Source organism: Silene latifolia, chromosome Y (assembly GCF_048544455.1).
Source record: "Silene latifolia isolate original U9 population chromosome Y, ASM4854445v1, whole genome shotgun sequence".
NCBI classification, from domain to species: domain Eukaryota; kingdom Viridiplantae; phylum Streptophyta; class Magnoliopsida; order Caryophyllales; family Caryophyllaceae; genus Silene; species Silene latifolia.
In genome coordinates, this window is record NC_133538.1 from 260,939,191 (window position 1) to 261,083,369 (window position 144,179).

General features: G+C 40.3%; 1 non-coding gene and 2 pseudogenes across 1 annotated transcript; 1 reads left to right on the forward strand and 2 right to left on the reverse strand.

Moving 5' to 3' along the window:
* Positions 1 to 11,082: 11,082 nt before the first annotated feature.
* LOC141630537 (flotillin-like protein 6) lies at positions 11,083 to 65,997 on the forward strand (annotated as a pseudogene).
* A 2,180-nt stretch (positions 65,998 to 68,177) lies between these two features.
* LOC141630538 (homeobox protein knotted-1-like 3) lies at positions 68,178 to 112,929 on the reverse strand (annotated as a pseudogene).
* Positions 112,930 to 134,037: 21,108 nt separating this feature from the next.
* Positions 134,038 to 134,144, reverse strand: LOC141635505 (small nucleolar RNA R71). Its single transcript, XR_012540188.1, has one exon. It is a non-coding gene; the product is annotated as a small nucleolar RNA R71 (small nucleolar RNA).
* Between the last annotated feature and the right edge of the window lie 10,035 nt (positions 134,145 to 144,179).

A 144,179-nucleotide genomic window follows, 5' to 3' on the forward strand; every position in this document is an offset into this window, starting at 1 on the left:
ACCCACCATTGTTGTTACTCTGCCCTCCTTGGTTGTTCCACGACCCAGCTGGCCGGTTGCTAGCATAACTCTGCGTCGGTCCCTGAGAAAAGTTCCCCTGAGACGGTCTCTAAAAGCCCCTCCCAACTGCACTAGTACACTCATGCCTCTTGTGACCAACACCACCACAGTTGAAACACGCGATACCCCAGCTGCTGCTACTACCACAACCACGCCCATAAGAAGATCCTCCACTAAAACTTGACCCAGAAGAATAAGCCCTTGTCTGATTGTGTTTACCCCGCTTATAACCAGATTGGACACCGCTATCACTCTCAGTCTTCCACTTTTCCGAGCCCTTCTCATAAGCCTCCTTCACATAGGTAAGAGTCCATGCCGGTAGCTTCTCCATGATCTGATAAGTTAACCCTTTCTCAAAACGAAGTGTTAAGTTCTCTTGACTTAGCCCCATATCCTCAGCATACCTTTCCTTCTCGTTGAACTTGTGGTAGTAATCTGTCACTGTAATGTCCCCGGTCATCTTAAAAGAATCGAACTCATCACGTAGCTTTCTGTGAACATTCTCCAGAACGAACTCCTATCCCATAGCTCTCTTGAACTCGGACCATGGAATTGCGGTCTTACCCTGCTTCCTATAGATGTATAAGGCACCGTCTTTCACCTTATCCCACCACTCTGCGGCTTAATCTCTTAGGTAGAACACAACTTGTTCCACCTTAAACTCCTCCGGACAATGTACCACTCCTAGGATATTCTCCATCTCACGATGCCAGTTGTCCAGCAAAATCGGTGCACATGTACCCACGTAGTTAGTAGGGTTGAAGCGAGATATCGTAATGCTCATCTTGGCAAAGTCAACCCCAGCCTCCTTATATTTCCCCATCTTCTTGAGGGTCTTAGTTAGCGCGGCTTGATGCTCCAGCATTTTGGCAATATCCTCAATGCTCATTTCTTGAGCCTTAGCATACATAGCTGACCTCTTTGGCGGCATATCTTTGAGCTATAAAAGGGAAATAAACATAAGCACATAGCCTACGGCTCAAAGCAAATATGACCCGCACAACGACATACTCGATTGAGTAAACACACATACTCGAACGAGTAGGAGTCACTCGATCGAGTAACCTACACACTTGATCGAGTACCCCAACTTCAGAAGCTGTTCAGAACTGACATAAAACATAGTCGATCGAGTCACTTACGTACTCGGTCGAGTACACGACACTCGATCAAGTACTCCCCTTACTCGATCGAGTAACACGACTCCAGTAGCTACTGCCCAACGCATACACATACCCACTCGATCAAGCCAAGCCTACTCAATCGAGTCCACCCTACTCAATCGAGTTACCCCCACTCGATCGAGTCATGCTCACGATTACACTACCCACATGCTTTTATAACTTCACATAAAAGCAATAACATGTATATATAATATGCATCCCCAAATCACATGTTACTAATACCACAACATTATAAATCCACTTTGTCACATAAACATATTCTTAATCACGAAATTCATATTCTCATGCAATTACTTCCATCTTTTCCAGCCAATTCATCTATTGCAACCACATTCTTCATCCAACATATGCATATGAACAATGGTAAACAAGTAGCAATCCTATGACACCCCATAGTGACCGGTTCAAAGTTATAAGGGAAAATTTTGCGACTTTAGGACGTATCCCAAGCCTTTGCATTAGCTCCTAAAATCTCCTACACGGGTTCATTTTAATTAGACTCTCTACATTCATTGCTTACAGGTTCCAAAATTGTTGCTCTGATACCACTTTATAACACCCCCATACACCAAGGTGCCTTACCAAGACCACCCTAGCATATGGAGATGCTACCACCTCGGTTACCCAGTGCATAGTAATCAAAGTAGACCATAAAGAAACATACTTTAAGTAAATAAGTTTAATGTGAGTACAACAAAACCAAAACTGAAATGTAAAATACAACCGTCTCAAAACTGCAAACCAACTAAAGTATAACTGTCTTAACAAAACACAGCGGAAGACTAAGACTTGACACGTCGTGACTCCATCCCCAGCTAGATCCCGCGCGTAACCATGAAATACCTACTAATCAACTGCTCACCATCCCCGAATGGATCACCACAGTTTTTAAAACATTTTAACGGGGTCAGTTACTGCATAAACAAAATAAGAAACCAAAAACATCCAATTACACAATCACATTACTCCAACTCCATCTCCATCTCCTCACCAATCATCTCACTACACACTAAAGTGTGTAGTCTTGCCAGAATACCCATTGCAACAGATATTCCTCGCCGCCAGTGGGGACCGCAGCCGTACCACCTAAGGCCCGCTCAACACCATAGAGCGAATAACCCATGTTCATTAATGTGCACATCCCCCCTGTGACGGGAACCGCAAGTGGTGAATCAAGGGCATGAAGCCACTCCCACAAGTGACTCCACTCAGCCGAGGGCGCACCTCGCAAACCACAGACAAACAACAACCAATCCACAATACCAGTAAAACAATGCCAATTCCAATTAACGATAACAATAAACATGCCAATCAACCAATCATGCCATCTTATAATATTTACACAGTCAACTGAGTAGGGAAACCCTACCTGAGATTGAATCACCAATAATCAACCAAAAGCAGCGGATAAAAAACCTTCTTCTACGAATCACCTTCTATAAACAATTAATCACATAATCACAATCTATCACATAATCAATCCCAAAAACCCCCAATTACCCAATTAGGGTTTAAACAACATTAACTATCTGACATAAAAACAATATAGGAATCTTAGTCACAATACGGCGATAAAAAAGGTACGATGAACTCAGAAATCCGACAATCCTAGCCCTTAATTTGATAGCAAAGAGTGAAGAGAATAACATCGTTGTTTTTCTTTTGTGAAAAGTTTAGAGAATAAAGTAAAAAGTAAAAGTAAAATGTCGAAATCACTTTATATAACTCTTCACGCGTTACTACCAAACCCGGGTGAAAACCGTAAAACCCGACATACTCGATCGAGTACCCGCTACTCGACCGAGTTGACCTTACTCGATGAAGTAACTACAGAACAGGACACTGTCTAGAACGCGTCACAGACTTACTCGACAGATTAAGCCCTACTCAATATAGTACCCAACAACTCAAATACCTAAGGTATTACATTACATGTAAGTAGTTAAGCCACCACATGGTCTACCAATGAATGTGTGTTCCTGCTCAAATATTTCAATAGCAGTTTGAGATCTTAGTAATGAGTTTTCCTTAATGGTTTGAGAGATTTACGCATTATTGTTGCCTTACTCATTACTGTTATTATTGTATTGAGCATGAGCCACCTTCAGTGTGTGTGTGTGTGTGTGTGTGTGTGTGTGTGTGTGTGTGTGTGTGTGTGTGTGTGTGTATGTGTGTGTGCGTGTGTGTGTGTGTGTGCGCGTGTGTGTGTGTGTGTGTGTGTGTGTGTGTGTGTGTGTGTGTGTGTGTGTGTGTGTGTGTGTGTGTGTGTGTGTGTGTGTGTGTGTGTGTGTGTGTGTGTGTGTGTGTGTGTGTGTGTGTGTGTGTGTGTGTGTGTGTGTGTGTGTGTAGGAGGCTTGACTACTTGAAAAACTCAATGATGGGGGTAGACTAAGCCTGAGAGTTGATGTTAAATTTCAACTGAACATTGCATATGAATGATTTCTGTATGCATTTAGCTTTCAAATGAACATTGCATTTATCTTTTGATGTCCATTCATTTAACTGAACTTGTTTCTGAAATTTCACTTGAACATTGCATATGAATGATTTATCTATGCATTTAAGTGTCAACTGAACATTGCATTTAACTGATTTCTCTATGCATTTAACTGAACTTAAAACTCCACATAAAAATTCTGTTTCAAATAAACATAAAACTGAACATTGCATTCAATATTAAATTGAAATTTAATGTTCATTTGAAACTGAAGTTTAAAATGAACATTAAACTGAACATTACATCACTTGAATATGATAGTGCATTACATTCCATTTAACTGAACAACTAAAGCTTCAACATTTTATCCTAGTTCATTCATTAGGTATTCTAAACCTTGTGTTTTACCAATTCCTTGCATATATTCAATCCATTCCCTGACCAACTCCTCATTGACCAATAAATTCCTTGGTAACATACCAATGGCAGCAAGATGACCCTTCCCCATATGAGGAAGTGAAAAATTATTATGACCCTTACATTTCATAATCTCTACCATTACTGCTTGTAATAATAAGAAAATATTGTTGAGTTTGCTTAGACTACAACCCACAAATGCTTGCATCACTTCATTCACTAGGTCATCCATTGTCTTTGCTGATGTTTTTTTTGTAATGACTGTAATGCCCTGAAATAGCCAAGGTCATTATAGTTTAAGTCTGGTTAGTTAGGTGGCTGAAAAACTAACTCAATATGATATCCATCTGAGTTTGCAGCAGCCATAAAGTCAGGATCATCATTCTTGATGCGAGGCCTAACATTGTCTTTTTTGTATGCAAATATGCTTGCTTAAACCTTCAGGCCAAACACTCTTAATTGCTGGTATTACTTGCTGAATTAGGCATTCTTTTATCACCTGTTTTGTGATGGACTCAATTGGCTTAGTCTCTAATGTACCCCTTGGCCTATTTCTGCTAGCTCTAGCCGCTGGTGCTTGATTTATGAATATAAACATGTCTATTTTACCATCAAATAGGCATTCCCCATCTGCTGAATATATTGGTCTTCTTATTGCACACATAAACATCACTTTTGTGATGTACCTCTTTGACTGGCAGCTTCTATATGGCAGCTCCTCCCCCTCCACAACATAAACCTTCTCGTTGTCATCTGTAATGTAGAACCCCTTCTCATCCATGTGTATTGTATTGCTCCTTTCAGTAAATAAGATATCAGTGACTGACATATTAATGAGATCAAAGAATTCTTCATGTACTTGTTTTACAACTAATGACTTAAGTGAATAAAGTAACATCTGATCCTTGTGTAATTCAGTGGGTTTAGGATGTAATGGGCATGAATGAGGTTTAAGTAAACCTTCTTTCACCCATGAATGGACTGTTCCAACTAAAACTCCATTATTTTCTACAACTCTGATCATTGTATCCCTTCGAGAATGATCAAGTGATTTGATATGCTCAATTGTTGGTAGGATTCTTTTTCTATTTTTGTTGCCTATCCTCCTACTCTTAACATCTAAATTTTTGCCTACTAACCTTGATTTTTTTGGCAAGTCTCTATATGTTAGATATGCTTCTATCACTCACATTGTACCTTGCAGCTGCTTCTTTGATAGCTCCATGACCAAGTTTACCATCTTGTGACTTTTAAAGCAAATAAATGACAACTCCAGTCCTCGTGTCTTCATTCATGTACTTAAACCCCATTGTTGTTGTGTAAATATTTCAGGAAACTTGTGTAATTTATTGTAGAAAAGCCTTGTAATTTTTTGTTTGGACTGTTGTAATTTATGGCTTGTAAACTTTCTTTTTGTTGCTTTGTTATTGAATGAGAGATTCTGTAATTTTGGTGAGGAATGATGTAATTTATGGTGAGGATTGGTTGTATTATGACTAATATCCCACTGAGTTTGTACTTAGAGTTGACAGAATTTGGGGGGAAAAAAGAAATAGGGGAACAGTGGTGGGCTTTTGAAAATGTTGAAGATTTTGGTGAGAAGATTAGGATTTAATCAAAACTATAATCTCCCACATTTTCTGATTTAATAAAGCAAATTGCACAATTCCATTTGTACTTCAATTAATTGTTTATTCTTGCTTTAATAGTTGTGCATTTTACAATATGGTAGAGTAGAGTTGAATGGAGGAAGTATATTTTATCAAAATTTAAATAACATGCCCCGTGTTCTAAATTTCATTGGATGCCGTGTCACATATTCGTGTCGTGTCTGTGTCTGTGTCCGTTTTGGTGCTACCTAGTGAGTAAATGAGTGACTTTGTCGTGTTATTTCAGCGACTGGGGTACGCAAGAATAGTAGGTGATCAGTGATCACCAGTCTAAGCATATTTGATGAATTTTTAGAATTTATTTAGACGACTAGAACTCCACTATTTGTCAACTCCTATATTATTGCCTGACAATTCTTTCAATTTTATAACATTTTATTAACATTCTATTTCAATTACAACGAAATTACATCTGCAAATACAGGCGTACATCCATGTTTGAAGAGGCTGTTGTCAAAGTCTACCATGAAAAATTCTTCAAAATACGGAGAATTAATCCGCGGTTTACTATTATTTTTTTCGAAATCGGTCAGTATAAAATCCCATGAATTTGCCATTACTGCATTCCAAATCATTTCTTCTCCCCTCAATCACCATCCCCTGCTAGGGATGTCAATGGATCGGGTTCGGGTCGGGTGAAACCTCATCCGTCCTTTTAAAATTTCATCCAACCCGTCCATCATCCGTGAAACATATCATCCATCATCCATGGATGAAACGGGTGGATCGGGTGAAAACGGATGTTGTGTATTTATATGTTTCAAGTTTAAAAAAATGATGATTTTTTATTCTCTACAAAAATAAAGTTAGATTAATATTTTCATTTAACTTTCTAGTGGGTAGGTTCACAAAACATCTATATTGAGAGTATTAAAATATGAAAATTTGAATATTTTATATCTTAATAATGTGTTATATATCAAATAACATTAAATAAAAAGTAATAAATTCGGGTCATGGATGGACGGCGTGTTAGAGAATAATTAGGAGAACTATTCTTCCATTATCTTACATAGACGGCAGTGAACCACCCCCACAAACAATTACAACCAATGACAAACCTGCACCAAATCCGGCCTATAATACTTGATTTCGGCAGGACCGGCTCTTATTCGGTGTCGTGGCAAGCACACTCACCACCAGCCTTAGCCCACTCCTCAACCGAACCACCACAACCCGTGGGGCATGGGACACGCTTGTGTCATCTTATGCTCGTCCTTTTCGTGGCCATATAAAACAACCCCGTCAGAAACTAAAAAATATCACCAAAGGCTCCCTCTCTATATCTGACTATATGACCAAAATCAAGACAACAGTCGAAGAACTCGCCCTTCTCGGAACCATCATACCCAATGAGGACGTCACTGATCAAGTCATTGAAGGGTTGGACTCATCCTATCAACCCGTCATTGATGCGATCAATGCCCGTGATAATCCTATTTCCTTTACCAAACTCCTTGAGAAACTTATCCACCGTGAACTTCTCATCTCCCAAACTGAAACCCGTTCTGCCACCTCCTTTCCCGATGTAGCCCACCCCACCTACGCCCGTCACAACCCCGCCCCTGTCCCAACACGCTAGCCCTCACCAGCCGTGTCCCAGCCCAACCAAAACCCAAAAAATCCCTTCAAAGGGAAGTGTCAATGGTGTCACACACAAGGTCATACTCTCGCTTATTGACCGAGTTTTAAAGCTTTGTATCCCGACATCCGTGTTCCACCATACACCCGTACCCCTGCCCCTACTACCACTCCTGCCCGGGTCCACCCGACTACCCTGAACCCGCAAGCCCCACCCTCCCCTTGGTTATTGGATAGTGGTGCGTCTCCCCTCGATAATCTTGTCCTTCACTAGCCTTATGACGATACTGATGAAATTGTCATCGGCGATGGTTCTAGTCTCCCTATTCATCACACTGGTTATGCTCTAGTTTCCTCCTTTAAACTCAGAAATGTCTTTCATATTCCTTTAATGCATAAAAATATTATTTCCGTTTCCAAGTTTTGTTCCGATAACAATGTGTCTATTGACTTTTTCTCTCATTCTTTTTTTGTCAAGGACCTTAACTCAGGGACAAAGCTATTCACAGGACCAACGAAGGATGGTGTCTACTTACATCATCGTTTTAGACACCATATTTTTCAATTTTAAAGTCTATTGTTTCGAATTTAAATTCCAAACATGTTATTTCCAAAGACAATTGCAAGGCTTACAGTATCTATAAAAGTCATAAATTACCCTTCGATATGTCCTCACTTACGTCTCAATTTCCACCTGAAATTATTTTTAGCAATTTATGGTCATCACCAGTTTATTCACTCGATCAATTTAAATACTACGTTATTTTTGTTGATCACTATACAAAATTTATGTGGCTATTTTCGCTTAAAAAGAAGCCCAACACTCACCGAACATTTTTGACATTTAAAGCTCTTGTTGAGAAACAATTTTCTCGCCCCATTTTAACATTTTATTCCGATAATGGCGGAGAATTTGAAAAACTAAAACCCAACCTTGCATCATTTGGAATTCAACATCTCACCTTGGCCTCTCCCCCTCACACCCCCGAGCACAATGGCTTTGTGGAGCGGCGCCATCGACATATTTTAGACACTGGTCTAGCTCTCCTAGCCTATGCTTCCATGCCTCTCGAGTATTGGCACTATGCCTTCCAAACGGCGGTCTATCTAATAAATAGAATGCCTACTCCCACTTTCCAAAACAACTCTCCCTATTCTCGTCTTTTCCATACTCTTCCGAAATATGTCAACATTAAAAGCTTTGGTAGTCTTTGCTTCCCATGGCTCCGACCCTACACTCACCACAAACTTGAGGCCCGATCCATCGCTTGTGTGTTTATTGGTTACTCTCCGTCCCAACACTCTTATCTTTACCTTGACCCCACTACAAACCGTGTCTATAGCTCTCGGCACGTAAAATTTGTAGACCAAACCTATCCCTTTGCCTCTTCCACCACACCCATCGCACCCCTCCCATCCTCTGATGAGAGGTGCCAAATCACTATTCCGCTGCTCCAATCTCCTCCCCTGCCCAACCACGAACCCGACACACCCCATGTTTCCCCTTGTCCTCACTCCCTTGCCTCCGCTGTATCCACACCCACCCCCGCCTCTCCTACTGCCTCTAACACGACTACCCTTTCCCCTCCACCTCCCCCTCCTCCTCCTCCACGCCCCCAACCCACCATCATGCCACTCGAGCCTCACACAACATCTTCAAGCACATTGACAAATTAAATCTCAAGGCCTAACTTCACACCACTGAGCCAAAGACTATTAAACAGGCCCTCGTTGATCCGACATGGCGAGCCGCCATGGAAGAATAATTCACTGCCCTTCAATGAAATAATACCTGGGAAGCTGCCCATAACATCGTTAGTTGTAAGTGGGTGTTTCGCACCTAATACAATCCCGACAGAACCATCCATAAACACAAAGCTTGTTTAGTCACGAAAGGCTTCAACCAAAGGCCTGGGCTTGACTATACGGAAACCTTTAGTCCCGTTATCAAACCTGCCACTGTCCATTTATTGCTAAGTCTTGCCGTCACCAACAATTGGCCTCTTCGTCAACTCGACATAAATGACGCGTTTTTATAAGGAACCCTCACTGATTCTGTTTACATGTCGCAACCCCCGGGATTTGTCGACCCTGCAAAACCTACATATGTTTGTCAATTACGAAAGGCCATATATGGCTTGAAGTAAGCCTCTCGGGCCTGGTATAACGAGCTCCGTTCCCACCTCCTATGCGCTGGTTTCACAACCTTCGTATCCGATACATCGTTATTTTTATATCACGGAACTTATAATTTATTTGTTCTTGTATATGTTGACGATATTATTGCTACAGGTTCGTGTAATGCCATCGTTTAACAATTTATTGAAGCTCTATTTGCGTGTTTCGTTCTCAAAGATCTGGGTAATTTATCTTATTTCTGGGTAATCTATCTTATTTACTTGGTGTTGAGGTTTAACCCTGCTCCCTTGGCCTGTTTATCAACCAACAAAAATACATATTTTAAATCGAGCAAACATGCTGGAAGCTAAACCTTCAACTACACCAATGGATTCCTCTACGAAACTAGCTCTTGCTGATGGTCCAGACTTCGACAACCCTAATGAGTACCGAGCCCTACTGGGCAGACTTCAATATTTGTCCTTAACCCACCCCGACTTTGCTTTCGCTGTCAACAAGCTCTCCCAGTTTATGCTCCGTCCCTCTGTGCCTCACTGGAATGCTTTGAAATGACTACTATGCTACCTTGTTGGCACAGCCTCCCACGGTATTATCATCCGTCGAGAGTCTCCATTGAGCCTTCACGCTTATTCCAACTCGGATTGGGGTGGTAATGTTGATGATTTAACGTCTACTGGAGCGTACATTGTCTACCTTGGTAGAAATCCCATATCTTGGAGCTCAAAGAAACAACGTACCGTCTCTCGCTCCTCTACTGAAGCCGAGTACAGGTCCGTTGCAAATGCTTCCGCTGAACTCATTTGGCTTGGACACTTGCTTAATGAACTTCGTGTCACGCTTCTCTTCAGTCCGGCCATCTATTGTGATAATCTTGGTGCCACAAATTTAAGTGCTAATCCTGTTTTCCATTCCCGAATGAAGCATGTGGCACTTGATTACCATTTTATTCGAGAAAAAGTTCAATTAGGTTCTCTTCAAGTTGTCCCTATTGCTAATGACGATCAACTCACTGATGCCCTTACCAAACCTCTTTCAAGACCAAAGTTTGCTATGCTCATGTCCAAGATTGGTCTTCTCTTCCGACAGTCCATCTTGCGGGGGGATGTTAGAGAATAATTAGGAGAATTATTCTCTCCATTATCTTGTATATTGTTACCTTATTAGTTGCTAATTAGGTGCTATAATATTGGTAAATATCCTTGTTAATAGGATCATATCTTTAGGTAATTTTGACCATTACTTGTATAAATCCTACGCTTAACACTGCTGTATAATCATCACATTCAATATACATATTTTACATTCTCTACATGGTGGGTGAAATTTCTTCATCCATCCGTCATCCGTCATCCGTCATCCGTTTCATCCATCATCCATTTAAATTGGGTTTTCATCCATCTTTTAGGATCGAGTGGATCATATTTCGATCGGATGCGGGTGACATTGACATCCGTATTCCCTGTACAAGTTTTCATTCCGAGTTGTACTTTGATTTCGGTTTGAAATAACCGGACTAGAAAGCATCCTCTAATTTCAAAAATCTCATCAACTGAGACCTACTGTACACAATCCAACTTAAAAACGAACGTACAAAATGTATAGAATTGCCAGTGCATCCGAGTACCTGGTCATAACCGGGGTAGGGATAACAGACATCAAGCTAGCCAATAAGGCATGGGTCCTACCAGAACAGGCATGCACCCGGTTCAACATATCTCCGGTCAACTACACATTCGAGGTGCAAGCAATGAGCTCGGAGAAACTACCCTTCATCCTACATCGCCTTTGTTCTGAAATATCTAAGAGTTAGTTTCAATAAAGATCATCAAATATTCAGTGCTGCAGTGGTTAGATATACATTTTTGCTCTTTTATCTCATTTAGTTATAAATTGTGACTTCAATGTTATTTAATGCCTAGTTTTAGTCCTTTATTTTCAAAATTGTATTAGTTATAAATTCATTCTATGATTTTTGTTGTTTTTGGGTACTTTCATCAATTTTTATTTAAAATTTATGTTAAGGAAATCAAGAGTTAAAGTTATAGTTTTAATGTCGTGACTTTCAAATATCCTCTTATTTGTTATAGTTACAATAAAATATTATGTACTCAAATATCTATTACATTTAACATAAAGAAAAATATCAAAATTTAGTGTTTTATGTTAGCCTCACGAATTTTTTGTGTTTAAATTTTAGTTCCCATCGCCGAAATCATTGTTCAGTTTTTGCAACCCCTATGATCAAATCCTAGAATCGCCCCTGATAGATGATGAAAGTCTAGTAAAGTATGCTAAGCTAATTTCACCCCATATCTCACCATCTTAAGGAGTTAGTCCAAGGTGTGATCGAGGGTGAAACTCGAGTCGTAGCCGCGTCCATGACCATGGAGGAGGTGTTCAAGGGAACCAAGAACTTTAAGCAGGAGGTGTTTGAGAAGGTGCAGCTAATACTTGACCAATTTGGGTTACTAATTTACAATGCTAATATTAAACAGTTGGTTGATATTCTTGGACATGAGTATTTCTCTTATTTGGGTCAAAACACTTGAATGGAAGCTGTTAGGCCCAAAATATGGATATGGGCTGACTTGGGGCAGCAGGCCTGGAAGCATTGCGGGATGCAGGATATCAGGGAGTCAGGGTGACAACATCAGCAAGCAGCGCAGGATGTGGGCTTTGTTCTACGCGGAAGAAGCGTGTGAGAGTCCAACCTCTTACCGAATCCAAAGAAGGAAAGTCCTACCCGGTGTCAAATTAGGAATAACTTGGAGGGAAAGCAAGAAACCCTAGCTCATCGAGCTCCCCTATATAAAGAGCCTCAATGCAAAGAAGAAAGATCATCAGGAAATACGAGAACTAAACCCTAGCATTCATAGCAAGCGAACAAACTGTACTTCCTCTCGAATTATAGTGAAAATATTGGTGGGATTCCGTCTCCCCCCGTGGTTGTTTGCCACATCGGGTTTTCCGCGTCACCAAAATTGTCTGTGTTCTTTATTTACGTCGCTCATACAGGTTAACATACAACAATCAAACGAATCATAATTCAGACCTAACGTTAAGACTACTTTAACCCTAAATTGGTAGAAATTTACCAAAACAGTTTGGCGCCCACCGTGGGGTATAGTGGTCGTCTCCGTTAGCCAGTCTACTCAGCAACTAAAACATGTCCGGACACAAGGAAACCAACTCAGGCGGCACCAGCGGAGCCCCAACAACACAGGTACCGCCCCCTCGACAGCGACACAGGCACCATCTCCCTCGGCAGCAGCGGCAGTACGTACAACCTCAGTTCAGACCACCACTGCTGCTCAGATACCAGCGGTCAAGCAAAGTCAAAGCTCCTAGGCAGCAGCAAGCCCATCTTCGGGGAGGATCCAGGCTAGAGACCCATGAGTCGTTCAGGGACGGCATGGAGTCACACAGTCGGAAAGAGGAACACAATCCAGGCAACAGGTTTAGGCTCCTCCGAGTCCCACCAGCATCATGATAAGCGGGTTGGACACATTAGCAAGGACAATCCGGACTATGCTGAGCGAAAATAGAAGCATGAGATCCCAGATGGAAGAGGACAACAATCTCCTCCGAGCGCAGATCAACGAATTGAGGAGCCATGCAGCTAGTTCGGCCCCTTGGATGCAAGAAGACAGATCTGGAAGGCCGCCAGGAGAAAGTGGGGATCGAAGGCAGACACGAGTATTACCACGCGAAGTAGCACTCAGGCTGGATATGGATGGAACACCACAGCTAAGAGAAGGTCTGGTCCTAACAGGACTGGGGGCATTAACACCATATGAGGAACCAGCACGCCAAGAGCCTACTCCCACATCAGGCGCAGAGGGACATTAGAGAAGCAGGGCTACAGTTGCGGTCCTGATAACCAGGATGCCAGTTACGAATCAAATTGAATATACCTGGGGAGGCACCCCGGCGGCAGCAACATCGCAGGTGCGCCAAACAGAAGTCTTGGAATAGCAAAACTTCGTACGAGGAGCAGAACGTCAGTCACAGGAGCATCTGCGACCCACCGGGAGAGAGACATTCATAGAATAACAGTACCAGGAACTACGGAGCCTCCTCCGGAGGGTCCCAAGAATGCCTCTGCCGATGGAGATGGTTGCACTAGAAAGCTACGCTGACTCGCCGTTTACTGGCGATATAGCTACGGTGGCCTTACCAAAAGGATTTAGCGTCCCAACGATGACCCTCTTCGATGGAACTACATACCCCTGTGATCACATCAGTCAATTCAAGTAGAAGATGATGGTTACTACTGCCACGGGAGCCTCAAAGGAGACATGTATGTGTAAAGGATTCGGTTCAACCCTAACCGGAGCAGCATTACAATGGTTCGTCGGCTTGTCTAACGGGACCATATCTTCATTCGCTGACCTGGTCAACGCATTTAACCAACAGTTCTCCAGCAGCCGGAGAACACCCAAACAGTCAAGCGACCTATACACGATCGTCCAGGAAATAGGTGAATCAATCAAAGATTATGTCACCAGGTTCATTGCAGAGAAAGTCTCAATACGAGGCTGCGATATGTCCACTGCCATCAACGCCTTCAGGCACGGCCTGGATAAGGAATCCAACCTCTACAAAGAATTAACTATGTACCTTTGTGAGAGGTTCAAAGAAGTCCAGTAGAGAGCTACAGCGGCATTAAGGTTAGAAGAAGACATACAGGCTCGAAAGGGAGTAGCAAACTTCGAAAAGACAAGCAGGAAATTCACAACAGAAAAGAAAGACGAACGAGCTAAGCCATACAGCAGACCCAATATCAGCAGAATAGCAGAAAAAACTCAGCAAATTGACGACTCTCCGCATCCTCCTAAGCTATCTGAATACGGATTCAACACGGGAATGGAAGGGCCGAAAGCACTTAGAAGCCTGGGTGATCGGTGAGGTGGCCAAAGCCTCCCACTCAGACCGACCCAACGACGACAAAAAGACAAGAAGAAGAGATGCGAATGGCATCAGGACATAGGTCACGGAGACGTAAGATCGCCTACAAGTTGCGAAAGGAAGTGAAGTTCCGTACGCAAGGGAAACTTGGATCACCTGCTATCACGTGGGGGCAAGCAGGATAGGAGGGAAGCAGCAAATCAGGTGCTTCCTTCTGCCCCACCCATATGCACGAAAATTATTAACGTGATAACAGGCGGATCCGAGCTATCAGGTTTGACATATTCCGCCGCTAAGAGGAAAGCCACCGGAAGTAAAGGGGATCATCCAGAAACTTCATATAGGGTAAGCCAGAGCAATTTAACCCCGGTAACTTTCGACGAGACTGACATAGAAAGCGGTGCAGAGCAACATGACGATGCCCTAACTATAACGTTATCCGTTGGCAATTGCACCGCATTTAAAAGCATTAGTGGATACGGGAGCTCTGTGAATCTCATCATGCTCGAAACCCTCAAAACCATGGGTTTTGATAAAGAGAACCTGATAAAGAAATTTTTGCCCCTGGTAGGATTCAGTGGTGAAACTGCGCATTCGGTGGGTGAGATAACCATCCCAACATATATTGAAGAAGTTAATAAACTAGTGAGATACCTAGTCATTGAGGGTCCAACCACCTACAACGTGATACTAGGAAGACCATGGCTGCATCAGATGAAGGCGGTGCCCTCAACATATCACCAATGTCTCAAGTTCCCAACGCCATGGGGTACGGTCACAGTAAAAGGAGATCGAGAGGAATCCAGAAACTGCTACGCTCAAGCCCCCAAGGCTACAACCAAGCTCCCTTCATAGCAATTACAGAACCGGGGCACCTCGACAAAATATAAGGAGCCTCCCTCAGAGGAACTGGACCAGATACACCTGGACGAGGCACACCCGGATATGACAGTATTGATTGGGGTAACTTGCAATGAAAAGCTGCGCAGCCAGCTGATTCAATTTCTCAAAAACAACATGGATTGCTTCGCTTGGTCCCACAATGATATGGTGGGCATAGACCCATCCGTTATTTCGCATAAATTAAGGGTGAACCCAAGCTGCAGCCCGGTACAGCAGAAGAGAAGAAAATTTGCGGTAGAAAGAAATGAGGTCATTAACAAAGAAGTAGACAGTCTCCTGGCATCAGACAAAATTAGGGAAGTTAGCTACCCTGAGTGGCTCTCTAATGTAGTAGTGGTGCCCAAGAAGAACGGCAAATGGAGGGTGTGTGTAGACTTCACAGATCTAAACAAAGCTTGTCCCAAGGACCCTTTCCTACTGCCACATATCGATGCAATGGTGGATGCTACTGCGGGACACGAGGTACTCACTTTCCTCGATGCCTGGAGCAGTTATAATCAGATCAAGATGCATCCACAAGATCAAGAGAAAACAGCATTCATGTCAGAAAGAGGCATATATTGTTACAAGGTCATGCCCTTTGGCCTAAAGGACGCCGGGTCCACTTACCAACGGTTGGTAAATAAAATGTTCAAACAGCAAATAGGAAAGACCATGGAAGTATACATAGACGACATGGTAGTGAAGTCCAAAAAAGCAGAAATGCACATGGAGCACTTGGCGGACACCTTCCAAACGTTAAGGGAGTTTAAAATGAAACTTAATCCATCTAAGTGCTCGTTTGGGGTGTCCTCAAGAAAATTCTTAGGGTATATGGTGACCCAGAGAGGAATTGAAGCAAGAAAGGAACAGATAAAAGCAATACTCCAGCTGGAATCACCCCAGAAGCCAAAGGATGTGCAAAGATTAGCAGGGAAGGTGGCGGCCCTAAACAGGTTCATATCAAGGGCCTCGGAGAGGTGCAAGCTGTTCTATGATATATTGAGGAAGAGTCAGAAATTCGAATGGACTGAGGAACATGAAAAAGCGTTCGCAGAACTCAAAATCTACCTAAGCACGCCACCATTACTCGCAAAACCAGAGCAAGGGGAACCACTATTCTTGTACCTGTCAGTCACGGAAGTAGATGTAAGCGCAGTGTTAGTCAAAGAACAGGAAGGGGTGCAGCATCCCGTATATTACATTATCAAGTCTCTGCTTCCTGCAGAGACCAGGTACACTTCCTTTGAAAAACTAGCATTGGCTTTGGTTACTGCTTCTTATAAACTGCGGCCACACTTTGAATCTCACACCATCCACGTAATAACAAATTACCCGCTAAAGACTATTATGAGGAAGCCTGAACTTTCGGGCAGAATGACTAAATGGTCAGTACATCTTAGTGGCTATAACTTGCAATTTGAACCCAGAACGGCGATAAAATCCCAAGCCCTAGCAGATTTCGTCTCTGACTTCTGCCCTGCCACCCATGAGGAGGCAGAAGAGGGAATGCTGGCGATAACATGGAATCAGGATGGTGAGATATGGACCCTATACATTGACGGAGCCTCAAATGCAAGAGGGGCTGGTGTAGGTTTGGTCCTTCGATCTCCTAAAGGAGATATGATAGTACAAGCTATTAGGTGTGAGTTCAAGGCAACCAACAACGAAGCCGAGTACGAAGCCCTTATATTTGGGATGCAGATGGCGTCAGGGCTCAAGGTGAAGAACCTGAGGCTATACAGTGACTCCTTACTTGTGGTAAATCACGTAAACAACGAATATGTAGCACGTGATTCAAAGATGATAGCCTACTTGAAGATAGCCACGGAGAAAAACTTAAAGTTTAGAACATTCAAGATAACTCAGGTGCCGCGGGAGCAGAACGTGGAGGCAGACGCACTGGCCACGTTAGGATCCACCTTCCAGCCCACATAACTATCAAACATACCAATTACCCATGTGTTGACCCCAGCCATCTAGAGGGAGCCAGATCAGAGACCGGTGAAAGAGGATGTACACATGCAGTGTGCACAGGGAGCCAGGATGCTGGTTTCCACAGTAGGACAGCAGGATGCAGATTGGTGAGTTCCAAACCTAAATTGGTTAAGGGATGGGACACTCCCTGAAGACAGAAAGGAAGCACAAAGTTTCAGAATAAAAGCTTCCAGGTATATCATGATTGATAATATTCTCTTTAGAAAATCATTGGCAGGACCATGCCTCAGGTGCTTAAGCAAAGAGGAAGCTGAAAAAGTACTGCAAGATGTACACAGCGGAGAATGCGGGAACCACACTGGAGGGCGAAGTCTGTGGGCGAAGTCTGTCAAACAAAATCTTGAGACAAGGGTATTTCTGGCCCACCATGCGCGCAGACGCCGTAAATCACGCTAAACGCTGTGAATCATGTCAAAAGGCGGCTCCAGCAATCCACCAGCCAGCAGAACCAATGCATCCGATTATCTCTCCATGGCCATTCATGATGTGGGGCATGGACATAGTGGGTAAGCTGCCCAGGGCTCCAGGAAACAGAGTATATATGCTAGTTATGATCGACTAATTCTCAAAGTGGATTGAAGTAGAGGCAATAACAGAGGTAAAAGAACAGCAGGTGATCTCTTTCATCAAGCGCAACATCATAAGCAGATTTGGGATACCATCCGAAATCATATGCGACAATGGGTCCCAGTTCATATCAGATAACACCGAAGGCTTCTGTGCACGATGGAACATAACGCTGAGAAAATCAGCCCCCAGATATCCACAAACTAATGGCCAAGCCGAATCCAGCAAAAAAATCATTGTGGAGAACCTCAGAAAACGGCTGGAAGAGCTGGGGGAAAATGGGCGGATGAACTACCATTGGTACTCTGGTCAGACAGGACAACACCGAAAATGGCAACAGGCCAAACTCCGTTTAGCCTTGTGTACGGAGCAGAGGCAGTAATACCCTCGGAAGTTCTGGTACCCACGCACAAATACGGATGAGCAAAACACGATCGAAATGGCCAGGAGCCTGGATACAGTTGATGAGCTGCGGGAAAGCGCCTACATACGTATGACATCGTATAAACAATCCGTGGCGAGGACATATAACAAGAATGTCAAAATCAGGACCCTTGAAGTAGGGGACCTCGTACTAAGAAGGGTATTCGAAAATACCAAGAACCACAAGGCAGACAAGTTTGCCTACAAATGGGAAGGGCCGTATCAGGTCAAAAGTGTTATCAAGAATGGGGCATACAGGTTGATGACCATGCACGGTCAAATCCTGGATAAACCCTGGAACATCCGTCACTTGAAACGGTACTTTGTCTGACAAAGTGCCAAAACTTTAGTGTATAAAGGACCTTTCAAAAGTCCGTGAAGCAAAAAAAAAAAAAAAGGGGGGGGGGGGGGTTTAGTATATGCTTTAGGTAATTGTGTGCTTCCAAAAACTTTCTTTTGTCTTCCTTAGTTTTCCTTTAACCAAATAGAGTCGTTTTTAAACCAAGTAGTTCAGGATGTGGCTTTCTGGATCCAGGTGTTGCCCTGGAACACCATGAGATAGCACCAGGTAATTTGCACTACTTAGGACTTTATAATGCTTCTATGAAGAAAGGCTTTGATACTAATGTTGGTTACTTGTCAGATAAGGAACACTTTGAGGGTCCAGCCCCTGCCATGTGAGGCTACGAAGATGTTTATCTTAAGTCAAGCCACATGGAGAGCATACACCGAGGTAGCGCGCAGGGTACGGCATACTAAGACCACCCATACCTTAACGTTTGATGCGTGTATTTTATATAAGGTTTTTACCTCATTTTTACACGCATTTCTGTACTATTTATGTAGCATCTAGCTACAAATACCCCCGAATATTCTACTTTGGTTCGTTTTATGTAATTTGCAGGAATAAACCAAAGAGGAGCTAAATCGAGCCTATTTTGTCCCGATTGCATGCATTTATGGAGAATAAGGAGCAGGAGCTTGGAATTTAACATTTTGAAGACTCGTGAGCTGGTTTCGGAAGGTGTTTTAAGGTCTTACGTGCCAAGATAGCTCGATCGAGTAATTTATTACTCGATCGAATGCTTATTATACTCCCAGTTGCTCGATCGAGCAATCCAAGTTAACGCAAGAGAAGACATAGCAAGAAGTACTCGGTCGAGTGGTTTATAACCACTCGATCGAGTGGTTTGGCGTTAGTTTGCTCGATCAAGTGGTTTATTTCCACTCGATCGAGTGGTTTGTCCTTCTATAGACTTTTTCCGCCTAATTTTCGTATGGGCTTTTGTAATTAGTCCATAGGTTAGATTAGGAAGGGATTTTCGTATGTAAAGAGAAGGGGGACTGCGTAACTTCTCTTCTCCTCTGGCATTCACTTTTACTCTATACTTTGGCTACTATTGATTGGATCTTGCTCTTTTTCCACTCTTTTGCTACTCAGATTCGGATTTGTATTGGTACTATCATTCTCCTTTAATTCCTTAATTCTTAATCATTGCTTTAATTCCTTCTTCCCTTTTATTTCTATCATAATTGCTTTTAATTCAATCTTTATTATTTTTATTATCATGTTTAGCTTTGATTATCCATATGTTATTGTTGGTAATTCAATAACGATGTGTAGCTAATTCCCTTCTGCTAGGACTATAGGGGATCCATAATTATGAAAGGAAAGTAATCGAATCATAAGGTTAATGCTGGTATAACCTTTGTTGTTAACTGCTGCAATTAATTGTATCTGTTTAATTGAGTCGACGCAATTAGGCATTTATATCTTAGTGACCCTTGACCTGGACCGAAAGGTTGGAAAAGGCGAGACTAGTAGCGAACAATAGACCATTATAGTTAGGGCGAAAGCTAAGCTATTTGTGCTTTAGGGCGAATTGAGACCGAAAGGAGATATTCACCGCTCCTCAGACCGTATCTGCATTGACCTGAGACCTAGATTACTTGACTGAATGATTATGGTGAACCGTCTGTCTTAGCTGTTCCCTCTACTTAATTTATCTTATTTCTCTTATTTTCTCTTCCTTATCCTTACCATTAGTTTAGAATCAATCAATTAAAAACCCCCCAATTTGGTTACCTTGACAGACTTAGACGAGGCTAACATTTTCCCATCTCCCTGTGGATTCGACCCGACTTCCCTAGCTATATTAGTTAGAGCCAGTTGGTTATTTTTAATAGGTATACGACTGCCCTGTCTAATTTTGGCGCCGTTTCCGAGGAGGTGGCGCAATTTTGTTGCTTTATTTAAGTTTGTTTCTCGTCTCAAGGAATTTATTCCTTGAGACTGATCTCATTTTTTGCAAAGTTTTTGATTAGCTTTGCAGGTTAGTTGTTGCTTTGTGAAATCTATTTGCCAGAATGCCTAAGTTAGCCAGCCATTCAGAGCCTACTGTGGATTCACTTCCAACAGGTTTCTTATTACCCATTATTGATCAGGGAAACTTTGGAATCCACCCGTCTTACATACAACTGGTAGAGAGAAATCTCTTTAGGGGGTACCTGAAGAAGATCCATACAGGCATCTAGAGCTGTTTACAGAGTATTGCTCTACCATTCCCCTTTCTGCTGGGGTGACACAGGACAAAGTAAAGGTAGCCCTCATTCCCTTTTCTTTAGCTGATGATGCCCGGGAGTGGTTGAGAGATCTTGATAGGGAGGCAGCCGGTGTAACCGACTGGAATTCCCTTTCTTTAGCCTTTTACAGGCGATATTTTCCACTGCAGCGCACCAATGCCTTGAGAGCTCGGGATTAGTTCTTTTGGCTTGTTTGTCTCTTCACTGAAGATTTGAATGGGGCCTGGACTAGATTCAAGAAACTTGTCCGTTATGTGCCTCGTCACGGGTTCAAGAAATGGTTCCTTTGTACCCAATTCTACAATGGGTTATATCGGAGCGAGAGAGCTATTCTTGACAGCGTAGCTAGAGGGAGATTCACGAAGAATGTTGAAGATGAACAAGGGTGGCGTCTCATTGAGGAGATGTCTATTCACGTCTCTGAATATGCAAATCCCCGAGGTAGTAAGCAGGTTATTGAGTCAGTTGCTGCTGCAGTGGAAGGTCCTAGCAAAAGTCTAGGTAATGTGGAGATTACAGACGTTTCAGGCGAGAGTGCTCAGGTTTGTTCGATTAATGAGTATGTTGAGCTGTGTAGTAGATGTGGTATGGAAGGGCATAACCCTATTGGATGCCTGGCGAGTACAGAGCGCATCCTCGCTTATAAGAAATACAAGCAAGGAGTTCCTTTTTCTCAACTGTACGAAGAAATAAGGAATGCTCCTACTCTTTATACGCCAGCGCCGCAACCCGTTCCTCCTCCTGCAAATCAAGAAATTGCCGAATTGAAATCCTTTATGTTTAGCATCACACAACAATTTAAGGAGAAGTGCAATAGGAAAGAAAATGTCATAGCGGAGTTGAGAGAACAAGTCGCGCAGTTAACACTCGTGAAAGACCAAGCCAAGCCTCTACCATGCGATTCAGCCAATGCAATGAATCTCCAAGTTGGCCTCACTCATGAAGGGCCAAAAGTACTAGTAGACGGGGTTTTGATAGCTGAAGATACCCCGGAGGATGATATAGATGAGTTTTTGGACGAAATAGTTGCTGTGTGTGGTCCAAACACTCGATCGAGTGAAAAATCTACTCGATCGAGTGATTTAATTCATCCTGTCACTCGATCGAGTGATAATTATGGTCGATCGAGCAGTGCAGAAAACGAGGATGGTCGATCGAGTGATATACTTACTCGATCGAGTAAGTTTGCTGAAGAAATCACTCGATCGAGCGATAAAAATGCTCGATCGAGTAAAGCAGAAAAAGGGAATGGTCGATCGAGTGAGGAAAGAGCTCGATCGAGAATTTCTTAACATGAAATCACTCGATTGAGGGATAAAAGTACTCGATCGAGTACCAGAAGCGGCGGAGATCATATTTCACTATCTAATTCCGCTACCGTGTCATCTCCCCCTGCTGTGGAGACATCACGCGTTGATAAGGGTAAAGAGAAAGTTGCGGGTCCACTCATTGCTACCAGAGTGTCTTTCCCAGGTCGTCTGAAGGACGCAAGGATCGAGCGACAGTACGGTATGTTCGTGGACGTTGTGAAGAACCTCCAGGTAACTGTCCCTTTTACCGAACTTGTTACTCAGGTACCTACTTACGCTAACTTTATGAAAGATATTGTGACGTGTAAGAGGGATTTAAGTGAGTTTGAGACAGTTTCATTTATGGAAGAGTCTAGTAATTTGCTTTTAAACAAGGCTCCACCCAAAATGAAAGACCCGGGCAGCTTTTCTATTACCTGTATTATAGGCAATGTGGTCATTGTTAAGGCCCTTTGTGACTTAGGAGCCAGCGTTAGTGTCATGCCCTTATCTGTCTGCAAGAAACTGAACATGAGTCACATTAAAGTGACTAACATTACCCTACAGATGGCTGATAGATCTGTTAGGAAGCCCTTAGGTGTCTTGGAGGACGTGCCTGTGAAGATAGGCAAGCTCTTTATCCCAGTTGATTTCATTGTTTTAGATATAGCTGAGGACACCCGGACCCCAATTATCTTAGGAAGACCATTCCTTTGTACAGCTGGGGCCGTTATTGATGTCAAACAAGGGCGTTTGACTCTTGCAGTAGGGGATGACGCGATCACTTTCAGTCTGCCTAGTACTTTGGCTCGGCCAATGATAGAGGATACTTGCTATTCGGTTGATATTATTGACGAGTCTATTTATGACTTCTGGTCGGGTTCTTTTATAAAGGACCCACTAGAAGCTCTTATGCTTTTTTATGAGTGTGCATATAGCCCAGATGGCAGTGACGCTGTGTTGAATTTGCTTGTTGTGATTTAGATGAGCCTGAACTCACCGAAGCTGAGGGAGAGCAAGTGGAACAGATGATTAGCACTCTTTGCTCCATTGAGGTAAAGGTACCGGAGCTTAAGCCTCTCCCTTCTCATCTTAAATATGTTTTCTTAGACGATACAGAGCAATATCCAGTCATTGTTAGTGCTAAGCTTAATGATGATCAACTGACTTCTTTGTTAGCTGTACTTAATAAAAACAGGAAAGCACTAGGTTATTCGTTGGACGATATCAAGGGGATTAGTCCCGATATTTGTATGCACAGGATAGAGCTGGAGGAAGATCACAAACCTTGCAGACAGGGTCAGCGCAGACTGAACCAGAAGATGCAGGATGTTGTGATGGCTGAGGTAATGAAGCTGCTTGACACAGGTATTATTTATTCTGTTGGTCACTCTAAATGGGTGAGTCCAGTACAGGTGGTCCCGAAGAAAGGAGGGACAACTGTAGTTAAGAATGATAAGGATGAGTTAATACCTACTCGAGTAGTGACTGGTTGGCGGATGTGTATAGATTACAGATAGCTTAATGCCGCCACCAAGAAAGATCACTTTCCCCTTCCTTTTATTGATCAAATGGTAGAAAGGTTAGCTTCTCATAAATTTTTCTGCTATTTAGACGGGTACTCTGGGTTCTTTCAGATCCCTATACACCAAGACGATCAAGCTAAGACTACATTTACTTGTCCTCAGGGCGTTTTTGCTTATCGCAGGATGCCTTTTGGTTTGTGTAATGCCCCTGCCACCTTTCAAAGGTGCATGATGGGGATATTTTCAGAGTATATTGAGTCTATTTTGGAAGTTTTCATGGACGATTTCAGTGTTTATGGAAGTGATTTTTCTAACTGTCTGTCTAACCTTGAGAAAGTGATGTAGCGCTGTATTGAGGTTAATCTTGTGCTGAACTGGGAGAAGTGCCACTTTATGGTCAATGAGGGAGTTGTCTTAGGGCACTTAGTTTCTGATAGGGGAATAGAGGTTGATAAAGCAAAGGTGGAAGTGATTCAGCAATTACCACCTCCTGTCAATGTTAAGGGGGTGAGGAGTTTCCTTGGCCACGCCGGCTTTTATCGTCGGTTTATCAAGGATTTCTCAAAAATTGCTAAACCACTTACACAGTTGCTACTTAAGGATGACCCTTTTGGGTTTACTGATGAATGTCTTTCCGCTTTTAACAGGTTAAAGCAAGCTTTAGTCTCTGCGCCGATCATACAGCCTCCCGATTGGGACTTGCCGTTTGAGATAATGTGTGACGCCAGTGACTACGCACTAGGAGCGGTGCTAGGCCAAAGGAAAGACAAAGCTCTGAACGCTATCTACTACGCGAGCCGAACTCTTGATGAGGCTCAAGTGAAGTACACTACCACTGAGAAAGAGCTGCTAGCTGTAGTTTATGCCTTAGAGAAGTTTCGTTCTTATTTAGTTGGGTCAGAAGTTACTGTTTTTACTGACCATGTAGCTTTGAGGCATCTTCTTGCTAAGAAGGAGGCTAAAACACGGCTACTGAGATGGATACTCCTTCTTCAGGAGTTTGATTTGCAGATTAAGGATAAGAAAGGAGCTGAGAACGTTGTAGCTGTTCACTTGTCGCGACTGATGCGACAAGAAGGGGAAGATTCTCTACCTATTGATGATTCTTTTCCTGACGATACTTTAATTGCTGTTATATCGTCTATTGTTAACCAAGAGCCTTGGTATGCAGATATAGCTAACTTCGTTGTCAGTGGCAAGCTGCCGCCTGACCTTTCTCATCAGCAGAGGAAGCGTTTTCCGTATAACGCTAAGCAGTATTTCTGGGATGATCCTTATTTGTTTAAGGAATGTGCAAACGGTCTCTACAGACGGTGTATTCCGAAGTGGGAGGCCAAAGTAGTCCTGGAAGGCTGTCACTCCTATTCCTATAGTGGTCACCACGGTCCATCGCGCACCGTGGCTAAGGTACTTCAGTCTGGTTTTTACTGGCCTTCTTTGTTTGCTGATGCTAAGTCTTTTGTTTAAGCTTGTGACGCTTGCCAACGATCGGGAAACATTTCGAAGAGACATGAGATGCCACAAAACGGCATCTTAGAAGTTGAGGTCTTCGATGTAACACCCCCTCATACCAAGGTGCCTTACCAGGACCACCCTACCATGAAAGTGCGTTACCATCTCGGTTTCCCGAGGTTAGTATATACCAAAGCGTCTGAATTGAGCATCATTATTAAAGTAATGTAAAATGCAAAGTTTACAATATCCAAAACCGAATACTGTCTAATGAAATACAACCTCAAAGTCTTAACAATAAAAGAAAACTCGCTAAGACTCAGACGGTGATGCTATGACTCGTGGTGGCAAATCTCCCAAGATAATCCCCAAGCTCTCGCTAGCAAAACCTGTCAAGCCTGCTCACCATCCCCGAATGGATCACCGCAGATTCCACAAACAACAACGGGGTCAGTATTATGCAACAAACAAGACAAACAAATGCAATACTCGTCTGATCATCATCAACTCCCAATCACCCAAGCTCACATAGTAACCGACTACACACTAAAGTGTGTAGCCCCGCTGATTACCCATCGCAAAAGGTAATCCTCGCCGCCGATGGGTGACCGCAGCCGATCCCACCTAGTCCGGCTCCTCAACGAGCGACAACCCTGTCCCTTAATGTGCACATCCCCTCCCGTGGCAGGTTCCACGGAGGGCGAACTAGGGTGTGAAGCCACTCCCGCAAGTGACTCCACCACAATCGGCATAACATGACATTCTTGTCATCTCAATCCCCTCACAAAGAACACTTTGTCACAACAATCTCCATACTACGATGATCAAGTACAACGATAATTAAAACAACATGTCATGTAAAGCACAAGAACTGAGTAGGGAAACCCTACTTTAGCAATCACAAAGAAAGATGCAACACGGACAATCAAAAAGGCTCCTCTACGAAGTCTTCTCCTATACAATGATCATACAACACAATTACACTTTGTACAATTCCCAACATCCCCTTCCCATATAAATGTACAGTAACCCAAACAGATGCAATAATTACAAAGATAGAACTTACCAACAGTGCAACAAGAACTTATACGCAAGAATCACCGCAATTATCCACACAAAGATGCTACGAAATGCTCAATGGAAGGATTAGGGAATGATTTGGGTATGATTAGGGTAACGTAGAAATGATAATGCTGTGAAAAATGATATTAGAAACTGACGCGGAAATATAAAATACCCTAATCACTTCTTAATCAAACCGTCGAAATATAACTTCGCCAAACCGGACACTCGGTCGAGTAAGTGCATACTCGGCCGAGTGTCCAATACTCGGTCGAGTATTCACTATACTCGGCCGAGTATTCCTCGGCAGAACCAAAATAACACGCACTCAGAGCACTACTCGGCCGAGTAGGCTCCAAAGAAAATCCGTAGTGTTACAATCTTTCCCCCTAAAAAGAACTTCGTCTCGAAGTTCACACTCAACTACAAGCAAGCACAACACCACGACACAAGACTCTAACAATCACATGCGACAACTCAAAGGAACTATACAAGCATCACAACAAGTTACCCCAAACGCATCTCCCGACTCGAACCAAACAAAGCAAAAGAAACAACAAAACACCATCGCGACCATCTCCTACCCCCCTAAAAAGACAACGGTTACGTCCCCGTAACCAAACATACCTGATCAAAAAGGTTAGGAAAACGGTCTCGCATAGCTTCCTCGGGTTCCCATGTGGCTTCCTCCACATTATGATTAGACCAAAGGACCTTGAGTAAGACCGTCTCACCATTCCGGGTCTTACGAACCTTGCGATCAAGAATCTCCTTAGGAATCTCGGCATAGGACAAGGATTCATCAAGTTCGATGTTCTCCATCTCGAGGATGTGCGACGGATCACTCACATATTTCCGAAGTTGAGACACATGAAAAACATTGTGCACTCTATCCAAAACTGGTGGTAAAGCTAACCTGTAGGCTACCTCGCCAACACGGTCCAGAATTTCATAACGACCTATAAACTTTTGGCTTAGCTTACCCTTTTTCCCAAACCTCATAACACCTCGCATAGGTGACACTTTCAAAAGCACCTTGTCACCTACCGCGAACTCAATGTCCCTGCGGTGTAAGTCGGCGTAGCTCTTCTGACGATCTTGAGCTGCTCTCATCTTTTGGCGAATCAACTGGATTTGCTCAACCATATCTTGAACCAATTGTGGCCCTAAAACCACTGTCTCGGAACTATCATCCCAACAAACTGGACTTCGGCATTTCCGGCCATACAAAGCTTCAAAAGGTGCCATCCCAATGCTTGTATGATAACTATTATTGTATGAAAACTCGATCAAATCAAGTCTGTCTTCCCAACTGCCTCCAAAGTCCATAACACATGCCTTAGCATGTCTTCTAAGGTCTTGATGGTCCGTTCTGTCTGACCATCGGTTGCCGGATGAAAAGCTGTACTCATCTTCAGCGTTGTACCCATCAACTCTTGCAGTTCTTGCCAAAACTTTGATATGAACCTCGCATCACGATCGAAAACAATATCTTTCGGGATACCATGTAACCGAACCACATGCTTTCAGAACCCAATGCCGTGCATCTTAGACCAAGTATCCTTCATGGGGACGAAATGGGTTGATTTGGTTAACCGATCCACAATCACCCAAATCATGTTGTTACCTTGTTGTGACCTAGGTAACCCCACAATAAAGTCCATGGAGATCGACTCCCACTTCCACTCGGGCACTGTCAGAGACTGAATCTTACCTTGAGGTCTCCTTTGTTCACCTTTGACCCTTTGGCAGGTCAAACATCTAGCCACAAACTCAGCTACATCTCTCTTTATGTTCGGCCACCAAAAAGTCTTCTTAAGGTCTCTGTAAAGCTTGTCACCACCCGGGTGAACTGAATAAGGAGTGCAATGAGCCTCTGACAAGATCATTCTCCTTAACTCGCATCGTCAGAACACACCATCTCCCATCAAAACGAACACTCCCATCTGGATGTATAGAGAACCGGAAGTCGCTCCACTCTCTACCTTTGACTTCCACTCCTGGATCTTAGGATCAAGCTCTTGCTTACTTTTGATGTTTTCATACAACTCTGGCTCGATCGTCAAATCGCCGATAATATTCCCCTCCCGAATCATAAAGATCCCCAATCTAGACATCTCATCTCTCAACTTCAGCAAGGACATAGATGTACATAGCGAATGAACGCTCTTCCTACTCAAAGCATCTGCGACAACATTAGCTTTACCCTCGTGATAGATGATCTCCATATCATAATCTCCAATCAGCTCCATCCACCGCCTCTGTCGCATGTTAAGCTCCTTCTGAGTGTAGATATACTTTAGACTCTTATGATCAGAGAACACCTTAAAAGTTGCGCCATAAAGGTAGTGCCTCCAAATCTTAAGAGCGAACACAATCGCACCTGACTCCAAATCATGAGTAGGGTAGTTCTCCTCATATTGCTTCAATCGCCTCGAAGCATAAGCTATCACTTTCCTCCCGCATCAAAACACAACCTAGACCGTTCTTTGAAGCGTCGGTATAGACCTCAAAGTTCTCACAACCCTCTGGCAAGGCTAGGATAGGAGCTGTGGTCAAGCGTTCTTTTAAGGTCTGAAACGCCGTTTCACAACTCTCATCCCAAACAAATCTGACTTCCTTCCTCATCAAGGATGTCATAGGCCGTGCTATGGTAGAGAAATCTTTCACAAACCTCCGGTAGTAGCTGGCAAGGCCTAAGAAACTCCGAATCTCAAGAACATTCTTGGCGATTCCCACTTGGTAACGGCCTCAATCTTACTAGGATCCACAGATACCCCCTTCTTGGATATTACATGGCCTAGAAAACCCACTTCCTCTAACCAGAACTCACACTTGGATAACTTGGCATAGAGCTGATTTTCTCTCAAAGTCTGCAAAACTATCCTCAAGTGCTCTTCGTGCTCTTCCTTAGTCTTGGAATAAACTAGGATATCGTCGATGAAAATAACCACAAACCTATCCAAAAACGGTGTGAAGATCCGATTCATCAAATCCATAAAAAAGTCTTTGGCGCATTGGTCAACCCAAAAGGCATCACTATATACTCGTAGTGACCATAACGAGATCGGAACGCTGTTTTAGGAATGTCCTCATCCGCTATCCTCAGTTGATGATACCCCGACCTCAGATCAATCTTAGAGAACACACCAGCTCCACTTAGCTGATCGAATAAATCGTCAATCCTTGGAAACGGATACTTATTCTTCACTGTAACCCGATTGAGCTCTCTGTAATCAATGCACAATCTCATACTCCCATCTTTCTTCTTTACAAAAAGAACTGGAGCTCCCCACGATGACACGCTAGGCCTGATATAACCCTTGTCTAACAACTCATGTATCTGCTTCTTCAACTCAGCCAACTCTTTAGGTGCCATACGATAAGGTGCTTTAGATATAGGACCCGTTCTCGGCTTAAGCTCCACGCTGAAATCGACATCCCTCTTGGGAGGCAAACTCGGTATTTCCTCAGGAAAGACATCTTCAAATTCTTTCACCACGGAAATCTCAGAAGTTGTCGGCGGCTCTACTCGGTGATCTCTCACATGACAAAGAATTAAGGGACACTTCTTCCTTAAACATGACTTTAAAGTCATAACCGCTATAAACCTACACTTAGGCTTTACCACAAACCCTCTATAGGACACCTTAACACCCTTGGGACCCTTTAAAGACACTCTCTTTTGTCTACAATCTATCCTGGCGTCATACCTACCTAACCAATCCATCCCGACAATCACCTCAAACCCATCCTTAGGAAACTCTAATGGGTTTCTTGGTAAATCTACCCCTCCAATCACCATAGATATACCCTTATATAACTTGAGACACGACACAGACTCCCCTGAAGGTATGAACACATCATCTTTTACAACCTCAAACTGGCCCAAACCCATAGACAAAGATGACTTTTAGACACAAAAGAATGTGTAGCCCCAGAATCAAACAAAACAAAGGACGGTACATTATTAACAAGAAAGGTACCGGTAACTACATGAGCATCATCTTGTGCTTCCTGCTTATCCATCATGAAGAGCTTTCCACTATTCCTCTGTTCTCCACCCGAATCAAGCATTGGAGGTACTAGGCTTAGCTGCTAGGATCTGGGTGACATCGTTATTCTCGGGCGCCGGTAAGATCCACCACCACCGCGGTTGTAACCGCCCTGGTTACCCTGTCCACCTCTGTTGCCCCATGAACCTCCCGGTCGGTTACTAGCAAAACTCTGAGTCGGCCCCTGAGAGAAATTTTCTGATCTAGCTCTTGAACCATTGCCGGGCTTGTAGCTCGTGCAGTCTCGCCTTTTGTGACCTATCCCACCACAGTTGAAGCACGTAAGGTTGGTGTTGTCACTTACAGCCCGACCTCCATTCTTTCCCCAGCCACGAGAACCTCCGGAGAAACCAGCTCCACTAGAAAAAGCCTTGGCATGGTTGAAATTCCCTTTCTTGTTGGTTGGCTGATTGTTGTTCCCGCTTCATCGCCCTTCCTCTTTTCGTAGCGATCCTCTCCTCGATCTCCTTGAGAGATCCACCATTCTCTCGCCCTTGACCCGCTCTCGATACACTTCCTTGAGGTCGTAGCAACCCGGGTGGCATACGACTCACGATCTTAGCAGACAAACCCCTCTCAAATCGGAGAGCCAAACCTCTTTGTCCGAGCTGCAAATCTTCCACATAACGAGATAGCTCCATAAACCGATGATAGTAATCGCTGTCATCTCCTCAGACATAGTGAAAGATTCAAAGTCGGATCTCATCTTGTGTCGGATATGCTCCGGCACAAACTGCTCTCTCATAGCACTCTTCAACCTAGACCACGGAATAGCCCCTTCCGCCGGCGAAGCTCTAGCATCATCCTTGACGTTCTGCCACCAAACTGCAGCTTCTCCTCTTAGGTAGTACACTACCTGCTCAACAATCATGTCCTCAGGGCACTTAACCATTTCCATGAGAGCTTCAATCTCACGGTGCCACTTCTCGAGCATCTTTGGTTCACCTACCCCGTCAAATGTGGGAGGGTGGAAACGAGCAATGTTGATGCTAAGCTGGGTTGCATCCATCGTCTTCTCGTTTCCTTTTCCCACATTTTTGAGAGCTTCAAGGAGAGCCTCTTGTTGCTCAATCATGCGAGCAACCTCATCAAGAGACATCTCTGAAGCTTGGATCTGCGCGGGAGATCTTTTGGGCGGCATGTTGAGCTGATAAGAAAGAAAGAAACGTAAACACATGCTCAAAATTTAACACCCTTCCGCCATAAGAACACTCGGCCGAGTATACATCATACTCGGTCGAGTAAAGATAACTCGGTCGAGTACCTTCCCAGATACTCGGTCGAGTATCGACTCCAGAGACAAACGCCAAAACACCAAAAGAACACTCGGTCGAGTGCAACAACACTCGGCCGAGTGGACGCTACTCGGTCGAGTATACACTCATACTCGGTCGAGTTATCACAAACAGTAGCAATTGCTACTTCTTATCAAACAACACTCGGTCGAGTTTTGGCTACTCGGTCGAGTGCCTACCCTGCTCGGCCGAGTTACGCTATAAAAAGATTTACAGATTACGATTCCCCTATCATGCTCACTATTCCCGCAGCAAATACTTAAGGATTTAAAACCATGTTATAATCACGTCAGCATGTAATGCATATATTAAAACTTTAACACCATATTGTAACCATATCAACATCCAATTTGCACATATGCTAAATCCAACGTTGAAATCACAACCCGTTTCATCTATTACTTCTCCCATCACAACAGTTAAGAACTTCATCACACATATATGCAACTATCGACTTTTACCAACATGTATCTTCACATACGTGCACATACAAAGCCTAGTCCTCATCACACTTTTCCCCATGTTACCGGCTCGAGTTAGTAAGGGCCAATGTGCGACTCCGGGACGTCTCCCGAGTCTTTGCGGTAGCTCCAAACAACTCTCCCCGGGTTCATTTTATTTAGACTCCCTAGGTTCATTAATTCATTTGTTTAGGTGCCGGAATCTTCGGCTCTGATACCACTTTGTAACACCCCCTCATACCAAGGTGCCTTACCAGGACCACCCTACCATGAAAGTGCGTTACCATCTCGGTTTCCCGAGGTTAGTATATACCAAAGCGTCTGAATTGAGCATCATTATTAAAGTAATGTAAAATGCAAAGTTTACAATATCCAAAACCGAATACTGTCTAATGAAATACAACCTCAAAGTCTTAACAATAAAAGAAAACTCGCTAAGACTCAGACGGTGATGCTATGACTCGTGGTGGCAAATCTCCCAAGATAATCCCCAAGCTCTCACTAGCAAAATCTGTCAAGCCTGCTCACCATCCCCGAATGGATCACCGCAGATTCCACAAACAACAACGGGTCGAGATTATGCAACAAACAAGACAAACAAATGCAATACTCGTCTGATCATCATCAACTCCCAATCACCCAAGCTCACATAGTAACCGACTACACACTAAAGTGTGTAGCCCTGCCAGATTACCCATCGCAACAGGTAATCCTCGCCGCCAGTGGGTGACCGCAGCCGATCCCACCTAGTCCAGCTCCTCAACGAGCGACAACGATCCCTGTCCCTTAATGTGCACATCCCCTCCCATGGCGGGTTCCACGGAGGGCGAACTAGGGTGTGAAGCCACTCCCGCAAGTGACTCCACCACAATCACCATCACATGACATTACTGTCATCTCAATCCCCTCACACCAACACTGTCACAACAATCTCCATACTACGATGATCACCGACAACGATAATTACAACAACATGTCATGTAAAGCACAAGAACCGAGTAGGGAAACCCTACCTTAGCAATCACAAAGAAGATGCAACACGGACAATAAAAAGGCTCCTCTACGAAGTCTTCTCCTATACAATGATCATACAACACAATTACACTTTGTACAATTCCCAACATCCCCTTCCCATATAAATGTACAAAGAACCCAAACAGATGCAATAATTACAAAGATAGAACTTACCAACAAATTGCAACAAGAACTTATACGCAAGAATCACCGCAATTATCCACACAAAGATGCTACGAAATGCTCAATGGAAGGATTAGGGAATGATTTGGGTATGATTAGGGTAACGTAGAAATGATAATGCTGTGAAAAATGATATTAGAAACTGACGCGGAAATATAAAATACCCTAATCACTCCTTAATCAAACCGTCGAAATATAAATTCGCCAAACCGGACACTCGATCGAGTAAGTGCATACTCGGCCGAGTGTCCAATACTCGGTCGAGTATTCACTATACTCGGCCGAGTATTCCTCGGCAGAACCAAAATAACACGCACTCAGAGCACTACTCGGCCGAGTAGGCTTTACTCGGTCGAGTAGGCTCCAAAGAAAATCCGTAGTGTTACATTCGATGTCTGGGGCATTGATTTCCAAGGACCATTCCCATCCAGTAAAGGTAACAGGTATATCTTAGTGGCTGTTGATTATGTGTCGAAATGGGTTGAGGCAATTGCCTCACCCCATTCTGATGCCAAGACCGTGATAAAAATGTTCAAAAAAGTCATATTTCCCCGATTTGGTGTCCCTAGGGTCGTCATTAGTGATGGGGGAATGCACTTTAAGGAAAAGAAACTAACCTCTATTCTGTCTAAAGTTGGTGTCCAACACCGGCGTGGTTTGGGGTATCATCCCCAAACTAGTGGTCAGGTTGAGGTCTCTAATCGCGAGTTGAAAGAGATCTTATCTAAGGTAGTTTCTAAATCACGGAAGGACTGGAGTCTTAAGTTAGAGGACACATTATGGGCTTACAGAACTGCCTTTAAGACACCGATTGGTGCATCCCCTTATAGGCTAGTTTATGGGAAATCATGTCATTTACCTGTTGAATTGGAATGTAAGGCTTGGTGGGCAATTCGTGAGCTTAACTTTGATCCTAAGTTGTGTGGTCAGAATCGTCTTTTGCAGCTAGATGAGTTGGAGGAGTTTAGGCTAAATGCCTATGATAGCTCGCGCATATACAAAGAAAAGACGAAGAGATGGCATGACAAGAGAGTTTTACCTCGGGAGTTCCACGTTGGGCAAAAGGTGCTACTGTTTAATGCCCGATTGAGATTGTTTCCTGGCAAGCTGAAGTCCAGGTGGAGTGGTCCTTATACGGTGATAGCCGTTACCAAATTTGGATCCGTGGAGCTCGAAGATTCCGAAGGTAGTAGGTTCAAGATGAATGGGCAATATGTGAAGCACTACCACGAGGCGAATGAAGCAGACAATCGTGTTGAAGTCCTGTACTTCGACGAGCTAGACGCGCCAGTTATTTGATGCCATAAAGGTCGTGCGGGACCTCTTAAACCAGCGCTCTCCGGGAGGCAGCCCAGACTGTTTTATTGTACTTTTGTTGAACTTTTTATTTTTCTTTAGCTTTATGTTGAACTTAAGACGCTGTTTTGCGAACTTTTTTATGCTTTCCTTGCTGTTAACGCGAATTTTGCAGGTCAAGTTACTCGATCGAGTAGTTTTTCTACTCGATCGAGCACTTTTTGGGTTTTATTCACTCGATCGAGTGATATTCTTACTCGATCGACCAGAGCCAAAATCGCGCTTACTCGATCGAGTGGTTTTCTACTCGATCGAGTACTTCCATATACCAGTTTGCTCGATCGAGCTGTTCCAAGTTGCTCGATCGAGCAGTTATGTCTTCCAGCTGCTATTTTACGTCTATGGAGCTACTGCTTGACTTTCTTTGACCTCCCATGTTCATGGTCGGTTTGGGGAGGTCCAACTATACGACATTTTGTAAGTTTTCCGACTCCACTTCTCCTTTTCTCTTCAGTTTGCATTTCTTTCCCTTTTTTTGGTACAATGAGGGCATTGTACGGTTTGGTTTGGGGAGGTATGCATCTATATCTGTGTCTGCATGTTTTTCTTGCATTTTTTCTTGCACGTTTAATTATTTTCGCATGCATTGTTGTTTTAATTAATTCAAAAAAATCACATAAAAATCATAAAAATTGATAAATATTCAAAAACATTTCATGTTTAATTTGAGTCGGAACGTTTGAACAGTGACGCTACATTGAATCCTTACTTGAGCCTTGCATTTTTTGACATTTAGTTGGCATGACTATGTGCATGATCTACGAGTTTATGTTTCTCTCTTATCTGAACGAATAGACTTGATTCATTATATCGGCAAGCTACATTACATTCTGAGGTTAGAGCTTTATAAACTGGTGACATTCATGACCGGTTTCATCTAGGATGTGAGTAGTACTCTCTTTAAGGCATGTAACATCAATTTGGATAAGCATGAGTCTAGTCTTCTTAATACCTGTATGCATTCGATCTGTGGATGGTGACACATGTTAGGAGAGGTAATTCCCTTTATTTCATTCTACCCATGAACCCCACATAGCCAAATTGCCTTTTTGTCCTATTAGCTACTTTCTATAATACTTCCTACCTTAGCCGAGCTAGTGATAAGTAGTTGTTGGAATGTTTTATTGCAATATGGTTATTTTGTCTGATTTCAGAAGATGGTGGAAGAATTGAAGGGAATGAAAGAAAAGTGATGAACGAAAAAAAATGAAAAATGAAAAAAGAAAAAAAAAACGAAAAGAATAAGAAAAGAAGAAAAAGAAAGAAAAATCATGTGTAGAAAAATGAGAATTTGTATAATGATTTTTATTCCCATGTTTCACTTATATCTTATGGGGAGTTGATGAGTTTTTGGTGTTTCGTGAGTAGAGTGCATGGTATTTGCACCATTTTGTTTGTTATTTTGAGTACGAAGTTGGGATGCAGTTCAAATTTGGAATTCGTTGTTGCTAGCCTGGCTATTCACTCCACATATCCAAATTCATCTTAGCCCCATCTTACCCATTACTTCACTTACCCAAATTTCAGTCCTCGGCATGTGTCTTGGTCATTAGTATGGTTGGAATGCATATGTACGGTTGTAGAGACTTTATTCATGTTAACTGCATGCATGTTCTTATAGGTCGAGTTAGGTGAGTGTCTTTACTTCTTTCTATCTTTCACATATATACTTACCTTGTGCCTAATTCTGAGTGATGAGCGACTCGTGAGAGTCCGATATCTTTTGAGTCTTGCAAGGTCGACGGTTCAGTAAGTTTGAAACATTGATTTAACTCGTTTGCACTTCTCTTTTGCCACTTTGTCAGCTGTTGCATTAAACTGGTTTTGGTGGGTGATTTGTAGCTGATGCGTTGGTCCCGTTCCATTTTTTATTCTCTAGTTGCATTCATATTTTGCTTGGGGACAAGCAAAGGTTTGGTTTGGGGAGATTTGATGCGTGTATTTTATATAAGGTTTTTACCTCATTTTTACACGCATTTCTGTACTATTTATGTAGCATCTAGCTACAAATACCCCCGAATATTCTACTTTGGTTCGTTTTATGTAATTTGCAGGAATAAACCAAAGAGGAGCTAAATCGAGCCTATTTTGTCCCGATTGCATGCATTTATGGAGAATAAGGAGCAGGAGCTTGGAATTTAATATTTTGAAGACGCGTGAGCTGGTTTCGGAAGGTGTTTTAAGGTCTTACTTGCCAAGATAGCTCGATCGAGTAATTTATTACTCGATCGAACGCTTATTATACTCCCAGTTGCTCGATCGAGTAATCCAAGTTAACGCAAGAGAAGACATAGCAAGAAGTACTCGATCGAGTGGTTTATAACCACTCGATCGAGTGGTTTGGCGTTAGTTTGCTCGATCGAGTGGTTTATTTCCACTCGATCGAGTGGTTTGTCCTTCTATAGACTTTTTCTGCCTAATTTTCGTATAGGCTTTTGTAATTAGTCCATAGGTTAGATTAGGAAGGGATTTTCGTATGTAAAGAGAAGGGGGACTGCGTAACTTCTCTTCTCCTCTGGCATTCACTTTTACTCTATACTTTGGCTACTGTTGATTCGATCTTGCTCTTTTTCTACTCTTTTGCTACTCAGATTCGGATTTGTATTGGTACTATCATTCTCCTTTAATTCCTTAATTCTTAATCATTGCTTTAATTCCTTCTTCCCTTTTATTGCTATCATAATTGCTTTTAATTCAATCTTCATTAGTTTTATTATCATGTTTAGCTTTGATTATCTATATGTTATTGTTGGTAATTCAATAACGATGTGTAGCTAATTCCCTTCTTCTAGGACTATAGGGGATCCATAATTATGAAAGGAAAGTAATCGAATCATAAGGTTAATGCTGGTATAATCTTTGTTGTTAACTGCTGCAATTAATTGTATCTGTTTAATTGTGTCGACGCAATTAGGCATTTATATCTTAGTGACCCTTGACCTGGACCGAAAGGTTGGAAAAGGCGAGACTAGTAGCGAACAATAGAGCATTATAGTTAGGGCAAAAGCTAAGCTATTTGTGCTTTAGGGCGAATTGAGACCGAAAGGAGATATTCACCGCTCCTCAGACCGTATCTGCATTGACCTGAGACCTAGATTACTTGACTGAATGATTATGGTGAACCGTCTGTCTTAGCTGTTCGCTCTACTTGATTTATCTTATTTATCTTATTTTCTCTTCCTTATCCTTACCATTAGTTTAGAATCAATCAATTAAAAACCCCCCAATTTGGTTACCTTGACAGACTTAGACGAGGCTAACATTTTCCCATCTCCCTGTGGATTCGACCCGACTTCCCTAGCTATATTACTTAGAGCCAGTTGGTTATTTTTGATAGGTATACGACTGCCCTGTCAACGTTAACTCAGTAATCCCATAGCTATGTCGTAGATCAAAGAGTGCACGCACGAATTTCAAACATCTGGAACCACAAGGAACGCAACATTCCTTGTTAGTCAGAAACATTCAATGAAGGTACGCTCTAATCAGCTAACCCTAGTGATAAGATATTTTACGTCATGGGTAAAATATGTTATCAAACGTCTGCCACCAGGAGCACGAGCTGTGCACCTGGAGCTAGGTCTGCTTCCTGGGTACACCTACGTGGAATCAAAACTCCAGAAATCAATGGCAAAAACGCAAGTATAACAAAAGTAGGGCCTAGAAACCTGGGCCCAGAGCTACCTTAAGTTAAGGCACCTGCTACCTTTAGCAGGCGCCATCAGAAGTTCAAAACCTGCACACCGGTAGGCACAAAACGAGCCAAAACAAGAAAGAAAATAAAAAAGAGTTTTTTACAAAACTTGCGCCACACAGGGCCAAGTCCCCAGATAATTTGAAATAAAATTTAAGAGAGGTCAATCCTCTCGACAACTACATCATGACCTTTGCTCTGCTCCCCGTGCTCTACTTGCTTCTCCATTGCAGGTGCCTGGACAGCCTCAAGAGTTGCAGTGGCGCCATCACCAGTCTCCCCCGCCAGGATCTCCTCCACAGTCCCAGAGATGGTTCCAGAGATATCCATGGCTATGACATCAGGCTCCGGGTTAGCAGCTTCAGCTTTAGGAGGAAACAGGACGCTCAGGTCCATGCCATTGGGAAATGCGCGAGCAAACTCGGCCAGCTCCTCCTCCAGGTTCCAGGATGTGTGCCTCCCCTCAGTATAAGCACGGATGCAGTCAATCCGCCCCTCAAAAGCAGTGTAGGCTCCCACATTCTTGGCTAGCTCAGCCATCTCTTCAGCACGGGCCTCCGCCTTTGTCAGCCCAGAAGTCAGAATGCAGTTAGCTTCTTGCATCCTCTCCAGCTGGTCTTTAGCAGCCTCCTTCTCTTTTAGAGCCACATGGAGCTGTTCCCTCAGTTTGGCGCAGGTAGCTGTGAGCTCCTTATTCTTCCCCGCGGAAGCCAGGCACTCAACCTTGGCTCACTACAACATCTTGCGAAGGTAGAGAGATGATTGAAGAGCCTGCAATAAGTAAACCGAGAGTCAGGAAAGCACAGGGGCAAAGAGAGAAAGGAGATAGTGAGAGAAGACTCACAAGGAAGCAAAGATGTTCAACACTGGTCGATCATCTCCGGGGGCGATCGAGTAAAATGCCTTAGAGCAAGCCGAGTCGGGAACCTTTCGGCGCAGAGCCGATGGTGCCCGATCAAGCATCCCCAAAGTTAGTTGAAGCGCAAGGCGCGGCTCGTCAGCATGAACAGGGGATCCAGGCGCACGCGATATTGGGGTCACTTCAATAGGCTCTGGAGCAGGCCTAGAGGAGGATCTCCTTCTTGAGGAGGCAGAGGAGTTAGAGGAATCAGCAGTTCTTTTTCTAGCATGGCGCATCAGGATCTCAGAGGCAGACGGTCTAGCACTTCCTACAGTGTCACAAGAACGCAAGGGATCAGAATAAAGAACCAATGGGTTAGGAGGTTCCTAAAAATTGAAGGGTATTTACCAGAAGACATGGTTTCTTCAGTAGCGGAGTCGGCTAAGCCAGAGAGCAGAAGGGGAAACAGTCAACGGTCTTCGGGAATGGAAAAGAGCTTGGCAACAGAAGTGTCCTCGTCCTCAGATTTCTCAGGGTTCTTGAGTTCTGCATCAGATCAAAGAGTAAGGACAGTGAGTGACAAGAGCAATCAAGAAAGACATGCGAAATATACTTACTCTTAGCAAAAACCCAGTTCTCGAACAAGTAATCGGCGTGAATGGGAAGAGAGTCAAGCTTGACATAGAAGAAATCCTTGTACCACCCATCATCCTTCCCCTTGGCAGCCGACTGAAGAAAATTCTCAGTCTTCTCCATAGCCCTAAAAGTGTATTGGCCATGGCCCAATGACCGACACTCAAACCTATGGGCAAGATCTGATAGTCCAATTTCAGCGCTCAGGCTGTTGTTCAGAGCAACGGTGGACAAGAGGATTCTCCATGCATAGGGGTAAATTTGGGCCATGGGTAGGGAGTTCAGACGAATGAACTCTTGAATCATCAAGGGAAAAGGGAATCTAAGGCCAAGGGCGAAGGGGTAAGTGTATAAGCAGATCCACCCCGCATGGAAGGCGTCTGCTTTCTGACCAGGATTGGGGATGCGGATCACCACGTCATCACCCAATCCAAGTAGGGCTTTGATTCTAGGGATATCCTCTTGGGTTTGGTGGGAGTCGCCGGAATGCGGTCTTTTGAGAACTCCCTGTGAAGGGAAGTCATCGTTTTCGAGGTCGATGGTGGTGGAGTAGGATGCTGTTAAACGGGTGTAACACCCCCATTTATTTAAGGGCCTGAACTAGGACTCCTCAGATAAATGATGGTGTTACCATCTCGGAAGCCCGAGGCAGTAGATAACAAAGGAAAGAAGCACAGTACTTTATTATAATGTTTATAGTGACATTACAATGAAATAAAAACAAGTCTCCAAAAACGACCAAATAATAAGTCTGTTAAAACTACTCAAAAGACTAAGGTGAGCTAGACACTAAGTCGGTCATCCAAGCTCTCTTCCCGGCCAGCTCCCATCGGTCTCGAATACTGTCAATCTGCTCCCCAATAATTGGATCATCACAGCGTACACGAATACACGGGGTCGCCCACGAAGCCGAGTAGGTAATACAATAACAGTAACATAAAACACATACTCCTCCATCACCAACACCGCCATCACAACTCACAACCCGGACAACCCAGCCATACCGATCCCCGGTAGACTATAAATATCGACCATAGTCGATCGCCACTTCAGTTGAGGACACCAGGGCAAGTCCTGCAGAACCCGCCTGGGCCTTATCACAATTTCATCATCACCACCTCCACCAACTCCAAGGTAATAATATAATAAAACAGTTCAACAATAGAACTTAACGGAATTAAATCAGACAATCATATTATAACATGTAAACCACCGATTCAGTCAATCCAGTCACATAATACGATATCAAGTCCAGTGTATTCCCCTACCTCAAATAGCGATAAAAGCTAAGCTGCAGATCAAGTACTCCACCCGAAACTCGCCACCTAAACATATACATAATATAATTAATTCAATTAACTATTCCTGTTCCCATACTCAAGAGCTACTATAAGTAGAAACCTTCCCAATTTAGAAATTACTAAAAATATAAGTTACTCAAAATAGAAGGTTTTCCTAAAATGGGAAGTTTCCCAAAGTAGCGATTAGGACAAAATAGCAAGTTACTAAAAATAGTAACTTTCCCAAAATAAAATCCCGACTCAAAAGCTTAAATACATTATTCCGTCACCGCAACTTTAATATTAACTCAATAATTAAACTAATAATGTAAATATTAGAAGTATACGCATTCCCGACTCATTAAAATAAAACCCGTAACAAAACAATTTCAAAAACAACGCATGACACAACACACGCACACTCCCTTTACAACCCGTCACAACCGCCCCTCAACCACCAATCCTCACCGCCGACCACCAGGCTGACACTGTGTCTGGCCTGGTCACCACCCACCACCACCAACGTGGTCGACCCACGCCGGCGGTCCTGGCCACCACCGCAAAACCCCCGCTGCGTTCCTCGCGCCACAAAACGCCCGAAGTCCCCCTTATCTAACCCGACAACCACCACGACACTCCCCGCCATCCTACCAACCACCACCATTGCCACCACCGCCGCACGGCGACTCCCGACACACGTGGCACCACCGATTCGACCTCCCCGAGTCCACGGTGGTGCCACCCCTTTACCCTATGTCCGAAATGCTACCCAAAACACCCCACCGACCCCGACACCTAAACACCACCACTGCAACTACCACCAAAGAACGACCACCACTCTAACCACCACCACCCGACTCGACTCTACACCCACAACACATCTCACCACCCCACGACCACCACAACAGTCCCTAAAAGACGCATAACACAAAACAAAACGGTGGGACAGAAATGAAAACGAGAACCCATACCTATGACGGCCGTCGACCTGCGCTTTTCCGGTCTGTACCACCACCCTCGACCACTAGCAAAGACTCCCCTGGACTCTGGGGACCCCACTACCTCCACACTCACCGGCGTGCTCTCTTTGGCCGTGTATAACGCTTAAACGAGAGAGGAAGGAGGGTTGTTGTTTTGTGTTGTCAAAATGACGGTAGGGGAAAGGGATAGGGTTTTAAAGGTGAATTAGGGTTTGTTTTTAGGGTTTGGTGAGGTAAAATGGTAGGTGGGTAAATGGGTAACAAGTGGTAAATGGGTTATGACCCCTCGACCCAAAAATGCTACTCAAATATAAACCCGACTCATCTCGCGATATAATTTAAACAATTATTTTTACGCTTTTATCATTACCTTTACGCCACCATAAAATAATAAAACTCGCCCAAACGATAATAAAATACGGGGTATTACAGTCTTCCCCCCTTTAAAAAGAACTTCGTCCCGAAGTTCGCTCCCATACCAAACATGTCATGCGAAAATATAAAAGACATCTCGTATAACTAACACGGTCAAACACACGACTATACTATATAAACACGAAATGTTACATTCTACCCTCCTAAAAAGAAAGTTACGTCCCGTAACTTACCTCAAGAGAACAGATGTGGATAACTCTCTCTCATCGCGGCCTCGGTTTCCTAGGTAGCCTCCTCTGCTTTATGATTAGACCACAACACTTTTACCAAAGCCGTCTCTCCGTGCCTGGTCTTTCTAACCTTCCTGTCCAAGATCTCCTTAGGCGTCTCGATGTAAGTCAACTGCTCGTCCACCTCGACCACATCATGGCTCAAAATATGCGAAGGGTCACTCAAATATCTCCGCAATCGAGAAACATGGAAGACATTATGTACCCCGGCTAAAGCCGGTGGTAGAGCTAGTCGATATGCCACTTCTCCAACTCTATCCAGGATCTCATATGGCCCAATAAACTTCTGGCTCAACTTTCCCCGCTTCCCAAATCTCATCACTCCCTTCATCGGAGACACTCTAAGAAGTACTTTCTCCCCACCGGAAAGAAATGTCGCTTCTCCTAGCGTCGCATAGCTCTTCTGCCGGGCCCCGGGGCAGCCCTCATCTTCGTCGAATGATCTCGCACCTGCTCAACCATCTCCCGAATCATCTCTGGTCCCAAAACTACCGCATCAGCTCGATCATCCCAACACACAGGACTCCTACACTTCCTCGCCATACGTGAGCCTCAAATGGAGCCATCCCAATACTAGCGTGGTAACTGTTGTTGTATGAAAACTCAATCAACCCCGCCCTATCCTCCCAAGACCCGCCGAACTCCAAAACACAAGCTCTCAACATGTCCTCGAGCGTCTGAATAGTCCTCTCTGTCGACCATCCGTAGTGGATGAAAAGCGGTGCTCATCTTTAATCGAGTACCCATTAGTGATCGTAACTCCGCGAGAATTTGGATAGAAAACGGAGTCTCTATCGGAAATGATGTCCTTGGGTACCCCATGCAGCTTCACCACATACTGAACATAAGCCTTGGCCAACTCAGCTTTACTCCAAGTATCCTTCATGGGAATAAAGTGAGCCGACTTGGTTAGCCTATCCACGATCACCCAAATCATATTGTTACCTTTCGGAGTTCGAGGCAACCCAACAATGAAATCCATGGAAATGCTTTCCCACTTCCACTCTGGCACATCTAGTGGTTGAACCTTCCCTTGCAGCCTCTTATGTTCACCCTTCACTCTCTGGCATGTCAAGCATCGAGCTACGAACTCAGCAACTTCCCTCTTCATATTCGGCCACCAAAAGGTCTTCTTGAGGTCCTTGTATAACTTATCTCCCCCAGGATGAACCGAGTAAGGCGTGGCATGTGCCTCAGTAAGAATCTTCCTTTTCAGCTCATCATTATCCGGAACACACCACCGTCCCCCAAACCTCAGACTACCATCAGCATGGATAACAAACCCGGAATCAACCCCAGCCTTCGCTCTGTTTCTATAGTCTTTGCGCCACTTCGAATTCTAGCATCGGTTTTCGTAGCTCTCTCGATCTCCTCATATAACTCGGCTCAACGGTCAAGTCCCCAAGAGTCTCTCCTTGCCGGATCACGTGGATTCCCATCCTCCGACTCATTATGCATCCTCACTCTAGATCTAAAGATCGCTCAAAGCATGGATGGATTTCCGCTTAAGGCATCGGCTACGACATTCGCTTTCCCCTCATGATAAAGTATCTCCATGTCATAGTCGCCAATCAATTCGATCCATCTCCTCGGTCTCATGTTCAACTCCTTTCGTGTGTAAATGTACTTTAAGCTCTTGTGGTCGGAAAACACTTTGAAGGTAGCCCCATAAAGATAGTGTCGCCATAGTTTGAGCGCAAACACCACAGCCCCCAACTCTAGATCATGAGTAGGGTAATTCTCCTCATAGGTCTTCAACTGTCGAGAAGCGTAAGCGATTACCTTCCCGTTTTGCATCAATACGCACCCCAGACCCTTCTTGGAAGCATCGGTATACACCTCGAAGTTATCATTCCCATCTGGTAGTGCAAGGATAGGAGCTGTAGTGAGTCGTTCTTTGAGGGTTAGAAACGCCTCCTCACAACTCTCATCCCAAACAAACCTGTTCTCCTTCCGCATCAAGGACGTCAATGGCTTGGCGATCCTTGAGAAGTCCTTGACAAACCTTCGGTAATAACCTGCTAGCCCCAAGAAGCTTCGGATCTCACCCACATTCTTAGGACTCTGCCATCTTGTCACTGCCTCAATCTTGCTAGGATCAACCGACACCCCTTCCTTGGAAATCACATGGCTTAAAAGCAACTTTCTTCAACCGAACTCACACTTGCTCAGCTTGGCATATAACTGGTTCTCCTCCAAGGTTTTCAAGACTAACCTCAAATGTTCCTCATGTTCCTCCTCATTCTTGGAGTATACCAGAATATCATCGATGAATACAACCACGAACTTGTCCAGGTAAGGACTGAACACCCGATTCATCAGGTCCATAAACACTGCTGGCGCATTAGTCAACCCAAATGGCATGACCACGAACTCATAGTGCCCATATCTTGTTCTGAAAGCGGTCTTAGGTATATCCTCGTTCTTAATTCTCAACTGGTGATAACCTGACCTCAAATCGATCTTAGAGAAAACTCCGGCTCCACTCAATTGATCGAACAAATCATCGATCCTTGGCAAAGGATAACGGTTCTTGACGGTCACATTGTTCAACTCACGGTAATCCACGCAAAGTCTCAAGCTTCCATCTTTCTTCTTGACAAACAACACTCGTGCTCCCCAAGGTGAAACACTAGGCCGTATGTAACCTTTCTCTGCTAGCTCATCCAACTGCTTCTTCAATTCCTCCATCTCTTTCGGCCCCATACGGTAAGGTGGTTTAGAAATCGGCCCTGTTCCTGGCTTTAGATCAATGGAAAAGTCCACTTCTCTTTTCGGTGGTAACCCTGGAATGTCTTCCGGAAATACATTCTCGAACTCCCTCACCACTGGAATCTCGGACACCTTAGGGGTCTCCGACTCACTATCCCACATCTGACACAAGATTAACTGGTCCCCTTTCCTCAGACTCGACTTCAGGGTATTAACAGATATGAATTTGACTCTTGGCTTGACCACATACCCCTTATAAGACACCCTAACTCCCTTAGGTCCCCTCAAAGAGATCTTCTTCTGATGGCAGTCGATAAAAGCTTTGTACTTCCCTAACCAGTCCATCCCGTAATCACCTCAAAACCCCCAAGGGAAACTCTATAAGGTCACACGGTGAAACACAACCTCTCCGATCCGAATTGGTACCCCAAAGTGTAGACTCTATCACAAGATACCGACTCCCCCGAAGGTACCACTACCGAATCAACAATTCTATCATATGACTTAAGGTTTAAGACTCTGGCATGTTCCGCAGATATAAAAGAATGTGTAGCTCCGGAATCAAACAACACAAAGGTGGGTTTAGAGTTAACAGGAAATGTACCAGTCACCACATGAGAGTCATTCTTAGTCGCCTCCTTGCGCATGGCGAAGAGCTTGCCACCGGACTTAGCCCCACTCGATTTGAAGAAGTTGCTCCAGATTGTTTGTTCCCTTCATTTGTAGTCTTCGGAAGTTGGTGCTCCCACTCTGCTGGCTCTGCCGATTACGGTTCGGTAGTTGTTGTAGCTTCCTTGGTAGCGTTACTAGCTCCGGACCTCGCACCTCCCCCGTAGCGGACATAGGTGTGCGATAACCGTTATACCGGACCCCACCGAACGAGAGCCACCGAACCCGGACATAGGTGCCCGTATCCACCAGACCGATTCGCCCCGGATGATCGGCATTCAAACCTCTTGTGTCCTGTCTTTCCACAACCAAAACAAGTAAGCCCCGCAGAACTACCTCCCCCACAGGTGCCCCTGAAGCCACCTCCACTCGAGCTCTCGTACCCTCGGGGCACCGTTAGTGGAGTACCCACCATATCCGCCCGAACTCGCTTCTTTGCCCCAAAGATTATCACTTGTGGTCTCCAGCTTCCTTTTCTCAGCCTTGCCTTTCTTATCGCCTTGATCGTTCGAGAGTCTTTCAAACAGCACCACCCTCAAGTAAATGTCCCGAACGTAGTGGGTGGAGCTGTTGTGAGCCTCTTCTTGATGTCCATGGTGAGTCCCCGCTCAAACCTCATAGCCATCATAGCTTCATTCTGCCCAAAGTCATCAATGTATGAGGATAACTGTCGGAATTTCCGATGATAAGTCTCCACTGTCATATCTTCTGTCATCTTGAAGGTGTCAAACTCCTCCCGAAGTTTGGCTTTTTGGAACTCGGGCATAAACTCATTCTTCAGAAGCTCTTGGAATTCCAACCAAGATACGTGTCCAGTCTCAAGATCCCTAGCAACCTCTCGTATCTCCACCTTGTTCCCCTGGTCCACGGTCACAAATTTTTGTGGCCCTAAGATAGTGGGCGACTTGATCCACCTGCAGCTCTTAGGACATGCTAACAGTTCAAACAGATTGGTGAACTCTCTACACCATTCCCCCAGCAACTGTGGTTCTCCCTCTCCAGTGAATTTTGTGGGGTTATGCCTTGCCACAATGGTACTCATCTTTCCCGGATCCAATCGTTTGGCCTTTAGGGCCTCATTCTCAGCCAGAAGTTGATCTAACTCTTCCTGGGTGATGTTTACAGCCGTGTTCCTTCTTGGAGGCATGACTACAAGAGAATTTTAGGGATTAGCTGCAACACAAAACACTTTGGTAATTCTAGCCAATTCTTTTACTCCTTATCTTACTTGTCTATCTAGCATGGCTTAGGGATCACATAACCGCATATCACTAGGCATCGCCTTTTGACACTACTTAATAGATGTATAAGTATAATTCAACCTTAAAACATGCAAAGTATTATGCCACAACCTCCTATCAACTTTTATGCAACAATTATCATAACAATCGGTTAATACTTAGGCAATAATATATGGAGTTATGCTCAGTATCATGCAACTTCTCTACCCTTCCTCTCATATGCACTCAGGGTTCCCGGGTCAAACTGAGAGGGCCAATGGTTCGGTGTGAGGGGGCCCCTTACTCATCCCTTACCTTTAGTGTGCTCCTAACAGTTCTATCCCGGGGTTCATTTTATTTGACTCTTCCTAAATTCATTGGATTCATTGGTTTAGGCACGAGGATCGTTCGCTCTCCGATACCACTTTGTAACACCCCCATTTATTTAAGGGCCTGAACTAGGACTCCTCGGATAAATGATGGTGTTACCATCTCGAAGCCCGAGGCAAGAGATAACAAAGGAAAGAAGCACAAGACTTTATTATAATGTTTATAGTGACATTACAATCGAAATAAAAACAAGTCTCCAAAACGACCAAATAATAAGTCCGTTAAAACTACTCAAAAGACTAAGGTGAGCTAGACACTAAGTCGGTCATCCAAGCTCTCTTCCCGCCAGCTCCCATCGGTCTCGAATACTGTCAACTGCTCCCAATAATTGGATCATCACAGGCGTACACGAATACACGGGGTCGCCCACGAAGGCCGAGTAGGTAATACAATAACAGTAACATAAAACACATACTCCTCCATCACCAACACCGCCATCACAACTCACAACCCGGACAACCCAGCCATACCGATCCCCGGTAGACTATAAATATCGACCATAGTCGATCCACACCTTGTTGAGGACACCAGGGCAAGTCCTGCAGAACCCGCCTGGGCCTTATCACAATGTCATCATCACCACCTCCACCAACTCCAAGGTAATAATATAATAAAACAGTTCAACAATAGAACTTAACGGAATTAAATCAGACAATCATATTATAACATGTAAACCACCGATTCAGTCAATCCAGTCACATAATACGATATCAAGTCCAGTGTATTCCCCTACCTCAAATAGCGATAAAAGCTAACTGCAGATCAGAAGTACTCCACCCGAAACTCGCCACCTAAACATATACATAATATAATTAATTCAATTAACTATTCCCGTTCCCATACTCAAGAGCTACTATAAGTAGAAACCTTCCCAATTTAGAAATTACTAAAAATATAAGTTACTCAAAATAGAAGGTTTTCCTAAAATGGGAAGTTTCCCAAAGTAGCGATTACCAAAATAGCAAGTTACTAAAAATAGTAACTTTCCCAAAATAAAATCCCGACTCAAAAGCTTAAATACATTATTCCGTCACCGCAACTTTAATATTAACTCAATAATTAAACTAATAATGTAAATATTAGAAGTATACGCATTCCCGACTCATTAAAATAAAACCCGTAACAAAACAATTTCAAAAACAACGCATGACACAACACACGCACACTCCCTTTACAACCCGTCACAACCGCCCCTCAACCACCAATCCTCACCGCCGACCACCGGGCGACGACACTGTGTCTGGCCTGGTCACCACCCACCACCACCAACGTGGTCGACCCACGCCGGCGGTCCTGGCCACCACCGCAAAACCCCCTGCCTGCGTTCCTGCCGCCACAAAACGCCCTGAACAGTCCCCTTATCTAACCCGACAACCACCACGACACTCCCCTGCCACCCTACCAACCACCACCATTGCCACCACCGTCGCACGGTGACCCTGACACACGTGGCACCACCGATTCGACCTCCCCCGAGTCCACGGTGGTGCCACCCCTTTTCCTATGTCTGAAATGCTACCCAAAAACACCCCACCGACCCCGACACCTAAACACCACCACTGCAACTACCACCAGCAACGACCACCACTCTAACCACCACCACCCGACTCGACTCAACACCCACAACACATCTCACCACCCCACGACCACCACAACAGTCCCTAAAAGACGCATAACACAAAACAAAACGGTGGGACAGAAATGAAAACGAGAACCCATACCTATGACGGCCGTCGACCTGCGCTTTTCCGGTCTGTACCACCACCCTCGACCACTAGCAAAGACTCCCCTGGACTCCTGGCAGACCCCACTACCTCCACACTCACCGGCGTGCTCTCTTTGGCCGTGTATAACGCTTAAACGAGAGAGCAAGGAGGGTTGTTGTTTTGTGTTGTCAAAATGACGGTAGGGGAAAGGGATAGGGTTTTAAAGGTGAATTAGGGTTTGTTTTTAGGGTTTGGTGAGGTAAAATGGTAGGTGGGTAAATGGGTAACAAGTGGTAAATGGGTTATGACCCCTCGACCCAAAAATGCTACTCAAATATAAACCCGACTCATCTCGCGATATAATTTAAACAATTATTTTTACGCTTTTATCATTACCTTTACGCCACCATAAAATAATAAAACTCGCCCAAACGATAATAAAATACGGGGTATTACAACGGGTCTTTGCCATGGTAAACAAGGAGAGAGAAGCAGAAGTACCTGAGAAGACGGATGAAGGCGGCGCTGGCAGTGAAAGGACGTTGACGAAGAGGGATTTGGGGAGACGGAAATTTGAAGATTTTGAGGAAATGAAATGATGATGAAAGAGAAAAAGGCGGACGGGTGAGATTAAATAGGAGGGGGTAGTTGGGGGTTTGAGAAATGTGAATTGAAATGGAGTATGCGAGAAGTCACTCAACGATACAGTGCAATTTCCTGCTCAAACAATTAGGGTTGCACTTTCGCGGAAAATTAGGGGCAAACTGTTAGGCCCAAAATCTGGATATGGGCTGACTTGGGGCAGCAGGCCTGGAAGCATAGCGGGATGCAGGATATCAGGGAGTCAGGGTGACAGCATCAACAAGCAGCGCAGTCTGTGGGCTTTGATCTGCGCGGAAAAAGCGTGTGAGAGTCCAACCTCTTGCCGAATCCAAAGAAGGAAAGTCCTACCCGGTGTCAAATTAGGAATAACTTGGAGGGAAAGCAAGAAACCTTAGCTCATCGAGCTCCCCTCTATAAAGAGCCTCAATGAAAAGAAGAAAGATCATCAGGAAATACGAGAACTAAACTCTAGCATTCATAGCAAGCGAACAAACTGTACTTCCTCTCGAATTATAGTGAAAATATTGGTGGGATTCCGTCTCCCCCCGCGGTTGTTTCCCACATCGGGTTTTCCGCGTCACCAAAATTGCCTGTGTTCTTTATTTACGTCGCTCATACAGGTTAACATACAACAATCAAACGAATCATAATTCAGACTTAACGTTAAGACTACTTTAACCCTAAATTGGTAGAAATTTACCAAAACAGAAGCTGCTAATCAGGTTCCTTTTTATGCTTGAATTTAAGTATTTACACGGTCTTGCAAAAATACTTAATGTAGGTAAAACTCTACCTGAAAACTGAAAAACTAGTTCTTATAATCTAGGAATACGTGATCCTTCATGGATCTAAAAGAAATTCTTGGATTTGACGATCCCACAAGACACCATTTGATGAATATTTGATCAAATCAATTGATTAAAACAGTCAAAACACCCTTTAATGTTACACTTATTAAAATTTCACACCTTATTTTTTTAAAACTTAGAGCATGTTTGGCCTCGATTCTCAAAAATGCGTTTTTGTTTTTCAAACTTAATTTTTCGAAAGTGTTTTTCATAAGCAGCTATGGGCAAAAATATGGATTTTTAGTTTTTGAGAATTTTTGTTTAACTTTTAGAAAACGATGTGTTTGGCCAAAAAGTGTTTTTGAATCCAAAAACACTTTTACAAACTACACCAAACACATACTTAATACCTTAAAGCTTAATGTGCACTTCATTCACATTTTGGTACCTTAAGTGGATTTAGGCCAAAAAAAAAATGTGAAATACTGTCGAGATTGAATCAACCGTGACTTGTAGTTATAAGAGGGAAGGGAAGAGGTTGAAAATGTGAACGGAGTGCATCATAAATACGTCGTCATGTCTTTAAAAAATGGTCGGAATATTCCATACTAGATTTTGTGCCCGTGCGTTGCACGGTTTTCAAATTTGTCCTTCCTCTAATTGTTTAGACCTTTTAATATCATTTTGAATTATACGTAAAAGTTGTCTATACCTTACCCTATTGAACGTTATTTTTTTTTTTTTACATTATCATTTTTCATATTCATATATGTTCAATATCTCATGCTTTTATTAATTATTGTTCAATTTAATTACTAAACATGCATGTTTAATTACTAAACATGAGTATATTACTTTGGTATTGTGTTTTGTTTCGTTAATTACTAAACAAAAGCTACCAAGAGTAAAGGTCAAAGCTACCTTATTTAAGTAAGACTATGAAACTTTTGTTTTTGTATTGTGTTTTATTTCATTAGTTACAACGCGTAACTTACTCATCCCAACTTGAGTAACAATTTACGTTTTCCTTATTTAATCGTCTCGGATGTGTATATACTTTTTTTTTTTCTATTTTGATTATGTTTCTAAGTGAAATTACTCAAATTTGTATCAATCTTCTTATTTGAAGTTGGTCTTTTATTGAGATTAGTGAGAGACCATTTTTCCTGAAAATTTATGCTCTTCCCGTAAAAAAACTGTAGGTTGAAAAATGAAATATTTTTATAACAAAAAAAAATCAATAAAAATGAAAAAAGTGACGTCTTCTAACTTCATAGATAACCTTTTTTTATGTATGAGAACGATGATGAGAAATAAGGATCAGTATGTACTCAATAACTGTCAGATATATCTACTTCAAATATCAAATAATATGGATACGATGGCTTACGCTCACCGTAAACATTGAGTTAATGTACGTATAGTAAACAAATAGATTTATCGTTTAGGTTGGCATCACTACCACTATTAATAAAATTGCATGCACATATATTTAGTTGCATGGTTTATGTACGTATTCATACGGATTTCATGTATTATTATCATGAATATGTGGATGTAACATTATTTGTACTTTTACTTATGTATCAGTGATTATATATTATTCTTGAAAAAATGTGTGGGTTTATATATATCTATGATACGGTCGTTATGTACCAAAAATAAAATACCTAAGTACTACTAACAGAAGTCAGCGGTGAGTAGGGTCGATCTCCACAGGGAGGCTATTTTGCTAATTATCTGTTTAACTCAGTCTGTCAAGATGTCACAGAAATGGGGGTTTAAATTATTTTACTAAGCTATTAAGAGATTAAAAGAGAGAAATTAACAGTAAGAGAAGGGAACTAGGATTTCGGGTCATCAATAAATGTCAGTCAATCACAGCTAAGGTCACAGATCAGTCGATGTGTCGGTCTAACGGGCAACGAATATCTCCTTTCGGTCTCAATTCGCCCTAAAATGCTATTAGCTTAACTTTCGCCCTCACTAAAGCATCCTATTGTTCACTGCAGGTCTCACCCCTTCCAACCTTTCGGTCCAGGTTAAGGTTTACCAATATTAAAAGGCTAATTGTGTCGACTCAACCAGCATGATACAGTTAAAGCAGCGATTAACAACATAGACTACAACTACAACGACAGATCTAATAACCTAATTAGCAACTAACATTGGTCTATTAAATCACCTAATCCTAGCAGAGGAATTTAGCTAGACATAATTGAAATAAGAATAAGAACAAGGAAAAGAATAATAAACATTAACATAAAATAAAGACGGAAAAGAAGGGAAAGAAGTTACAGTAGAAATAGATCCGGAATTAATAGAAGAATAAAGTAGCAGCAGTAAAAGTAACGTATGATGTGTGTGGCGGAGTTACAAATGACGTCTCCCCTTCCTATTTATAAGAAAAATAGGATTTTATTCAATCTAATGACGGATTTAAGCTAAAAGCCCAAGCCCGTAAGAGAAACCACTCGATCGAGTGGTTTAAAACCACTCGATCGAGTAAACTAAAGCTTAAACCACTCGATCGAGTAGAAAATCTACTCGATCGAGTAAATCCTAAAATGCAACTACTCGATCGAGTAGAAAAAGGACTCGATCGAGCAAAATTGTACTCGATCGAGTACTTTCCAGCATCAATTTCCTGCTTTGCGCACTGAACTTCAAACGGCTGCCATTTATTCGTTACTTGGGCAAACAGGGTGATTCCGGTGGCGTTGGAAAGCTAAGAGGACAAGATTTCATATCCAATTGGAATCACCTGAATATAAGTTGTAGAACTCGAGATATGGCTCTTCAAATTAGGCACTAGCAATTTGAAGTGCTTCCTTTGCTCGCCTAGCTATCTTTCTTCTTTGCGCATCTCAAAATAGCTACATTCCCGCTCCAAATTCACTCTTCCTCCAAATTCATGCTAAACGGACGGTAAAAGGCTTGATTTCACTACTTTCTAGTCCATTCCTGCAATTAAGACAAAATAAACCAAAGTAGCATATTCGGGGCATTTCGTAGCATAAAACTGCGATAATAGCATAGAAATACGTGCTAAAATAGGCTAAAAATACTATACAAAATGCACGTATCAAATCTCCCCAAACCAAACCTTTACTCGTCCTCGAGTAAACTAAATGCAAACTAATGGAACGGAAAAGATAACTTAGAGCTAGCTACAAATGCCCACTTAAACCAATTTAATGCAAGCAAACTAACACTTATAGCTAACAGTCAAATGCAAACGAGTTATAAGATGTTTATAATAAAGCTGAACCGTCGACCTTGCAAGACCTTTAATAATGGACTCTCACGGGTCACTCTTCTCTCATGAAGCAAAGGGTGAACATATATATGTAAGAGAGAAAGAAAAATAGTCGCTCACCTAGACTACGACCCACATAAACATGCATGCAACTAATATGATAGACAATTCTAACTACCGTACACACATTCCAACCAAACAAGGTCCTGTCACAGCCGAGGGCTTACAAAAATATGGTAAATTGAGGCAATGGGTAAGAAAAGGCAAAACATTTATGGGAATGTGGAGGTATAGGTGAAACCGTCTCATAATCAAACAACATCTTATTTTTTCTTTTTTTTTTCTCTTTTTTTTTCAGTTTCTTTTTTTTTTTTTCTTTTCGGATTCCTTTTTTTTTTCATTTTTCATGTCTTTTTTCCTTTTTTCACGTCTTTTTTTCATCAACCTCCTTTTCTTCTTAGATTACCAACTCCGAATCAACAGAATACGAGCCAAACTTGGCACAATAAAAAATATACCGCAAAACATACACAAAACTAGCTTGACAAGGCAGGCTAAATTTGGGATGTAGTTAAGGGTCAAAAGGCAAATTTGGCTAATGTGGAGTTAAATGGGTAAAAATAAAAGAAAGGGGAGATTGTAAGCACCTCCCTGCATGTGACACCAACCACTAACCCGAATGTATGATGGCAAAAAGCAATTGAGTTTCATATACGTGCAAATTGATGATACATGATATGCAAGGAGTAACTACTCACAATCCTACATGAAACTGGTCATAAATGACACCAGTTTATACGGCTCTAATCCTTAGAATATATAAGTAGGTTGCCAAAATTTCAGGTCAAGTCTATTCGTTCAGCTAAATTTGAACATTAACTCGTAGATATGCAAAAAGACAATGCTAAAAAGATATAATAGTTTATTGCAAGGCTTAAGCAAAAAGACAAATAATAGTGCAATTTCATCACTGAAATCTACCGTTCCGACTCAACCTATATGCTAAAAATAAACGTGAATTTTTTTGAATTTTTAAAATTTTTCAATTTTTTTTGAGATTTTAAATTTTATATGAAAATAAAAAACAATGCAATACATAAATTAAACGTGATAACATAAATGCAATTAAAGACAAGATGCAGACACAGATATGGATGCATAACCTCCCCAAACCAAACCGTACAATGCCCCCATTGTACCAAAACATGGAAAGGAAACGCAAACTAAAAGAGAAAGAGAGTAAATACGGAAAACTTACAAGATTGCGCGAATAAGGGACCTCCCCAAACCAGCCAGCGACGTGGGAGGTCACTAATAGCTCCGAAACATCGTCACTAGAAGCTAATCCAAGCAATGGGCGTCCAAAACAGCTCGACCGAGAGGAATAGTGGTCAATCGAGTAAATTTTTTTTTTTTTTTACAGTTACTTGATCGAGTGAAATAAGTACTCGATCGAGTGATTTCAGCAGCAAAAGCTCTCGATCGAGTACAAAAAGTACTCGATCGAGTGATCCTCAGTGTATTCCTGCAAAACGCAATAAAAATAGCCCGCAAAACTGACAAAGCAAGCATATTGATATAGTTTATGGTATGAAAACCATTTATTACAACTGAAATGAAATAGAAAATTAAAAATAAATCTCCGGGTTGCCTCCCGGGTAGCGCTAGCTTCAGTCAGGTCCCAGCTCGACCTTCTTTTCTTCGAACATCTCTAATCAGTTATAATCAAAACAGCTCAAAGCGTGCAGCATAAAATCATACATCTGCGCATGTGCTACAAAAAAGCATAAGTAGAAACATAGTGGAATAAAAATATAGGAAATAAAAATGTTAAACTGTTTAAGTCTAACAAATTTCCTATGAGAGCTCCTAAATTTATCCACAAAATATAGGAGCGCGGGAGCAATAGACGATAAAATAAGGTCCCGTTTCAGATTAACAATATTGAAATGATAAGGACGGCGGAAAATCGTTAAATTATTCGACCTACTGGGAAGGGGCAAAGCATTATAATGTGCAGCGTAAGTTAAACGAGGCAATTTACTATTTAAACAAACAAAAAATAAATTATCGTTTACTACCTCGGGTTGGTCGCTCTCATTGACGGAATCATTAACAAAGGAAGATATTACCTCTTCCGCGCTAGGAGCAATCACCGACTCAGCTGCCTCTTCGTCACCCTCCTCAGTGGATATCGTCCCGTAAATCGCAGCCTCTTGTGCATCCGACTCGGCTTTGAATAGGGGAGATTCACCGTATCCATTATCATCGTCAAAATCGTCATCCAAAACAAATCCACATGACGAATTAATGCTCTCGCTGGCCAGTTCAGTCGATCGAGTAGAATTGTTGCTCGATCGACCATTTCCTTCCTGATTTTCACTCGATCGAGTAGAAATATCACTCGATCGAGAACTTTCTTCTGGAAATTCACTCGATCGACTAATATAAGTCACTCGATCGAGTGATTCTTCTGTCTGACAAAGATGAAATCTTCGTGTATGCTATTGAAATATGATAGAACTTCGTCATCCGAGTCATAAAGATCATCCTCAAGATTGGGCAACACGGGTTCTTCATGGGAAAAACCGCTCTCAATAAAGTATACCTCTTCGCTTTTGCCAACTATCGACTCGCTAATCGAGCTATTATGGACTCGAGCTCATCAATGTGCGCGAAAAACCGTCTATCATGCTCTTGCCTTTTGGAGGCAAGTATCTCTAACAAAGATTTCAGCTCCGCAATCTCTTCTTCTTGTATATCAGGAGGATCTTGTTGCGGTGGCCATTGATAGGGTGGATGTGGCGTAGGAGAAGTGCAATAATTACCACAACCCCAAGATTTCTTCCTTTCCCAACTAGCAGGTTTTTCATATTGGGCTTCAAACTGAGCGATTAGTCGGGAGACAGATGTCATCTCGGCAAAAGGGATCGAAGGTACTCAAGCCTTCCCTTCGATAATCTCCCTCGGTAGCCTGTCTAATAAACCTGTAGGCCTATCAAAACAGCACTAAAGAAAAAGATAAGAACAGCCTCAAGGTACTTAGTCTTCCCTTGAGGCGAAAGGACAAACAAAATAAAAACAGGAAAAGCGTCGCCTGCCCAAGCAACGGCGCCAAAATTTGATACGGTCGTTATGTACCAAAAATAAAATACCTAAGTACTACTTACAGAAGTCAGCGGTAAGTAGGGTCGATCTCCACAGGGAGGCTATTTTGCTAATTATCTGTTTAACTCGATGCGTCAGGATGTCACGAAATGGGGGTTTAAATTATTTTACTAAACTATTAAGAGATTAAAAGAGAGAAATTAACAGTAAGAGAAGGGAACTAGGATTTCGGGTCATCAATAAACAACAGTCAATCACAGCTAAGGTCACAGATCAGTCGATGTGTCGGTCTAAGGGGCAACGAATATCTCCTTTCGGTCTCAATTCGCCCTAAAATGCTATTAGATTAACTTTCGCCCTCACTAAAGCATCCTATTGTTCACTGCAGTTCTCACCCTTTCTAACCTTTCGATCCAGGTCAAGGTTTACCAATATTAAAAGGCTAATTGTGTCGACTCAACCAGCAGGATACAGTTAAAGCAGCGATTAACAACATAGACTACAACTACAACGACAGATCTAATAGCCTAATTAGCAACTAACATTGGTCTATTAAATCACCTAATCCTAGCAGAGGAATTTAGCTAGACATAATTGAAATAAGAATAAGAACAAGGAAAAGAATAATAAACATTAATATAAAATAAAGAGGGAAAAGAAGGGAAAGAAGTTACAGTAGAAATAGATCCGGAATTAATAGAAGAATAAAGTAGCAGCAGTAAAAGTAATGTATGATGTGTGTGGCGGAGTTACAAATGACGTCTCCCCTTCCTATTTATAAGAAAAATAGGATTTTATTCAACCTAATGACGGAGTTAAGCTAAAAGCCCAAGCCCGTAAGAGAAACCACTCGATCGAGTGGTTTAAAACCACTCGATCGAGTAAACTAAAGCTTAAACCACTCGCTCGAGTAGAAAATCTACTCGATCGAGTAAATCCTAAAATGCAACTACTCGATCGAGTAGAAAAAGGACTCGATCGAGCAAAATTGTACTCGATCGAGTACTTTCCAGCATCAATTTCCTGCTTTGCGCACTAAACTTAAAACGGCTGCCATTTATTCGTTACTTGGGAAAATAGGGTGATTCCGGTGGCGTTGGAAAGCTAAGAGGACAAGATTTCATCTCCAATTAGAATCACCTGAATATCTGTTTTAGAACACGAGATATGGCTCTTCAAAGTAGGCACTAGCAATTTGAAGTTCTTCCTTTGCTCGCCTAGCTATCTTTCTTCTTTGCGCATCTCAAAATAGCTACATTCCCGCTCCAAATTCACTCTTCCTCCAAATGCATGCTAAACGGACGGTAAAAGGCTTGATTTCACTACTTTCTAGTCCATTCCTGTAATTAAGACAAAATAAACCAAAGTAGCATATTCGGGGCATCTCGTAGCATAAAACTGCGATAATAGCATAGAAATACGTGCTAAAATAGGCTAAAAAGACTATACAAAATGCACGTATCAATCTACAACGCCAATTTAAATCTTAAATAATAGCATATCACCTCACCTCTTTAAGTCAATTTAACAACCTTGAAGCAAGATTACAATAATATGAGACTTCGAGTGCTCGCGAACTCCAAGAATTCAGTAAACTAAGGAAGCTTTAAGTAACAGAATGATTCTTATTTTTTTTTATGCCTTGGGCTTATACGCTTATGTGCTTAAATAGTACATAATTTTCCATAATTAAATTATTCTAATATTAATCCTTGGCTAAGTTTTAGAAATTGTCTCCCTTCAATTATTCTGTATCCTTTTATTTGGCTTGATCCTCTCCTTAATTTTGATATATTTATTACCTTGATTTATGCCCATCCTTAATTCATGCTAATCATAACTGAATGCATCATCCTGGGTTGATTTACGAACTCTAGTTGATCGACGCGGACTTGGTATGCTTGCGGGTGTAACATCTACATATATCCCTATAATTTGCCCATTAATTTTTTGCTAAGATGTTGCTCCTATCACTTCTTGGAAAATCTTTTAAGAAAAGATAAACAAAAATTGAAAAATTAATTACCCAATCATATGAGTTGGTCTTGCACGAACATATTATAGAAGAGTATTTGCGGTGCCTCAAAGCCATACTGCTCATAGCCTTTATCCTTTATGTGATTCATTTCAACATCGAACTAATATATCAAATAATTACAAATCGAGCAATAAATGAAAGAACTAAAACAACCAACCTTAAAAAACTTACGTCAAAAGAAATAGAGTACCGTAAGAATTTAATTAAGATGAACCATGAGGAAAAATAAAATTTAAGAGGTCTAATACATGGTCAATGCTCAAAAATACAAAAATATGAAACGATGAATGGGTAAGAGGCCGAATTAATGAAAATATGGATATTATATTTACAAATCGAAAACGAAGACGGGTTCAATGGTTCTGGGTTACACGGTGGTTGCAGGTACTGTTGTGGTGAGAATTGGTGATGAATGAATGGTGGTGACGGGGTGCATGATGACGAAAACGAAAAGCGCTGATGTGGCTGCAATATAGGTTGCTGCTGCTGGTGTTTGGATTGGTGTCGAATCTCGGCTAGAGGATGGACTGATGATGCATGGTTGCTGGGGAATGGTGAATGAAGGATGATGATGATGGTGAAATGAAATTTATGATACGAGTTGATGGTGATTGGGGACAGAGGTGAGCTCGGTGTTTGGTGGATGTCTTAGAAGAAGCAGTGATGGTTTAATGGTGGGAAAGGGCTTGATGTCGGGTTTTGGTGAGCGGTGTTTGAGCTGCTGCTGCAAATGGAGATGGCGGATGGAAAAATGGTGTTTGATGATGATGGAATAGTGGTGTGCGGCAGTACTTTAGTGTTGCGTGTTTGCAAATTGCAAATATGAATTCCATCTTTTGATGGTATATATAGTCATATAAGTTTATGATTTTCCAATGATACATAACTTATAAAACTCTATTAGATAGAATTTGCACAAATATTGGGGATAACTAACTATACATAAAATTATTTTAAATAAAATTAATAAAATCGTATGTAGATAAAATTTGCATAAATATTGAGATAATTATACATAATATTATTTTAAATAAAAATTAATTAGGTAATTTTAAAAAGTTGGAGTCTCTAGAATTGCCTGAAAAAAGCCTTTTTTATATATATATATATATATATATATATATATATATATATATATATATATATATATATATATATATATATATATATATTGATTTTTTGGTCTAAATCCACTTAAGGTACCAAAATGCGAATAAAATTCACATTAAAATATTAAGTTTTAAAAAACTTTTTTATAAGGTGTTAAGTTTTAAAAAGTGCAACATTAAGGGCGTGTTTGGATTGAGGTATTTGGAGGGAAAAGAAAGGGAGGGTGAGTACCTTATTTGGATAGCTCATGAGAGTGGAGGGAAATGGAGGGGGAGAGATTTGGAGGGATCCAATTTCCCTCCTACAAACTTAATCAAAATCTCTCCACAATCATCAATATATAACTAAAGGAGGCTTTTTTTTCTAATTATACTATTAGAATTAGAATTAGGAGATAATTAATTATTTAAAATTTTCTATTATACTTAGGAATATAATTTTCCTATTAGAAATGAGAATTAATTAATTATTTTACAATTTTCCTATTAGAAATAAGAAATAAATTAACAATTTATTAAGGCTTATTTTTCCTAATTATACTATTAGAATTAGGGGATAATAATTGTTTAAATTTTCTCTATTATAATTAGGAATATGATTTTCCTATTAGAAATGAGAATTAATTAATTATTTTACAATTTTATTATTAGAAACAGGAAATAAATTATTTATCTACAATTTATTAATATTAAAAAATTATTCATTAGTATTTGTTCACTTTTTATTAAATTAGAAGGCCAAAAAAACTTTGATATAATTAGGAATATAATTTTCCTATTAGAAATGAGAATTAATTAATGAGGCTTTTTTTTCTTATTATACTATTAGCATTAGAATTAGGAGATAATTAATTATTTATAATTTTTCTATTATAATTACGAATATAATTTTCCTTTTAGAAATGAGAATTAATTAATTATTTATATAATTTTCCTATTAGAAATTAGAATTAATTAATTATTTTACCATTTTCCTATTAGAAATAGGAAATAAATTAACAATTTATTAAGGCTTTTTTTTTCTAATTATGCTATTAGAATTAGGAGATAATAATTATTTAAATTTTCTCTATTATAATTAGGAATATGATTTTCCTATTAGAAATGAGAATTAATTAATTATTTTACAATTTTATTATTAGAAACAAGAAATAAATTAATTATCTACAATTTATTAATATTAAAAAATTATTCATTAGTATTTGTTCACTTTTTATTAAATTAGAATGGAAAAAAAACCTTTGAAATATTTATAATATCCAATTTTATAACAATTTTCGATTAAAAAAATGAGGTAGTATGAGGCTAAAAGGCCTTAGGCCGAACTGGGTTGTGACAAATGTGCATGCATAATACGTACTACATGGAATTTACTCATGTAAAGAGTAAAATGAACGCTGAAATATGCCCCTACGTCTTTTGTTATTGCTAATGTCATATTTAATTATACATAATACGAAGTTTATTTTTCAAATGTCATATGTATTTCTCCTACTAATTTTAAGTTATTTCCCTCACAATGCACTTCAACTTCTATTGATAATTTATTATTATATTATTTACATTCATTTGTCATTATATAAAAGTATATTAATAAAAATTTAAATAAGATATTCACAAATTATTGATAAGTACAAAGTTTGATATCTATTTTTCAAGGAGTGTTAAAAGATAAATAAAGTTGCTGCTAATTTGCGAATCGAAATATCATATTATGACAAATGAGTAAATGTTTTGAAAAACTTTACTGTGCGATTGTTTCACAATTTAAAGTAAAAATGGTACCACGAGTAATAAAATAGATTTGAATGAGGCTTGAAGGTAAATTAGATACACTTATTATAGAAACATATATAAGGTTAAGATTCAATTCAAGCAACGATCACCATTAAAAAACAACATGAAAAACACATATAAGGGTAAGAGTAGTCTCCCTAACATAGTGAAGACTGTCTCTCTCAAACTTTTCTTTTGACAAATTTACATGCATAAAAAACGGTACTATTCAATTATATGGAGCAAACTAATTATTGTTGATCCTATATATTTTTTTGGTGTAAATTGAGCACATCATCATTATAATTTAGGGAGAGATACGAATTAGGGAAGGGTGAGACGTATTCGTCATGCATAATACGATGCTTTAACCAGTTTTAGGCAAAAATATAAAAATAAATGAAAAAATTTAAACCTAAAACGGGGTCACGTACTTGCCAACTCTTCTATAATTCTCTACCGCATTAATATTCTCATGAAGTTTATGACATTTATTTTATATTAATAAAAAAAATTATTATACTGCTTCGTACCTTTTGTGATTTATAACTTTTAGCTAACTTATTTGAACTTGCTAAAATTTATATATTTTAAGTGAAGAATATTAATTATAAATATGATAAAGATAAAGTTTGATCTTTAATTTCCTCGGAGATAAAAAAACTCAATTTTTATTTTCTTATAATATAGTAATTAAAGGTTATAATGTAAAACAGGAAATTACACCACAATCTACTATTTCAATATGTCGATGATCAACACTCAAAATAGCACATTTATTTAAATAGTGTAAAAACTCTCAAAATGCTAAAAAACGAAAGGTTCAATCTGTCGTTATCAAACAAAACCTAAGTTTCTGCATTTTTTTGTCATGTTCAACTTAATCTTTACGGGATGTAAAAATAATAAAGTTCAGAAAGTAGCGGTTAGTTTTCTGTTAGTTAGATGGACTTTTCAAGAGAGAGATGCAACTTTGCATTTTAGACCGTTTTATGTGTGAACCGAAGGGATTAAGTAGTGGCCTAAAGGTTGTTTTCAGTGGGAATGCGGTTGATTGCGACGAGTTGGTTGACTAAAGTTTTTCCTTACTAGATCTAGAAAGGGGATAATAATTATGAGATAATAAAATTTGAAGAAAAAAGGACAATAAAAATGAGATGGAGGTAATAAGATTTATTTATGCAAAATGAAGTAAATAGCAAAGTTCGTGTATATATATAATATTCAAACTTATTTAGTTTAAAAACATAGTACCCAAACACTTTGTTTTCGTACCTGGAATGGAGGTAGGTGAGGGGACGAGAAAAAGACTAGGAAGGGAAAGAGGCAGAGATAAGAGGGAAGATTGCTTCTTAAACTTTTTTTTGTTGAAGGAGAAATAAATTGTACGTCTTCGACAAGGGAGACGAGGATCCATATCATCTGGAGTAGAGATTGGTGTTTCATGGAGGTGAATGTGATTTATGACTTCTTAGATATAAAATGTGGCAGAAAGGTAGTGATAATGGTAGTGGATTGGAGGTTGTTTCAAGTAGTAAGAAGTAATCACATTGGCTGATGTTTTATTTTGCGGCTAAATTACTGGGTTGGAGGGAGGATGCATTTGTAGAGGGTGATGAATTTAACGAGGATAGTGATAGTAACTAAGGTTATTTATCAGCAAAATATCTCTTGCATTAAAACATATAAGTAACCTGAATAATAACAAGAAACCTCAAAAGATCATACTGATAAAAAGTTTGACCCCATCAATCCAAATTAAAGTAAAATCTTAATTCTAACAACATTGTCGAGAGTAAGGGTTAGTTTCGATTGGCTTGTGGATTTTTGTAGTAGGGGTTTAGTTTTTCACTTGGTTGGATAAATTTGAGAGAAGTTTCGAAGACAAGGATCGATCTTTCAAGGGATGAGATTGTTTTAGATCATGTGTGTGAATAGGGAAGAAAAATAGGGGTCTACGTGAAAGATTTTGTTTCAAATGAGAATATGGGGGGCAAGACTATTGCTATAGAAGGAGGGGGGGGGGGGGTTTGTCATAAGCAGCCCTAGCCATGTAGTATTGCGTCGGAATTTGGTTCACATTCAACCGTACTTCTATAGTTTGACCGGGAGATATAACATTCTAACTACCTCTAAATGTTTTTACATAATTACAATTTGATCCAGCAATGATTAAATTATGGTTGTTATTCAAAAGTAGGAGATTCGTTGCATCATTGAGTTGATTATGCAGAGTAAAAATTATTGTTTTCCTTGACCAATTGAAAAACAAACAGGTATTAATGAACAAATTCTAAAAACTATCAGCCCAAGTATCATATATATATAATCTTCATATTGGTTTTATTTTCCTAAAAAAAGTATTTTATTAATCAAACACTCTTTTATTCGTATGTATATTATTTTAACGGGAATTATTTGTAGGTCATGCGGCATACATAAAATCTTAGACATGAACGATGTACTATATGTCTATATTCCATTTTATTGTGAAATTTATCACACATTATTTTAATAACCGTGCAACGCACGGGCAAGAAAACTAGTAGGCAAGATTTGAAGGGAAATTGTATCCAAACAACCACATTTTATTTATTATTCCAATTCGTATGAAATATAAAAGTATGTCATGTAGGCTAAGATAGACGTGGCAGAGGCGAGAAAGAAGGTAGTAATAGGATCAAAGTCAAGGGAAGGCGAGATATTGCAGAATTCAGCTGCCATAGATGCTGAGACGAAGATCATATCCGTACAAAGAACAGGACAAGCGAAAAAGGAGCAGTTGAAGGTGAATGCGGAAGTTTCAATCTTCGAAAATGAATGGATTGCTAAGGTGGCTAAGACGAATGCTGAGTTGGCAACGAAGAAAGCTCGTTGGATGCGGGATGCTCAGGTTGCTGAGGTAGAAGCTGAGAAAGTGGTCAAGTTAAGGGAAGTTGCATTGCAAAAAGAGGTTGAAGTCTTGAATGCTTTAACTCAAACTGAGAGATTGAAGGCTGAGTTTCTGAGTAAAGCTAGTGTTGAGTATGAAACCAAGGTTAGTTCTTACTTCCTCCGACTCAACAAATTGTTTACTTTTGCTTTTTGTGCGGTTTCTTTCTTTCTTACATAACCTCCTTATTTCTTTCTTAGCTTTGTTAACCAATAATAATGTTAACCCAATGCTTCAAGAGCTCTCGTAGATGGTCAGTAAGACAAGACTGGTTGACACAACCTTACCTACATGTTAAAAATACACAGAGACGTTTTCTAGGTGACTATAATGAAAATTGATTTAAGAACTACATCGATAGACTATTTCACAATAAAAAATTGCAACCAATTTAGTGAGTTATTTTTCTTTATTACATGAAAATATATTCGGCTTTAAAGAATCGTGAGTTTTTGGCTCTGTTAGAATTTGAGAAATTTTCACGAGTTTGATGCTAAAATATACTTTTACAAAAGGTGCAACAAGCAAATTGGGAACTATACCAACAACAAAAGGCAGCAGAAGCAGCACTATACAAGAAACAAAAGTAAGCTGAAGCACAGAAAGCGTTAGCCGAGGCCATATTCTACACTCAACAACAAGAAGCTGATGCTGAGTTCTACCCCAAGAAAAAAGAAGCCGAGGGTATAACAACACTTGCACAAGCGCAAGGCACATACCTAAAGACCTTACTTCAGTCCCTTAATGGGAATTACGTGTCTCTAAGGGACTATATGATGCTCAACAATGGCATGTTCCAAGACATTGACAAGATTAATGCTGAGGCTATCAAAGGTTTGAACCCCAAGATTAGTGTGTGGACCACCACCGGTGGTGGAGGCGTTCAACTCCATAGGTCTGGTGATAGAGTGGTTGGTGGTGGTGCTGGTGATGCTATGTCCGAAATAGCTAGTGTTTATAAGACTTTGCCACCTTTGTTCACGACGGTTCAGGAACAAACTGGAATGGTTCCACCTTGGTTGGGTACTATGAAGAAAGGTAACAATGTCTGATCATCGACATATAATTGATTGAGTCATCCTTCCGACCTTCCCTCAGATTCGAGTCGTTAAGGTACATGGAAATACAATGTCTGAGATTTGATTTTTTTTTTTTGAGAAAATCATTACGGTTTAATTCATTCCACGCAAATCCAAAAATGCAACATCAACAAAGTTCAACGGATAGTCACATCCAAATGCGCCTACCAACATGCCAAGGTATAGCATGAGCTACTTCGTGCGCCAACCTATTAAAATTTCTACTAACATATGTAATTAAAACTGAATCGAAACTAGCACAATTACACAAAATATCATTGTAAATAAGGCAAAGTTCACTCCTTCCACGTAGCTTTTTCTTCAAATCTTCGACCACTCTAAGACAGTCGCTTTCAATCTATCGTAATACTCCTCATGCCCATCCTTTTTGCTTCCTCGATTCCGAGTAGTATCGCCTCTGCTTCCGCCACTGACACCTCCCTACACTCAACCTCCTGAACTACCACGTCCCACACCACACCTCCTTCAGCGTCACGGCAAACAGCCCCAAGCCCCACCCCAACTCCCTCCTTAACACCCGCATCCACATTCACTTTCCACTCCCCCTTACATAGTTTCATCCAGCCCCCAACCCATGCCTCCTCTATTTCTCCGTGCCTCATAGTCTTCTTGCCATCCAAATGTAATGACTCCATCTCCCATATTAATCCTTACACCCTCCGTTGACCACCTCTCACCATTCTTGTTAAAAATGGTGATCCGGATCGTACGATCCTACGATCCAAAAAGTGGAAAACGATTGAAATCGTCGTAGGATAAGGATCGGGTAGGATCACATCCGATCATACAGGATCGTGTAGGATCGATGGTAGGATCGTAAAATGCTTATCTGTGGTATAAATTTGTGAGTTGGTTGTTCTTTTATACTTACAACTCTAAATTAAAGGTATATTTAATATATTGATATAATTATTAAGGCTTTCATGTCATTAAATAAACTTTTAACACTATACATCACAAATTATACCAAATTGTTTACATAAACTTGTTTATCCAAGCTATTTGTAGGATCTTATGATCGTATGATTCGATCCTGCGATCCGATCCTACCACCCCTCTTCGATCCAAAGTAGGATCCCAATCCTGACAACATTGCCTCTCACCATCAAACACCATCTTATTCCACTTCTCTCATATCACCGAACAAATCGTCATAAACTCCACCTTCTCACGCCCCTCCATCTCTCTCAACATGCCTTCTACCCACTCCCTCACCCGCATAATCCCAATATTCCTATCCACCTCTATCCCCATAGCCTCCCATATCCCATCCCCCCACCCACAGCCCCTCACTACATGGAGACAAGTCTCCATATTGCTATGACACTGAGGACACGAACCGCCAGCCAATCCCAATCGAATTGCAATATTTGCCTTAGTCGGAAGAGCATCGTTACATAGCTGCCACATGAAAGCCTTAATTCTTGGTATAACTGGGACACTCCAAATTGCAATATTTGATTATTTCTGTGGAGTGGTGGAATTTGATTTTTTCTGTTGTTTGTTGCTAGAATTTGACATGTAATGTGTGGTGTTGTAAATTGTAATTCCGAAAATAAATATCGCAGTATTCTTTATTTGTCCTAATGAATTTGAAGCTTACATCCGGAAAAGGATTACTAGAACCAATATACATTGATAGAATAAAAAATATCACTTACAAAAAGCATATAAACAACTAAACAAGCATTTTCACAAGAACATAAGTTATTCTATAATCAATCTAAATATAGGAAGAATATAAACCGATTAATCAATCTGTATAACCAAAAAGGTTACAAAATTACAAAATTCTTCCTACAATTTGAGGTCCATATACCATTACAGTAGCTGTTTCTGCTGGTGTTCCTACTCCGATCTGTCAAAACTTACCCGATCCTGATGATCTGTTCACGCTTTTAAGTCTGCCTATATGTAGGTTGAATTTGATCAATTTTGACGATCTTCAACTCATAAGCTGGGTCCTATTTCTAGTTTTGTAGGATCATGTAACAAGCAGATAAGTAAATGTTGATGTGGCTCAGTAAAATCATTCATTTCCCGTAAACAGTTATGCAATTTTACAGTTTCAGGAAATCCAATGTTGGGAGAATTTAGCAAGCAAGTCTTGAAAATTACCTTTTGCGTTTGCTTTTCACTGCAGTTGAACTCGATGGGTTACTTTGCCAGTTTCTCTTTCTCTGATTGACGAATCAATTGTTGATTTGTTTCAGCTGCAAGCCTGTTTCCTGCACCAATCTTGCCTTGTCTTCCTCCTGCAATTATGAAAACCCGTCAGATGGTTAACTAGTTATATAGACAAGTTATGACAACACATTACATAGTGCTTCAGTCCTCCTGTCTATGATAGGCTGGAGGTCGGATGTACATAAGCTTAGCCCCGTGTTATTGGCACTAAGAACCTGTTTCTAAATGACTCATAGGGAAAATGCGTCCTAAGAATCGTTGCTAATTCACAGTACTGGCGTACACATCTAAATTGCAAAAACAGCAATACGACGACTCAAACTGAAAACTTAAATTAAACGGAAAGAAGAAAGGGAAAGGAAACACACAGTTGGGTATGGCCAAATGGAATGAGACTGCCACCATGCCTTCAAAACAGAGGTTGTGTCACCGGGGAGTTTCCCAGCTCGTCTCTTACGTAAGATTTCTTCCCTTATGTCCACTATTTTCTCCTAGTATCCCTATATATAAGTAATACAACAAGATATAAGTCACCAAATCACCTGAATAGCATTCGAAGCAAATGTCACCAACTTTTTTTCAGTAAAATCCCATACCTGTTTAAGTTCATGCTTAAGCTCTTGCCTTACATGTTCCATGAGCGACCTTTCCCTCTTAGTTGGTACTAAAGGTCCGAATCCCATGGTGTCCGGACCGTCAAAATTTCCGTCAAACAAGTTACTTTCACTATCTAATGGATCATCATCATCTTCATCTGACATAGTTGCTCTTGTACCTTCACCAGGGGATATTCCTGCACAGGATAAATAAACAAGTTGTTGGAATGTAAATTCGTAACAATGGAAATCCGACAGGAAAAAATAGGGAAAGATGAAAACAGAAAAAGACTTATCGTAAGAGATATGCAGTGCCGTGGTAAAAAACCACTGATTTGAAAACTATTACGGCACGACCGCGGTGGATATCGTCTCTCGCCGGTAGTTCCCCAAGGTTAACACTGCAGCCTTCGAACCGCACCACTGAAGTAAGAAGACTTTGGAACGGAACAGAAACTATACTCAGAACATTTTTCAGAGAGATGAAGAAGAAGAGAAAGGAATTGTGAGATTTTCTGTGTGTAAAATGAGGAGGTGAGCTGCTCTATTTATAGTCGAAAATAGAGCAGTTAGGAGCCAAAAAACGCTCCAATCAAACCACAATTAAGGCGTAATAAACGCTCTTAATTGCAGCAATTAACAGACAGATTTGACTGACTGCAAACACTCCTATATACACTGAATGTGGACAAGCCCACATCACACAAGACCAAAAAGGTAAAAGAGGGCCTTTGGCCCGCACCGCAAGTGCTCTACCCAAACCCAAACCCGAGCCCGAGCCCGAGCCCGAGCCCAAGCCGAAGCCGAGCCGGGCCGGGCAGGCGCGTGCGTATGTGTGTTTGGACCCAAACCCACAGGCCCAACACTCACCACAAAAGCCTCCTTGGACCAATCTCTTGCTCCATCAAGTGAAGGAAGCCTTATAAACATCAAAATATTGATGTTCCCCACCAATGTGGGATAAAAGGCAAAGAGAGGAAAGTTGCTTTTCAAGACAACACTCCAACAATCCCCCACTGATGGCGAAGAAAAGAACTAAGAAAAAATTCTGGGTAAGGAAGGATTGGATACTTAAACGTTCAATGTCTTTCGACTTGAATTGACGTTTTAGTGAAATGAGGCAACAACTTACTATTAACAAGTGAATATCTTTCGATTTGAATTCCTTGTTTGGACTTTGGTTGAGACCCCCACAACACATATCATACCTTAAAAGACTGTTCGTTCCGCAAATTCAAAGTCCAACGCTTTTAAAGCCATGCGTTTACCCTGGTTTAGGTGAGTGCTCTAGCAAGAAATTTCATATTTCTCACATAGATAGTGGATGAACCATCACACTCCATAGGTAGCTCAAGTGCTTCTCATTAGCACTTCTCATAAGAGCTATTAAGGACAAAGTCCAACCTCTATAGAAACACAATCCATCAAGTGCGTCTCAAAAGCACCACCAGAATTGGCTATGGATATCAAATGCCATAGGAATGAGCTATAGAGTCCATCAAGTATCACACTCAAACTTGATTCAAGGACTTAAGCCCCATTCCCCTCGACATATCAAGGACTACTCTCCTTGTTAACCCCTTAGTAAGGGGATCAACAAGATTACGTTCGGACTTCACATAGTCCAAAGCAATCACCCCATTTTTCAGGAGTTGTTTTACCACACCGTGCCTGATCCGAATATGTCATTTCTTACCATTGTAGACATTATTCTTAGCAACACTGATAGCTGCTTTACAATCACAGAGAAGGGAGACGGTGCAACTGTCCCCCCCCCACAAAGGCACGTCTGCTAGTAAGTTCCTCAACCAATCTGCTTCTTGACCTGCCAACTCAAGAGCAATGAACTCAGATTCCATGGTGGAGCTAGCTATATAAGTCTGTTTTGCAGACTTCCACGATATAGCTCCTCCACCCAAGGTGAACACATAACCACTAGTGGAATGTATTTCATCATTACTTGCAACCCAATTTGCATCACAATATCCTTCTAAAACAGCAGGAAATTTACCATAATGCAAACACAAATCAATTGTTCCTTTTAGATATTTAAGTAAACGACGAAGTGCATTCCAACGCTCGGCACTGGGGTTATGTGTATATCGACTCAGCCTACTAACAGCATAAGCAATGTCTGGTCGAGTACAGTTCATGAGGAACATCACACTTCCTATAATTTTAGCATATTCTTCTAGTGAGACACTATCACCCAAGTCCTTACACAAAGATATACTAGCATCATAAGGAGTTCTAGCAGGTGCAACATCAAAACTATTAAATTTCTTCAACACTTTTTCAACATAATGTGATTGACTAAGGGATATACCACTTGGGTTTTTCATAACTCTAACTCCAAGGATAACATCAGCTTCTCCTAAGTCTTTCATCTCAAACCGTGATGACAAAAATTGTTTGGTTTTATTTACAACAAATAAATTACTACCAAGAATTAACATGTCATCAACATATGAGCATATAATCACACAATCTGAACCAAACATTTTAGAATAAACACATGAATCAGAATTGTTAGTTATATATCCATCATCAATCAAAGTGTTGTGAAATTTCTCATACCACTGTTTAGGTGCTTGTTTAAGACCATATAGCAATTTTCTCAGTTTACACACTTTACTCTCTTGACCCTTTACCACAAACCCCTCGAGTTGCAACATATAGATCTCTTCATTTAGGTCACCATTCAAAAAAGCAGTTTTTACATCCATCTGATGTACCACAAGATCATGAATAGCAGCCAAAGCAATAAGATGGTGGAAATTTTAGTCACAGGTGAGTAAGTATCAAAATAGTCAATATCTTTCTTTTGTGTAAATCCCCTCACCACAAGTCTGGCCTTGAACCTTTCTATTGTTCCATCAGGTCACCTTTTCTTTTTAAAGATCCATTTGCTACTAATGGGTTTACTACCTTTAGGCAAATTAGTTAACTCCCAAGTCTGATTAGAAACAATAGAATCTAGTTCATTTTTAATAGCTTCTTTCCAAGAAACAACATCTATAGATCTCATAGCCTCATCATATGTTTTTGGATCATCTTCTATTAAAAAAGCAGAAACAAGCTCATCAAAAGCACAAATATCACCTGCGATTTCAGATAAGTGAAGTCTGATAACATCAGTTCTGATGAAATCACTCCCGTAGCTCTTTTCAACTCTGGGCCTTTTGCTCCTTCTTGGTTCAACTGCATGATCCACAGAAGTACTAGTACTCGCATACGTAGAACTGTCAATAGGGTTAACAGGCACAGTAGAAACAACATGGGCATCGGATAGTGATACTGTTTCCTTCTTCAAAGGAAATACCTGCTCAAAAAACTCAGCATCTCTAGCCTCAGATATAGACCTGTCACTTAAAGACATGAACCTATAAGCAGAACTGTTTTGAGCATAACCAATGAAAACGCAGTCATAAGTCTTAGGTCCAATGGTTGGCCTCCTAAAGCTAGGTAAGCCTACTTTAGCCAAACACCCCCACACTTTAAGGTAACTTAAGTTAGGAGCATAACCTTTCCACATCTCATAGGGTGTCTTGTCTAGTTTCTTATGAGGTACCATGTTAAGAATATGACAAGCTGAAAACACCGCTTCCCCCCACATATCATCAGAAAGGCCAGAGCTTAAAAGCATAGCATTCATCATTTCTTTCAAAGTTCTATTTTTTACGTTCAGCTACTCCATTCGATTGAGGTAAGTACGGTGGGCTCTTTTCATGTATTAAACCATTTTTCTTACAAAAATCTACTAAATAACCAGAGCCATACTCTCCTCCTCGATCGGACCTGACTCTTTTAATCTTCCTATCAAGCTGATTTTCTACCTCAATTTTGAACTTTATAAACATGTCCTCAGCTTCACTTTTATTTCTAAGCAAATATACTTTGGTATATCTAGAAAAATCATCAATAAAAGTGACATAATAATGTTTACCACCTCTGCTCATAGTGTTTTTGAAGTCAGCTAGGTCAGTGTGAATTAACTCAAGAAGACTCGTTTGTCTAGTTATAACATGTCTACTAGGTTTCTTAGCAAATTTGGCCTCGACACAACTACGACACTTCTCATGAGTTTCTGAAGATAACGAAGGAATAAGCGACATAGATTTGAGCCTTTTAATCGAATCAACATTCACATGACCTAATCTACCATGCCAAACATACATAGACTCAACAATATAAGCAGAAGTAGAAGCATTATTATTAATGATAGGAGAATCAACATTCAAAACAAATAAACCCCCACAGAGATAACCCTTGCCCACAAAATCCCTATTGCGCGACATTACAACCTTGTCAGCCTCAAAAACAAGTTTCACACCAGCTTTGTTTAGCAAGGCACCAGACACGAGGTTTCGACGCAAAGTAGGAACATACAAAACATTATTTAAAGCAAGAGTTTTCCCTGAGGTTAGTTTGAGAAAGATCTTGCCTTTGCCGGTGATAATGTTAGAAGAAGAGTTACCCATGTAGACACATTCACCATCAAGCAACATCTTCAAATTCAAAGCAAAGAGATCCTTGTTAGCACAAAGATGCCTTGAAGCCCCCCGTATCCAGAATCCAATCACTAGCATTTGCAACAAGATTAGCCTCAACCACTACAACAAAGAATAATATCATCCTTTTCAAAGAACATTAGCTTCAACAAGAACTTTCTTTTGAGGACACCGATAAGCTTTGTGACCCGTTTTCCCACAAACATAGCAAACCGATTTGGTTTCGGATCTTTGAGGCGGGTTTGGTGAATTTCCTTGACCAGCTTTCTTGGCATTCGACCCTTGGATTGACCCGACCAGCTTTAGCCTTTCCCTTACCCTTGAACCTATCTTCTTTTGAAGACCCACCAGTTTCAACAAGATTGGCTTTGACAGTAGTAAGAGACAATTGGACTGACTTATCTTTCAGACGATTAGCTTCTTCAGTCCTCATGTGGCCTACTAGCTCTTGAAGGGACAAATCTTTCTTCTTATGTTTCAAATGGTTCCTATACTCATTCCAGGAAGGGGGAAACTTTTCTAGCAAAACATTAGCCAAGAAAATTTCATCTAGTTTTATTCCCTCATTAGTGACATCAGCACACAAGTTCTCATAAACATGAACTTGCTCCATAATTGGTTTGTCATATACCATTTGAAACTCAAGCCACTGCCCGATAACATATTTTTTCTTACCCGCATCGTCAGCCCCATATTTTTTCTCTAACAGCTCCCATATGGTCTTAGCAGATTTATGGACCGAAAATAAGTCAAAGAGGGTATTCGACATATGAGTAAGGAGATGGAACTTAGCAGTTATGTTATCCTTATCATGTTTCTTAATTGACTCCTCATTCGACTTAACAGCAACAGACGAAGGTGGGGTAGTCTCTACACTAGCAGCGGTTACAGCAGCAGGAGGGTCAGAAAACAAAACATAGTCGATTTCTAATTGTTCAAAATACATAAGCAGTTTCTGAGACCATATTTTGTAGTTCATACCGTCTAAAGGTTCCAATTTCGACAATTCAGACAAGATTTTGTTTGAGACGGCAGCCATTGTTACGACAAAAATAATAGTTTTCAAGTTGTTGGAATGTAAATTCGTAACAATGGAAATCCGACAGGAAAAAATAGGGAAAGATGAAAACAGAAAAAGACTTATTGTAAGAGATATGCAGTGCCGTGGTAAAAAACCACTGACTTGAAAACTATTACGGCACGACCGCGGTGGATATCGTCTCTCGCCGGTAGTTCCCCAAGGTTAACACTGCTGCCTTCGAACCGCACCACTGAAGTAAGAAGACTTTGGAACGGAACAGAAACTATACCCAGAACATTTTTCAGAGAGAAGAAGAAGAAGAGAAAGGAATTGTGAGATTTTCTGTGTGTAAAATGAGGAGGTGAGCTGCTCTATTTATAGTCGAAAATAGAGCAGTTAGGAGCCAAAAAACGCTCCAGTCAAACCACAATTAAGGCGTAATAAACGCCCTTAATTGCAGCAATTAACAGACAGATTTGACTGACTGCAAACACTCCTATATACACTGAATGTGGACAAACCCACATCACACAAGACCAAAAAGGTAAAAGAGGGCCTTTGGCCCGTACCGCAGGTGCTCTACCCAAACCCGAGCCCGAGCACGAGCCGAGCCGGGCCGGGCGGGCGCGCGCATGTGTGTGTTTGGACCCAAACCCACAGGCCCAACACTCACCACAAAAGCCTCCTTGGACCAATCTCTTGCTCCATCAAGTGAAGAAAGCCTTATAAACATCAAAATATTGATGTTCCCCACCAATGTGGGATAAAAGGCAAAGAGAGGAAAGTTGCTTTTCAAGACAACACTCCAACACAAGTATCAGTATTAGAATTTTCAATAATTTCACTATCCCAGCAAATGGAATTTCAGTACAAAAACTGTAGAAGTATAGGGCACCAATACTCTGGCACAACCCATAAAAACACAAGAATGCAGCCCAACTACATAGTCCGGAAAAGAAATGGCAGAGATACATACAGTGGAGGTATCACATGAAAGACCAGCTGTTTTATGATCTATTCTAGTTTTACCCTAGCTTGAGCATCAAGTTGTAATATAAATAGAGAACTGAACAATGTATTCAGACATACAGAAAACATATGCAAAAACCTTCGCAGCCGCAAAAGGACTGACTCAATTCCCAAAATTGATCCATCGTTCAATCTTTTTTTTTTGTTTACATAATTCTCAAGATTATCATGGCACAATGCAAGCTAAATAACTGTTTTATTGTTCTCTGTTTTTCCCCAGTTTTAACGTTTAGATCTTTGTGTGTAATCTTGTGAAATTTTCTATCTTTCTCCCTTTTTCTGAGTGTCCTTGATATTGTTTGCGGGTAAAATGCTTGATACTGTTAGTTCCCCTACTTCTGCTACTTCCACCTTTGTCAACATGTCAGATCCTTTGTTTTATAACCCATCTGAGGGTAACCATACCTTGAAAATCACCCCTGCGTTGACTGGTACTGGAAATTACCTCATGTGGAGGAGACAAATGGAACTTGCCCTTTCTACAAAAAGAAAGTTAGGCTATGTGACAGGTAGTGTGACTAACCCTGTGGGAAATACTGATAAGGAGGAAGCCTGGACTGCTGGAAATTGTCTTGTCATATCTTGGATTATGAAAAATGTGAGTGAAAGAATCAAATTTGTAATAATGTACACTGAAACTGCAAAAGAAATATGGGAGATTTTGCAGAAGAGATATACAGTGGAGAATGGGGCTAGGAAGTTCAAGTTGAACAAGGACACATATGAGGTTGTAGGCGATATGACTATTAGACGAACACTGAATAGAGAAACTTACAGAACTTGAAGAGAAAGATGTCGTCGCGTGATAGAATCACTGCCCTAAAGTTGAATTTGCCCCACTCGATACACATGGCCTCTTAGCAACCAACTTCCCAGAGTTACACCACGTCCGAGTCTAAGGTGTACGACAAAAACTCAGAATGAGGACTACTTGCAGAACGTTTGCCAAATATCAGCTTAGAATATCAGAAAGTATTTAGAGAGAATATAATTCTTGTGTGTGTAGAAAAAGGCATAAACATGGAGTATATATAGGAGTAAAAGGAAGAGTTTAGATGATTGTCTTGTAAATTGTTTTTAGAAGATTGCACAATCAACATAGAAAATCCACAAAAGTCAGTCTAGAAGACTAAACTTTCAATTTAGAAAATGCAATAATCAGTTTCGGAAATTGTGCAAAAGATATATAGAGAATAAGTGATTGTACTCCAAAAAGGAATCTCTTTACTACTACACATCTAGTAGTGAAACACAAATGATCACTTATAAACTATAATATTCCAAATTATTCTATCAATGTGCGATAATAAGAGCTTCTTTTGAAGCAACACTTCCAACAATCCCCCACATGATTCAAAAGAAGAGAAAAGGAATAGCTGATATAAGGCAACGGAACGTAAGTCTTAAGATGACAATGTTCCTGAAGAATTGAATTGTCACCCAGTGCATACAATTACCTAATACAGTCTACAGCCGTATCGAGTTGCTCTCGGCATTGGACTCTCCACGGTGGTTTTTAACGGATAACTGCACACAAACCTGCATTCGAATCTGTGTTCGTCCTCGCGAATTGTCATAAAAGGTTCCCCTCACATGCCTGGGATCTCGTGAACGCTCTAGAGGTCCTAAAGCCTAAAGACCTCATAGGGATAGGGCATTTCCCCCACATTCACATAGGTAAGTCCATCAGGTTTGATTGTCACAAACCATCCTTAAACAAGGACTATGGACTTATTAAGAGCTTAGGTCAACCTTCCTCACATGACAGAAATAGCTCAATATATAGAAAGAATACTACATCACTTTTATTAAAATAGGAATGGTAGTAGTATTACAACATGAGATCCTCGTGACTTCGTTTGACCCATTGAACTTGGTAAACCCAAGTAGGGGAGCCCCGTCACGATTCACTCCCAATAGGCTTTAAACCCATTCCTCGTGCTGACTCCAACACTAATTTTCTGCCATGGCCATTGGTAGAAGGATCTCAATATCCTCTTCACAATTTACGTACATACTATCACATTGTGTAAGGGATCTCAATATCGACTTATAATTCACAACCTTTGTGAACACATTATCCGATCAGATTATCCATCACTCTTGATAATCTGCCAAAAAAACCTGATGCTTCAGATTATGATGCATGACAATTAATGGAGTCAAAATATTCCCATAAAGGAATACAACCACTTAGCCATTCAGCTTTTTATCCTGCAAATTCTTCACAATATATTCATACTCCATTACATATATATTCAACAATGTAATTATGCATCTATAACTTGCATAATATATATAGCATTATGAAAGACACCATTTTCCAAAGTCAAATAAATATCATAATTATTCGATGTTCAATTAAATTGCAAACTCATTCCCAAAGATACAATGATTTTCATGGATTGGCTTACAAAAAACCATGGTGTCCATCACCTAGCTATAACAACGATATAAGCTATATCATATCTCTCATAACGCATACAAACATCATATATATGAATGTAACAACCTTTCCACCAATTTCATTTTGTCATGTACAAATTCAAGTATACGTCTTAATTAATTGCTCATATATTAGTGTTCCAATTATCACAAACTTCCTTTAAAGAAACATCGCAAAATCAAAACCAAATTAATATAGATTATTCGTCTTTTACCTTTTCTTGGTTTGTTATAAGCATTTAAACCAAATAAAAATTAATTACTCCAACATGTATTACCAAACAACCATTCATAAATTTCATAAACGGATAAACAAGTTTATACAATCACAATATCAGAGTATTCACAACTATCAATCAATCCCATGTAATGTCATTACCACCACTTCCAACACTGAAACTCAATTGTCTTACGACGACAAAGTTAAGGGTAGTCATATCTTCACTAGACGCCCCCACAATCCACAACTTACTCAAAGTCTAAGCAATCACCTTTTAAAGCCAGTCGATTAACGCTAATAAGCAATGGACAATATTTCCAACAAAATTTCCAAAGTAATATGAAAAACCAGCTCAACTATAAAACTTCAACTAGTGATAAAGGTTAATATTATAGGCTCATAGCTAACATTCAAGATGACATAAGATGATGAACAAAAATCACCCTTTCTGAAACATGTCACCAAAGATCAATATTGTCATATAGAAACTTATTAACATCATAAACCAAGAAGCCAAATTATACTTTGTCATAACCAACTATTCATAACAAGTTATTTTAGATCCAATTTTGTATTGCACAAACATACAATATTTTCCTTTAACACGCTCCATATATTTCCAAGTATATCACATAAGGGAAACATTTTACACAACTTTGAGAGAAAACACAACTTTTCAAAGTTTGCTCAAATAATACTACTTCCCCGACATGTTGTCATGTCATACATGAGTGATAACATAATATAACGTTCACGCAATTATACACAAATATGTAGAGATACATACGAGAATTTCACACATGATTTAGTCTTGAAAAAAAACTCATTTTTTGGGAGGTAAGTTCACATCAAGGTATCATTTTTGGTCAACCGTATAAATGGCAGAAGTTATGAACCCCCACATTTGTTTACTCGGCTAGAGAACAACCCAAATTTGTCTCATAGATATACTCATATCACCACATATCTTGCTACTCTATAACACACATGCTTCATAGCTCTGATATTAAAAATATCATTACATTAAGAAAAATCATGCAATAGACTAAGCATCACAATAGGACGTTCACAAAAAAAAAAGTGACCCGTTATATCCAGTTTATATATTTCTTATCGATCATGTTATAAAAACATGCACACATTATTAAACTTTTCACAAAACTCATGGGAGATGATTCCATTATAAAAAAAAACAACAATAAACCCATCTACGAGTAATGATACATGTCACAATTTATTTGTTGTTAACTATTCTCCTTTCTTCTGATTATACTTGATAGTAGCATTCAAACATACATATCATGTATTAAAAATTGGAATCGTACCCAAAAACATATGTCACATACAAATTAAATACAAAACTCAAAGGTTGACAAAGTCCAAATAGAATTCAATGCCCTTTAATGATTCTGCATTTGTTTAACCAAAAAGCTAGACAAGGAAAAAAGTCCTAGGGTTTTCTAGGGTTCTGTCTTTTTCTCTCTGAAATCTCTCCTCTTTCTCGAGGCTCTTCTTACGTTATCTCGTGAGATTAGCTTTCTGTGCTTGTTCGTTCTTTGTTTGCTTGTGTCTTGTTTTGCAGGTGCCAATGGATAGTTCGACTTCGGGGGGACACCGGGCTGGGAAGGAGCCATTTTCAGAGGATGATGATCTGTTCGTTTGGGATGATGATGAAGGAGGGTCAACGGAGGTCAGTAACTTGATTCTTATTGGAAAATTGTGGGCGTCTAGGGCTATCAACGTGAAGGCGGCGATCGATACTATGGTGAATCTATGGAATCCAAGTGCTTCGATTGTGGGGGAATGTTGTCGACGCAAGGGAGAAAATCTTCATCTTCCGTTTCGATAACGACCGCGATAAAGCTAGGGTTTGGGAGGGGCAACCGTGGCATTTCGACAAATTCCTTTGGTACTTCAATGAACCTAATCATGCTGGTAAGATTACGGATGTTCCTTTATTCAATTTCCCTATCTGGGATAGGGTTTACGATCTTCCGATTGCTGGGCGCACAAGTCTTGTCAATGCTAAACATTTAGGAGACACCCTGGGCTCGTTCATTAGCGTGGAATTTGGCCCTAATGCGGAGCTTGATAGAGCTATCAGGCTTCGTGTCTTGCTAGATGTTCGAAAACCCCTAAAATCGAAAGTTCCTGTCCGAATGAAAAATGGTAATGCTATTAACTTCGATGTTAAATATGAGAGGCTGCCCACTTTCTGTTACGGCTGTGGTTTGATTGGCCATGGAGAGAAAGGCTGTGATGACGGTCCATATGAGGAAGACGAACTGAAACTTGGCGGTTGGCATAGTGCATCACCATGGAAGGTCGTTAAAACTGTGAAAGAGAATGTTAGTAAAGTGGCTAGGGACTTGCGCCCTAGTTTTGAAGCTTCGAGAGCCAATGACGAGAATGATGCCGTGGCTGCCATGATTGAGAAGCTGCGACTGGTAGCGATTGGGTTGAAGAGGAAGAAGGATCGTGAAGTGACAGGGGGTGGTAGTGGTGGCAAAGAGGATAATGGGGTGGGGGGTCTTGCTGTAAGGAAAGCGGTGGGGGAAAGGAGGAGATAGTGCTGTCGTCATGGAGGGAAATGCTTCATTGTTAAGGAGCAGTGGGGGGGAGGAAGAGCTGGGAGGTTGGAACGAGTGTAATGGTGGTGTGGGCAGCGAGAATGGAGGAAGCATGGGAGTGAGGAGGGAAGAGGATGGGGAGCTGACTGTGGGGACGTTGAATGGTAGCGAGGCGGGAGGGCATGATTTGTTGATGGGTGGTAATTTTCAGGTGATGTTGAGCAGAGAGAAAAAAGGGGGTAGCAAGGGAAGGAGCTGGACAAGATGGAAGAAGAACATGGGGGAAGGAGCTGCTGGCTCGCCTGTTGAGGATGGGGGCTTGAATGCTTCCGGGAAATGGGGTAGGGAGGAGGGTGCTAGAGTTACTGTTGAGAAACGACCGAGGTTTGATACAGACGGGGGCATCTTAATTCCTGAGGCGGTGGTTGACGTGGATAAACCCCGCCGAGCCCAATGAATTATTTAAGCATTAATTGTCGGGGCTTGGGCAATCCCGACAGTGTGAGTGCTCTCAGTGAGCTACTACGGAGAGAAGCCCCGGCCATTCTTTTTTTGTCCGAAACGAAATTGAGTGGTCGTGAGATGAGGAGGGTGAGGGAACGGTTGGATGGCTATTTTGGGGTTGAAGTGGATAGTATGGGTCGTGCAGGCGGGCTAGCTTTTCTGTGGAAAAAGGAGATTGACTGTACTTTTGTGTCTGCTTCGGTTCATCACATGGACTTTGTCGTGAAGGGTACAGAAGGAAAACGGAGAGTGACCGGATTCTATGGTTGGCCAGCTGTTAATGATCGTCACTTGTCTTGGGAGTTGTTGCGGGTCTTAAATAACCAATTTTCGCTCCCTTGGCTTTGCTTGGGTGATTATAATGAAGTGTTGTTTGCTACCGAGATGAAGGGTGGAAGCCGACCACAATGGCAAATGAAAAGTTTTCAAGCGGCAGTGGATGACTGTGGTCTTCGAGATCTTCCTTGGGTGGGCTACAATTTCTCTTACGATAATGGGCAAGCCGGTGAAGCGAATAGACAAAGTATGATTGATAGAGCAATGGGAAATGGGAGTTGGTTTGAGTTATTCCCGTATGAAAAATTACATTATTTGAATCGGGAATGGTCGGACCACGCTCCGATTAAGGTCGTCTTGAAGGGGAAAGCTCCAGTGGCGGAACAGGCTCGTGCATTTAGATTCGAGCAAATTTGGGCGGGTAGTGAGGGATGTGAGGAAGCTGTGGAGATGAGGGTCATAAAGGGGTGTGAAAATTTGGCAAAAATTATTAATGAATGTACAGCTGAACTCAAAGCTTGGAAAAAAACAAATATCTCACAAATTGGCCATGACATTTCCAAAAAACGAGCTCAATTGGCCCGCCTGAATGAAGGGGATAGAGAGGAGGACAACGTGGCTAGGAGGAGAAAATTAGTGGCGGAAATTTCTGACCTTCGAAGGCAAGAGGAGCACTATTGGCGCCAACGATCCCGGGCTTTGTGGCTGAAAGACGGGGACCGGAATATGAAATTACTTCATAATAGGGCAGGGGAGCGGAAACGTAAAAATTATCTTGCTTGTCTAGCTGATGATGCGGGTAGTGTTCACGTGGGAGATGAAGCTGTGGCGAATGTGGCTATAGGTTATTTTCAAGAGCTGTTTACTTCCTCGAGGCCGACTAACATAGACGAGGTATTTGATGGGTTTGAGCGAAGGGTTACTGGCCTTATCAATGCTATTCTCTGACAGGAATACAGCAAAGACGAGGTGGTGGAGGTTCTTAATCAGATGCACCCCTTGAAAGCTCCAGGTCCAGACGGTATGAATGTCCTTTTCTATCAGACTTATTGGAAGGCTATTGGCCCTTTTGTTATTGAGACGGTTCTTAAAATTCTTCGTGGAGAACGCTCACCTGTGGAATTTAATAGAACTAATATAGTCCTTATTCTTAAAAAGAAAGCGCCCGATAAAATCCGGGATTTTAGGCCTATCGGGCTCTGTAATGTGGTGTATAAATTGGTGTCAAAGGTTCTAGCAAATCGGCTGAAGCAATTTATGAATGAGTTAGTTTCCGTTAATCAAAGTGCAATTACTCTGGGGAGATCAATTTCTGATAATGTCATGATAGCCTTCGAAATTTTTCATCATATGAAGCAGTCGAGGAGTGCCGAGGGCTTTATGGCTTTGAAGCTTGACATGACGAAGGCATATGACCGCGTGGAATGGGTGTGTTTGAGGCGTGTGTTAGCTGCGTTGGCGTTCGATATGGCGTGGGCAGCAAGGGTCATGGAGTGTGTGACGATCGTCTCTTTTGCGGTTATGATAAATGGTAATTCTTTGGAGGAATTTCAACCGGCCCGAGGACTTCGAGAAGGTGACCCTATTTCCCCGTATCTTTTTATTTTGTGTGCGGAAGTCCTATCTCACCAAATGAGGCGAGCTGGAGAAGTAGGGTCTCTCCATGGGGTCCGAACTGCGAGTACAGCCCCTGCGGTTTCCCATCTATTATTTGCAGACGATAGTCTCTTTTTTACTAAGGCAAGCTGTGAAGAGGCTGATGTAATTACTGATATTTTACGAAGATATGAGAGGGTGTCAGGGCAGCTCGTTAATTTGGATAAGACTACGGTCTCATTTAGTCAAGGGGTTACGGCCGAGAGACAAAGTGTGATTGCGAGCAGACTAGGTGTGACGGTTGTGGAGGAACAGCATCGATATCTTGGGCTCCCTACGGTAATTGGTCGATCTAAAAAAGTCTTAACGGATATTTTGCGAGATAAGTTAAGCAAAAGTCTTCAAGGATGGCGTGGGAAATTTTTTTTCGAGGGCTGTTAAGGAGGTTCTTGTTAAGGCAGTTGCCAATTCACTCCCTACCTATGTGATGAGTATTTTTAAAATTCCTGCTAATTTCGGTGACGAGCTTAGAACTATGATGTCTTGCTTCTGGTGGAACCATGATCAAGGGAAGAATGGTATTTGTTGGGTGGCGTGGAAGAAGTTGTGTCGACCAAAAGGTATGGGGGGCATAGGGTTTCGGGATTTCAAGCTTTTTAATTTAGCTTTACTCGGGAAACAAGCTTGGCGTCTCATTACGGAGAGAGCAAGTTTATGGGAGCTCATTATTAACTTAATGGGTGCTTTCTCACGGCGGGTATTGGCTCGAACCGAGCTACGTGTGGCGTGGAATTGTCGAGGCCAGGGCTGGTTTGGGAAAGGGGCTTAGGAGGAGGATTGGGGACGGGTTATCAACTAAGATGTGGCAGGACACTTGGCTGCCGCACACTCCCCCTGGGAGAATTCTGTCGCCTTGCTCTCCGGGTAATGAGGAATTGTTGGTTGGCAAGCTGTTAGACGCGGATGGTGGCTGGAACGAGGGAAAGCTCACGGAGTTGTTGTTACCTTTCGAAGTTAGCCGGGTGTTGAACGTAAGAATTAGCCCGAATAGGCCAAGTGACATTTGGTATTGGAAACCGGAGAAGGATGGGTGTTATACGGTGAAATCGGCCTATCATGTGCTCGTAGGAGAGGAGTGTATTGATGTGGGAGGGGCGTCGGATAGGGAAAGGGAACGATGGCTTTGGAATTGGCTTCGGAATATTCCGGTGTGGCCCCGAGTCAAGCTCTTCTTTTGGCAGATGTGCAGCGAGGCTCTAGCAACAAGAGCGAATATTGCATCACGAGTAAGAGGTGAGAATTCTTTTTGTTCTTTTTGCAATTCGTTTTTTGAAACTAGCATTCATCTTTTTAAAGACTGCCATGTAGCTAAGCAGGTATGGGAAGGTTTGGATGTCGATGTTGGGGAGGATAGGGCTGGGAATGGAGTTAGAGACTAGATGGAGGATCGGTGGAAGGCTCTTGGAGTTCGGGAGCATAATGTTCTTATGGTCGGGTGTTGGGCTTTGTGGGAACACCGAAACAAGGTGGTGTTCGAAAGGAGGGAGGTTGACCCTTGGTGCATCATTAGACGAACCAAGGATGTGCTAGAGGAGAGTGATGGAGTTGGGTACGTGATTGATAGGAGTAGGACATCTATGCCGCGGAGGAAGGATGGTGACGAGGGTGGATGGAGACCGGCGCCAAGCGGTTTTGTTAAGATTAATGTAGATGCGGGAGTGAAGGAAGGGGAAGGGGGGAGCTGTGGGGTGGTGTGTCGGGATACGCGTGGTCAGGTCTTATGGGGATTTAAGATGGTGGACGAACGGATTTGGGAGGCTCATGTAGCGAAGGCGGTGGCGGTGTTCGAAGGATTGAAGGAAGCGCTGCGAATTGGTTGCCCTAACATTGTTATGGAGAGTGATTGCCTTCAAGTGATCGAAGTTATTAGGAAGCAAAAGCCGGGAAGGAGCATTTTTTCGCTTGTCATCCAAGACATTATTTTACTTTCGTCTTCTTTTAATTCTGTTTTGTGGTCTTTTACGAGTCGTGTAAACAATGCCGTCGCGCATGCTTTAGCTCATGTTGTTCCTAGGTCTTTGGGTCGATTTGAGTGGTCTAAAGTTTTACCACCGATCGCGAACTCTGCTGTTTTGTTTGATTTATCGTCTATATAAAAGCCCTTCGGGTTTTTTCCTCAGAAAAAAAAAAGCTAGACAAGAGTCATATACTGGTAAAACTCCAAGAAAAAAAATATCTATTCCCACGTTATTAATTCCCAACATTGATAACTTCAGTTTGGAAAATTGCAATGAAATACTTAGACCTTCTTTTTGGGAATAAAATTATGAAGAAAAACATAACAGACTAATTACTCACAAAACCAACAAAGCTTCCATGACAAATATCTATAATCATTTTTAGTTGAAGATAGATGCACCACAAATATTAATATCATAGCAAGAGCAAAAGGTATAGTGAGACTAGTGATGGTAAGATCATGATTGGTCTAAACTTCTAGTACGTGTTTTGCAAACATATGATTGTATGCGTGATTAGTACAAAAGATAACACGTACATACATTAATTAATTCGAACCTGGTAAACTGGCCTTCTTTGTTACTAATATAATCGGTATACCACTATCAATCATAATGAAAAAATTAGACTTTTGATGACGAATCAACAAAAACAAACATAGCCATATCGCCTTAAATAAAAATTTAACGAGCAAGAAAAAAAATTAAAAATTCAACTTTAGACGGTAGGCGGTATGACTATTAGACGAACAATGAATAGAGAAACTTACAGAACTTGAAGAGAAAGATGTCGTGGCGTGATAGAATTACTGCCCTAAAGTTGAATTTGCCCCGCTCGATACACACGGCCTCTTAGCAACCGACTTCCCAGGGTTACACGGCGTCCAAGTCTAAGGTGTACGACAAAAAATCAGAATGAGGACTACTTGCATAACGTTTGCCAAATATCAGCTTAGAATATCAGAAAGTATTTAGAGAGAATATAAGAGAGAATGGATATTCTTATGTGAGTAGAAAAAGGCATAAACATGGAGTATATATAGGAGTAAAAGGAAGAGTTTAGATGATTGTCTTGTAAATTGTTTTTAGAAGATTGCACAATCAGTATAGAATATCCATAAAAGTCAGTCTAGAAGACTAAACTTTCAATTGAGAAAATGTAATAATCAGTTTCGGAAATTGTGCAAAAGATATATAGAGAATAAGTTATTTTACTCCAAAAAAGAATCTCTTTACTACTACACATCTAGTAGTGAAACACAAATGATCACTTATAAACTATAATACTCCAACTTATTCTATCAATGTGCGATAATAAGAGCTTCTTTTGAAGCAACACTTCCAACAAAGGTTTCCCAAAACAATAGAAGTATTGAGGAGTACAACACTCAACTTCAGATTATTTGGGATGAATTAGAGAACATGAACAACTACCCTACCATCACTAAAGTGACAAGTGAAATGAAGGCTTACCTGACTGTACAAAAGCAAGGAGAATAAATGAGGTTGTTTCAGCTCCTAAATGGGTTGGACAAAGACTATGCTACATTAAGAACTAACATTCTTCTAATGAGCCCTCTTCCATCTGTGGACACAACTGTGACAATTCTACTTCAAGAAGAAGCCCAAAACAGCAATTCAAGTGGGTCCAAAGCACCTGAAGCATCTCCTCTTCTCAATAAGGGGGGGGGGGAGGGGAACTGAATCTGAGGATAAGTGTAGGCATTGCAACAGAGACAATCACAAGTCTCATCAGTGTTGGGAAGTAAGAGTGTATCCTCAAGGGCATCCTAAACACAAGAAGGCAGGTCAGCAAAATGAGAGAAATGGTGGTCAGCAAAATGAAAGGAATGGTACTGCAAACTTTAGAAACTAGAGAAACAATCAAGGGTATAATCCTAATTACCAGGGATGAAACAAGTTTAACAAAAATGCTGCAAATGGGAAGTTTCAGAACAATACTGGCAACTGGAGACCCTACAATAACTATGGAGGTACAAAGGGATAAGCAAAGACTGCTGCCAATGCCATGTATGAGGAATCTGATCTACCCTCTGCCATTCTCGCTGCAACAAAATAGCTAAAAAACCTGCTTAAACTGGTTCCTAGCAGCAGTTAGGGGCGAAGCTAGGATTTAAAACTTGGGGTAGCGAAAAAATTTGCCTTATAACAATCTTGTCTTGCAAAATTAGAGATCACAATTGAAATAAATTTTTCGATATATAAATCCTTATTCCACTCATAATCAGCATCGATAATCTGATAAACACTAAATACTAGCTCGTTCTATTGTTGTCAAATCCAACAAGCTCTCATTTCCGTCTTATAACTTAGAAACTCAAGCACTACTTTCATTTTCTTTTAGCTATAATTTTAAAATTGTTTTAGAGCTCCACAAAATAAAGCTCCCCGTAAATTTCACAATAAACCTTTCACATTGGAAAATATATGAAGAATTTTGAAAACTAAGAAAATTATCGCGAGACGCACTGCACATTTTTAAAATAAACTCATTAGTAAAGAAACAAAAACATGAACTTAATTCATAGACAAATCAATGAAAAATATCACGATTCAATAATATGAAAATTAAATTTTTAAGTAAATCAATCGATAAAAAGTTAGAAGGAGCCTTTTTATTAGTGCGTGGCAGGAAACTAAATTCATTGTCAAGTACCAAAAACATTTAATGCACTAGTTTGAGGGAAAATAAAAAGAATACAAATGCTTGAAGAAGGGCTCGAACCCATGCATAGCAGAACATGTCTAAAAAACTTCACCCGCTGAGCTACTCACAATTTCATTGCTTTTCATTGCGCTAAGAGATATTTATTCATTTGCTTAACATTCAGCTATTTTGGGGTCGCAGATTTTAATTTTTTAACCGATTTTTTTGTGTTTGGGGTAGCAAGTGCTACCCTTTGCAACAAGGTAGCTTCGCCCCTGGCAGCAGTGGATCAAAAGGAGGAGAAGGGGACACAGATGAAGAGATAGATTGCAACTATGCAGGTATGATTAGCTGCTATAACACTTGTGTGGCTAAACATGAATGGATTGTTGATTCAGGGGCGTCTGATCATATGACAGCTCATGAATCCTTGCTAAAAGATGTTGTTTATCTAAATAAGAGGTTGAAAATCAACCTTCCAAATGGTGATATGGCCTTTGTTAACCAAAAAGGCAATATCACTATTGAAAATGGACTTTTATTGAAAAATGTTCTTTATGTCACTTTTAAACAAATCTTCTTTCTGTTCAAAGTTGGCCAAGGATAATAGCTGTTGTGTGACATTCTATAACACACATTGTTGTGTACAGGAATGTTCTAGTAACGATGCTAAAGTCTTAGGAAGGACAGTCAGTAGGTTGTACTACCTCACCAACACCAAAAAATCTCCCAAGTCTTTCAAACATGAAGTCAACCAGATGAATTCTCAAAATTTAGCCAATAGTTCTTTGATTTTGCAAAAATGTAATCCTAAGGCAAAACACTCATGTTCATTGCCACCTTTTTTATCTAAGAAAAAATGTAATGAAAGATTGTCAATGAATGCAACAAAGGCAGTTTCTTCTTATTCTATTTGGCTTTAAGACTAGGACATGCTCCCATGTCCAAGTTGAGGCATATTTTCAAAATAAACATTAAAAATTGTCAAAATCTGTGTTTAACCTGTCTAATGGCAAAATACACAAAACACCCTTATAACTTGAGTACAACTACTACTGCCCTACCCTTTGACATGATCCATATTGATATATGGGGTCCTTATAAGTTGCTTATAAAGGGAAATAAAGATATTTTCTAACCATTGTGGATGAACTGTCAAGGGGAACATGGGTATTTCTTCTGGCCTATAAATCTAAGGCATTTGAAATAATTAAAATGTTTTATGAATATGTAAGTACTCAATTTGGTGCTAAAATCAAAGTTATTAGGTCTGACAATGCATTGGAATTTGATGACAAACAATGCAAACCTTATTTTGTTGAAAAAGGGTTAATTCACCAAACAAGTATCATTGATAGACCTTAGCAAAATGGGGTTGTAGAGAGGAGGCACAGGCACTTGTTTGAAATAAGCAGGGCCATAAGGTTTCATGTGGATTACCACTGTCTTATTGGGGAGATTGTGTCAAAATACAGCTGGTCTTTCATGTGATGTCTCCATTATATGTATCTCTGCCATTTCTTTTCTGGACCATGTAGTTGGGATGCATTCTTGTGTTTTTATGGCTTGTGCCAGAGTATTGGTACCCTATACTTCTACAAAAACTTGTATGATATGGTTGTATGCAAAAGGATTTAGGTTAAGCTCACGCATCTATGAATTAATTATGCCTAAGGTTTTATCGTTTAAACGAAAGAAAGGCTAGGCTACCACCAATATCTCTAGACATATGTACATGTAAGATAGCTTAGCTGGTAAAGTTATATTAAGTGATGGTATGGCCACGTGTCACATCATGACAACATAGGAAGCATTTTTGACTTCTTTGACATTCAGACCCGTCCAATAGGGTGTTCAACCGGTTCTTAAAACCGGGGCCCAAAAGACGAAAGGCCCAATACTTATACATTTCAATGCAAGTAATTATAACAATAGTGTATGGCACGGTTAGAAATAGAATTCTACTCAATGCCAAGGGGCGTTCGAATCCCACCGTCGGTATTTCTATTGGACGTCCCTGTTGACATTGAAACAAAAAATATGTGAATACCTGTCAAGCTTGAAGAGAGTGCTCGATATCCCAACAAGCCATCACGGCTTCCATAGCATGGACGCGGACATGCTGATGTAGTTGCTCTTTAAAAGAACATAGCAAGAGTACATAATGTGTCTACAATGTAACACAAGGGAAAACATAAATAACACTTATCGAAAACACCCTTTTTTCAAGACGAAACCAGCATCCAGTATAAGGTTATCGCTACTCGCTACCTTATACAGTTGATTCCTAGAATAAGGCATTTTGATGCAACTACACTAAAAGGATAATTATGTCACAAATTTATCCTTGAAGTTTTAGGAACATCAGTACACTATTATATCACAAATTTATCCTTGAAGTTTTAGGAACATCAGTACACTTTTATGTCACAAAATTTTCACCCCTTGGTTTAAATCGTGGCTCTGTCACTTAGACAAAGTAATCAAGGGCGGCCAATGAGTTCAGGAGGTCCTGTACCGAATATAAAGTGGAGGCCCCAAAACTCAAATTAAATTACCAATTATTTGCGTTCCTAAACGAAAATTATTGATCACCGTTCATTGACTCATAGTAATTGATACGAACCGAAAAGGGAAACAAAATTTGCAAAAAGGAAATGCTAAGATATATTTTAGGCATTTGTTAAAAAAAAATTATAAAATAATACAATCTCACACCATAGAACGGTTCATTTTTATAAAATAACTATTCATTTAATGATAATAATGATCTATTTTTACTTAATAAAATCATCTCATAATATAAAACCTTTTAATACAATAATTACTGTAAAAAGTTGAAAGATAAAATTGTCAAAAAAAAAACACAAAAATCAAAAAAGGTAAAAGAGTCTTTAAAAATTCTGACTGATGTGTAACAGTTTACTACTATTATGTAGTCTATAAACCAATTACATAATAATAATTAAAAAATTAAAAATTAAAAAGTGGGGAAAGTGGGAAAGAAAGAAACAGAATAGTATAGATATATTCATGTATCATATATCGAGTATAATATTTGACTGTATGTAGGAATTGGGTTCAAAAATTTGGAGTTTCTCTCTCTATCTCTAGAGAGTCCCTCTCAAAATTGAGAGTTTCCTTAACCTCTAGGTTTTCCTCACCACTATCAATTTCCAGACAAATTCCATCTTCTTCAACCCACTATCTCCTATGATCTGGCTAACTTCATCTCCTTACCTCCACTACATAATCTAATCTACCAAAATTCACCACTTATGCATGGACTGAGGATGTGTCCAGCTAATTACATCCTTAAATACCACGTGTCCCTTCAACGATCGTGTCTCTGCCGCGTGTAATTTTCCGGCAAACTTTCTGCTTTTTCAACTATTATAAATTGCAAGCTACTGTATTTTAATAACCCAAATCCTCACTATCATAAATATAACTCATACATATAACCCAAACCCATGGCATCATCTTCCTCCATCGCCCCATGTCGGGCAGGAGTAAGTATAAAACTTCCGCCACATTTATGTGTGGATCTTACTGGTCTTGACTTTAATAGAGTTCTTACAGCTCGTTTCATTGACTAGAGGTATCTGGATATTCCCCGTATCATGCATCTGATTGGAATTCACTGGAAGCTTAATGGGTCGATTTCAATTCATCCTATGAAGCCTTACTACTTGTTCTGTTTCTCTTCCATGGAAGATTATCATTATTTCAGGAAACGCCAGATGGTCAACATTGATGGTGGTTTGTTGGTTCTCCGTCCATGCTCTGCCACAACTTTCCCTGACAATATGTTATTTCATATTGTCCCTATTTGGGTGCGGGTCTTGCATCTGCCTTTTAATCTAATGCATTCCTCTGTTGCGGCTTTCCTTCTTTCTTATGTTGGGGACATATGCAAGGAGGAAGTTATTCCTTCCTTAACTCCCTCTCGTTGTTTTGTTAGGGTTAAGGTTTGGGTGGATCTTTCCAAACCTTTAATCCCTGGCTGCTACCTTGCTATCAGTGATAGCGAGCATCAATGGATCGGGTTTTCTTATGAAGGTATTTTCAGATTTTGCAAAACCTGTGGTGAGGTGGGCCATCGTATCTTCTTCTGTCCGTCTGGTAAAATACTAGGTGCCCGTCACATTCGTGCACGAATGGATGAACTTAGTGCTCGAGGGTTACTGGGTCTTCATGGACCACCTGGTTCGCGTTTCTATACCCCTGAGATTATGGGTTTACCTTCACTAATTAAATATCTGAACTCCAAGATCAATATTGCTGCTCCGACTGATTCTGCTCATGTTGATTCCGGAGGGGCATCTCCGGTATTCTCATTTTCATCTTCTTCATCTGAAAATGGCGATGATGAAGAGGCACCTTTTTCTGCTCCTGCACCTGGCTTTACAGTTCATGAGGACGAGTCCAGAGAGGTCCTGCTCGAGACGCATCCTTTGATTCGCTCTCTGCCAGATCATACAGGCGCCTCTATCTCGGCTGCTCCGGCTTCACCAGCTTTTAAAATAACTGATCCTGAGGAGGACTTGGAGACTACTATCGCGCTGGGCCTGGCTGAACTAGCTACTCCCCCAAGACATGTTTATGTGGGACTCCTTTTTCGTGAGTCTTTGGCTGATGGGCCTAGTGATGGGACTGCTACTAGTCCCGCTCCTATGGACTCGTCTGGTAGGAAGTTAAAGTTTGTTTTTAAAAGGAAGGTAAATGACAGATTTAAGTTTTTAAGTAGGCCTAATTTTAAGAAATCAAGTAGGTCTAATTTTCTTGATTTGAGTTGGGAATGTTCATCATTGTCTGATGTTTGCCAAGCACACTCCCCCCTGAGTGTATCTGCGCATTTCTTGGTCTGCCTGGTTTCAGTTACACGAAGCCCAAACCTCCGAATGTATGTACCTTGGATTGTGTTTCCGGGCCAAATAAACGGAAACATCCGCTTAAGGATCTGGGCCTGAAGTTTGCGTCTAATAAGCGAGTTAAGTATGCTTTTGCTTCAGTTTGGGATTCTCACTTGGTTTCTCTAACACGGTTTTCGTGTTCTTTCCTTGTCTGTTACTAGCGCTGAAGACGGGAAGATTCTCTTAGGTCAGGTGGTGGACCTTAAATCACCACCCGTGAACTAATGACTATCTTTTGCTGGAATTATAGGGGCTTTGGAGAAACGGATGATCCTACAATTCCTTACCTACATAGAAGCGTCCTTAAATATCATCCGTTAATTTTGTTTTTGCAAGAAACTCATACTACAGTAGAAGTTGATTTTTCGAGGACCGCTCACCTTGGATTTCCCAATTACTTTGGGGTTGATTCTAATGGACGTAGTGGTGGTCTTCTTTTGTACTGGAATAATTCGGCTGATATTAGAATCCTTTGTAGTAACCCGCATTTTATCTTCTGTAAATTGGGTTTAAGGTTACCTCGGGGTGTGTATAATGATATGTACATTATGTTTATATATGGGGAGTCTATGGTTCAGTATCGTTCGTCTTTATGGGATAGGATTTCTAATGTTATTTTGGGTTGCACCCCTTTTCTCGTAATTGGGTATTTTAATCAGGTTGAATTACACTCAGACAAATTTGGTTGATCTACCTCTATTCGGGGTCAAGTCGAATTCACGACATGGAAACTTCAGAACAGTTTGGTTGATATTTCTTTCTTTGGACCTCGTTTCACTTGGATGAATGGACAACATGGCGAAAACTTTATCATGGAAAGGCTTGATCGTGCATCACAGGATTGGTTTGACATGTTTCCTCATACCTCCCTCTTAAACTTACCTATTCTCATTTCCGATCATTCCCCGATTGTTTTACACTTTTTCCATACTCAAAATACCTTAAAACGACCCTACCGCATTGATAACTGGTGTTTGCATTTGCCTGAAGTTGTTTCGCTTGTTAATTTAGCCTTTCAAACCCCTGTCTTGGGTTCGTTACCTTACGTCTTTTCACGCAAGTTGGCCTCTGTGAGATTTGCTATTCTGCAATGGGTTATTCAACACCGTATTAGTTACGGCATCAATTGGTCATCTATTGAGAAGGTTCTTGACGTGTCTGCTACGGATATTTCTGATCTTGCATCAGCTGATAATTACCAACTGCTGCGTGCTAGTCGTCTCCAACTTATTTCTAAACAACATGCATACTGGCTTCAGCGGGTAAAGCTTCGTAATGAGATTTTGGATGGCTTACCAACTCGATTCCTATTTAATCGAGTATGACAATGCTCCGTTAAACAAAGGCTGGTCGCCATTCGCAATACTGACGGCATATGGCTTCAGGATCCAGAGCAAGTTGAGTGTGAGATATTTTCTTATTTTCATACTCTTCTGTGTGCCTCAAAATTTCCTTCTACAGCCCCGTCATTTGTATCGATGGACTCGTTCCTATCTACTTTGGAATTGCCCTCACTTTCACCTGCGGATTGCTCACTTTTATCTGCACCTTTCACTGAATTTGATGTCCTTCGAGCACTACGCACCATGGATGGTTCAAAGTCACCCGGTCCAGATGGTATTACGCCCCGTTTCTACCAGTTTTTTTGGCCCCAGATTGGTCATCTAGTATCAGCTGATGTGTTACAATTATTGAATTCGGGGGTTATGCTTAAGGAATGGAATAGCACGCATATTGTTCTTATTCCAAAGATCGATCATCCTGAATTGGTTAGTCATTACCGTCCTATTAGTCTATGCAATGTTATTTACCGTATTGCTTCTAAGTGCATTGCCAACAGACTCATATTGGTGATCCCTTCAATTATTTCGGATTCGCATCAAGCATTTGTCCCGGGTCGCCTAATGTCTGATGGTTGCCTTGTTGCGCATGAAGTACTGCATTGCATCAACAAAACAAAAAAGGGAACTAATTGTTATGCGGTGCTGAAATTGGATATGAGCAAGGCTTTTGACCGAGTATCTTGGCACTTCCTTATGGATGTAATGAGACATATGGGTTTCCCTACACACTTGCGCATTCTTATCTGGGAATTCATATCAACGGTTTCTTATAGGATACTTATAAATGGCACGCCTTCTCAAGCTCTACAACCCACTTCTGGTCTGAGGCAAGGGGATCCCATCTCACCTTACTTGTTTATTATCTGTATGGAAGTTCAATCACGACAGCTTGGCAAGGCAGAACGGATGAAATATTTTACTGGAATCAAGATTTCAAGATATGCGCCTACAATATCGCATTTATTTTACGCGGATGATGCTCTACTATGCTGTAAAGCTACAAATAATTCTTTTGAAGCTATGCGAGATTTACTCAAGGAATTTGAAGTTGTGTCTGGTCAAATGATTAATCTAGACAAGTCGTACATTAAATTCAGTCCGAATACGCCAGCTGATTTCTGAACGCATCTGACATCTAACCTGAAGATGCCCACGGTTTCTTATTTTGGAGATTATCTGGGTGTTCCAATTGATATTCCGCGAAAAAAATCGGAACCATTTCTTCCTTTAATTGACAAGATTACTACACGCATTTCTTCATGGACAGCACTTCATCTGAGCCAATCGAGTAAGCTTATTATTATCTCGACTATTCTACTAGCTTCTCTTAACCATATTTTATCTTGTGTTCCTATTCCACATGGTGATTGCCGTAAGATCGATGCTCTGATTGTTGCTTTCTGGTGGCGTAATGATTGGAACAAGAATACAATACACTGGCTTCGACGTGATGCTTTGCATTCTCCCAAGGAATATGGCGGCCTTGGCATTAAGAATACATTATTGCTAAGTCAATCCTTACTCCTCAAAAACATCTGGCGTATTACTTCTCGGCCAACTACCTTACTTGCAAAGTTTTGGACTGCAAAATACCAGAGGCATATACCTATTCCGAATTCCAGGTCTTTGGTCTCAAATGTATCTTATGCATGGACTGGTATCTGCCGTGTAGTGAATTTGATGAAAGACGCTATTTGCTGGAAATTAGGTAGTGGTAAGTTGGTTGATATTTGGTCGAGTCGGTGAGTAAATGGAGGATTACCTACACTCAATACATCCTTTCCAGACCCACCACCACCTTTATCATCTTTTATTTTAGAGTCTGGGGACTGGAACCCGACTATGCTCTTCCGTTATTTTTTTTCTAAAACTACCAAGGAAATCATTGTTATGGAACCTCCAGTCCCTGATATTGACGACTTCATTTATTGGAAATTTTTTGAGGATGGAGTTTATTCAGCTAAGTCTGACTACTTTTTACTTTGGTCAAAAACTCCGACTGCTTCCTCCGCTCGCTCTAGGGCACACCAATTTCCTTGGCACATTGTATGGAGAAAGACGATGCCACGTAAGTTGTCAATCCTTCTTTGGCGAATGGCACACAATATATTACCAACCAATGTTAATTTGCTATCACGAGGTTTGAATGTGGCGCAAGATTGTCATCTCTGTCACTCTTCATATGAGTCTATGGACCATCTATTTAGATCATGTTCGATAACTCAGCACTTATGGAAATCTTCTTGGCTTGGTATTAATCCTATGGCGAACCCATTTACTCCCTTTCTCACATGGATTGCGGATTTTATATCTTATCTTGCGAGTCACTCTTATGGATCGAGCAAGGACTCTAGTTTGATTTATTTTTGTTGTGTGCTCCGTGCAATCTGGACCTCTCGGAATATGGTTGTTTTCAAAAATCATCCTATTGAGCCTGAAGTTATTTATCGTCTAATTGGTGATCTGGTAAGTTCTAATTCTCGGCTTCAACTGATTAGGTCCTCTTTTGAGCCGCCTACTGTGTGTCTTCCTCTTACCAAAATTGCAGGGATTACTACTTTGCAACGAGACGGCGGTGTTTGCATTTTAGTCTCTACCCAGCGAGTTCGGTTTTCACAATGCTTCGTTGTTTTCTATTGGATTCTGCTTTGGGATATTCATTTTCTAACACTGTACGTGCGGGATCGTCGTTCATTGCTTCTGCACGAATCCTCATTCTGGCTATGCGTTATGCTCAACAGATGGATTATAGCCTGGTTAACTTCTGTATTACATGTCGAAAATTATCCTCCGTTCTGGCAAGCAAATTGCCAGTACCAATTACTGTGCGGCACTCTGTCTTTCAGATCCGTACTTTCTTTGTGCTTCATCCTTTATGGTCTGTAAGCCTAGCAACAGGCTAAACTTTGTTGTATTTTGCTTGTCTTTTTTAAATATAAAGGGTTCATTGTTGTTAAAAAAAAAAAAAAGAAATGCTCCCCTCTTGGCCGCCTATGAAAGTAATATACTTTCTAGCTAAGATAAGAAACGAAAAGTTGTGTACTAACATGACATGACTTCTACGAAAGAATAAAGTAGCTTAATACCACTTTCATATTCTTCCTCTGCATCATTATGATTCAAAAAATCAACATTCTTTAAACAGTTACCTAAATTTTCTTACCTTTGTTTCTACTAGAAGCATGCACCACATCTATAGCATTTAGATGTATCATTTTAACATTGAAATTTTTCATGAATTATACTCCTACATTATAATTTTATAAGAACGACTCATCACCAAAGGGTTGTTGAATATAGTATTTACCTAAGTATATCGATGAATTTGTTTTTTTTTTTTTTTTGGACAGCGGTAAATAGAGATATACCTAACTAAACATGGCCTCACATGCGAGACCATGAGCAATAATATTAAAGGTCCTGGGAATATAACTAAAAGCTAAACAGTGAAAAGAAGTAGCAAGAGCATGGATGTCACTTAGAACATCCCCAAGACGTTGATGAGGCTTCTGGATCCCTGCAAGAAAACAAATAAGCGAAAGACAGTCCGAGGAGACTTCCAAATGACGAATCCCTCTACCTATAGCCCATAGCAGAACCACATGAACCCCCAATCCTTCAGCCTGTAACGCCGACTCAGCTCGAATACTTCTTCTAGCCCTGAAAATAATCTCCCCAATTTCAGAGTACACGACCCATCCTTTTCCTGCATTATCCATTGATTTCCACCTAGCATCCACCATAATTCGCAAGTGTGTACACTCGCCGATGGTACCAACAAAACAAACAGGTTTGCTTTCCTGAATCCAAATAAGTTGCTCATTCTACTGTCCCGAATCATCATGACCATCCCTCTCCTTACCGTCCTTAATCATGTCAAGCGCCTTGTCCACCATCCCTACAACTTGAGTCCAAAGCCGGAAAAATAATTGCGGATGAAAAGAAACACGTTGGAATAGAATATGATTTCGTATACTCCATAAACACCATAGAGTGGCGAGAAACCTGACCACACGAACACGACCATCCGATTCCTTCAACTTAACCAGATAAGAAATCCAATCCATAATCCATTTTCCAGTAGGCAGATTCGACCCATGAGTCGCTCGAATACCAATGTCAGACGAAGCCCAAAGTCTTCGTGATACAGGACAATCACGAAACAAATGCTCCATAGTTTCCATAACCGTGCCATCATTGTTACATAGCTTACATCCCGAATCAATTCCAATGTTCCGTCGTGCAAAATTTGAACCCACTGAAAGGGAGTTCGTAATAATACGCCATAGCAGAATCTTCCACACTTGAGGCCTCGGAAGCCTCCACAATTTCTTTCTACAAAAAAGACGGTCATAATCATTCAGCCTTGACTTATCTTTCATTGTCTCCTTTTTATCCATAAATTCACCAAAAAGAACCCCATAACCACTTTTGACACTATAATTCCCATCATTATTATGCACCCATTAAACTTCATCATGTGTCCGCGTACGACCAATTGGAATAGGAAGGATACGTGTGGCATAGGCATCCGAAAAAATATTCCGAATTAGAGGTACATTCCAGCTTACATTCGTCCCATTACAACTTACATTTAACCCATTACACCTTAAATCCTTAATCATTAAATTACATAACTCCACATGCTCCAAACCCAAAACTCCGGCATTTGGTTCTGGATAATCACCACAAACCCATCTGTTCAACCAAATATTCAGTTCCGACTCCAGACCCGGCTTCCATCCCACATGATGTTGAACGAACACCAGTCCCTATAAAATACTCCTAGCACCCCATGATAAATTTGTCCCACTTTTTCGAATCACAATTACCATTACAAAACCCCTTGTCAACCAATTTTTTGTCGGAACACACGTGTGAAGTAAGTGTCATCACCACGCATAATCCGCCATGCATGCTTAGCCAACATAGCGTTATTTAGACATTCAATATTTCGAATGCCAAGTCCGCCTTCTCTTTTCGGTAAACTTAGGAATTTTTTACTACACCAATGAACAGGTTGCCCCTTTCTACATCCAGCCCACCAAAAATGTGACAAAAGAGAATTAATCATATTGGTCACACTTACCGGTATTTTAAACACCGATAGAAAGTAGTTTGAAAGATTTGATAGGACAGACGAAATAAGAGTTAACCTTCCCGCAGGTTAGAGAAAAATCCCATTCCAGGATGAAATACGCTTCATAACCATATCAACAATACCCTTAAAGAGTTCCCTCTTGGACCCCTGAAAATCAGTGGGTAATCCTAGATATTTTCCAAGACCCTTATTGCCTTTTATCTTCAAAAATTTAAAACCTTTTCGCACACTCCTACGTGTTGTACTACGACTAAACAGAATCCCTGATTTTTCCTCATTCATAATCTGGCCCGATGCTCGTCAATACTTATCCAAAATACCCTTTAAAGTTTCAAAAGAATTCCCTTGATCTTGTAGAAAAAACACGGCATCATCCGCGAAAAACAAGTGAGTTAGTGGTTGTTCACCACCACCTAGTTGAATGCCCGTCAACGCCCCGGTTAACTGCGCCCTAAGCAAACTGCATGAAAGAACCTCCATACAAAGGACGAAAATATAAGGAGATAAGGGGTCTCCTTGTCGTAGACCACATTGAGGGTTAAACAATTGTAATAGAGCCCCATTAAACAGAACCTGGTAAGACACCGTTGTAACATAATTCATGAGAAAACTACATATATATGAGAAAACAATATATATGGTTCAGAATGATTCTTTCATACATCTTGCCGAATAAGAGATGCTAAAGGTGAACAATACACATCTAACACATGTTTGACATCCGTCACATGACATTATTCGTCTTTGTATTTAGCGTGGTGTTAAGCTCCAAAGATTACTAGACACCTCAAAATTAAACATTTTGAATTGAACTTTAAAAAATCTCTTTTAAAAAACAAAGAAAAACAAATTGTGGTGCCATAAGAACAATGCCCCAAGTCTTAAACCAATGTACAAGGTTTATAAGTGAAGGCAATTTGAAGGATTACAACAAAAGAAAAAAAAATTATTAAATTAGAAAACAAAAAAAAATACACATTAAAACAATTTAGAATTGCATAAAAAAAAATTCTTGCTACCCACCAAACAAATTATAAACTCATGCTCCCACCAACATGTTGAATTCTTGTACAACATCACATTGTTAATACAACATAACCTTCGGATTCTACTACACTACCATTATACTTTTTCATCCTACATTCCTACCATGCAGGGCCGTCCCTGAGTTTTTGGGGGCCCGGTACAAAAATTTATTTTGAGGCCCATATTATCGGAACTTTAGTGCTTAAACAATATCGACATTTACCCATATTTTCTTATAGCATGCAATAAACATTGTTCTTAATAGTGATTAATAGTTTGTTTATATAAAAAAAATGTCAAAAGAGTTTTCATTTATTTATGCATAATCTATAAAAATTAACAATAGAGATTCTCTCCATTTTTTCTTCTCTCCATTTCCTTCCATTTCCTTTTAACGGTCCAAATTTTATTTTAGAACGATCAAACGGTGCAAGTGTTTGAAGAGATAAATGACTAATAATAATATAATATAGGTTTATATAAGTTTATTGTCGAGATCATATAAAGAAAATAAAAATATAATGAGGCCGTGAGAGAAGTATTTTTCAAATTGTGCAAGTAAATTGAAATATTAAAATGAAGATTTTATATATTAAAATAATTTAGAGCTACAAATTTACCAAAGATATACAGAAAAAATAGAACACACTTAAAGTCTAACCCCAAAAATGATAATATAAGTTAAGAATAGGGTAAATTGATTATTATAATTCGCTTTTTGAAACTTACTCCCTTATACTCCCTCTGTACCAGACCAAAGGTAACATTTACTATAAACGGACGTACCACACCAAAGGTAACATTCCTTATTTGGCCCACAACATTACCAAGTTATCCTTATACCCATTTGATATTTACACAATATGCCATTACATACCCCACCTATCAACCCACAAATAAACCCACAATTACATAACCCACCTATTTTTTCCCTCTTTACCCTTACTTTTTCCAACTTTTCTTAAATACTCCATTTTTCCCTACGTTACCTTTGGTGTGGTACGGAGGGAGTATAATTTTTTTCGAAACTTACTCCCATAAAATATAGGGGGGTGTTTGGTTAGAAAAAAGGAAAGGGAAAGAAAATTTACCAAGGGTAAGTGGGGGAAAAGTAAGAGATTGTCTAAAACTTAACTAGTTGTTTGGTTACATCAAGAAAATGAAGTGTGGTGGGCTGTGATTTGTTTTAGTGTGTGGGCGATGGTTTAGGTTGGGTGGTTGTGGTGATGGTGGTGGTGGCGGTGGCATCGTGATGGTGATGGTGGCAATGGGGTGGCTGTGGTGGTAGTGATGGTGGCGTCATGGTGGTTGTGGCGATGGTGTTGTGGTGGTGGTTTATGTGGGGTGGTTGTGGTGGTGGTGGTGGTGGTGGTGGTGGCGGCGATGGCGTCTTGATGGTGACTGGTGTGGTGATAGGTAAATAAGATGGTTGAACGGTAACACGGGTAATGAAATCTCATACTTTGGGGAGGTATGGGGTAAGGAATTAGATGGATTGAGAGGTAAGAAAGAGAATTTCATTCTCTTTGTTTGTGTCAAACAAACACCAACAAAAGAAATAAATAACTTTATTTCCCTTACCCTTTCTTGTAGACCTCCAACCAAACGCCCCCTAACTCTTTTCAAATATTCCTCCCATTCAGTAATTTCGGCCAAACAAAAGAGAAATATTTCCACCGAAATTTGAAATTTGGTACTAATTTTTCTTGCATATGACTATATTACCCTTAGCCTTATTATATGTTTAATTTAAATCAACTCTTCCTCTCAAATTTTTTAAATTCACCTCCTTCCTCCCATATTTGTTAAATAACTTTCTCTCTCTCGGTGTCGTTCAAGTCTTCAATATAATAAGGCTAAAGACATTATAGTCATAAACAGCAAAAGTTAGTACCAAATTTCAAATTTTGAATGAAATATTTTCATTTTATTGACTGGAGTCGTTAAATGAAAGCAATATTTGATAAATGTGACATTTTATGGGAGTAATTTCGAAAAAAAATTATATAAGGGAGTAAGTTTCAAAAAGTGAATTATATAAGGGAGTAATAATCAATTTACCCTTAAAAATACTACCTTTTAGGGTGGGGTATGGGCCCCACAACTGAGAAAAACAAAACAAATGTTCAGTGGGAGTCGATCCCACGTCTTTCCTTTGGAAACTTAACATACATACCAATTTTTTTTTTTTTTTTTTTTTTGACAATAGTGAACTGCATATATATAAATGTAACCAGAAAGTATACAACTTAGCCAGTGGCCAGACTAACTGACCAGTGAACGTACAAACGAAGGAAACTACGAATTGTGCTCAACGTGTGGCACAATTCGACTGGTACTGGCGTTGTGGAGGCCAGAACTGAGGATAATTTTTTTGATGTTACTCTGAAAGAAACAGAAGTTTGTGAAGCTGAGTGAGCTCTGTACATGGTGAGAAGGAGGCCTTTCGTCGAGGCTGCAAACACCGTGGAAGCCCTCACATTCTGAAAAACTGGATTGCCTGCCATTGTATCCAAGGAAGAAACAGTGTAGCAATCCCTTAGAGCTGACCTGTGAACTGGAATAAAGTATGTTATTTCAGAAGAAAACAGAGCACAGTTTAAGACTGGTATTGAAATCTTGATAGAAGATCTAGCAAAGGAAGGCCAAAACACCGACAGCTGGGAATGAGATGCAAAAAGGTAGTCCGACAAATGTAAAACCTGAACCGGATCAAGACTACAGTTGTCAAAGACTACCGAATTACGAACCGTCCGAATAGCCTTTATAATACAAAGAAAACGAAGGAGGCACCGATCTGCATGCGTAGTGTTTCTGTGGAAAAAAACAACAAAATCTGCAAGCCATTTTTGCAAACATACCCCTGGGTTAGCAACCGAATTAATACCAAGAGGCGAAGAAAGCCAAACATGTCTAGAAACAGAACACGAACGAAAAAGATGATCTAAAGACTCTGGAAAAGAGTGACAAAACACACAGGAGGTACTAACCTGTAGGCCTCTGACAGATAGATTATCTAAAGTAGAAAGGATATTATGTACAATACCCCAAACCAGGAGAGGGAACTTAGGAGAACAACGGAGATTCCAAAGAACTTTCCAAGGAAAGGAAGAGTAAAACGAGGGAGAGCAGGAAGTAGGCATGTGGGATAACAAGAAGTCGTAGCCTGAGCGAACTGTATAGACTCCATCTTCCGTGTACTTCCAATAGAGGAAGTCATCAATATCAATATGAGGAGGTTCCATAGCAAGAATAGTTCTGGCGCAAGGAGGTTGAAACCAACGATAAACAGTAGCATGATTCCACGTTCCATAGTCAGAAATCACATAAGATAGAACCGGCGTGACAGAAGATGCAGATACACGCACAGAGGGAGTAGTTCCATTCACCCAAGGGCTGGAAAATAGATCAACTGAGGAACCATTCCCAAGCTTCCATGCGAACCCAGGAGACAAAGCATTAGCAGCGTGACATAATCCAGACCAGAAAAAAGAAGGATGAGAGACCTTTGATCTTGAAGAAGGAATAGGAATATCTTTTTTGTACTTTGGAACCATAAATCTTGATAACAAACCAGATGGTTGATGCTACATGCGCCAGTAATTTTTCAAAAGAGTTGCCTGGCTTAATAAAGCGACAGATTTCAAACCAAGGCCGCCATTTGCACGAGGAAGCTGCAAACAATCTCTAGAAATCCAGTGAATAGATCTGTGAAGAGCATCTTTGCGCCACCAAAAAGCCGCAATCAAAGAGTCGATCTTCTTACAAATCCCAACAGGAAAGGGAATAGAAGCCATGAGAAACCGGATTGAACCCAGAATAAAAGTATTGATAATAAGCAGCTTACAAGGCTGGCTGAGGTGTAGAGAAGACCAGGCTAGGATGCGACTTGTAAGTCTATCCACCAAAGGTTGAAACAGCAAAGATTTGTTAGAAGGAATATCAACAGGGACTCCCAAATAATTCCCAAAACAAACAGATGTTCGCATCTTCAGAATGGACGCCATGTGAGTCCTAAAATCAGGAGGTGCATTTGGACTAAATTTAATAAAAGACTTATCCAAATTGATCATCTGACCAGATGCAAGCTCAAAGCACCGAAGCAAATCCCTTAGATTCTCAAAAGCAGATGGAGTTGCCTTACAGCAAATAAAAGCATCATCAGCATAAAACAGATTTGAGATGGGGGGAGCGTACCGAGAAATCTTAAGTCCATTTAACGCATTAGACTTCTCCGCTGTACGCAGCTGGCAAGAGAGAATCTCCATACACATGATAAACAAATAAGGTGAAAGAGGATCACCTTGATGCAGGCCACAAGAAGGTTTAAAGGTACTAGATGGCTCTCCGTTAATAATGATATTATATGTGACAGTTGAAATACATTCCCAAATAATATCTTGCCAGAAAACGGGAAAGCCGAATTTCTTCAATACTGCAATAAGGAAAGTCCATGAAACACGATCGAAAGCCTTATGCATATCAAGCTTCAAAGCAGCATAAGAAACAGAGCCTCTCTTTGTCTTGTTAAGATAATGCATAATCTTGTGAGTAATAACACAGCTGTCTGACATAAGCCGAGAAGGAACAAACGCCTGCTGAGAGTCTGAAACAATAGATGAAATGACAAGCTTGAGGCGATTGGCAAGACACTTGGAAGCAAGCCGGTAAATAACATTACAGAGACTGATAGGACGGTACTGAGAGATCTGTTCCGGTTTCTCAACTTTAGGTATAAGAATAATATGAGTGTTGTTCCATTCTTTCAGCATAACGCCAGAGTTAAGGAAACGAAGAAGAGCCAAAGTAACCAACTGACCAATCTGGGGCCAAAACATCTGGAAAAACTTAGGGGTTATGCCATCAGGGTCAGGTGATTTGGATCCATCCATACCATTGAGAGCACATATAATATCGTGTTCCGTGAAAGGAGCAGATAACAGTAAACAATCGCTTGAGCTGAGCACTGGAAGATCCAGTGAGTCAAGCAAAGGGGCAATAAAACCTCGGGGTGAGCCAGGATCTTGAGGAGGGGTAGCCCCCAAAAGACATTGAAAGAAAGAAGTAACTTCCAACGAAATCTGAGCTGGAGTATAAAGCCATTCTCCAGAGCTAGAAAGCAACGCAAGAATACGCTGATGAGAAGCTCGTTATTTGACACGGGAATATAAGAACCGCGACGGGAGACCATCAAGAACCTCATTCTTCAACTTAGCCCGTTACAACCAGTAATCATGCTGTAACTTCAAAAGGTGAAGTTGTGCAGAACGAACTTGTTGAAAATTTGTTGCTGAATGAGCATCCACGATCTCTATACCAGAACAGTGAGTTTTACATTGAATCTCCGACCAGTTAATACCATGGGACAGACGATGATGAATTACCCACTGCATTATAGAAAAGCGAACAGACGCAAGGCGGCGAGATAAAAAGTACATCGGAGAACCAGTAACAGGTAGAGCCCACACACAAGCAACGATATGGGCAATCTTAGGTGAGCCTAAACACCAGTTATCAAGACGGTATGGGCGTTTACAGGTCCTAGAAGGATGGAAAAACTTGAGGATAATTGGAGCGTGATCCGAGACAAGAATTGGAAGATGCATGAGAGATGCCGCAGGGAAAAGATGTAGCCATTCAGAATTGGCATAAGCGCGATCAAAGCGTTCCATAATAAGTTGATCATCGGATCTATTATTCATCCAAGTAAAAAGGGGACCAAAGAAAGGAACATCAAGCAAAGAATTGTCAAATCTCCAGTTGGTGAAATCCTGTTGACCGCGAATGATATGTGAACCACCTAATTTATCCGAATACATTTCCACCTGATTAAAATCGCCAATAATTAGAAAGGGGGACAGACCCGAAATTAAAGCTGAAATATTATTCCATAAAGATAGACGAAGGTCGATACATGGTTCACCATAGATAAACATAACATACATATCATGTTTCGTACAACCATTATTTACATCCAAACATAAATTACACAAAATAAAACGAGGGTGAATATTAAAAGAACTAAGTACAACAGAGTCATCCCAACGCAAAAGAAGACCCCCACTATGTCCATCTGAATCAATGCCACAAAAATTAGGGAGTCCAAGATGGGCTGTCTTAGAGGCAGCAGATGCTAAAGAAGTCATAGTTTCTTGTAAAAACAAAATTGACGGATGATATTGCTGGCATACATACCAATTTACCAACGTTCAAATGCGGACTCCAATAAACCTGTCATTAATAAAAGTTGGAATCTTTTAGTGTTAGGATTTTATTTCGAAAAAAAAGTAAAAATATTTTTTTTTTCATTTTCTCTTGAAATTTTGAGATCAAAATGTGAGATTTTCCCATAAGAGCTATTTTAAAATGGTATTTGTAGTGGCGGAGGTAGGCAGGAGCAATTACCCTAGCTGGACAATGAAAAAAACGAAGGTTTAAATTAAAATTTATGGATTTTTTTTTTTTCTAGTTTACACAACTACATTAATAGTTCCCTCTTGGCTCTTGCTATATTTTTCTTCCCTTGACATTAAATCATGATTACGTCATTGGGTACAGTATTAGCAATTTAAAATTAAGTCAAATAAAAACTCCATTAGCATATATTATAATGAGCATGAAATGAAAGCATCACATCATTAAAAACTCTAAGGGTTGTTTATTTCAACTCATAAAGTTACGAGGTATGAGTTTAGAATGAGTCAAACTGTTTGTTTGACAAAAATAGGGTTTTATACCCATACATGAAACCTATGAGGGATGAGTTTCTTATACTCAAGGGGGAGGTGGATATGAGATTGATACCTATGGATATCAAATAATAAAACCAAAAACCACGAAAAAAATTTATATGGAACATTTTAAATGAATTTTTTTATATTTATTTTATCAAATCTTTATTTTCATGATTTTTCAATATCAAAAATAATTATTTTTAATGATGTATTTTAGATTTTTTAAACTTTGATGAAGTTCAACCCCATTCCACCCAAAACTGAAACATTCATAAGGTATGAGGAATAAGTTCCAAATTCATAGCACCCGGGTATGATTTCTAATTCCAAACTCATACCCACGCGCGAACCAAACGCCCCTAATTAGGTAACTCACTACCTTATCTAATACACTCCTAACAACCAATCAGGCAAAAACTAGACTAATAAAAAACATTAATTTCCAAAAATCATGAAAAATAAATTAGAATATTGCTCTAGTTGTCACACATTTACTTAACAATATTATTGTCCTTTAAAATTTCCCGTACGTCTCCTAGAAGTAAGAAGATTATCATAGGATCGAAAAAGTAGGATCATTAAATTATGTTACCATTAGTTAGACTCCGAATAATCTGTTATGCTTAATATCTTTATTTGATCGGTCTTAATTTTGCTCTTTATTCTAGTAGTTGTTCCTTTGCCAAATTATCGGAGGCCTATAATTTTTGAGTCTAATTGTCGATTTTATGCCAGTCATACCTCTACTTTTTTTTTCTCTTAGCCTTTGTTTCGCAAGCTGCGGTAAGTTTTCGATAAGACCTTTCATCTTGTCCTATAAAACTGAATACTTTTTTTCGAGAAAAGAGGATTCAATTCTAATATTCTAATACTCAAATATTAACAAAAAAAAAATCTTACAATATGAGCCTCTTGTGCAACAATAATAACTCTGGAAAAACCGTTCTAATATAGGCGTTTTATAAACCCGAAATTGTAGTAGTGCTACGAGTAAGAAGATTATTATGAAACGAATGTAAATTATTACTCCCTCTGTCCCGGTCATTTGTTGTCCTTTTTCATTTTGCGTGTCTCAATCAATTGTTTTCCTTTCTATTTTAACAATGAACTTGATGAGCAATTTGATCATTCACACTCAATCTGATCCACTTGTCATTTAGTAATTGACTCCCTCCTCTTTCCTTGGTCTTTGTGCCAAAATCAAAGGACAACAATTGATCAGGACGGAGGGAGTACTGTAGAATGAATGTAGGGTAAAGCTTGATTTATATTATTCATATGAGATTAATATATATACATATTAGGTGACCTAGAATACAAGAAAGAAATAACCTAAAGATACATAAGAATATAGAGAAAGATACAGTTGGTTACAATAACAAAATTAGGAAAGATTACGTAATCTCAACATGCCCCCGCAAGACTGACGACTGATCGGTCAGGCCGATCTTGGATAACAGCATATGCAAGCGAGGTCGAGCAAGGGGCTTGGTTAAAGCATCAGCAAGCTGATCATCATTGGCGACGGTGGTCACACGTAGAATGCCAGACTGCACCTTTTCACGAATAAAATGAAAGTCAAGTGCAAGGTGCTTCATGCGAGAGTGAAGGACCGGATTGGAACTGAGGTTCGCAGCTCCCACATTGTCACAAAAAATAGTTGGAGGTGATGGCAGGGCAATGTGGAGTTCACGGAATAAATTCTCAATCCAGGTCAGTTCAGCAGCGGTGTTTGCAATGGAACGGTATTCTGCTTCAGTGGAAGAACGGGCAATAGTTCGCTGCTTCTTTGAGCTCCACGAAATGGGATTCTTACCCAAGAAGACAATATAGGCACCAGTGGAGCGAGGGTTATCTTCATCACGCGCCCAATACGAAACAGAATAGGCGTGGAGTGTCAGCGGGGAAGATTTGCGTAGCCAAAGACCCATGGAGGGGGTGCCAGAGAGATAGCGGAGAAGCCGCTTAAGAGCAGACCAGTGGACCGTTGTTGCTTTGTTCATGAACTGAGACAGGCGACTGGTGGCATAGGCAATGTCGAGACGCATGAGGGAGAGATATTGCAGACCCCCAACCAAGGTACGAAAAGAAGTGGGATCCGTAAGAGGTTCACCTTCATGAAGATTGAGCCTGGCAGAGGAGTCAAGAGGCGTGGACACGGGTTTCGAGTTGAGCATTGAAGCACGTTCCAAGAGGTCAATGATGTACTTATGTTGGCTGAGAAAAATACCCGAGGCATGATAACGGACTTTCACTCCAAGAAAATAGGACAACTCACCGAGATCCTTGAGAGAAAACCGAGTGGAAAGACGAGTTATAAAAGCAGCCACGGCAGGAGCACTTGGACCTATCACGATTATATCCTCCACATATACAAGAACATAAATAGGATTAGTATTATGATTAATAAAGAGTGACGTGTCCGAGACTGAATTAGTGAACCCGAGTTGAAGCAAGAAAGTGCGTAGTTCGTTGTACCACGCCCGAGGGGCCTGCTTGAGGCCATAAATAGCCTTTCGCAGGCGACAAACATGGGTAGGATGCGCGGAATCAATGAACCAAGGTGGTTGGGTCATGAAGACAGTTTCCGAGAGGGTGCCTTGGAGGAAGGCATCGTTGACATCCAACTGGCTAAGCGGCCAGCTGTGAATAACGGCAAGACTAAGTAAAGTTCGGACCGTGGCCGGTTTAATGACGGGGCTGAAGGTTTCGGTATAGTCAAGACCAGGGCGTTGGTGAAACCCCTTGGCAACAAGACGGGCTTTATATTTATCAATGGTGCCGTCGGGTTTGTATTTGGTGCGAAAAACCCATTTGCACCCGACAAAATTATACGATGGGGAAGATGGAACGAGCTCCCAAGTGCTATTAGCAATAAGAGCATCGAATTGGGCTTTCATGGCCGTGTGCCAAACAGGAGAGGCGAGGGCAGATTTCAGGTTAGTGGGTTCGGGGTGACATAGTTCAGTGGAAAGGTTCATGGGAACACGAGGTTTGAAGATGTTGTTCGAGGCTCGTGTGCCATGAGGGTGAGCAGGCTGGGAGGGTGGTGGTGGAGGTGGAGGTGGTGGTGGTGGTGGAGATGGGGTATGTGGTGGTGTGGTTGATGGTGGTAGCGAGTCAGGGGAGGTAGAAGAACCAGGGGTCGGGGAGGTGGTGGGTTGAGCAGCGGATGAAGGGGATGAAGCAGGGGAGGAAGAAAGGAGAGGGAGAACGAGGTCGACCCACTTTTCAGTGGTAATGAAAGGAGTAGAGGTAACAGAGGAGCGGAAGGGATATGTGGTGTCCATAAAACGGACATGACGGGAGGATTAGACCCGGTTAGTGGAGGGATCGAGGCAGAGATAGGAGTGTTGGGTTGGAGAGTAACCAACGAAAACACATGTTTGAGAACGAGGTTCGAGTTTATGAGTATAGGGCCGTAGGCAGGGATAACATAGACACCCAAAATTTCTGAGATTGTGATATTTGGGAGTGTGTTTGAATAGGACCGAGTAAGGAGACGAGTTGGATAAGGTGGGGGTGGGGAGGCGATTAATGAGGTAGGCAGCGGTAGTGAAGGCATAAGTCCAATATGATAAGGGCTTACCCGAGTGGGAGAGTAAGGCAAGGCCTGTGTCAACAATATTGCGATGTCGACGTTCGGCATAGCCGTTATGCTCCGGGGTGTGTGGTGGGGAAGTAAGGTGAGTGATGCCATGTTGGGCAAGGTAAGGAGCAAGTTTCTCGTACTCACCACCATTGTCAGAGTACAAGGTGCGTAGGGTGGCAGAGAATTGTTTTTCCACAAGAGGATGAAAGCGAGTAATTATAGAGAGCGAATCAGATTTTCGTTTCAAGGGATAAAGCCATATAAATTTGGTGAAATGATCAATAAAAATAATATAATATTTGAAATTATCAATAGAATAAAGAGGAGATGTCCAAACATCACTAAATACGACTTCTAAAGGACGCGTGCTAGTGAGGGAGGACAACATAAACGGAAGTTTAGTACTTTTATTAAGTAAGCATGAATTACAAGGTAAATTGAAATTGAAATTTTTATTGAAATAGGAGGCTAATTGGCAAAGAATAGGAGCCGATGGATGACCGACTCTATGATGAATGTCGAGAGAAGTGGAGGCAGCTAGGACAACGGGAGGAGACGACAACATCCAGTAATAAACGCTATCCTTAGCAGGGCCTTGGTGGAGGGTCCGTCCCGTTTTAGGATCCTTCACGAAAAAGGCAGTGGGTGAGAAAGCAATGAAAACATTATTTTGACCACAAAATTGAGAGACGGAAATAACATTCTTTTGCATAGATGGAACACATAAGACATTAGAAAGAGTAAAGTTATGAGAGAAGGAAGGGAGAAGAGTGGAACCGGTGTGAGTGATTTGGAGGCCAGAACCATCACCAATTACGATTTCATCAGTTCCATCGTAAGGGTAATGAAGAGATAATGTGGCGAGGTCACTGGTAACATGGTGCGAGGCACCACTATCGACAATATATAGTGTAGAGAAGGAGGGAGACAGAGCAGTAGCTGTGTGGACTTGCGGAGTAAAGGGAGGTCTGCTGTGACGGGGAACGGTGATATTAGGGTATAGATTTTTGAAAACGGGGGAGTAGGCAAGGGTGTGGCCTTGGGTATTTCACCAATGATAGCGGCCACTGTAAGGGTTGCGTGGATTTTGTTAGGTGCAGTATCGGGAGCAGGGAGAATAGGTGGTGGGAAGGGAGACTGGTTGGAGGCAAGGGTGGTTTTGGGTTTAGAGTAGCGACGGTTGTGGGTGGAGATGGCATTAACAGTGGCAGGGAATGAGACGGGTGCGGCTTGGTCTTGAATGTGAAGGGTAAGTTCTTTGTTAATGAGTTTATCGTGAAACTCAGCAAAGGAAATAGTCGAATCACGCGCATTGACGAGATCGATGACAGGTTGGTAACATGGGTCATCGAGGCCATCAATGATGCGATCAACAACATCTTCAGGAGAGACGATGTGATCGAGGAGAGCAAGTTCGTCGATGGTTGTTTTAAGGGAGTTCATATAGGTGGCAATAGAGTTGGATCCTTTGGTGGTATTTTTGAGTTTGAAGCGAAGTTGTTTGATGTGCCCCCGAGATGGGAGGGCATAGGTGGTTGCTAATATGTCCCAAAGGTCTTTGCAGGTGGCAGTGCGGGTAAGAAGAGAGGCAACATATTTGTCAATGGTACCGGCCAGGGCACCAAACAATAGTTTGTCTTGTCGGAACCACGTAGCATAGGCGGGATTCAGAGTTGGAGTAGTCTTGTCTTTCTCAGTGATAGTTTGAGGTGGACAGGGTAAGGAGCCATTGACATAACCATAAAGGTCATAGCTGAGGAGAAGAGCGGTAATTTGGAATTTCCATTGCGAGTAGTTGGAGCCGTCAAATTTGTCGATGGAATGAACGTTGATGGTGATAAACGGTTTGAGGGGTTCATTGGTGTTGGGAAGCGTGTTGTTTGAGGACATGGTAATGTCTTGGGAGGTTGGATCAAAAGACTGGTGATACCATGTAGAATGAATGTAGGGTAAAGCTTGAGTTATACTATTCACATGAGGTTAATATATATATATATACATATTAGGTGACCTAGAATACAAGAAAGAAATAACCTAAAGATACATAAGAATATAGAGAAAGATACAGTTGGTTACAATAACAAAATTAGGAAAGATTACGTAATCTCAACAAGTACTTCCTATGCCAAACAATAATTCTAGAAGATTATTGTGAGATAGACGAAGTATTAAGAAGTTAAATATGTTACTATGATTCTACGAGTAAGAAGATTATGTTGAGAGAGCCCAAGAAGTTACGTTACCATGAACTGGTCGAGCTCATTGTGATCAGCAATACTACCAGCAGAATTACTATAACCTGAGTATTTTGCAACCACATTTTGCGACAGCGTGAGCTGTGTGTCGATCCTAGGTAGCTGATCAACCGGTGTGGCGATTTTCAAGCACGCCACATGCGCTGCCAACAGCTGCTCGTACAACGGATGTGACAATACATCCGCCTTCCACTTAGTATTTCGTTGAGTCACCTCACTCGAGTCGTTTTCTACTGAGTCCAGGTGGTGTTGGTTACTGAATTGTGCTGATGTCATTTGGTGGTGTATTTGGTGTTGGACTACTGTTGGTGGTTATGATGATACGCCATGTCGAATTGAAATGAGGAGGGTTGGATTAGAATTTAAAGTTTATGAGAAGATGATGGTTAATTATATTTATCAAGAATGAATTACAAGATATATATATATATATACATACTGATTACAAGAGGCTAATACATCTAACCTAGTCAACTAACAAGGATAAAATCCCTTGATTGAGGGAGATAAACAAGGTAACTAAATATACATTATTAACATAATAATATCAATTAGCTAGAATAAGGCAATCGGTTATTGCTTGCTATTATTGTGGAGATTAGTTGCTTGACTAGGAAGTGTATTTTTGACATTCCTGCTCAAGATGGACGGTCGTTGACGGAGTCCAATCTTGGACGATAGCTTAAGAAAGCGTGGCTTGTGTAGTGGTTTGGTGAGTGTATCTTCGAGTTGACTACTGCCATTGATATGTTGAACCCGGATTGAGCCAGCGCGTATCTATTCTTTGACAAAATGGAATGCAAGAGCGAGATGTTTCATCCGCAAGTGAAAAATCGAGTTAGCCGATTAGTGAGTGGCACTTAAATTGTCATAATAGATCGTCGGAGGGTTAAGGACTGAGATACCAAGTTCGTGAATAAGTGATGTGAGCCAAATAACCTCGGAAGTGATATCCGCGATAGCCCGAAACTAAGCTTCATTGGAGGACCTAGAAAGAGCCCGATGTTTTCTGGATGACCATGAGATAGGATTATTAGCCAAATAGATAATATACCCGGTTGTGGAGATTAGTTGCTGATCTGGGTCGCCCGCCCAATTAGCGTCACAAAACGCGTGTAAACACAATGGAGATGTTTTTGTGAGTTGAATACCGTAGTGTAAAGTGCCATTGAGGTAATTCGAAGTAACCGTTTGAGAGCTTCCCAGTGAGTCGATGTGGGATGGGTGAGAAATTGAGCTAGTTTATTGACGGAATAGGCGATATCAGGTCGTGTAAGTGAGAGATATTGAAGACTTCCAACAATTGCTTGATAATCACTCTCGTTTTCAACTGGTTGGGCAGGTTCTTTAATTAGTGGAGGGTGGGTTAACATGGAAGTAGATGCGGGTTTACTCTCATGCCTATTAAATTTGTGAAGGAGGTCGGAAAGATATTTTGATTGGTAGAGGATTCAGCCTGTTTTGGTGGGGGTGACTTCGATGCCAAGAAAGTAAGATAGATGCCCAAGGTCTTTAAGTGAAAATCGAGTCGATATATGGTTAATAAAGTCATGAATTTGTGTTGGATTGGGTCCGGTGACAATTATGTCATTGATGTGAACATTATTTGCGCACATTTAGTCCCCTTATTGAGCCTATTTTGCATACTATTATAACATTCTATGGCCATTTTATCCGTCAAAACCTTCCTATTTGCTTTTCTATCGCATTTCATATGTTTTGTAGAAAAGAAGATAATAAGGCGGAAATTCCCGTCTATCGTGCGTACTCGGAAGCTACTTGACGATACTAGATGGACTAGTATGAAGAGGAAAGCAAGGACTAAATATCAATCCCACAAGAATAAAATGGAGGTGAACAAAAGGGAAGAAAAGAAGAAGTATCCTTGCTGAAGAACAATCCAAGCGGATTGTCTCCAATCCGCCCGTCTTCTCACAACACAATCCGAGCGGATTTCCTTCAAAGACGCTCGGATTTCCCCGCCAGAATCCGCCCGGATTTCTTCGAATCCGCTCGGATTCCAACGCCAGAATCCGCCCGTCCCGACCCTATTCCGCCCGGATTCCAGCACAGCACGGATTATCTTCTCCAAGCTACGAAGAAAGAAGCTTTTCTCTCGAAAAATACCGGCTCCTCCTTGCTCAATCTAAAAAGTGTAATTACTAGTTTAGCCCTTAGTTAACCCTAATGCATCCACCTAATTTCCACTATAAATACCCCATTTGTAATAATCAAATCATGAAGTTTTATTAGACATCTTTTTAGCTAGAAAAATCCTTCTTTAGATTAGATTAGGAGTAGATTAGAATAGATTACTCTTCAATCTTTCCACAAATTACACATTAATCTCTCCTTAATTATTGTTCAAGTTTATTATTCAAGTTTATTATTGGGTAATTGAATATTATTGGGTTATTATTGGGAGATTGACAATCTTCCATCAATCAACCAAGTTTCTTCTATTATTCTTGCTTTATTATTTGGATCATCTTAAGTTGGTATAATTCCTTTACTCTTTAATCTTTATTTTTCATTTCTTCATTCTATTATCATGTTTATACTTGTTGTGATGATTGACACCATTAATGACATGTTTCCCATGATAATGAGTGAGTAGTTTCTTTAGCTAGGATTAGTGGGTAATTAGGGGAAACCAGCATGGGATTGATTCATGCTTAATCTAATATGTTCACATGATTAAATTGCTTGCTTGTTGTGATGTCAACTTTATGCACATGTTATGTTCGATGAAATGTTAAGCCTATGAATCCTTGCATTTTTACCATCTCTTATCTACTCAACTTGACTTGTAAGATATAACCCAACTCGAGTCTTGTTAGACCATGCATAGAAGTTGAATAGGAGGAAAGTAAGTCGACTTGTAGGTGTTGTACAATCTAATCGATTCGGCTCCGGGACCCAACTCTTCCTATGAACCGTAAGACATAACCTAACTCGGTTCCTCCACAACATTAATTGCTTGCATATAATTGTAAACATGTTTGTATGATCAACACCATGAATCCCCTATGACCCCATGATATCCTAGCACTTTTAACCATTTGTTTACATCTTTCCTTTTATTGCTTGATTTACCTTATTGTTTTTATTAGTCTAGAACTGATAAGCCCATAATTATATATGTTTTTATCCCATATTCGTATATTGTTAGTGTCGTCTTTCGCATTATTGGAGCTAAATTATTATATATTCGTTAATTTCGAGATTTAATTACTGTTATTATTATTTTAAATGCAAATGGGCTTATTTAGTGTGTTTTGATATAGCAGATTATAAGACGGAAGAGAATGGGCCGAATGATGCGCTTAATGGATCAAAAATATGACGCAAGTATGTGTAAAACGGACCAAGGGAACAAAATAAGAAGCGAAACAAAGAAAATAAAGAAGCACGCAAGCAGACACGTACGTAATAATTCATTAATTAATTTCACTGACCAGTACCGTGTCTAAGAAATTAAGAGTATTTGGGAATTAAAATAGAGAACAGAAGGATAGACAAACATAGCTATGAGAAGAACCCAACGATGGAAACTCTCATCTCGAATTCGATCTCTTCCCGGATTTCACGCACAAAATCTATCTTATTTCTTGCAAAATCAATCCCGAATACTCCAAGAAATCGTCCTTGATCGAGTATAAATACCCGATTCCTTTGTCAGAATGGAGAAGAGCCAAATACCCAGATATTATATAGATATTGAGCGAAATAAAGTGACGATTTGAGACCTAATTTGGGTCATGAGAGCAGTAGGAGACCGTTCTCGGTCGGAGTCTTAGCACACGGTCGAGTAAGGGCGAATTTGAGGCGGTTTCTGAGGCGCGACATCCGAAGTTCCGACTACAAATTCCGGGCAGTAATTAAGTTCTCTCTACCTCTCTTGTATTCAATTTATGGTTCATTTTCGTTGATTAATTATAGTATTGGAAACCGTTGGTTGTTTATTGTTAATCTTTCAGTTATTTGTATCCGAATTTTTACTCGTCTTAATCGTAAGTTACAATCTTCAGTTTATAATTTGTTATCTTATTATGATTGGAATTGTATGCTTTCGCTAATTATGTAATTCAGGCTTAGTTCGAGTTGCATAATGCCAGTAGCAACTAGTTTAGGTAAATCTCTGCAAATTGAGGTTTAGTTTAAGCTAGGAGTAAAATTTGGTCGATTAATCTTTAGGTAGTGACGACACTGAAGGGATTAATTGGGTTAATGATGTTTTCTTGGTTCGATAATGCTTCTAATACGGTCTTTAGTAAGGCGCGACAAACTTACATCGGTCGGTTAGTTAAGAATCGGTCTAGGCTTAGTTCAGATCGGTTGTAATCTAAGAGAAGATAGGGAGTTCTTGTTATCTTGGATTCCGCAATTAATCTATAAATATACTTAAGATTTTACGTAAACAATAATCGGTTGACAAGCTAAAATTACCATAAGAATATGAGCTTAATGGGGTATTTAACTTCGCGTCTAGCTTTAGTATTTAGTCCTTTAAGTTTAGTTCAAATCTACAAACAAACTCCCCCCTAATCGTAAATAATGTTAATAGCCGTAAATATGTAAATAAATGGTATATATGTAAGTTAGTGAATAAAAGTACTTAATAGTTAATTAATTTTCCAATCTCTCCGTGGGATCGACCCTACTTATCCTTTACTACGTTGTTATTTTTGAGGTTAAGATAGGATTATAAATTATTAATTTGTATACGCTTAACGACACGTATCAAATTTTGGCGCCGTTGCCGGGGAGATTGATGAATTATTAATTTTCTATGTTTGTATTAAGTATCTGTTTTTGTTTTAGTTGGATTTTATGTTTGTGGAAATCGTAATTGGATGACATGTTTTGTTAATACTTTTTGCATGTTGTTTTCTTATGTTCTTTCTACCTTTTTTTAATCCAGCTAGACTAAATTCTATAACACCCTTGTTTTGATCAAATTTAGTTTGTTAAACTAACCCATGCTTGTATATATCTTTGGTAAATAAGGGAGTTGATCGAGAGCTTTGTCAATCAAAGAGTTTGGTCAGGGAGTATAGTTGATGGTGCCAGGAATATATTAGTGATGTTATTATTGAACAGCCTTAACTGAGAGTATTGAGATAGTTTGGCTGAGATATCTGAGAGGTTCATAAAATTACTGTTGCTTTTGTTGGGTTTATGCGGTAACATGAAACTTATATGGTGGTCTGGACAACGCGGAATATTGGCATAAAAGAGCACATGGTATTTGGCAGTAAGAACGTGAATAAACAAATATTGGGTCGAGTGACGTTTTTTTTTTATGAAGCTTGTAGCCTAGCTAACTACTAGTCTTCAGGTTTTACGTTTGCTTGATCTTATCACAGCTCCCTATCTTGAAGTGCAAAAATTTGTTGTCTGAATTCATTCATATCATTCGATTTATACTCCCGATAAAAGTGCAAGTTAGGTGTTGAGTATTAAGAGCATAATTGAATTTGCTCTATGTAGAATTTTGAGGAATTTTGACGGTGATAGACTGTCCGTGCACTGTGAGACACAAAATAGATGCTAGAATCGATTTATGGCTAGCCTTCCCATAAATTTGTATGCTTTACACTATGGATCAAAGTAAGTGTGTGGAAGGAGTATTTCATGCGTGTACGCTACAATTTATAAGAAAAACCGAATAATTGTATTTTGGAGACAATTGAGCGTGAGTAGAAGAATAGGAGGAATTTGATGTTTTAAGATATCATTCTGCTGGTAATAGTTTCATTCTTTGGAATATTGAGCAAAGATCGTATAAAAGTTAACAGTTGGGGCTATGAAGTGAGATCTTTTTATTGGCTTCGCTGGCTAGAGTTGAGTTTTTGGAAAATGGACGGGCTGGTTCTTGAAAAGATGAATGATCATTGTGGATATTATAAGTATGTCGAGCCTGGACATTAAACTAAGCGCTTCTTGGGAGGCAACCCAAGCTAATTTTTTATTGCTTTTGTGTGTGTTTTATCTAATATGCATCTTAGTTGTTTAGTCGAGTCGGCTTAAGTGCCTCCCTGAGTTTCGCAACCTTTGTAGGGGGATGTTAATAGTGTCGGTTGCACAAAAAAATTACTTTAGATTAAGAATAAAAATAGCTGATGGTATTTTGGGTATTTCGTTCCTCCATATTTCACGGATCTTGGTCGAGTTCTTATATTTTGCAGGAATGATATACAATTGTCGGACTGCTTCTGAATTGATGATGGAACAAAAAAAAAGAAGCCTGCTGCAAGCTGCAGAAAAGGGGATCGACAAGGAATATGGGATCATACTTGGAGGCTGGGTGTGGCAATCACTAACGGACAGTGCTACTGGAGTTGCATACTTGGTTGCCTTGATAGAATGTTACAAAAGCTGGAGCATCTTGCTGAGCATGCTTCATTTGAATCCGCTAAGTGTCCTTTCCCTTTTGTTTTTACTATATGCTAAATATTTGTCATCTCGTTGTCTATGTCGACATCGAGGGCGATGTCGAATTTAAGTATGGGGGAGAGGTAAATTGTGCGTTTTTGATGCTGAAAATGGAGTATGGCGAGTTGCCATATATATTTTTGTTGCACTTTCAGGTGGTTAAATTTTTGGATATGACCATTTTTAGGGGAGGTGCTGTCAAAATTTTGTCAAAAATTGGTACTTGATAACAGTAAAAGACCTTGTTTTTATTGGATTAGCTAGACTAGCGAGTCGACGACAAGCGCTAATCTAACAACTTTTCAAAAATACTAATTTAAAATAATTTTACTAATATTATTAGTAGTATACTAAAAAAATGTTTTGAAGTTGTGTATACAAGAGTTTTTTCCTCCATTTTGAACTTGGATTGATTAATTAAGTGACATAAATATTTTAAGTCTCCTTTAAATTAGAATTATAAAGCACTTAATTTGGCTATCTTTATTACACTTTTCGTTGACTCTAGAGTGTGGGAGCGTAAGCCGGTCTTATTAACCAATTTACTTTCATAGGTGACTCTCGCTTTAAGTTCTTGACCTCAATTCTATCTGGTGCCCGAGTGATTAGACCCTTAGGGGAACCCAATCAATGTATTGGGAGAATGCCTAATGACTTGTCCGGATGGGCGGGATCCATTGGTCGAAAGCTCGCTACAAGGGACACTGGATATATCCACGGGTACGAAAGGTGGAAAAGGTGAAAAAAAAAAAAAAAAAAAAATGAAAAGAAAACAGAAAAGAAAAAAAAAAGTCAAAAACAAATGAAAAACAGAAGAAAAAAAGTGAAAAATGAAAAAAAAAAAATTGAGAAGACAATGAATGAAAGAAAAGGACGTGAATGAGATGTGGTGGTGGATGTGTATTTTTGTGGGTAAGTTAATTGAGGTATGACGGATACACTTGAATGCTCGGGAGAACGATCCTCGTACTATGTACAGAAAGTAAATCCCCTTTCCCTAGGACCTTAAACTGCTGAACCCTTCCTCTACGAGTCGATACACTTGCACATGCGCACAAAGATAGTTGGACCGAGTGTATTGCTAATGCATTTATTTATCATTGTAATTTAGAAGCGGTTTAAAATATTTATGTTGGCTAATTAGTTGGTTGTATAGTTTGAAGTGGAGGGAAAAGTTTGGTATATGTTGCTTTTTAATCTAACTAGAAATGTTTTCGTTGACTCACTAACTAAAATAAAATGATTTCTAAAAATGTTTTAGTTTGTCGTCGATAAACGGTCTTAGTTACGTCTAAATCTTTGAGGTTGATAATTTGTTTATAGCTCCGGTTTTGTCATTGTCGAGGGCGACAATAAGCTAAGTGTGGGGGAATTTGATAAGCCCATAATTATATATGTTTTTATCCCATATTCGTATATTGTTAGTGTCGTCTTTCGCATTATTTGAGCTAAATTATTATATATTCGTTAATTTCGAGATTTAATTACTGTTATTATTATTTTAAATGCAAATGGGCTTATTTAGTGTGTTTTGATATAGCAGATTATAAGACGGAAGAGAATGGGCCGAATGATGCGCTTAATGGATCAAAAATATGACGCAAGTATGTGTAAAACGGACCAAGGGAACAAAATAAGAAGCGAAACAAAGAAAATAAAGAAGCACGCAAGCAGACACGTACGTAATAATTCATTAATTAATTTCACGCAGCCCAGCCGTGTCTAAGAAATTAAGAGTATTTGGGAATTAAAATAGAGAACAGAAGGATAGACAAACACAGCTATGAGAAGAACCCAACGATGGAAACTCTCATCTCGAATTCGATCTCTTCCCGGATTTCACGCACAAAATCTATCTTATTTCTTGCAAAATCAATCCCGAATACTCCAAGAAATCGTCCTTGATCGAGTATAAATACCCGATTCCTTTGTCAGAATGGAGAAGAGCCAAATACCCAGATATTATATAGATATTGAGCGAAATAAAGTGACGATTTGAGACCTAATTTGGGTTATGAGAGCAGTAGGAGACCGTTCTCGGTCGGAGTCTTAGCACACGGTCGAGTAAGGGCGAATTTGAGGCGGTTTCTGAGGCGCGACATCCGAAGTTCCGACTACAAATTCCGGGCAGTAATTAAGTTCTCTCTACCTCTCTTGTATTCAATTTATGGTTCATTTTCGTTGATTAATTATAGTATTGGAAACCGTTGGTTGTTTATTGTTAATCTTTCAGTTATTTGTATCCGAATTTTTACTCGTTTTAATCGTAAGTTACAATCTTCAGTTTATAATTTGTTATCTTATTATGATTGGAATTGTATGCTTTCGCTAATTATGTAATTCAGGCTTAGTTCGAGTTGCATAATGCCAGTAGCAACTAGTTTAGGTAAATCTCTGCAAATTGAGGTTTAGTTTAAGCTAGGAGTAAAATTTGGTCGATTAATCTTTAGGTAGTGACGACACTGAAGGGATTAATTGGGTTAATGATGTTTTCTTGGTTCGATAATGCTTCTAATACGGTCTTTAGTAAGGCGCGACAAACTTACATCGGTCGGTTAGTTAGTTAAGAATCGGTCTAGGCTTAGTTCAGATCGGTTGTAATCTAAGAGAAGATAGGGAGTTCTTGTTATCTTGGATTCCGCAATTAATCTATAAATATACTTAAGATTTTACGTAAACAATAATCGGTTGACAAGCTAAAATTACCATAAGAATATGAGCTTAATGGGGTATTTAACTTCGCGTCTAGCTTTAGTATTTAGTCCTTTAAGTTTAGTTCAAAACTACAAACAAACTCCCCCCTAATCGTAAATAATGTTAATAGCCGTAAATATGTAAATAAATGGTATATATGTAAGTTAGTGAATAAAAGTACTTAATAGTTAATTAATTTTCCAATCTCTCCGTGGGATCGACCCTACTTATCCTTTACTACGTTGTTATTTTTGAGGTTAAGATAGGATTATAAATTATTAATTTGTATACGCTTAACGACACGTATCAAGAACACAACTACAAACCCAAACCAAATCGTGACACTAGCATAAATTGAGATAGATAGACTTAGAACCCAAAGCACACCGTCCCATGGATCGACCTCGACTTACCGCTAACTAGTTGTATGTTGAGTATTATAAATGTGTTTGATCGGATGAGTGACGACCTCAACCGGATCAAAATGGCACCGTTGCCGGGGATGGTGCTACGTGATTAAGTTCTTACTTGTTTGTCTATTTTAATTGTGCTTTCACCTTGAGGAACTTGTTCCTCAAGGATTGTTCTTACCGTTTTTGTGTAGTTTCCATGCTTGTAGTTGTTTCCTTGCCTTAGCTATGATGACTCAAGACATGTGTTATGGAGTATGTGGTGGATCTTTTGAGTATGACTATAGGTATGGGGAGTTTGAGGAGCAAGTCAACACAAACCTACCTTACTACTCATACAATAAAAATCCTAACTACTACCCCAATTTTTCCCACTAAAATCACCACACCCAATATCAACAACAACCACCCACCCAATACCCATTTCACAATGAACTTCAATTGCCACAATACAACCACTTTCACACCTACCCACAACAAAAAGATGAACCCATTCAAAACATGATTCTCCAAATGATGGGCGATCAACAAAACTTCTTCAAACAAATGCTAACAGAGAGCCAAAAAGAAGATAATGTTCTTAAAGACATTGTTATCCAAAGAGAGGAATTGAGGATTCAAATTGCCCAACTAAAAGAATCCCAAGCAATCACTCACCACCGTTCTTTGGACATTGAGCATAAATGCGAATTCGAAGTAGTGACCTTTGACATGGAAAATGAGAAGTGGGAGGAGCCAAGTTCCTTGAGCTCTTGTGACTATGAAAGTGTTGTGTTCGATGAAGAAGACATGAGGTTGAGCAAACCAAATACTCTTAACCTTTGTGAGTATGAGGGTGTGTCTTTTGATGTGAACGTTGAGGTGTTGGAAAAAGAGTTACATGAAGCCCACATTTATGATTCATGTGAAGATAGCAACAATGATGATGAGCCTAGAGTTGGGACTCACAATATCACCTTGCTTGAGGAGCCTATCCTTGAGGCATTTGAGATACCCTATCATGAAGAAGAACGTCCTTCCTTTATTCTTCATGAAGACCACTTGGCACCTATCTTGGAGCCAATGATCATTGAAGAAGATATAATAGACCTTTTTCAAAAGGCCAAAGTTTCTTACAAGAGCTACTTGGTGAAAAAGCTCAAAGAGAAAATTGCTCGTGAGGCTACTTGCGAAGATTTGGCACCCGCAATCTCAACTCCTATGGTTTCCAATCATCAAAGTCATGAAAATTCTCCTTCTACCTTGGAAGGATTGAAAAATCGAAATGCTATCATCATCACCAAAATTGAAGAAGAAGTTGGTAAGTGGAAGTCCACGGATGAAAATGAACCACACTTCATGCTTAGTGTTGACAAGAATCATGGGTTTGCCTATTTGAAGCATCGGGAAAGCTCCAACGCTAAGGAGAAGGCAAGAAAAAGAACATTCTACAAGCCTCCTTGGCCAAATTTCATATTCAAATTGAGCAACCCATACTTGTGCTTATTTGGAGCTTGTTCACAAGCTTTTGATCTTTTATTAAGAGCTTTGAGCTCTATGGATAAGAATTTAAAATTGAACTAGTTTGGTGGACTCCTATCTCAAACCACCATTTGTAAGATATTTCTTGGACCCCTTTATTTTGTATAATATTGTACATTTCAATTTGCATTTAATTTCTTGCATGAGAGAGAAGAGAGAGAGAGAGTCATCTTACGTGTTTCATGAGCAAATTTCAGAAAAAGATAAGGAGAAAGAGAAAATTGATGAGAAGGGGTGCGTTATTTCACGAAAAAAGAAGAAAAAGAAGGAAAAGACCAGAAGACGCCCGGATCGAGAGGAGGACGCCCGACCAAAACCCACGGAAAAGAAAAAGCTAAAACTGAAGGAGAATCCGTGCGGATTCAAGAAAATCCGCCCGTCCTGGACAATACGTCCGTCTTCTTCACGGGACGCCCGTCCCGTGTGTCATCCAGAAACAAGATTTTAAGCTATGACAAAATCCGTGCGGATTGTTCACAATCCGCCCGTCCCGATCAAACCGCGCGTCCCAGGCACAATACGCCCGACTTTTCCCACTTCTCAGCCGAGGAAGTTTGCTGTGTTTGAATCCGAGCGGATTCTAGCAAAGACGCCCGTCTTCTTCCTCGACAATCCGCCCGTCCCGACAGAAATCCGCTCGGATTGTTCTGTTTTTCCGGATAAAACGGGTTTGATCCAACCTTATCCGTTCGGATTCCCTACTCCTTCTATATAATCACCCCCTTTCTCCCTCATTTCCTCACCTTACCAAATCCTAAAACACTCATCTCAATGCTCAAAATCACCATCCCATCCTCAAAAACACCCCCATCACCAACATCTAAATTGCACCATTGACAAACACCAAAGGAAAGGCAAAGAAATTGGTTGAATCATTCGGGAAGAAGTGCAAGGGATCAATCTCTTCAACACCACGAGAGGTAGTGCTACCAAGGGGCTCCCAACCCTTAATGAGGGGAGGCATTAAACAACTCAACCGCTTTCAAGAGGTGCTCTTTCAATCCGACGACCACCGCCAAAAATTTGTCGAGCTACTAGGTAAGAAGTACGAACCTACTCAATTTGTAGACACTAGGGTGTTGGAAATCCTTAAGATAAGGTACCCTACCGAGATGTTCTTTAATGGCCTTGGCATTGGGAAACTTTTCCATGCCCATGAAGAGACTTACCTTAGTCTCACCCTTGAATTCTTGAGTAGCCTTCGCATTGTGGCGGATACCCACAACAATGTGGGCATGGAGTTTAGGTTATGCAACCTAGACCATGTTCTTTCTCTTGAGGAATTTGCCTATGTTTTCGGTCTTGAAGTACCCACCGACTATACCGAAAAGCCCGATAATTTTGGTGTGGACTTTCTTTGGAAGGCTATCTCCGGGAGGGACTTTACCCATATAAAGCGTTGCTATACCTTTGCCATCCAACATCCGGTGATTCGATTCACCGAACGCTTTGTAGCCGGTTGCATCAATGGGAGGTACGAACAAGATAGGTGTACTCTCATCGACTTAACTTTTCTTGAGTCCTATTTGAATGTTCGAGCGGTGAGGCGTTATAACTTTAATACGCCACTTGAGATACTTACTAGGTTCCATGATTTTGCTCAAGGGACCACCCAACTCAAAACCTTCGTGATGGCAGGTCTAATTACCATTTTGGCACACCACCTTTGTCCCGGGTTCAATACCCGAGGAACCTATACTCCTCTTGAGGGGAGGACTTTGATTGATGAGCACACCATCTTCCACAGTCACCGATGGTGTAATTACACTCGAGATGGGAGTGTGGAGTGGCACACCAAGGGATGCACTTCAATGATCCTTGAAGGATGGAAGATACCGGGCATTGACCCAAGATTGAGTCCATACTCTCCTCCACCAAGCTACCTCCTTGATATCCAAATTCTTGATAATCCCCCTCAAAGGGAAGAGCCACATCGCCAACCACCTCGTGGAGGGCCGGAAATACCTATTCGCCCACCTTCCTACGTACCTATCCCGCCATACCCTACTCCTTATACCGAATTTCGGCCGGTAATCCCCGGTACCCCGGGCATTAATGATTTGATGGCACTCATGAATAGAGTGGACCTTGGGGTGCATAAAGGGAGGGAAGACAACTACTTGGCCCTCTACCCCCAATACTATAACATGGCTCAACAAGGGTATATTGACCCCGATGGTCCTAAGCCCTCTTGGGCACAACCGGAGCTCTTGTTCCCAAATTATGGGGACCAAGCTTGGGGTCGAGGAGACGGAGGGCATTCTGGCCAAGGTGGAGGGTACTCGGGTCAAGGAGGAGGATTTGACCAAGGAGGATATTGGGGCCAAGCACCCGGATTTGATCAAGCCGGATGCTCTCATGGTTATGGCTATGATCAAGATGAGGATGACGAGTGAAAGAGGCCTACTTCACCACTTCCATTTGTATGATACCCATCTCTCCCTCTCTCCCTTTTGTATATACATTGCATTTAGTGTAGCTTTTGCATGCATTTGTATTATATTTCACATTACATTTACATTAGTTAGTTCATAGTATAAGTGTATTGTAATATAACTCATATAGATAGTTGCATATAGATTAGAATTCATGCATAGTCACTAATGACCAATCCTATTCTTTTCTACACTAGAGATAGTGTTTAAATCGGTTTGGGGAGGTTTGATCATAAGTGACCATAGTTTAAAACATGCATCATATAATATAGTTTAGATTGCATTCATTTGTTATATATGTCATATAGAATTGCATTTAGTTAGAGCATGCATTCATTCATACCATATCATTGCATTTGTACTTCAATTTCCATAAAATCAAAAAAATCCAAAAACATGTATTTCCTTTTTATTTCTACTCCTACATGTACATTGAGGACAATGTCCAAAATAAAGTGGGGGATGGGAATTTATATTCCAAAAATGCATAAAAATTGAAAAATTTCGAAAAATCTCAAAAATATGTCTTTTAATTTCATAAAGACAAAAACCATAAAAATTTGAAAAATTGAAAAATCCAAAAACAAGTTCATTTCCTTTGTAGTGTAGACTTGTATATATTGTTTTGTATATATTTTGTTTGTTCTATCCTTGTTCACATTGATTGACTACGCCACATCCGAGACTTGATGATCATGAAGACCGCATGGTATGATCTTTCCAATCTCCTTTTTCCTCTTTATGTTAATGACTATGTTGCTTTATTTTGATTGATGCGGGATAACAATGTGAACTTAGGACTTGCATTTAGTTTATTTGGCATATTAGTTGGTAGAATCATTTGCATTAGGATGTTTATATGCTAGTTGCATCATGGCATGTAGTTTGCATGTTAGAAAAATTTTGTGAAACCGTCTACTTGGGAAGCTTGACTAGTGTATATAGACCCTAGTAGATGCTTTTTCTTCTTAAGACTTTGCATATTAGAATACTTGTAAAACACCCTAGGATGTGTCATGCTAGTATCCTTTGACCCATGGATTAAAGCCTAGTCAAGAGTACCTTGTGGTGTGATAACTCCTTGGCTACCGTTTATTCCAAGGTGACCCTTGAAACCATGCATCCATCCATCCATCATCCATGTTCTACCACATTTTTGTCATCAAAGGGAATGGGCACAAAAAGAAATTGATTTGAGTTCAATGAAATGAAAAGTGAAAGAAAGTTTGCAAAAATGCATCAAAAGAAAAGAGGAGCAAAAATAGACTCCAAAAGCTTCAAATATAAGGCACCCTCACTACATATGGGGTGACTTTGAAAATGTTCAAAAGAAATGCAAAAAAAATTGAAAAGTTTTCAAGTATTAAAATGCCAAAAATCAAAAAGAAATGACAAAAAGAAAGTGTTCTCAAAATGTCAAATGCCACAAGAAATTGGGGGGAAAAACAAAAACAAAAGCGAACTCCAAAAGAGAAACTCAAATTCTATCGATCCCTTTATCCATCGTATCCATTTTTTTGCATGGTAGAGAGGGGACGACCCTTCTTCTTGTCTAGGCAAGAGGGGGAATTCCGCGATCCTCCAGTGTTTCTAACACCATAGGGAGTCTACTCTTGACAAAAGCATTTAACGATTGAGGACAAAGGTACCCTAGCTTGACACAATTTGGAGGTGATTTATTGGTATCCTTCTAGGCTTAGTAGTTTGAAGAAATTGCATCTATGAAGGAGTGTGTACCCTTGAATTGCTTCCCTTGTAGATAATTTTTGCCACTTAGATGAGGAAAGTGGCTATTCTTTTGTAGATGCATCCATTATTTGATTTTGTGTTCTTTAATGCTTGGATGTGTCGCCATTTTGGCAAGACCCACCTTGCCTTGCAAGAAGGCATCCTAACTCATGGTTGTCTTATTGTGAGTTGAAGGGGCGGAGTGAGACCCGCTAATTGTCTCATATCGGTTATATTAGTAGGTTAGTTTAAATAAAGGTCTCGTTTTAGTCACCTCTTTACTCGGGACGAGTAAAGGTTCGGTTTGGGGATATTTGATGTGAACATTATTTGCGCACATTTAGTCCCCTTATTGAGCCTATTTTGCATACTATTATAACATTCTATGGCCATTTTATCCGTCAAAACCTTCCTATTTGCTTTTCTATCGCATTTCATATGTTTTGTAGAAAAGAAGATAATAAGGCGGAAATTCCCGTCTTTCGTGCGTACTCGGAAGCTACTTGACGATACTAGATGGACTAGTATGAAGAGGAAAGCAAGGACTAAAGATCAATCCCACAAGAATAAAATGGAGGTGAACAAAAGGGAAGAAAAGAAGAAGTATCCTTGCTGAAGAACAATCCGAGCGAATTGTCTCCAATCCGCCCGTCTTCTCACAACACAATCCGAGCGGATTTCCTTCAAAGACGCTCGGATTGCCCCGCCAGAATCCGCCCGGATTTCATCGAATCCGCTCGGATTCCAACGCCAGAATCCGCCCGTCCCGACCCTATTTCGCCCGGATTCCAGCACAGCACGGATTATCTTCTCCAAGCTACGAAGAAAGAAGCCCTTCTCTCGGAAAATACCGGCTCATCCTTGCTCAATCTAAAAAGTGTAATTACTAGTTTAGCCCTTAGTTAACCCTAATGCATCCACCTAATTTCCACTATAAATACCCCATTTGTAATAATCAAATCATGAAGTTTTATTAGACATCTTTTTAGCTAGAAAAATCCTTCTTTAGATTAGATTAGGAGTAGATTAGAATAGATTACTCTTCAATCTTTCCACAAATTACACATTAATCTCTCCTTAATTATTGTTAAAGTTTATTATTCAAGTTTATTATTGGGTAATTGAAGATTGTTGGGTTATTATTGGGAGATTGACAACCTTCCATCAATCAATCAAGTTTCTTCTATTATTCTTGCTTTATTATTTGGATCATCTTAAGTTGGTATAATTCTTTTACTCTTTAATCTTTATTTTTCATTTCTTCATTCTATTATCATGTTTATACTTGTTGTGATGATTGACACCATTAATGACATGTTTCCCATGATAATGAGTGAGTAGTTTATTTAGCTAGGATTAGTGGGTAATTAGGGGAAACCAGCATGGGATTGATTCATGCTTAATCTAATATGTTCACATGATTAAATTGCTTGCTTGTTGTGATGTCAACTTTATGCACATGTTATGTTTGATGAAATGCTAAGCCTATGAATCCTTGCATTTTTACCATCTCTTATCTACTCAACTTGACTTGTAAGATATAACCCAACTCGAGTCTTGTTAGACCATGCATAGAAGTTGAATAGGAGGAAAGTAGTCGACTTGTAGGTGTTGTACAATCTAATCGATTCGGCTCCGGGACCCAACTCTTCCTATAAACCGTAAGACATAACCCAACTCGGTTCCTCCACAACATCAATTGCTTGCATATAATTGTAAACATGTTTGTATGATCAACACCATGAATCCCCTATGACCCCATGATATCCTAGCACTTTTAACCATTTGTTTACATCTTTCCTTTTATTGCTTGATTTACCTTATTGTTTTTATTAGTCTAGAACACAACTACAAACCCAAACCAAATCGTGACACTAGCATAAATTGAGATAGATAGACTTAGAACCCAAAGCACACCGTCCCATGGATCGACCTCGACTTACCGCTAACTAGTTGTATGTTGAGTATTATAAATGTGTTTGATCGGATGAGTGACGACCTCAACCGGATCAGTCATCGATATAAACTAACACAAATAAGGTCTTGAATTTCGAAGTGTATAAAAAGAGCGACGGGTTAGCCAAGGAGTTTCGAAAGCCTGAGGTAAGGAGATAGGTTTTGAGCTCGGAGTACCAGGCCCGTGGAGCTTGCTTTAGACCATATATTGCCTTGGTAAGTTGGAAAATAAAAACATAGTACGTGTGTCGGATTTAATAGTTTTTTGAAATTAATTTTCGACTATAGCCTTAAACCATGCAAAGGTAGTATGTGTGTCAGATTTGGTTTTAAGCGGATATAGCCAAAAATAGTGGGTGAAATGATCCACAAATACAACACAGTATTTGAACGAATCATGAGATAGGATAGGTGAGATCTAAACATCCGAGTAAATAAGGTCGAGTGGTGAGTTGGAATTAAGAGTCGAAACAGAAAAAGATAGCTTATGGCTTTTATTGATAAGACACGCATTATAGTGATGAAAATTGGAAATATGAAATTAAAGGAACTATTAAGAAGCTCGAGAGTTGCGGTGGAGGGATGGCCTAGACGGTGATGCCACAAACTGGAAGATAGAGATGCCATGTGTGCTTGAGGGGTGGAAGAAGGTTGCCATTCATAGGTACCTTCATGGAATTGCCCTTGCAGAAGAACGCGCCCCGTCGAAGTTGCCTTAAAATAGAAAGAATCGGGTGAGAATAAAGCAATTTCACAATTATCTTTGCAAAATTGAGAGACGGAAAGAAGGTTGCGAGAAATATTTGGCACTACTAAAACATTATTAAAAACAAGAGAGTTGTAAGAGAATGAACCAATGTGAGTGATGGGAAGAAAGAACCCGTCTCCAATTATGAGATCATCGGGGCCTTCATAGGCAAAGTGGAGAGGAAGGGTGTTGAGATCGCTCGTGATGTGGTGGGAAGCCCTGCTATCAATAAGATAGGATGAGTTTAGTGTGTTGGCAACGATGGCAGTATGGGCATGGGGGCGGGGTTGCGTTGTGAGAGGAGGGGAAAAGACGACATTCGGGTTGTCGCGTTTGGAGTCGGGGCAATCACCAGTGACATGCCCAACTTTACGACAATAATGACACTTGCCTTTAAATGGTTTGGGAGGGTTAGAGGCAGGGGTGGACACACGGGTGGAGATAGAACCAGGTGTGTGCTAGGTGCGGGTTTGGGCAGGAGACTGATAGGTACGGGTTTGGTTGGAGTGGTAGTGGTGACGGGTTGCGACATGAGCTGAGGGGGTGAAGGGGGATGGGGGGTGGTTGATTCTTCACAATTGTCTCATGTTGAATCAACTTTAAGATTCAAACAAAATTGGGGTGTCTTGGGCTTGAACCACATCAATAACGGGTTTATAGAGGTTTTGGTCAAGACCAAAGATAATTTGAGAGATGATGTCCTCGGCATCCATTGGTTTTCCCAGTATAGCCAATTGGTCAGTGCACGATTTAATCGATAACAAGTAGTTAGTAATCAACTTGTCACCGAGGGTGATATTTTTTAGCCTATCCTTGAGTTGTAGGATATGACCTCTTGAGGGATTGACGTAGGTGGTTGCTAGGAGTTGCCAAGCATCGTGGGTTGTGGTTGCGTCAAGGATAATGGGACCGACTGATTCATGGAGCGTTGCAGCGAGTGCACCAAGAATTAGCTGATCCTGGCGAAACCAGGTGTTATAGGCGAGGTTGGGGGTGGGTTCGAGGTCAGGTTTGGTCTCGGTGGCAGCATGGGTGATGGTTTGTGAAGCAGGAGTGCGAGTTCCATCAAGGTAGGCAAAGTGATGATGTGTCCATTTTATATATGATTGTACCCCATATTTTAACTCTATTTTACATGTCATATCATTTGTACTAATGTTAGTGATTAGGTGAGCTAATTCCGTGTTCTACTTGTGTTTGCTTGTTTTCATTGTGTTTTGTAGGAAATTAAGCTTTTAGTAGCTTTATCCCGTCAACGTAGCAAGCGCACGAGTTCACGAGGCTAACAAGACTAAGCATGCCCGCGGAAGGGTGTTTTGGTAATTTCCAAGCCCGAGTAAGAAGCATGGAGCTTGGGTTGATGAATAATTGAAGAAATGAAAGTCAAGCCCAAAAAAAGTCCAAAGACCAAGTCAATGGGGAAGCTTAGGATGCCAAAATGATGCAATTAACCGGATGATTAAGGAGCTTAATGACGGAGCATAGGATACCTTGTGATGATTAATGAGGAATTAAGAGAAAATGGCCGGATATCTACGACCCCGATCGGGGTGGCCTATCCCCGATCGGGGCTACCTTGCTCTATGGATTTTATGTTATGCCCCTATTTTACTATAAATAGGGGCCTTAATCCGTCATTGTAGGATATCTTTTTACACTCTCTTACACCTTTCATATAGCCTTAAGCACAAATTCTCTCTATTTTTCATTAGTTTACATATTGTTAAGCATTTTCTTTGTTAAACAATTTAAGTTAGCATTTGGTTCTAAGTAATACAATCTTTCCTTTCAAATTTATTTGGGTTTCATATTGTGTTCTCATTGCTCAAGTTTCAAGTTCCTTATTTCGGTAATTTCGATTCTAGTTTATTTCGTCTTTGCATTTTCCATTATCGTTGTTTTATAATTTACATTTTAGTTATTAGAATTTCATATTAGTTTGTTATTTCATATTACTATCAAGTTATTATCATCACTAGTTTATCATTAACATTTCATGTTACATTTCTCATCTTTAGCATTTCACTAGTTTATATGTTATTTCTATTTAGTTTATTAATAACTTATAATATTTCACTTAGTTATAATTCCATTGTTATAATGTTTATCATTTCATACAATATTGTTAGTCTCATTTACACTATGAGTGAGTAGTTCCATATGTCTAGGGAATAGGGAAGCCATGCATGATTAATATTTGTAAATGTTGAATTAGGTTAATGTATATTGTTTAATTGTTTCTATCACATGTTTGCATCGTTTTGATTAATCTTTGTTTAGTGGCCATAATCATTGATTAAGTTTGTTAATTCGTTGTATAAGTCGAGAGGCACGAAATCGAATTAGACTAAACATTTGTTAGTAGTACGACCTAGTCATAACGAGAGTTCTCTAGGACCCGACCTATGGTTGACAATAAGGCCGAGAGGTGGTTGTCATAAGACCTAAATAATTAACAATGTTATTTATTCCGAGTTTGACATAAGCATCTATATACAATTGCATGTGTGACCCGACTCCCCTAGACTCTTTTATCATTTATTTTACATCATTTTATTAAAAGTTATCAAACCAATCAAACAAACCAATCATAATCGACCTTGTTCGAACTCTATTCATAGCATTTCATAACGTAATTCCCGTCTCCTTGTGTTCGACCCCTTGTACTACATTCATTTATGTCTAGGGAATTTTATCTTTGATTAGGTGTGCGACAAGCCTATCAAATTTTGGCGCCGTTGCTGGAAAGTACGGTTTTATTGCATTTAGAATTGTTGATTTCTATCTTGTTTTCTTTTGTCTTGAGGAACACTTGTTCCTTGAGACCGTTTCTTACAAATTTCTTAATATTGTTGTCCTATGCCCAGGTCTTCTCGCATTGGAGAATTGTTTCCACCTGATTCCGAGCCCAAGAAAACCTTGCAAAGAAGACGGCGTTTTTTTTTAGAGAAATTAAAGAAGCCGCTTCTCCAGTGCAAATTAAAAGTGCAAGAAAGTCTTACTTAGACGATCTTCAAGCTTTTAAAGAGGAGGAGGTTTCTAGTTCATCATCTCCACCACCACCACCATCTCCAATAAAAAAGATGGTGAAACTTTCCGATCATTCCAAGCCCACCGCGGCTATTATCCCGGCGGGTATCACTACTACCCAAATTACCGCCCGGAGTTCGAGATCAAACCGGCTTTTATTAGTCTTGTGGAGAGAAACCAATTTGGGGGAAGTCCTTTGGAGGATCCCAATTTGCATGATCAAAATTTTTGTGACTATTACTCCATGATTCGGCAATCGGGAGTCATTCAAGCTCAAATAAGGGAAATACTTTTCCTTTTCGCTTTAAAAGACAAGGCAAAACTATAGATCAATAGCCTTGATCGCACCGCCATGGGAATCACCAATTGGGAAACTTTGGCTCTTTCTTTCTATCAAAAGTTTTTTCCACCGGAGAAAATTCAAACTTTGAGGAGCCAAATCACGGGATTCCGTCAACAAGCCCTTGAGAGCTTATATGAAGCTTGGGAAAAGTACAAGTAGTTGCAATGGCAATGCCCACATCATGGGTTGGATGCTTGGTTCCTAGCTATAACATTCTACAATGGATGTTGTGCCGAGTCCCGAAGAATTCTTGATTCCGCCAACAATGGGCGGTTTGATCAAATTGACACGGATATTGCTCATGCCACAATTGAATCCATGGCGATTCATGATGCCCAATATGTTAATTCCCGGAGTGAACCAATCAAAGGTAAATAAAAAAGCTTCCGACACTATCATTTTGAAAGCTCAAATCCTATTGCTTCAAGAAAAATTGGAGGCACAAAATGCGGCTTCCTCTCTTCAAAAAGTCAATGCCATGTCCTCTACAAGCCATATTGTTATTTGTGAAGGTTGCGGAGGTGCGGGTCATTGCACCGCCCTATGCCAAGCTACTATTGAGGAGGTAAATACTTTTCAAAGTTATAGACAAAGTTCATATCCACCGGGTACATTTTCAAACACTTACAACCCAAACACGAAATTTGACCTGAACTTGCCTTATAAAAGTAATAATGTGCTTAACCCTCAACCACAACAAAATTTTGTGCCTCAACCTCAACAACAACAAAATGCCTATGTTCCTCCACAACAAAGGTTCAATTACCCACCGGGCTATCAAAGTCAAAACCAACAACAAAGGCCACCTCAACAAAATTTCCAACAAACTCAAGGTCCACCACCCCAAAATGTCCAACAAAACAACTAAGGGGAGTGACACGTCTGTCGCGTACCTGTCAAAAATAACCAACTGGCTCTAACTAATATAGCTAGGGAAGTCGGGTTGAATCCACAGAGAGGTAGAAATTTGTAAGCTAAATCTAAGTTCGTCAAGGTAACCAAATTGGGGGTTTATAAATGTGATTTTCTAAACTAAAGAGAATAAGGAGAAGAGAATAAAAGGGAGGAGATAAACAGATAGAGAAGAACAGCTAAGACAAACGGTTCACCATAATCATCCGGTCAAGTAATCTAGGTCTCAGGTCAATGCAATACGGTCTAAGGGGTAGCGAACGTCACCTTTCGGTCCTTAATTCACCCTAAAGTGTAAACAGCTTAACTTTCGCCCTCACTGCAATACTCTATTGTTCGCCACTAGTCTCGCCTTTTCCAACCTTTCGGTCAAGGTCAAGGATCACTAAGAATTAAAGGTCTAATTGCGTCGACTCAATTAGGCGGTTACAATTAACTGTAGCATTTAACCAACAAAGACAGTACCAGCATTAACCTAGTAAATCGATTACTCTCCCTTCATATTATGGTTCCCCTATAGTCTTAGCAAAAGAAAATTAGCTACTCATCATCATTGAATTATCAATAACAACAAACAGATAATTAAAACTAGACATGATGATGAAACTAATAAGGATTCAATTAAACAATTATGATAACAATAAAGAGAAGAAGAATTAAAGCGGTAAATAAGATTAAGAATAAAACTAGAATGATAATACCGATCACAAAATCCAAATCCGAGTAGCAAAGTATAGAGGAAGAATAAAATCCAAAGAACAGTGACAAAGTATAATCCGGAAACGAACGAACGTGAGAGTCAGAAGAGATGAGTAACGTAGTTCACTCCTCAACCTTATACTAAAAATCCATCCTAAAACCTAATCTATGGACTAATTACAAAAGCCCATGAAATAATTAGGCGGAAATTAACTAAAGCGCAGGAAACCACTCGATCGAGTAGAAATAATCTACTCGATCGAGCACTTCATCACCAAACCACTCGATCGAGTGGTAACAAACCACACGATCGAGCACCTCTTGCAAGAACTCCTCGATTGGCTCCTTAAACTGGTCGATCGACCAGTCTTGAGTAAATAAAGCATTCGATCGAGCAGCTTGATACGTGCATTTTATATAGTCTTTTTAGTCTATTCTTGCACGCATCTTTATGCTATTTTAGTAGTTATTTGCTACGAATATGCCCCGAATTGCATACTTTGGAAGTTCTTGTATTAATTGCAGGAATGAGCTTAGAGATGCGGAATCAAGCCTAAAACATGTCCCTACGCATGCATTTAGGAGATGAGTTGAGTCGGAGCTTGGAAAGTGCTATTTTGAGATGCGCATTGGAGTAAGGAAGCTAGGCGAGCCAAGAGAGTGCTTCAATTTGCTAGTTCCTGCTTGTAAGAGCCATATCTCGAGTTCTACAACAGCTATTAAGGTGATTCTAGTTGGATGTGAAAGCTTATCCTCTTAGCTTTCCAACGCCACCAACCACGCCCTGTTTGGCCAAGTAACGATGAAATGGCAGCCGTTTGAAGTTCAGTGCGCGAAGCAGGAATTACGCGCTGAGAAGTGCTCGATCGAGAACCATTGTTACTCGATCGAGAAAGCTTATGTCGAGACTTTATTTATGTTATGTTATATTTATTTTATCTTAGATAATAAGTTCTCTTATTATAAATAAGAGATTACCTAGACCTAATGGGGAGAGGAATTACATTTCCCTGTTGCTAAGTATCACGTTACATTGTTTTGGGCGGCGTTCTTCGCTTCTCTGTCGGATCCCTTTGTAACTTCTTCTCTTCTCTTAGACTTTAATTCTATTTATTTTATTTCTCAATTCCTTTCTTATTGCCCTTAATTTCTCTACTGTTATTTATTTCTCTTATGCTAGTAGATCTTATTAATTCCCTTATTATGCCTCTTGATTTAGTTTATTCGTATATGATTGTTATTGCGATTATGAATATGCGTAGCTAATTCCCCTCTGCTAAGACTATAGGGGATCCATAATTATGAAGGGAGAGTAATCGATTTATTGGGTTAATCTTTGGTATTGTCTTTGTTGGTTAAATGTGCAGTTAATTGTATCTGTATGATTGAGTCGACGCAATTAGACCTTTAATTCTTAGTGATCCTTGACCTGGACCGAAAGGTTGGAAAAGGTAGACTAGTAGCGAACAATAGAGTATTGCAGTGAGGGCGAAAGTTAAGCTGTTTACACTTTAGGGTGAATTAAGGACCGAAAGGTGACGTTCGTTACCCCTTAGACCGTATTTGCATTGACCTGAGACCTAGATTACTTGACCGGATGATTATGGTGAACCGTTTGTCTTAGCTGTTTCTCTCTGTCTGGTTAATCCCCTTCTCTTATTCTCTTTTCCTTATTACTATTAGTTTAGAAAATCATTTCAAACCCCCACATTGTGACCCGTTACTCATAGACTAAAATTAGACAGATAAATCTCATTTTTTGCCTCCCTGTGGAGATCGACCTTACTTACCGCTAGCTTCTGTTAGTAGTACTTAGGTATTTATTTTTGGTACCTGACGACGGTATCAAATTTTGGCGCCGTTGCCGGGGAGGCAGCGTAGTTTTATTTGTTTTTATTTAGTTTATTTCTTGTCTCAAGGAGCTTCGGTTCCTTGAGACCGTTATTATGTCTTTCGTTCTTCTCTTTCCGCAGGAAGAGAACGAAATTTTTGGTACTTATTTAGCCAGGTTTTTGGAGTGGCTCGAGCCCGCACGAGATGCATTTTATGAACTCCAATTATCTTTTGGACTATCTTCCGGGGTATGAATGACCCTACGCGAGCATACCTAGAATCTATTGGTAAGTGGGATTTCGAAGGAATCCCCGTAAATGAGGTATTAGAATTCTTTAATTGGTTTGCTGCTGAATCTCTTAAACCCAACTTTTCTCTTCATGTTGACTCAAATGAGGGGGTGGGTGAGACCTTAGAAACCAATCTAGGAAATGCTGACGGAGACATAGAGGAGACCACTAGCGTGGTTGACAATCCTTTTTATGAGGATAGTTTAGAACCCTTTTATGATTCTTGCACTGATAGTGAGGGTGATTTGAAGGCTCTCTTTGAGAATCTCCATCTTGACGAGTCTAGCAATAAGGAGAGTGAGGAGGTAGATTTAGACAGTCTTGAGGTCAAATGGGATACTTACGATGATATAGTAGATGAACCTATTATAGAGGACCCAATTGACCCAATTGACTTTACCGTCCCTTGCATTTGGGATGAATACCCACCTTCTCCTTTAGCTGACCAGACTCCTTCACCTCACAGTTCTTACCCGTCTGAGCACTTAAATTCTACTCGCGTTATTTTTAAGTTGAATGTTGTTGAGCTCCTTCATTTACCACCTGCGGTTAACCTGAGCTTTTATATTCCGCTCTTAGCTGGAGGGCAGAATTATTTTGTGAACAATTTTAGGAGCTGTCATAGGAAATTTGTTAGACTTAAACGGTTAAACATTTTTATTTCCTATTTCTGTAATCCACTTTTGTGCTACTTATGCTTTTGTGTAGCATATGCGCAGATGTATGATTTGATGCTGCGCGCTTTGAGCTGTTTTGATTGTGACTATTAGAGAGGCTCGAAGAAAAGAAGGTCGAGCTGGGACCTGTCTGAAGCTAGCGCTACCCGGGAGGCAACCCGGCGATTTTATTTTGCATTTTTATTTTATTTCAGTTGTAATAAATGTTTTTTATACCATAGACTATCTCAGTATGCTTGTCTTGTTAGTTTGCGGGCTGTTCTTATTGCGTTTTTGCAGGTATGCACTGGGGATTACTCGATCGAGTACTTTTTGTACTCGATCGAGAGCTTTTTCTGCTATATTCACTCGATCGAGTGAAATATTTACTCGATCGACCACCTGCGAAAAGAGAAACCACTCGATCGACTGCCTTTCTTCTCGACCGAGCAGTTTTTGGATGCCCATTCATTCGATTGACTTGGATTAGCTTCTTGAGACGGTTTTAGGGGTTTTAGCAACCTCCCATTTCATGGTCGGTTTGGGGAGGTCCCTTATTTCGCGTATCTTGTGAGTTTTCCGTATTTACTCTCTTTCTCCTTCAGTTTGCATTTCCTTTCCATGTTTTGGTACAATGGGGGCGTTGTACAGTTTGGTTTGGGGAGGTTATGCATCCATATCTGTGTCTGCATATTGTCTTTATTGCATTTCTGTTGTCACGTTTAATTTCCGTTTGCATTGTTGTTTATTCTTATTAAAATCAAAAATCTCATAAAAATTGAAAAATTTCAAAAATTCAAAAAATCTTCACTGTTATTTTTGCATATAGGTTGAGTCGGAACGGTAGATTTCCATGATGACAATACACTATAACTTGTCAATTTACTTGAGCCTTGCACTTTATTGATAGTTTTTAGCTTTGTCATACGCATAATCTACGAGTTTCTGTTCAAATATAGCTGACCGTTTAGACTTGACCTGATAAATTGGCAAACTACTTAAAAATTCTTAGTTTTTAGATCCCACAACTGGTGACATTCATGACCAGTTCATTAGGAATTTTGAGTAGTACTCCTTGCATAGCATGTTCGTTTTTTTTGCACATTTATGACATTCAATTTCTCGTCAAATGCATACTTTCGGGTTTGTGGTCGGTGTCACATGCAGGGAGGTGCTTGCAAATTTCCCTTTCCTTATATTTTCACCCATTTAGCTCCACATTAGCCAAAACTTGCCTTTTTGACCCATTAGCTACATCCCAAACTAAGCCTGCCTAGTCAAGCTAGTTAGTATGTTCTTTTGTGGTATGAGTTTTCGTCTGCAGTTTGGCCGTATCTCTTTTGTATGGAGTTGTTGGAAAATAAAGGAAGGGAGTATGAAAAAAACAAGTGTTGAAAAAGAAAAAGAAAAAGAAACAGAAAACGTGAAAAAGAAATACAGAAAAGAAAAAAAAATGATGAAAAAAAAAGAAAAAAAAAAGAGAAAGAAACGTGAATCAGGAAGAAGAAGTTTGAAAAAAAAAAGAGTTGTTTGTTTCAGTTGGTTCATTCAGACGGTATTAAAAAAGGGAATTTTGTGACCGTCTGACTCCTCCATTCTTGTCCTATATTTTTGAGGAGATTGTGTTTGGTTTTAGTGAGTTGTGTGCCAAAAGAAGGGCACTTGTACTTAGTCTTTTAGTCAGTTGAGATTCGGATGGTTTATTATGGTCCTGTTAGGAACTAGCTTGACGCTTTTACCTCCACATTTCTATAACATGTTTTGCCTTTCTCACCTGAACCTCACTATTCCCAAATTATTTGTAAGCCCTCGGCTGTGACGGACATTATTGGTTGGAGTGTGTGCATTAGTACTTAAATTGTCTTTCATTTTTGTTGCATGCATGTTATGTAGGTCGCAGTCTAGGTGAGTGACTGTTTCTCTTTCTCTCTTTTACATATTATATTCACCTTTTGCTTCATGAGAGAAGAGTGACCACGAGAGAGTCCGATTTTGTTGGTCTTGCAAGGTCGATAGGTCGGCTATATTTCTGAGCAGCTTATAACTCGTTTGCGTAATGACCATTGTAGCTGTAACTGTTGATTCTAGTTTGCATTAAATTGGTTCAAGTAGACAAGTTAAGCAAGCTCTGAGTTATTTTTCCGTTCCATTAGCGTATAGTTTTGAGTTTACTCGAGGACGAGTAAAGGTTTGGTTTGGGGAGATTTGATACGTGCATTTTATATAGTCTTTTAGCCTATTTTTGCACGCATCTTTATGCTATTTTAGTAGTTATTTGCTACGAATATGCCCCGAATTGCATACTTTGGAAGTTCTTGTATTAATTGCAGGAATGAGCTTAGAGATGCGGAATCAAGCCTAAAACATGTCCCTACGCATGCATTTAGGAGATGAGTTGAGTCGGAGCTTGGAAAGTGCTATTTTGAGATGCGCATTAGAGTAAGGAAGCTAGGCGAGCCAAGAGAGTGCTTCAATTTGCTAGTTCCTGCTTGTAAGAGCCATATCTCGAGTTCTACAACAGCTATTAAGGTGATTCCAGTTGGAGGTGAAAGCTTATCCTCTTAGCTTTCCAACGCCACCAACCACGCCCTGTTTGGCCAAGTAACGAAGAAATGGCAGCCGTTTGAAGTTCAGTGCGCGAAGCAGGAATTACGCGCTGAGAAGTGCTCGATCGAGAACCATTGTTACTCGATCGAGAAAGCTTATGTCGAGACTTTATTTATGTTATGTTATATTTATTTTATCTTAGATAATAAGTTCTCTTATTATAAATAAGAGATTACCTAGACCTAATGGGGAGAGGAATTACATTTCCTCGTTGCTAAGTATCACGTTACATTGTTTTGGGCGGCGTTCTTCGCTTCTCTGTCGGATCCCTTTGTAACTTCTTCTCTTCTCTTAGACTTTAATTCTATTTATTTTATTTCTCAATTCCTTTCTTATTGCCCTTAATTTCTCTACTGTTATTTATTTCTCTTATGCTAGTAGATCTTATTAATTCCCTTATTATGCCTCTTGATTTAGTTTATTCGTATATGATTGTTATTGCGATTATGAATATGCGTAGCTAATTCCCCTCTGCTAAGACTATAGGGGATCCATAATTATGAAGGGAGAGTAATCGATTTATTGGGTTAATGCTGGTATTGTCTTTGTTGGTTAAATGCTGCAGTTAATTGTATCTGTTTGATTGAGTCGACGCAATTAGACCTTTAATTCTTAGTGATCCTTGACCTGGACCGAAAGGTTGGAAAAGGTAGACTAGTAGCGAACAATAGAGTATTGCAGTGAGGGCGAAAGTTAAGCTGTTTACACTTTAGGGTGAATTAAGGACCGAAAGGTGACGTTCGTTACCCCTTAGACCGTATTTGCATTGACCTGAGACCTAGATTACTTGACCGGATGATTATGGTGAACCGTTTGTCTTAGCTGTTTCTCTCTGTCTGGTTAATCCCCTTCTCTTATTCTCTTTTCCTTATTACTATTAGTTCAGAAAATCATTTCAAACCCCCACATTGTGACCCGTTACTCATAGACTAAAATTAGACAGATAAATCTCATTTTTTGCCTCCCTGTGGAGATCGACCTTACTTACCGCTAGCTTCTGTTAGTAGTACTTAGGTATTTATTTTTGGTACCTGACGACGGTATCACAGCTTACTACTCGATCGAGCTATATAGGCACGTTAGACCTTGAATTGCTTCCCAAACTCAGCTCACGCGTCTTCCAAGTGTTATATTTCCAAGCTCCGGCTCCTTATTTTCCATGAATGCATACAAATGGGACGGATTAGGTTCGATTTAGCTCCTCTTCGGTCAATTCCTGCAAATTACAATAAACGAACTAAAGTAGAATATTCGGGGGTATTTGTAGCCAGATGCCACATAAACAGTACAGAAATGCGTGTAAAATGAGGTGAAAACCTTATATAAAAGACACGCATCAAATCTCCCCAAACCAAACCTTTGCTTGTCCCCAAGCAAATATGAATGTAACTAAGGTGAACAATGGAACGGGACCAACGCATCAGCTACAAATCACCCACTAAAACCATTTTAATGCAACAAAATGACAAGTGACAAATGAGAAGTGCAAACGAGTTAAATCAATGTTTCAAACTTACTGAACCGTCGACCTTGCAAGACTCAAAAGATATCGGACTCTCACGGGTCGCTCGTCACTCAAAATTAGGAACAAGGTGAGTATATATGTAAAAGATAGGAAGAAGTAAGACACTCACCTAAGTCGACCTATAAGAACATGCATGCAGTTAACATGAATAAAGTCTCTACAACCGTACATATGCATTCCAACCATACTAATGACCAAGACACATGCCGAGGACTTACATTTGGGTAAGTGAGGTAATGGGTAAGAAGGGGCTAAAATGAATTTGGATATGTGGGGTTAATAGCCAGTCTAGCAACAACGGATCCAAATATAAACTGCATCCCAACTTCGTACTCATAACAGCAAGATGAAACGGTGCAAAAATTATGCACTAAACTCACAAAACACCAAAAATCGTCAACTCCCCATAAAATGTAGATAAGACATGGGAGTGTGAATCATTATACAATTCTCATTCTTTTTCATATGTGATTTTTCTTTCTTTTTCTTCTTCTTTTCTTTTTCGCATTTTTTCGTTTTCTTTTTCTTTCGTTCTCTTTTTTTCAATTCAACATTTGTTTTTTTTTTCTTTCCCTTCAATTCTTCCACCATCTTCTGAAATCAGATGAAATAACCATATTGCAGGGAAACATTCCAAGAACTACTCGTTACTAGCTCAGCTAGGGTAGGAAGTATTATAGAGAGTAGTTGATAGGACAAAAAGGCAATTTGGTTATGTGAGGCTCATGGGTAGAATGAAATAAAGGGGACTGCGTTTCCTAACACGTGTCACCATCCACAGACCGAATGCATACAGGTATTAAGAAGACTAGACTCATGCTTATGCAATTTGATGTTACATGTCTTAAAGAGAGTACTACTCACATCCTAAATGAAACCGGTCATGAATGTCACCAGTTTATAAAGCTCTAACCTCAGAATGTAATATAGCTTGCCGACATAATGAATCAAGTCTATTCGTTCAGATAAGAAAGAAACAAAAACTCGTAGATTATGCACATAATCATGCCAACTAAATGTCAAGAATATGCAGGGCTCAAGTAAGGGTTCATAGTAGCGTCAATGTTCAAACGTTCCGACACAAATTAAACATGAAATTTTTGAATTTTATGATTTTTATATGATTTTTTTTTTTTTTGGAGTTAATTAAACAACAATGCATACGAAAATAATAAACGTGGAAGCCAAAAATGCAAGAAAGCATGCAGACACAGATATGGATGCATACCTCCCCAAACCAAACCGTACAATGCCCTCATTGTACCAAAAAAATAGGGAAAGGAATGCAACTAAAAGGAAAAGGAGAAGTGGAGTCGGAAAACTTACAAAACGTCATAAGGAGGGACCTCCCCAAACCGACCATGAACATGGGAGGTCAAAGAAAGTCAAGCAGTAGCTCCATAGACGTAAAACAGCAGCTGGGGGTCAAAACTACTCGATCGAGCTATTGGATCAGCTCGATCGAGTGATCTGGCGAATGGAAGGACTCGATCGAGTAGGCATGATTTGGGTTCTGGTCGATCGAGGACAATATCACTCGATCGAGTGAAAGCTACCTCAAAAAGTGCTCGATCGAGCACAATATCATTCGATCGAGTACTTTGACCTACAAAACACGCATTTAAAGCAGAGAAAATACATAGGAAGTTCATAAAACAGCGTCTAAAGTTCAACGTAAGGCTAAGGAAAAATAAATAGTTC